Raw genomic sequence first — 143,745 nt, 5'->3', positions numbered from 1 at the left:
ACAGAGCCTCTTCTCTAAGGCACTCCTATGGCTGTCCAAGACATGGCTGTCCCAGCTACCTCTCTGATAATTAATGTCATTGATGTTGTTGATATCCTATACATATCATGGCATTTTGATTTTCTTTTACTTTTTTAATTAAGATTTAATTTTTTAAAGCAGTTTTAAGTTCATAGAAAAATTTAGGGGAATATACAGAGTTATACCCTCTGCTCCGCACATGCATAACCTCCTCCATTATCAACATCTTCCACCAGAGTGGCACGTTTGTTACAATTGATGAACCTATGTTGACACATCATAATCACTCAAAGTCCATAGTTTACCCTAGGGTTCACTCTTGGAGTTGTACATTCTATGGGTTTGGACAAACGTGTAATGACGTGTATCCATCGTTATGATATCATGCAGAGTGTTTCCACTGTCTGAAAAACCCCTGGCAATCACTTATCTTTTTTCCATCTCCATAGTTTTACCTTTCCCAGAATGTCTCATAGCTGGAATCATACAGTATGAAGCCTGTTCATGTTGGCTTTTTTAACTTAGTGATATGCCTTTAAGTTTCCTCCATTTGTTTTCATGGCTTGATTGCTCATGTCTTTTTAGTGCTGAATAATATCTGGATGTACCACAGTTTATTTATCCATTCACCTACTGAGGGACATCTTGGTTGCTTCCAAGTTTTTGCAATTATGAACAAAGCTGCTATAAACATCCATGTGCAGGTTTTTGTGTGGACATAAGTTTTCCGCTCCTTTAGGTATGTACCAACAAGTGTGCTTTCTGGATTATATGGTAAGACTATGTTTAGTTTTCTAAGAAACCACCAAACTTTCCTCCAATGTGACTGGAGCATTTAGATTTTTATCTGCTAGATTGTAACTTATGAGACCAGGCACTATATCTGTTTTTGCTCACCACCAGACTCCTAGGCTCTAGAGCAGGGCCAGGCACAAAGTGGGCAATTATATTTGCTGAATAGATAGATGAATTAATTACCTAATTACGGAATCAAGGACATGCTCACTAAATTTGTAAATGAAACCAAATTAGGAGATGAGGCTAGCATCTTAAAATACATAGTAAGAATTTTACGTGATCCTGACAAATGGGAGAAATGGTCAGAAATAAAACAAAACAAGCATTGATAGGGTAAAATAGGTAACTATTTTCAGAAATGATTGTTAATATAAGTGTGGTCAAAATATAGTCAGTGTATGTGTTGACTTCATGTCTAGCCACCGTATTTCTAGAAGAATGGTGACAAAGTTGTGAGTGTTAGTGGGGAAGGGAAGAATGAAGGATTAAAAACCAGATCCACATGGAGACTTGTTAAAGGACTTGCAGATACTCAAGCCAGGGAGAAGAAAAATTAAAGGTGTATAAGAGCAACCCAGATAATTGGAGGTCTATTATGTTGCAGAGGGATTGCATTGGCTAGTACATGGTGTGTAGATTGCCGCTATCCCACTTCTGTGCCCTCAGGAGACATCACAACACATATTCCCATTGTAATATAAGCAGTGAATATCAATTGATCTAAACTGGCAAATAAGGTGAAACTGTCAAAAGTAATAATTAAGCAAACAAACTTATATGCTATATACAAAATTTAAGAAAACCATTTTTATTTCCAAGGCAATAGGAAGAGGAAACTATTTTAACTTTAACTTGACAATCAAGATAAACTAATCTTTTATAGGCTTAGAACACAGTGCCTTCTTTAGGAAAAGTTGAGTAAGCTTACTTTGGATGTTTTACATTAGCCAACACAATTTTCAAAACATTAATTTTCATACAATCCATCATATTATGACTTAAACATTCATCTGAACAATGTTGTGCAGCATTTGCAACAACTTTAAGACAACAGATCTGTAGTGTTCTCAAAAGAAAAAGAAAGCAAAATGTTGAATCTTTCAGCCTTAGAGAAATTCTTATCTTTTAAAAAGAGAAATTGTTATCTTAGTGAACAATGACTTCTTGCACAGAGATGCTGAGCATTGTATTTATTTTGGTTTTTTTCTTTTAACCTGCATTCTTGCTGAATAGCAGCCTACTTTTAGAAGCTACTCACTATCCTCAAAGGAGAAATTTGTATTTCTGATTTTATTTTTCCTTAAATTAAGAGAGACTTCTACAAAACCTATCTGCCATCTCCGAGATCAGAATTAGTATCAACATAGTGGGAGTTGGAGGTTGCAGATTTCATCATTTCATAAGGAAGGACTTTTTAGCAAAGTAAACTGTCTCCATAATAGAATGGACTGCTTGTGAAGTCATTATTCAGAGACTGAATGACCACAAGTCAGGGAGTTGTAGAAGGATTCCTGCAATAGGTGAGAGGATAGAAAAAGTTCATGATTCCTAAATGTCTGTACATGGCCAGTTTATCAGAATCCCCTAGGGAACTCATTAAAAACAGACATTCCTCCCCCACCTCCCCACTGCTGAGATTTCAAAGTCAGGCACTTGGAATCTATACTTTTGATAAATGCTCTATGTGATTTTGTTGTATATCTAGGTTTGGGAATGAGTGGATTAGATCATCTCTGATATCCCTGCCAAAAACAAAAGCCTATAAACTGAATTCTGAAGATATCAGGGAGAGATGGGTTTTCCATTAAAGGGGGACTTCAAAGGGTAGAAAGACTGTGGTGAATAGGCAACATGTAGGATATTATCCTTAGTTTTTCAGGTTCTAGAAATTTCAAAGGAAACCGATACATGTTAATCAAACTCATGATGGCCATATGCCAATTTATCCACTTACAATATATAAATTATAAATTTACAAAGTTTTTATACGGATTTTAGGATCAGGTTGTAACTTTCTACAAACAAGCCAGCTAGAATTCTGGAAGGGATTACATAGAATCTTTAGATCAATTTGGAGAGTATTGCTATCGTAATAGTATTAAGTCTTCTGATCCACGAACATGGGATATCTTTTCATTTATTTATATCTCCTTTAATTTCTTTCAACATTTTGTCGTTTTTAAGAGTCCAAGTTTTGCACTTCTTTTTCAAAAATTACTCCTAAATATTTTATTCTTTTTAACGCTCTTGTAAATGCATTTTTTTCTGGCTTTCATTTTCAGATTCTCTCTCACAATTTATTTGTTGAAGAAACCATGCTGTTTTTTGTAGAGTTTCTCTCCCCAACATCTCCACTCCCAACCCAAGTCTGAACATTCTTGCTTACATCCTTGTGATGTTATTTAACATCTTTGTCCTTATGTTTTCCTAAAAATTCATAGTTATATCTAGAGGCTTGATCAGATTCAAATTCTATTTTTGATGAAATAATTCATAGTCACTGCTTTATTTTTCCATTAGGAGTCATGTGATATCTGGTTATTACTCTTTTTTGTAATGTTAGCAGACATTGATGATCATTGCCTAGATCCATTAATTCATTAACCGTTGTAAAATTCTATTATTCCTTCTTAATTTATTACCTAGAAATCTTCTACTAAAACAAATTTTACTCACAAACTATTCGGTTACACATAGAAAGAATGCGTGAAAGAAAGGCAGGTTAAATGTTTGATTCATTATTTTATTTACCAGTTTAAAAATAATGAGCTACTTTTCTAGCTTTCTCCAAGTTAACCAATTATGTTTCTAAGTATCATTATGAACTCATATATTTAAACATATTTGATATATTTCAATCCATTGTAGTTATTGCCCTTACTGACATTCAAATCACTTCACGTTTGGCTAGACAGAGTCTCTTCAATTTGGCTCACAAATCCTTTTGACACAAGCCTAGTAGTGTTCTTGTATAGGGAAAAACCCAATCACAAGTCCAGGTTGTTACCTGTGCCTCTGACAGATCACCTATAAATCAGAGGTTCCCATGACTTCCTCCTCCTTGGGTTCCATTATTTGCTAGGGCGGCTCACAGAACTCAGGGAAACACTTACTTACGTTCACAAGTTTATTAAAGGATACAATAGAGAATACAGATGAAGAGCTACATAGCGCAAAGTCCGGGAAGTTCTCAAGTGGAGGAGCTTCTGTCTCTGTGGAGTTGGGGCACATGACCCTCCTGGTACATGGATATGCTCACCAATGTGGAAGCTCTTCGAATCCTATGCTTTTGGGATTTTGTGGAGGCTTCCTCACATAAGCATGATCAGTTATTAACTCCATTTCCAGCCCCTCTCCCTTCTCTAGAGAAGTGGAAATGGGGCTAATAATTCCAATTCTAATTATGGCTTGGTTTTTTCTGGGGATCCATCCCTATCTAGGAGCCATCCAAGAACCCACTCAGAGTTGCCTCAGCACAAAAGACATTCCTATCATCTAGAAAATTCCAAGGGATTTAGGAGTTCTGTGTCAGGAACTAGGGTCGAATACCAAATATTGGAACAAAAAATGCTCCTAGTGCTGTTATCAGTGAGGAATTTACAAGGGTTTCAGGAGCTCTGTGCCAGGAACCAGGGGCAGAGGCCAATACATATATTTTCTATTATCTCACTGTTCCTTAGCTTCTTTGCTCTCTGGTGTGACAAGATATTCCAGTTCATTTTGGACAGTTTTTATCACAGATTTGAATGAGCCATTTCTCTAAGAAACCTTGGTTCCCTTCATTGGGAAATGGTATTTAGAATCTCAGTCTGGGCACTAGAGGTACTCTTTGGTACTGGGATTTTCACTGTTTCTATGTGTTTTCAGTGAACAGAGCTTGAAAATACATGTTTTAAAAATAATAAAACTGAATTTGTACTGATGCTTTCAATAATTGGATGATCTTCAGAGATCTTTCCTTCAGACTATGGTAAAACTTGCAAACTGACCTTATTACACAAGATTAGCCACATGTAAGCGATAAAAAATTATTGTGTCACCAGAACCAGTGACTTGCTTTTGGGCAATGATAGGTAAATAGTGACATATTCTTAGTGTTCAATTTTTTTTACATATCTATGGCTACCATATTTTGTGAATAAAACATTAGATAGTCCCATAAGTATTACTGTAAATCTGGGGACAGCAGAACAAAATATTCACAATCAGAACTATCTGGAAAATATGAAATTTATTGTTGCCATATAAATACTCTAGGCCAAGGATGGCGAACACATTGCCTCATCTATGGTAGTCGTCACTAACTAATCACTCTTTCCTACTGAGCTGGGTGCACCTTGGAATCCTCCACAGCATGATCCTCTAGAAAGCCACTACAAATCAATCTGAGTGGCCAAGCAAGATGATATATATTGCCATCCATGTTTAAGGCAAACCAATGTCTTGTTATCACATTCCAGCTTTTACAATTGATTAGGACAACAGTTGCCCAATTGGGTTCTGAGGTCTACTAGTCTTGTTAATATGCGCTCCATAAACAAAAGGAACTTGTGGTCACAAAAGTTTGGGAAATGTTGGGTTTAAAAAAAGTGGTTTCTTTGCTGCAGGATTCCAAGAGTTTTTAATATTCTGATATGCATTGTGACTCTCCAGGAAGGGAAATTGTATGCAGTGTTTATGAATTTATTTGAACCCTTCATGGAACTCTTTGTTCACAAGCATTTTATGAAAACTCAATCAGGCTTTTCTTTTATATTAATACATTCCAATTACTTCTTCTTTAAGCCCAGGTCAATGTATTTAAAACCAAATCGGGATTGGGGACTTTTGGAGATTGAATTCATACACTGAATGCTGATTTTTGCATGTGCATGTCACTCTCCAAAGGTAACATTTCTCCAGTATGTAGAGGCAATCTTGGTTTAGCCTCCTATCTACTGACCACACTATGATTCTGTTTTTGGCAGAAAAGTGGGATGTCTGTGTGTGTGTGTGTGTGTGTGTGTGTGTGTGTAATATGTTACAAAGGTAGGATTATATTATTTAATTATGCATGGAAGCATTATTAATGGACAGCATGGTTTAACAGACCTCAACGATGAATCATTTGGAATAGCCCAGTCTGAGAGCCACAAAACCACCTCCACTTGTTACTTTGAAACTCTGAGCTATTCCCTTTGTGCTGTTCCCTCACAACTAGCGGTAGTCATGTTGTTTCTATTCTACACGGATGGCAGCTGCTTTGCAAGTGACCTCTGGAGACTCTTTTAATATAGGGTTTGCAGTTCTGAGTCTTTGGGCTAACACAGGACTTTACCTACCCCTAGGGGTTCCAGCATTTGGCAAATATGTAATGCCTTCAGCAGTTATGAGCTTCTGACTACAGAACCGGGTATCCAAGCCCAGAAATTAAAAGGCCTTTAAAACTAGTTTTGAGGGATTCTCAGAGATGATTAAACTGTTTGGAAAATAGCATCTATGAGAAAAGGACAAAAGAGTCTAGATTCACCTCAAGATGAGAGACTCTAACATGAAGGACTTTTAATTTTGAGCAGTGCACAAAACAATTTATTGGAGCGCAGAAAGAAAACATTGGAACATCAACATATTTATTTTTTCTCATTCTTTTAAAATTTCTATGTTGGAGTATTTTTAATGCATGTGTATTATAATGTACATATATAATGTAATGTATAAAGTATACATGCTCAGTAGTACATGTATACAATCTAAATACATATACATATATTGGGGCCCATCCTCAAATGTTTTCTTTTATTACAGATAAGAATGCGTGAATACAAAATTAATTTAGATGCTCCACTTCAGCTCCCCAGGTTTGGTTCCCAGGCATGGACCTATACCACTCATTGGTGGCCATACCGTGGTGGCAACCCACATATGAAGTAGAGGAAGAGTGGCAAAAGATTGGCTCAGGGAGAATCTTCCTCAGCAAAAATAATAATAATAATTAATTTAAAGGACTAGGTGCCTCTCTTCTCCATCAGAAGAGTGTTTTAGGGTGTTGTGTGGGTGGAACTGGTTTAAGTAGGAGCACGAGGGATTCAGTTAGACCCATTCATTTTATTTTAAAATAACAATAATTGTTGATGTTACAACATTCATTAATATTAAACAAATATTTTCGAGCATGTCCTGTGTAACAAGCATTGCCCTAGGCTCTGGGAATATGATGGTGAATCTAAACAGTCAGTCCTTGACTTTATACTAGTGCCCTATAGTTTAGTGGAGGAAGGTAGCTGTCAATTGAGTAATCATACATTTAAATATCTCATCATAAACAGATAAGTATTATGAAGGAAAAGCACAGTAAGCTACAGAAGGCTACAAGAGAATAAATCAGGGCACTTTATTCTGGGGTTATTGAGAAAGGTTACCCTGAGGAAGTGACATTTAAGCTGGAGCCTGTGGGTTTGACTGAGTGGTTGACTTGTGAAAAGGTGGAGAGTGAGTGGCCTAGATGGAGAGAGGGCATGTGTGAGGGCCCTGAGGGGGCACATGGTGAGTGAGGGGCAGTGCCACACAGGCACAGAGTCTCAGACATCAGGGAAGCTTCAGAGATGGATCTACCTGACAGAGAGATGGGGTGCAGGCTAAATGACCCCAGGAGCTCCATACTCTTTCGATTTCAGGGGAAAAAAAGTCACAAACTAGTTGGAGGTACCAGAGGGTCACAGAGGACAAGAAGGGACTGCCTGGGTGGTTAGGCACAATTGGAACATTGCATTCTACCCCAGCAACATTCCTGGAAACCTCAGGTAATGCTCTCTGTGTGGCCCTCTAGAATGGTAACTGGTAAGGCTAAAGGACAGTGTGTCTTCTATGCCTGAGCTACAGCTGTGAACCTGTCCTTTTGCATTGCCACGAGAATGTCATGAGTAGTAGCCAGTTAGAGGGCCTGGTAATGTGTTGTGATCATGTATTTCCCTGAGTTATTTGAAACAAGACGACGTCTGTGCTATCCTCTTGGCAAAAGAAGAGCATCTGGAGGTAAGGTAAATGAGATAGGTCGAAGGGTGATTGCAGGAAATGGGGCTGTGACCCTCGGCTGCAGAGGAGCCAAGCTGGAGACCAATATTTGATGGTCCATTGTCGCTGCGCCTACTAATCGGTGAGAGGAGGAGAGGAGGCCAAGGGCTACCAGGGTTGGACACTGAGCATGAAAGAAGAGTGAGCGAGCCAGGGAGCGTTCTCGACATGCAAGAGCGGGAGGCGCCCACACCGGGTTCCAGGACGCCAAGAAAGGGGCAAGAGGAGGCGGCGCAGCCCCGCCCCCTCCCCCGGCGGGCGCGGGCGCGAGACGCTGCGCGGCGGCAGCAGCGGGCGCGAGCGGCAGCTGTCAGGCCACCGAGGTCCAAGCTGCACTTGCTGCCCCATTGAGGACGAGGAGGCAGCGGGAGTGGTGACGGTGTCGCTGAGAAGCCAAACGGCCAGCACCCAAAGCTGACCTGCCTGGCGCCCGCGGCCCTCTCCAGTCTCTCTCCCATTGTACTGGGTAAGGTGCCGGTGCGTGGGCAGGGAGAGGGGCTCGCGACCGGCGGACGCGGGAGGCCGGGAGGTGGCAGGCCTGTGGGAAGACGGAGAAAGGGAGATCTAGGTGATCCTCGGAAGCACTTGCACCCTGGGAAGGGGGCCTAGGCGCTGCACGGGTCGGAGCTGGGGGGTTAGGTAACGGTAGAAGGGGGCGTTGCTGAGTAATCCAGAGCGGCTGCCAAAGCCGGGCAGAGGCGCAGGGCTCCGTGGGGAGCGGGTGTGGCTCAGTGCGCATGCGCCACAGCCGCTCGTTCTAGGAGCTGCGGGTGAGGTGAGAAGACCCGGGTCCGAGGTAGTTGGAACTATGCGTGACGTCTCACTTTCTAGATCCCCAATACAAACAGTGCTCCTTTCATAGAGATGACAGCATTCCCAGGCACCTAAGGAAGCTTCTTTTCCCTGTACCCTGCTCACTTAATGTCACCCAAACCTTACCTACCTGTTTGTCTCCAGGCAGTCTACTTGGGAAGAAGTGGCCTGGGGACAATGCCAAATAGTTACCTAGTGTGTCTTTGGGGTCATAGCCCCATAGCTGTCGTTGTGAGGAGTGAAAGGTTAGAGGTGAAATTCCACATTGGACCCTTCTAGTTGCATATAGGATATAAATATGGGCATAAAAGTAGGAATAGCGTTTCAGTGGCATAACGGCTGTGGCATATGGACTCAAAGCATGGAGGTAGCTGATAACTAGGTAGTTGTACAGAATGAATACAGTGCGTCAGAGCTTCCCCGCTACGAAACCAACCCCCTCCGCGCCAAGCATCAGGTTGTATTGGAAACAACCTACACCATTTAAGGTAGAGAGTCTCAAAGATCCAATCATTTCTTGTTTATATTGATTTTTACATGGATTAAAGGAAGCCCCGCCCAGTTCTCCAGTGCAATATTTCTGAATATTGTGCCAGGAATCAACAGTGAGTTGAGTAGCCTCAACTAGTGTGTCACCGCAAGATGGGCTTTCCCCACAGCTCCAACCATGGCTTCTCCCCTGTGCAGATTGCCACCAGGGCCACTTTCATCCACTGCTTAGCCCTCCCCTGCTGCTCTTCCCTCTCCCCCAGCCTTGCAGTACACATCCCTGTCAAGACTTGCTTCCAAACAATCTGCACTATGGATTTGAGCATCATTCCAACCATGGCAACCGAACGTACGTTGCCAATTTGCTTTTCTATCTTTCTTCTCTCCATCGTCACGCTAAAATGTCCTATTTTCAAAGGTTCAACCTTTTCCTCATCATTGTACTGCTTCCTCCCTCATCTCCACCCCCAACACCACCCCCAAGCATCACCAACTAAATACGATAGTTTTGATAAGCCTGTGTGGGTGTGGGCACAGCAGATTCAAAAGGTTTCAAGTGTGTTGAATGACAGGGAAAGCTAGAGAGTATCCGTTAGGTAAATTTCTAATTCACCTTACTGCCCAAGTCTTAGACCCTAATTGGGGAAAAAAAAAGTGAATAAACTATCCTTAGAGAATGCTTGTTAATCTATTTTGGGGAGTGGAGTAGGAAAGGGAAATTGCACCTCTAGGATATTTGAGTCGATTAAAGCAAGATCTTTCTCTGAATAGGACCAAAATCAGAATAAATCCTAACCTGGTGTGGGACCCATAAGGGATGCATAAGGGATTTGACTTTCCTATTAAATGTACTTAGGCTTATCAAAGAATTTCTTTGCCTATGTAATGCTATCTTCTTTAAGGTTTGACTTAAATTTGGCGTATTCTAGGGGAGGAAAAAAATTGTTTGATTTGCTTTTATGCTGTGCTATTTCTTTTTAAGTGTGTCCTAAAGAATATCACACTCATTTTCAAACAATAATGCTGATGATGATAGGGACGATGGGGATCATGATGGGGATGCCAGCACCCACTGAAAACATAAAGTTGAGATAATTATTCTGCTCTTGTTTTTGGTGGGAATGGAGAAATTTATATATTTATTTTTAAAATCTGAGGGGAGGGGAGGGAAACTGGAGTATTTTCACTGACTTTCAACAGGTAGAATTCCTGTTAAGTCCCATCTAGAAAGTAATCCAGATGAGTCCATAACCTCTGCTCTTTAGTAACCTTATAAATAATAGTATTTGGACATCTTACAGAACTGTGGCTCTATTGTACCTTGGCGTCAATTCAGAGGCATTAGTTCTTGGCACCTGCCTAGACAATTAATAAACAAATGTTTATTGATTATCCATATGGAGGACCCTGGTGCTGCATAGTGAAGGGGCCACAAAAACATACACAAACAAGGGCCTTACTATCCAGGAATTTAAAATTTGGTTGTGTAGGAAAGACATACTTGGAAAAAAAGGTTTTGTTAACAAAATAATTCAGTATAATGGTGTTATTTCAACTGTAAATCATGAGCTCTGAAGCTTATATGTTAATTTGTAAACTCCTTGAGGATAAGACCTTGCCTTCAACATGTATGCATTTCCAACAGCGTCTACACCCAGTGTGTGCTCAAGTGAGGAAACTTTGCAAAGTAGATTAAGTAGGGAGAAACTGGAGGCAGGGAGAGGAGAGCCAGGAAACTTTCACCAAAGATTTGTGCAAGGAGATATGGGTCAAAATGAGGATGGTAGCAGAGGACAGGAAAAGGGTAAACCAAGAAAAAATCAGCAGGATTTAGTGACTGGAGGCAAGGAGACAAGCCTAAACTGTATTCATTTCTACCTCCAGGAAACAAATGGGAGTTGGAGACAGCAGAGGAGAGTGGAGGATCACCTTAGTAAGGACACAGCACACAGTAGGCACTCAAATGTGTTCTCAAGCATCAGTAGCAGAATTGGACCAGAAGACCCTTAAGGTCCCTACAACGCTGAGATTCTGTGGTATATACAGATGCTCAAAATTGTTGGGGAACAAGGCTCTCTCAGATATGGAAGAAAGAGAAAAGGAAGAATTGTTATCCTCCCTCAAAAAGGCAGGTCCTTTTTGAGAAGGTTTAGTACCTAGCCACAAGGCACCCACTGGTGAATGAAAGGAGGTGGAGGAGCAAGAAGAACAAAAATCTCAAACCAAAAATTTCAATAAATGCTTACAAATCTTTACAAACTTCCTAAGTTATTCATTTTCCCCCAAATCCTGTGAGTTAAGTGGGGCAGGTATTATCAGCTCTATTTTTATATAGGAAGATATTGAAACACAGCAAGATTCATTGACCTGCCCAAGTTCATAAAATAAATGAATGAGAAAGCAGTGATGAAGACTCTCGTCTCCTGATTGCTGCCAGCCCAGTGCATTTGACACTGAACCACATTGCTTTTCCTCCCTTTTCCCTGGTATGGAGCCTCTGTACCCAGAAGTTATGTGTGCACAAGACCAAGTAGGGAGTGCACAAGCAACTGCAGCATTATCTCAGATAGTTATTAATACTTCATCATTATTCCTGGCGCTGAGTATTTGGTTTCCATATTCTTTCAGTCCTTGACCCATCATTTGAGTTTATCCGCCGCCGGGGAAGTAGAATTAGTGAGTCGTTTAATGATGTGAACACCTGTTTTCTGGGAACTTAAGGATGCTCATTTGGCATGGTCCTTAATACTAACCACCAATTTGTACTTCCTTCTGTTATTTTTTAAAGTGAGAGTTCAAGAGTTCTGCTCTGTAAGATTATGCTACAGATCAGTATAAAAACTAAAGAAGTGTGCTAACGCTTGTTTCAGCTCCCTTTAAAGAAATGTTTGTTACTTGACCTAGTTCCAAAGACAGCAATTTGAGAGCAGGAAAAAAGAGGACGATAATCAGGAATTGTAGGAAACTTGAGAATGTTTTAGACTAGATAGACCAAGAAGGAGGATAAAGCCTATCAATTTAGAAGACATTATTTCATTTCATAATTACTGTTTAGATCTCTAATGAAGCCCTTATTATATGCTGTATCTACATGTGGAAAAATAACATGAGATTATTAAGCAGCACAGATTTCTTAAAAGCTTCTTTATTCCTCAGTAAGAAAGAACACAACAAATCTAGAAACTGTTTTTCCTTTTAGATCAGTACTCTTGATGCTGCTTAGCTAAGACTCTTGCCATAATTAACTATAATGCTAAATGAAGTTGTGTTTGAATTTCATAAAGCCAGCTAAATATTAAACCTGTGCTCAAGACAGATGATCAACATTAATGAGTAAAATAATTAGCCAAGAGACTATATTATAAACAGGGAATCCCCAAACATAATTTTTCTTCTGTGATCTTGTGGAATCAATTGCAGACACAGCCTTGAGGCAGAGTGGTGAGTGCCTTTGTAACTTTTTTGGAGATGGGAACACTGGTAGGTATAAAGGGTAGGAGTTTCATCTGTGACTTAGAATTTCAACATATCTTAGACTCCTCCGTACTTTCCCTTTCCTAAATATCAGCTACTGTGAATATCATCTACTTTCTTTGATTTACTTTTACTTTGAATGGAGAGACAATATAAAACTTTAAAAATCATGTAAAGTACACTCACGTTAAGACAAGTTAAAGCTCTTACAACAAAATTATTTTTTCCATGTTAAACACTTGTCACGTTTTGAACTCTTAAGTATATTTGTGAAAAGCATCCTCTGTAGGTAAGTTGAAGTTGGTCTGATTTTTTCCTTACTCGAGTGTATTTATATAGATAGCCTTAATTTATTTTATTATAGATTTTTTAAAATGATGTTTCCCAATCTGTTTTTTAGAACCCTAAAAAGAAGGAATAAAACAACATCAAGAAAAAGACTAAGATTGTGACAAAGACCCAACGGGGTAGGTTCCTATTTTATACTCAACTGGGTAGGTATATATTTTATATTTTTGTGTTTGATCTCTTAAAATGAATATTTAAAAAAATAAATGATTAGTACATATGCACACCAACATAATTTTAAGGACTACTGAGATTTTTTTTCAATTACATTTCGAATGTGTATACCTCCGGAAGCTCTTTTATATGTGCTCTTTTGATTCATGATTAGTTTTCATCTCCTTGGGTCTCTGGCATAAATAACACCCAATTACCATCATCATTACTGAGTTCCCACAATGGACCTAGTGTGAACATACCTAACATAATCTAGTGCAAGGTAGTTTTTCAGTAAACATTTCATCTTTTTATTTTAAGATAAATTCTAGGTATTCCATGTTGTGGAGGCAACAAGAAGGGTACTATATAATTATCGCACTTTAGAGTTTACAGTATGTTTCTGTTGGTACTATTATGGAATTAGAACCTAAATTCAAAAATTAATAAGCTATTCAAGATTTTCCTCCTGAGTGATAGGCTGTTATAATAATGGTACCAGTCAATAATCATCAACTTAAGGGCCATTGTTCCATGAAGAAACGATTATCGAAGATCCTTTACTTGTTAAGGGTATCCATTCTAATACCCTTAACTATTATACCTGCAAGTATATAATACCCGCAAATATAACGGGGACAAATGCCTGAAGAAACTTGACCTTTTTCTCTTTTCCAAGCTCTGGGGTCCAGTCTAGTTCTGGGGTCTACTGACATAATCAAGCTTCCAGCTTATACAGCTTTCTCTCCTCAATAATTCTTGGGTCCTTCCGGAACAGACATCAAAGCCCAAATAACTTTCACACTATTTACCTCTTGTTTGGAACTGTCCAAACCAGAAGCTGATGTGGTTACACATTTGAGTGTCATTCCTGTTCTAGGCTCTCTCCCCTAGAATAGAGTCAGAACTGAACCAAATTACAGCACCATCTGCTAGTCCATTTACCCATGGCATTCAGCCATTTCCCTGGCACAGGCAAGAGACTTCAGAAAAACAAGACCTATATTCCCCCTTATGCAAAACTAGTTTTATTCCTTCTTCTGTACTATATTGTTTAATGAGCATGAATCAAAAGAAGTTAAATTAGAAGTCCTCACAATTCAGGGAAATTTACTATGAAGTTGATTTCAGTTTGAGGTTTAACTGTTTTCCCTCTTACTCTTTCTTTTATTTTCAGGTTCTCTTGGTTATAAACTCCTCCCCATCTGGTGCTGCAACAATGAGTGGGAAATCCCTGCTCTTAAAGGTCATTCTCTTGGGTGATGGTGGAGTTGGGAAAAGCTCACTCATGAACCGTTATGTAACCAATAAATTTGACTCCCAGGCTTTTCACACCATAGGGGTAGAGTTCTTAAATCGAGATCTGGAGGTAGATGGACGTTTTGTAACTCTCCAGATCTGGGACACTGCAGGGCAGGAACGTTTCAAGAGCCTTAGGACACCCTTCTACAGGGGAGCAGACTGCTGCCTCTTGACCTTCAGCGTGGACGACCGGCAGAGCTTTGAGAACCTTGGTAACTGGCAGAAAGAATTCATCTACTATGCAGATGTGAAAGACCCTGAGCACTTTCCCTTTGTAGTTCTGGGTAACAAGGTAGACAAAGAGGATAGGCAAGTAACTACTGAGGAGGCGCAAGCCTGGTGCATGGAGAATGGGGATTACCCTTATCTAGAAACAAGTGCCAAAGATGATACTAATGTTACAGTGGCCTTTGAAGAAGCCGTCAGGCAGGTGTTGGCTGTAGAGGAACAGCTAGAGCATTGCATGTTAGGTCACACTATTGACTTGAACAGTGGCTCCAAAGCAGGATCTTCATGCTGTTAAAAGTAGGAAGCCTTTTAAAAGTGTGCCCCAAATTGCTCAGTCAGTAGTGTAAGAATAACTGTGCCCCTCTAAGAGTGCACACATACACAAAAGTGTAAGAGATAAGGTTGTGATTGTGAATCAGAGCCTTTCAAATTGAAGTTGTAGGGCGATTTAAAAAAAAAAAAGCTTTATCAAACCAAGTGTATTTTGTGTGATTTCTGCTATTTCCTTCTTGTGTGTATCGGGACGTTTCAGAAAGCTTTAGTCCTGAGAAATTTAAATATTTTTCAAATCACAATTTAAACTTAGAACCCAGCCGCATGAAGGAGTTAACGAGCTACAGCTATCCCTTAAAGCGTTCCATTAATCAACTAACAAATATCACCATTGACTCTTGCCAGGCAGTTTCTGACATTTCTGCTAAAGGGGAAAAAAATAAGACTCTGAGCTGTATTACAATAAAAATAATAATGCAAACAAGGATGTCCTAAGTTTGAATTATAAAGAGGTTGTAATGATTAGGAATGCAAAAGTATAGTGATGTACACCGCCTTGTTTAAATCCTTATGTATGGTTTGCTTCCATCAGAGCTTTTTAAAAAATACCACCTCAATAGGAGATACACTAATGACAACGGAAATTCATTATACTCCTTGTGTTTAAAGTAACAGGGTACTAGTGAATGGATTATACTTAAATATGCCAACCACTTTTTCAAATAAACGGTTGGTCTGCTTTTACTTCATAAATCTACTTTCGCTGCCCAGAGATGTTGCTTCTCTGACAACTTCTTATCAATTTAGTGATGCTGCTTAGTATATGGCTTTGGATGCAGTGCTCTCTGCTCATAATTTTGATGGTCCTTTGATCCACCATGCTGTGCTCTCAGAGAAGCCTTCAGAAAAGCTTGGGGGATAATGGGCTTTTCTTGCAAGGTTTCTTAAGTCAAATATTTATTGTAAAAGAAGGAACTGATTTCTTGTATGTTGCACTGTATATTCCTCTGGCCAAACTAGGACATTGAAAGTAACAAGAGAGAAGACTTTCACCCAGTGTTAGAATGAATTTCTCATCATTAGAGTTGTCCAACAGTGGAATGGACTGCCTTAATAGTGGACTCCCTTCCAGTTAAAATATTCAAGAAGATGCTGTATGACCATCTGTTACAATGCCATAAAAAGACTTTCTATACTGGCTAGATGTTTGGTTTAAGATCCCTTCCTTAAACCATGTTATAGTTAGATATATTGTAAGACAACAGCTAAGACTATGGAGAAGAACTTTAAAGTTTTTCAAACTATACTGGGATCAGCATTTAACAGCAACTACATAGCTCTTTCTTTTGCTTTTGCACTATGGCAGGAAAAAATCTTGAGCTCTGAGTAATCATTATGTTCCCTGATATAAACACCCTAAAGATACCATATTAAAATACAAAAATTGTCTGTCAAATTTTGATCACATGACTGCTATCTATTTACTATATTATGAATGCCTAGTTCCTGTTGGTTGATCTGTTTGTCCTGCATAGCCTTTAATCTGTACTTTTGAAACATCTATAATAAAAATAGTGACCCAAAGTAGTGAGGGACAGTTAGAAATGACCCAAAAAGAAACCAAGGTCAGGGAGGGGGCAGGAGGTTTCACAGAAATACAGCCTAGAACTCTCCATTGTATCCACATATGGAATCAGCCTTACACATGGGACCTTATGTGCTTTAAGAGCTCTGGGACTTTTCAGCCACATAGACAAGTGGAAGATGGTATTTCAATCTAGTCACACTCAGTATTTCTAATTTAACTATAGTCGTGACCCCAACTAACTTTGATGCCAGAAGTCAAAGCCAGAACTGGGACCCCACCGCTCTTAAGTATTGGTCCCTATCCTGCCTATGCCTATAGCCAGCCACACTGGTTTCCAAGTTCTACGATCATCTTGCTACAGTCATGTTAGGGTGAAAATCTGTACGTCAGAACTGTTAAATGCTAATTGTTTTTAAGTGCATGAGACCTGGGGCCTTCTCTTTCTACTTGCACTCTGCTTATAATAGTTTCCATTTGTAGATCTCAGGCCTTCGTAAAGACCTTCATCCACTCACAGAAGTACTTGTCACTATTAGAATGGCATGTGATCATTTAAGTAAAAAAGTTACAAGGTTCTCCCATTCATAGGCCTCCTCTCCATCCAAGACAAGTGTTAATTTTGTTGACAGGTCAACTGAAGCCCCTTTCCTCTTAATCATACCAATTTTTTTTCTGTCAAATCATTACACAATATCTTAATGAAAGCATTTAACATTAAGTGACAAAAACAGTGGCATTTTGGTGAGTAACACTCAGTGGGGTGCTGACGTATAGTTTAGGTAAGATTAAAAAACACCAAAGGCTGAAATCTGTGAGTATGAGGACCTGTGCATATAGGCTTAGAAATTGTGTACGCTAGAATGTGCAGTGCAATATTTCCAGTAGGTTTTTTTTAATGAACACTAGATTTTTTGAATAAGCTATTTCTAATTGGAACTATACTGTTTTTCAATGGCCCATTAAAACGTCATACACAGTATTTAGTTTATTTTCATGTATTGGGCTAACATTCAGGGGGCCTCAGATTCCATATGTCTTCAGTGGATTGACGAATTTCAGGTTAATTTGTGCCTGCCTCAGCCATCTCAACTTTACCCTGAGGTATTCCACAATCCTCTTGTTGCAGGTGCTGCTAAAAACTCAAAATTGTGTATCAGATATTTTGTTTCAATTGTAAAGTATCATCTGTGTTAAAGTGAATAAAAAGTGCGTTTTGAATAACCAGTATACAATGTTTGTGCTTCGTCTCTCCCTTTCTCTTGTTGAGCAACTGGTGGGCATGGCAGACAGTAGTTCTCAATCAAGTCACTCTTTCAGGCTGCTCTGAATGTGGCCTCTGGATCGTTTTTTCACGCGGTACTCCAAGCAGCCACTACCTTCTGATCAAACAGGCAGTGTTCTACTGACTGGAAACAGACTCAGAAGACTAAGGTGGGAGGATTCCTTTTGTGCTGCTTTTTAAGGCATGAAGAGTATTGGGACCGTGAACTGGTTCTTGACTCTCCACTTTATTTCTTCATTATAGCTTAAAAAAAATTAAGCCATCACAAAATATAAACAGAATATACAGATTTTCTTTATTTTCTTGACTGGTGTACTGTCCTCATCTTAGGAAACCATGAAAATATAGGCCAAACAAGTCAGAAACTCAAGGATAATTTTGTTAAATATTCTGTTCTCTTGCTTCTCACATACTGGAATTTAGATACTTGCATTAGCATTGAATGGCTTGAATATACATAGTGGTGACTTTTAAATTATGGACACAAGTCTCTCCACAGCACATCATTTCATTTCATTGATTTCATCTGTCACAGATTTAGCCTTCTTCTCCCCTCCTTCTACTTTTGCCTATAGAAACTTTGGGCAGTCAAAATCACAGGAAAAAAAGATTTTTTGCCACATGTACTGTTTTCATCTCTGAACATAACCGTTCAACAAATTATCAGACCATGCTTCAAATACAGCACCCAAAATCCTTTTGATTAGGCTATAATGATGCAATTTTTAGGCAATAGAAGATCATAGATTCATACGCCTCTTAAAAGATTTCCTCGCGCCAGGCCTGGTGATGTAGTGATTAAGTTCGCACATTCCGCTTCAGCAGCCCAGAGTTTACCAGTTCGGATCCTGGGCACAGACCTACACACTGCCCATCAAGCCATGCTGTGGCAGCATCCCACATACAAAATAGAGGAAAACTGGCACAGATGCTAGCTCAGGGCCAATCTTCTTCACCAAGGGGGAAAAAAAAGATTTGCTCATCTGAAACTAATATTTTAAAAGCAGGAAACTAGCTTTCTGTCTTTGCAGTTTTTTTGCCTGATTCATAGCCCAGCAGGAAATCTCCTTCTCTTGATGTCTTAAGAAATAGTATAGATTCTCATTTTTTGGAAATAGTTTGGCTGTGGTCCTTCCAGAAAGTGGAGAGTGTGGAATAGACGGTTTCTCTTCAATTCTGTAATAGAATTTTTAAAACACACCAGAAAATCGAGGCATCTATTTGAGTAATTTCAAGATGGGAGTTGAGGTGGGCGTCTCTACTTTCATTTGAAATACCTAAAGTAGTTCTAACTGCCTTTTTTTTTAACCTCAGTGATCCAGATAATCATTTCACTTTTTCTCTCCTTGCTTTGGAGATGTAGGATTCATTACAGTGGAGTGCTTTTCTTACAGCTGATTTTAGACCAGGCAAACTGTGATACATACACGTTTTGATAAAATGTTAATATATGTGCATGATTTTTTCAAAAGTGGTCTCTTTTTTCCCCCTGGCTTTATTGAGGTTTAATTGACAACTAAAAATTGTATATATTTAAGGTGTTCAACTTGATGATTTGATATACATATACACTGCGAAATAATCACCACAATCAAGGTAATTAACATATCCATCACCTCACAGAGTTACCTTTTTTCTTTGCTGTTTTTTTAATTTCCTCAAGTTACCATCACCAATAAATCTCTCATTCTTTACTTCTTTCTCTTTAAGAGAAGGAAGGGATAACAATAGAAGCTAGGCATATTTAAAGAATGAAAGGGGGGCCGGCCCGGTGGTGCAGCGGTTAAGTTCACACGTTCCGCTTGGGTGGCCCCGGGTTCGCCTGCCAGGATCCCGGGTGCCACGGGCCTGGCACCGCTTGGTGAGGGTGTTTCCCACATAGAAAGTAGAGGAAGATGGGCACGAATGTTAGCTCAGCGCCAGGCTTCCTCAGCAAAAAACGGAGGATTGGCAGCAGATGTTAGCTCAGGACTAATTTTCCTCAAAAAGAAAAAAAATTAAAAAGATTGAAAAAAATTTCATTAAATGTGCCCATATTGATATTTTGCAAGAACTACTAAGCAAGGATCTGCCTTTTATTTTGCTGGTGAAGGTGGTGATGCTTGTGTGAGTATTTTTTTTGAGGGAGTGAGGGGTTGCTTAGTGCTTTCCCAGTGAGAATAAGCATCTTCACAGCTCAAGATGTAAAAGAATTGTCCCGTTTAGTCATATAGGAACTGCTGCAGTTTTCTGTGAGTCTTCACAAATTGCTTTATCTTCTCCAAGGCAACAAAGAGAATTTTGGTTCTGCCATATTTCAGTGTCTTTTTAAATGGTAGGTGTTGTGAGTGCAAGTATGTGTATTTTTGAGTAATCTGTCAATTCCGTTCATGCTCTATGAATTATGGGTAAATGCGGAATGAGTCTCACTATAGCAGTCCTGAATTTTAACCAGACATGCCACCCTGTGCTTCTTGTCCTTAATTGATTGATAAAAAGGAATTGAGAAACACTACCTTAATGAAGGAAAATAACTCTTAATTCAACACTAGCTGTATTGATTAAAAATACAAATCATGCCTTCTTGTGGTGCTTTCGTGAGGAAGCAAGAAACAGGCTTATCTCTTCTCATTTCTCTTTCATTATTCCTGACTGCCTTAGAAACAGCACATCTGAGGGTGTGTCCTGTAATATAGTGCTCACTGTGGAGTCACTGATAGATGAACAAGTGTTGGTATAACCTGTGAATCGTCTCTTTTCCCATTTGTTCCCAAAGGGAAAACAGTGTCATCAGTAAATACTTTAAGACTTTTTTTTTTTCTGATTACAAAAGTTACACACATTCATGGTAAAAACGAACAAACAAACAAAACTCTAAGGAACAAAAGAAACAGAAAAGCAAGATAAAGAAAATAAGTCATCTGTAGTCCTGTTACCCTGAGGTAACCAGATTTTTCTTAATATTACTTTTGAGTGCATATTTTAATATATTTATTATTTAATGTACTTAAATAATAAAGAAAATTGATGTCATACTGCACACACTGTAATCTTTTTCACTTAATATATACGGAACTTTTCTCTAAGTGCTTATAGATTCTTCTAGGGATTGTATTTAGTGCTTGCATAACATTCTATTGAAGGATATATACACTTATTGCTAGACATTCAGGTTGTTTCCAACTGTCTCCTTTATATAAAATATAGCAGCGGTGAACGTCCCTAATATTAATCTTAATTGACATCTCTGTTTATTTCCTATAAGTAAAATTTCTAGGTCAGAGAGTGTGAATATTTTTATGGCTTTTAATATATATTGGCAAATTGCCCTCTAGAAAGTTGTCCTTAAATCAACAGCAGTAGAATAAGAGGAGGTCTATTTTTCTAAACACTCAATCACTCATGGAATATTATCTTCCTTTTTAACCACATTTGCCCAATTTGATGGATGAAAAATCATATATCTCATGTTTTGATTTGCATTTCTTTCATTCTTTGAGAGTAAATAGTTGTTCATAGATATATTGACAATTTTTATTTTTTCTTGAATAGCCCGTTCCAATCCTTAGCCCATTTGGGGTGGGGAACTTTCATTTTTATTTCTTATTGATTTCTAGAAACTCTGTTTTTAATATTATGAGTATTCACCTTTCATCTTATCCATATTGCTGGTTTTCTGCAATCCTCTCCCACATCTCTTCCCTTTTAATTATGTTTGACATTTTTAAAAAATGCTAACATATTATTGAAAGGATCATGTTCTAATAAAATAGAAAACTAAGGTGGGTGGAGGAGAGAAAAATGCCTATTTGATCTACCCTTTGTTCCTAACTACGTTTGAGACCATGCAGTTAGTTTTGTTTAAAAAGGTTATGAGTCTAAGCTCGTGTCAACATGATGAAAAACTTGGTAGAAAGCAAAATATTATTTATTCATACAGCTTCTTCATCTGCATGATGTCAAATGGCTGGTTTGATTTGGATTTGTTGTTATTTTAATGAACAAATGCTTTTGAAATCTTAATATGAATACAGTGATAATAACAGTTCAGCTTTCAGCCACAAGAGGGCAGTGAAACCCGGTTAGTGTTCTGCCATAGACTAAACAGACTACTAAGGGTTAGAAATCATCCATCTAGTCCACCTCTCCCTTATTTTGTATACCACAAGAACACTGAAATCTGGAGGGGTCAAATGACTTGTTTAAGGTCACAGAGCTGGCTGGCCAGAGAGGTAAGTCCTAGGGACTTTCCAGTTTACCATCCTGTGATTTACCATACTGTGATTTAGTTAAATTGACACAAATGGTAAACACATATTTTTTCTGATTTTTAATTTTTTTATTTTCGCTTTTTGAGGTAAGATTCACGTAGCAACATTAACCATTTTAACTCAGTGGCATTTAGCACATTCACAATTTTGTAAACACATGCATTTTAATCTCCGCATTCAAATCCTAGTCCTGCCAGTAATTAGGTGCATTACCTGAGGTTGGTTATGTAACCTTGCTGAGCTTCAGTTTCTTCAGCTTGGGTAGGGAGAAAATGTCTTCCTTAACAGGTTGTTGTGAAGATTACCAGAAATAATATTCACAAGTGCCTAGCAATGTACTTGGCACAGAGTAGATGAGAAATAAATTCTTTCTTTCCTTCAAGATTTTCATCAGCTGCCCTCCATCTAGTATTAGTATATTTATTTCACATTAAGAATAAAAATAGATTCCAGAGTAGATTTTTTATCTTCACGTGACTTTTACTGCATTATTTACATTGAATTTTAAATGTGCACAAAGGTAAAAATTACTAAAAAGAAATTCACAAGACAGGTTCTTGTGACACAGCCAAAAATTGCAGTATTTAATAGGTGCAAAGACCCTCTTTAAAACAAAAAAGCTTCTTTGAGGAATTAGGAAAAGTGGAAGATGATTCCAGCAAGGTGCAGAAAGCATGGGGATATGTTTGCTACTTTAGGTCAAATTTTGGAACTGATTCTAATGTAATACGATCCAATCCCCTCTTTTTATAGATAATAAAACCAAGAAACAGAGAAGTTAAGCAAATTCCTGAAGGCCATATCACTAACCAGTGACAGATCAGGCTCTAGAATGCTCATCTCCTACTTCTCAGGCCAGTGGTGTTTTCAGGACACCTCACTGTCTGGAGCCAGGATTTTTTTCCCCAGCTTTATTGAGATATAATTGACATATAACATTATGTAAGTTTAAGGTATACAATGTGATGATCAGATACACGTAGATACTGCAAAATGATTACCACAGTAAGGTTCGTTAACACATCCTTCACTTCACATAATTACCATTTTGTTGTTGTGGTGATGGTGAAAACATTAAAGCTCTACCCTCTTAGTAACTTCCAAGTTTACAATACAGTATGGTTAACTATATTCATCATGTTGTACATTACATCCCTGGAACTTACTCATGTTGTATAGTTTGAAAGATGCAGAAGAGATGGGAGTGGGGAGGAAATAAAACCAGAGGGGCAAAGAAAGGGAAGGCAAGATCCTAAGCAGAGCAGGATTTAGGCTTCAGACAGTGGAATGGGAAGAAGCAAACAGTAGCAAGCAGATCTTGCTTGGGAGAGATTTCCTTAGAGTCAGTCATGTCCTTAATAGTCTTCCCAAGGAAGAAACCCTAGGAACTATGGTGAAGGTATGCCTCCCTGATAGCCTTTGCTTTATTGAACAAACAAAAGCTACTGAAAATTGTTGTTGAAATCAGAGCTGTTGGGGTTTGTTAGCATCCCAAGTCTTTAGAAGCCTGATTAAAAATTAGTCCCCCTCCACCGTGGTGTAGTGGTTAAGTTTGGCACACTCCGCTTTGGAAGCCCCAGTTGGTGGGTTCAGATCCTGGGTGCAGACCTACACCACTCATCAGCCACGCTGTGGTGGTGACCCACATATGAATTGGAGGAAGACTGGCATGGATGTTAGCTCATGGCTAATCTTCCTCAGGAAAAAAAAAGAGGTAGATTGGCAATAGAAGTTAGTTCAGGGCAAATCTAAAGAGGTAGATTGGCAATAGATGTTAGTTCAGGGCAAATCTTCCTCAGGAAAAAAAATCCCCAATGACTAAACTCTAAGTGCTCCTAATAAACAGAAGAAGGAAAAAGATACCTGACAGAAAGGTTCAAAAACATCCTGTTCTTCAGGCCCACATTCTCCTGGTTTCTTTTATGTAGAGCTACAATAAGAAAAATAGTTATTGGCAACCAATTGTGAAAATTGCTCTTTAATTATGTAGCAGTTGTTAGCTTGTGTGATTAACTATATCTCAGCCAAATGAGCTTTCTGATCTGTAGTGTTATTCTTTAGACTGTCATGGCTTTGTCCTAATGAAAATTTCTTTTGTAACATTGCTAATTTGAACTGGAAAGTTATTGTCTCTCTGAATGATGCAATTTTTTATTGTTTTTTTTTCTAGAATACTTCTTTAGTTACAGGAGTAAAAGCTGATTTATCTAACATTCTGGCAGAGATTTTTCTTAACTGGCATTTCCACACTTCAATATTATAATGAGAATTAATGCTTGTAATGATGACCCATAGACACTGTAAGAGGCTAAATTACTTACTGGATCATCAAAGAAAAAAATAAGGGATATTACAGTTTGATCTATTCTCTAATGTGGAAAACAGATATTCAATGTATGATGTATGTGGGTATGGTGCATATGGTAACATAAACCACAATACTTCCCTGGAATGGAGAGCTCATTTTCATTCCTTCCGCCTTTCACCTTTATTTCCCCCACAGAATCCCATTTCAAGAACAGTAGGTTATTTCTCCAAAATTCCACTGCATACTTGAGTGCTTTCACCAAATGCCTGCCAAGTGTCATACAACCAATGCTGAAATACTGCTAGTGACAGGGAACTTACCATTTTACGAGGCAGATGATTAAATCTTTGCAAAGATGGCTCATGCTTCCTTATGTGGAGTCAAATCCTGACTTCTTGTGGCTTCCACTGATTGGTCCTAGGCCATTCAAAACAAGTGTTTCACGTGACACAGGCCTTCCAATATTTGAAGACAGCTCTACCCTTCATAGATATTACTTTCATGAATTACAATCTTCCAGGTATTTCAGTGAAATATGACATGTTTAAGCCCCTCTTAGTATTCACAGTAATAAGTATTTGTCCAGTGTCCATGTTGCATCAGGCACTATTTGATTTATGCAGATGACGAGGGTAAATGGGAAGCAACAGGAGTAGAAGTTGAGTCAGAAGCAAAATCACAAAGAATCATTTAATCCCCATTAAGAAATGTAGAAGTATTTTGAAAGTAATAGGCAATAAAGTGGGAGTTTTAAGCAAAGAGGTGGGAAGCCTAGGTTTGTGTCATAGAGTGATTACTTCAGTGATGTGGAGGATGAGATTGTGGTGGGGTGGGGGTAAGCAGCGTAGATGCATGTGACCAGTTTCTATAGCAATAGACATGCCAGTTATGCTAAGGCCTTTAGATGTTATCCTGTCAGTGCTTTCCAAGAATGGTCCACAGAGCAACAGACCACCTGTGGGAGAACCACCTGGGGACTTTGTCAAAAATGCAAACTCAGGGGCTGGCCCAGTGGCATAGTGGTTAAGTTCATGTGCTCTGCTCCAGCCACCCGGTGTTCGCAGGTTTGGATCCTGGGCATGGACCTGCCACTGCTCATCAAGGCATGCTGTGGCAGCATCCCACATAAAGTGGAGGAAGATTGGCACAGATGTCAGCTCAGTGACAATCTTCCTCAAGCAAAAAAGAGGAAGAGTGGCAACAGATGTTAGCTCAGGGCCAATCTTCTTCACACACACACGCACAAGAATGCAAATTCTCATGCCCCACATCGACCTTCTTAATCCAAGTCTCTGGCAGGTGGTGTGGCCCAGACACCAACGCTTGGTCAAGTTTCCTGGCGCACTCTGATGCACGTGGTCTGAGGGCTAGGCGTTGAAAAGCCTCGGCAGCAGCAGCCAGAGAGTTTGTTTGACAAGTGAAAGCCATCAAGCGTCCAGACCAAAGGGAGCCTGCCTCCACCAGGGCAAAAAGTTCAGAAATGCCCTGGCCCAGGGGCAGGGACACACCTGGGCCCTCCTGCACCGGTCTCCCCTGCACTCTGCCTGACTGGTGCCTTCTCTTCTCCAGGGTCGGGCCTGAACATCACCTCCTCCGAGTTCTTTCCTGGCCTCCCACTCGATCTGACAGGTCCTCACAACATTCTGCTTTTTGTTTTCTTCTGTTTCTCTCAATTTGTAATCTCGCATCCAAGTGTGGGTCCTCATAAATGCCCCCTCCCCCACGAGACTGTCAGATGCACGAGGTCGAGGCCTATGCCCGTTTTTCTCGTGGCTGAGCCCCCTACACACTTCATGCAGGGCCAGGCAAGGAGAAGGGGCAGCTAAATATTTTGGAATGAATGAACGGATGAAGGCATGAGTGAAAGAACGGTTGGGGAGGCACTGGTGGCAGCCCCGGCCTGGATGACGATGCTGAGTGTCAGTCCTCGCTGCTCTCTTGGGAAGGTCGCTTGCCACCCCATTAATGGGCATGAAAGGTGACAAAGCAGGGCCTGGGCCCCTTCTTCGTAGGCTCCCGTCTCTGGGCAGAGTCCCAGTCACTCCCCAAACATAAAGCAAACAGAGAAGCCACAGCAGCCAGGTCTGGGTAGGAGGCAGGGGAAGCAGGTGCCCCATTTCAGGCTGGTTGTCTGGGCACCCAGAGGCCAGGGGAGGAGAGGCCCTGGGGCAGGCTGCACCCTTGCCCTCGCCCTGGACCCTGTCTCTGGCTCTCTGAAGGTGGACACTGAAAAGAAGCAGAGTTTGCCACCCCAAAATGTGTCTCACTGGCATCAGGGTTATTTTAGGCTGATTATTTTCAAGAAACAGCAGACATAGGAAAGCTCTGAGAACTGAGTAGAAGCTACCCTTTCTAGGAGACAATTACGTTTATATGGGAAATCTCTGTTTGTAAGGGTGTCTCCCTCTCTGTACTGTACCAGGAAGAGAATGTTGACTCTAAATCTCTTGAAACTCCTCTCGATGGGGAGGCAAGGACTTAAATCTGCATGACAACCTTACCCTTGGTGACCTTGCTTTCCCTGAAAACCTCCCAAAACTGTCCCACCACAACGTCTTTTGTCTTTAGCTGGAGATTTAAGGTGGTAGCTTGGGCCATTTCAGGCAGTTACTCAAGTTTCCTGGCTCTCTCCTGTGTATCCAGGAGGTATAGATGGTATTAAACTTCTGTTTGTTTTTTTCCTGTCAGTCTGTGTTTTATTACAGGGATGTCTCAGCCAGGAGCCTGGAAGGGAAGAGGGAAAATTACTTTTCTTGCCCCATAGCCCTTACCCAGCTGTATGCAGAGCTGTGGGCAGGTGGCCTCGGGAGCCCGGGAGCATTGGTCTCCACAGCAGTGTTTCCACTGGGGCCTCAAAAATGAGGAGGACACACGTGCTTTTGCATGAAATCACATGGGACATGATCTGCATGGATCCTGAAGGGGTGGCTCAGGCAACCTGCAGACCACCTCCTCTCATTGCCAAAATGTCATGCTCCGTCCAGAATGAAAAGCCAGGTCCCAGTGACTTGAACCCTGGAACAAATGACAGACCTGAAAGTTCACTGTTCAACAGATCAAACTGTTACTGAACCAAAGTGGATCAGCTTCGTGGTGAGTTGAAATCAGAGCCTTCACCAGAAGTAGTTGTCACACGAAGTAAAATTTATTTGTAGCAAGGAGGAGATCACGTGGAATCATTTCCCAAGTCGTGGCTCTCCCCTAGCACGGGACAGCAGGGGCCATTTCTTTCGGATGGGGAATGCATATTCAGTGGGGAAAGCCGTGGGTGCAGGCTCAGTGGGAACACATGCTCTCACGTACATCATGTGTGAGGCTAATAAGGCTTAGGTTCTTCCTGGGGTGGAGACTTTAGTATTAAAATGAGACAGAGGGAGACTAGGTCAACTCTGGGCCGTCCATGCAGGCGCTGCTCTCGCTGTAGGGCTCTGCCTGGTTCAGGCCAGTTGGCGATGGTATCTCTTCCTAACATAGGTCTGAAAAACAACCTTGAGGAAGTGTTAAGTACTTTTAAGACTTGCTTTGAGCTGCTAGGACATACACCGGTGACAAAACTCCAGAGAATGAGGATCTCTGACGAGAGGCAAATAGCTAACGTTTATTGAGTGCTCTTTCAGGCTGCGTGCTGACTGCTGTGCACTCGTTTGCAGCAACTTTCGAGATGGGCACCACTGTTGTCCCTGTTTCACAGATGAGGAGACTGACGCTTTGTCAGGCTAAAAGGGTTTTCACCATCACGTCCCTGGGAAGAGGCAGAGCTGGGATGGGAACCCGGGCAGCCTGGCTCCAGGGCCCACACCTTGAATTGCTGCTGCACGGTGCATGCTGCCTCTCTTGTGCACTTGTGTGAAGACTCAGACAAAGAGAAGGCAAGCTGGGTGCCCAGGGTCACACAGCCAGTTAATGCCAGAGCTGCAACCAGGAGTTAGGTCTCCTCTCTCCCATGCCAGCTAGTTCAATTGGTTTAGCTTGTCCTACTTGCCCCAGCCAAGCAGAGTCCCAATGGCCTAGACAGAGGCTGAGTTCTCTTCAATCCCATGACTGGATCTCCTTTGACTGCCTAGTACTGGATGGTTCTAAGTCTGAGAAGAATGGCGGGATCAGGCCCTCTGTGTTTGTCCAAAGCTTTTGAGAAGGATGACGCCCCAGACCAGCACTGTGGTCACCCTGCAGTGAAGAGCCTCCATGTGTCCCCCACCCTCCTGTGTCCCTGGGCCCCAGGGACTCCCTTCCACAGGCCCTTTGGGGAAACCTCCCAGCCCTAACTCTGCATCTCTCCTTCCCTGTGGCTTTGTCCCCAGCTAGCTGTGGGGTCTGGGAACAGGTAGGTGTCTCTCACCCAGGGCATTTTTGTGTGTGTGTGAGGGGGAAGATTAGCCCTGAGCTAACATCTGTGGCCAATCCTCCTCTTTTTGCTGCAAAAGACTGACCCTGAGCTAACATCCATGCCCATCTTCCTCTACTTTATATGTGGGACAACTGCCACAGCATGGCTTGCCAAGCGGTGCCATGTCTGCACCCGGGATCCAAACCGGCGCACCCCAGGCCACTGAAGTGGAATGTAGGAACTTAACCACTGTGCCACTGGGCCAGCCCCCACCCAGGGCTTTTAACGAGAAGTTTTGTCATGCCCAGGCAGCGAAGATGAATAATTCAGTGAAGGAAGCCCAAGAAATGTTATTCCTTCTGAGAAGAGTCCCTGGACATTGGGCGAGGCAGAGAAGGACTGCATCTTATTATGGGAGGAATGGGGGCTGGGGTGATAGTGGTGCAGGAGAGGATGAGGAGAACGAAGGCTACACAGGTGTCACTAACAGTGTAGGCTTTCAGTAAAGTGTTTTAAACAGAAAAGTTATTGGAGATAGAATTTCCCTTTTAAACAGTCTCCTGACTCTAGCAAGGAGGGTGGATTGAATTTGGAGCTGGAATAGAGGCAGGAAGAGCAGAGAGGAGGCTATTATAATCATTCAGGTTTCAATTGCAATGAGAGGGGTAAGGTGGTATTGACTGGACTAGATGTGGATCTTAAAAGAAAAAGTCTAGGGTGATTATTTGGTTTCTGAGCACTGACCTCTGAGTAAACTCGAATTTGTTAATTTCTCTCTTAAAATATGTCATTTTAGTTGTGTTTGGAACACCACAGAGTGAATTTCGACTATCAGAGGCTCTCCCAGCAGCATGGGACCTAGTGACAGCCTATGTTCTGGCACATAGAGGGAAGGTGGGGCAAGCTTTGGGCTGCCAGGTGCACCCCGGCTTCCAACTATTTCTCCTGCAGGAACTTCATTGATGTGAGATTTTCTTGAGATAATCAACTCCCACTAATTCAAACTTAAATTACATTAGCTTCCTTTGCAGCCACACCAAGCTTTCTTCCCCTCCTTCCTTCTTCCCTTTCTTTTTCTCTTTCTCAAATTGTTATTGCCAAGCACTGAGCTATACACAATGAGCTCATTATTAACTACAGCTTCTGGGTGGTGTTCTCGTGTGCTGCTGCTCAACCTTGTATGCCTATCTTGTACTAGTGAGATTCACTGGAGCAGTTAAGGGTAGGAGACTATTACTACATTCACTATGGCACTTAATGCTGTGTGGAAACATTTAACCCTGCTAAATTGCATCTTGTAGAGCCAACTCATGGTCACAACTTTTTAGGATGGTTTCTTATCATAATTCTGGCAGCCACTATATTTGCCATCACTCTCAACTCTTGTCATCCACAGATTTAATATGCAATGCTTTTATTTCTTTACCTAAGTTATTGGTTAAAAATTTGAACAGGAAGGACTCAAGGACAGAACCCCTCAGACTGACACAAACTTGCTAATTAGCACTTTTAAGGTACAATCGTTCAACTTATTACAAACCTACCTAACTATATCATCCAATAATCAGTATTTTTTCCATCTTATCCCCAAGACTGTCATGAAGAAGCCTGGTTAAGTTTCTTCCTGCAATCTGGATACATTTTCTTATCACTTTCGCATAGATCGGAGCTAAGCAAACTTTGAGAATCTATCCCATATGTGCCTCTAACGACAGAGCCCCCAAAAATACGATGCAAAAAACTGACAGAATTGAAGGAAGAAATAAAAAATTTGACAATAATCACTGGAGACTCAAAGACCTGGCTTTCAATAATATACAAACAACTAGACAGATGATCGATGAGGAAGTAGAAAACTTGAACAACACCGTAGATCACTAGACCTAACAGGCATCTACAGAGAACTCCATCCAAAACAGCAGAATACATACTCTTCTTCAGTGCGGAAGGAACATTCTCCAGGATAGATCATATGTTATGCCATAACATGTCTCAAATTTAAAAGAACTGAAAGTTTACGAAGAATATTCTCTGACCACAGCAAAATGAAATTAGAAAATAAAATAAGGAAATTTGGGAGATTCACAAATATGTTAAAATTAAACAACACCCACCTAAATAAACATTAGATAAAAGGAAAAATCACAGGAAAATTAGAAAATACTTTTAGATGAAAGAAAATGAAAGTACAACATGCCTAAACTTAAGAAATGAAGTAAAAGCAGTCCTTGGGGGGACTCTATGGCTGCAAGCATCTATATTAAAAAAGAAGAAAGATCTCAAATCGATAACTTAGCTTTCATTCTAAGAAACTAGACAAAGAAGAGTAGACTAAAAACAAAACAAGCAGAAAGAAGGAAATAACAAAGATTAGAGTGTAAATAAATTAAATAGAGTAGAAAATCAAGGAAACTAAAAATTGGTTCTTGAAAAGATCAGTAAAGCTGACCAAACTTTAGGCAGACTGACCAAGAAAAAAAGAGAGAAGACTCAATTTATTAATATCAGGATTGAAAGATAGTCTTATAGAAGAACAAATATAAAATCTGAATAGATCTATAACAGATAAAGAGATTGAATTAGTACTGGAAAAACTTTCCACAAAGGAAAGCCTAGGACCGGATGGCTGCACTAATGAATTCCACCAAACTTTTAAATAAGGATTAATACCAATCTTTCACAAATTCTCTCAAAAATAGGAGGAAGAGGCCAGCCTGGTGATGTTGTGGTTAAGTTTGTGTGCTCCGCTTCAGTGACCCAGAGTTCATGGGTTCAGATCATGCGCAGCCCTACACACCACTCATCAAGCTGTGCTGTGGTGGCATCCCACATACAAAATAGAGGAAGACTGGCACAGATGTTAGCTAAGGGACAATCTTCCTCACCAAAAAAAAAAAAAAAAAAAATAGAGGAGGGAAGGCTTCCTAACTCATTCTATGAGGCCAGTATTATTAACCTGAAATTAAAGTCAGATAAAGACATCATAAGAAAAGAAAAATGCAGGCCACTAATCATTATAAATATAGGTATAAGCATCCTCAACAAAATACTAGCAAACTGAGACAGGCAACATATAAAAATGATTATATGCCATGACCAAGTGGAATTTATCCCAGGAATGTCAGGCTGGCTCAACATACAAAAATCAATCAGTATAATACACTATATTCATAGAATGAAGTAAAAAACACATGATCATCTTGATATATGACAAAATTGAACACCTTTTCAAGACAAAAAACACTCAAGAAACTAGGAATACAGGGGAACATCCTCAACCTGATAAAAGGCATGTACAAAAAATCTACAGCTAACCATACATAATAGAGAGAGACTGAAATCTTTCCCCCAGTGATCAGGACCAAGAAGTCCCCCCTCTACTTCTGTTCAGTACTATACTGGAAGTTCTAACCAGGGCAATTAGGTAAGAACAAGATACCTAAGGTATCCAAATTGGAAAGGAAGAAGTAAGATTATCTCTAGTCACAGATGACATAATATTATATATTTAGAAATTTAAAGAAATCACCAAAAAAACTATTAGAGTTAAAAAAAAGTTCAATGAAGTAGCAGGATACAAGGTCAACACACAAAAATCAGTTGTATTTCTATACACTAGCAATGAACAATCCAAAAAGGAAATCTTTAAGCAGACAATTCCATTTATAATAGGATAAAAAAGAATAAAATACTTACAAATAAACTTAACAAAAAAGGGCAAGATTTGTACACTGAAAGCTACAAAAGTTCATTAAAAGAAATTAGAAACCTAGGGGCCGGCCCGGTAGCTCAGCGGTTAAGTGCACACGTTCCGCTTCTCAGTGGCCTGGGGTTTGCCGGTTTGGATCCTGGGTGTGGACATGGCATTGCTTGGCAAAAGCCATGCTGTGGTAGGTGTCCTATGTATAAAGGAGAGGAAGATGGGCATGGATGCTAGCTCAGGGCCAGTCTTCCTCAGCAAAAAGAGGAGGATTGGCAGCAGTTAGCTCAGGGTTAACCTTCCTCAAAAAAAAAAAAGGAAATTAAAAACCTAGATAAATGAAAAAATATCCTGTGTTCCTGAATTGGAAAACTTAATATTGTTAGGATGGCAGTACTCTCCAAACTGAGCTACAGAATCAACACAGTCCCTAGTGAAATCCCAGCTGGCTTCTTTGCAAAAATTGACAAGCTGATGCTACAATTGATATGGAAGTACAAAGGACCCAGAATAGCTAAAACAATCTTGAAAAAGAAGAACAAAGCTGGATGACTCACACTTCCCAATTTCAAAACTTACTACAAAGGTACAGTAATCAAGACAGTGTGGTAATGATATAAAAATAGATACATAGATCAACGGAACAGAATTGAGAACCCAGAAGTTAATCCTCACATTTATGGTCAATTGATTTTCAATAAAGGTGCCAGGATAATTTAATGGGTAAAGAATGTTATTTTTCAACAAATGGTGCTGGGACAACTGGATATCCACTTGGAAAAGAATGAAATTGCACCCCTGCCTCATACAATATACAAAATTTAACTTAAAATGGATCACAGATATAAATGTAAGAGTTAAAGCTATAAAACTCTTAGGAAAGAGGCAGCCCTGATTGCCTAGTGGTTAAAGTTCAGCACTCTCTGCTTCAACAGCCCAGGTTACGTTCCCAGGCATGGAACCACACCACTCGTCTGTCAGTAGCCATGCTGTGGCAGCGGCTCATGTAGAAGAACTAGAATGACTTCCAACTAGAATACACAACTATGTACTGAGGCTTTGGGGAGGAAAAAAAGAGATTGAGAGGAAGATTTTCAATAGATGTTAGCTTAGGGCGAATCTTTCCCAGCAAAAAAATAACAAAAAACTTACAAGGTAAGAGAGGTGATTGGTTTACATATCCATACTTATCAAATAAAAAAGAAGCTCTTAGGAGAAAACATAGGTAAAAATACGTGACCTTGATTATGCAGTAATTTCTTAGGTATGATAAAAGCAAGAGTAACAAAAAATAGATAAGTTAAACTTCTTCAAAATTAACGACTTTTTGCTTCAAAGCCACCATCAAAAAAGTGAAAAGACAACGCACAGAATGGGAGAAAATATTTGAAAATCATGTATCTAATAAGGAATTTGGAGCTAGAATATATAAAATGATCTTACATTGCAATATAAAAAGACATACAGTCATGCATCACTTACCAATGGGGGTATGTTCTGAGAAATCTATCATCAGGTGATTTTGCCATTGTGCAAACAGCATACAGTTACACAAACCTAGATGGTATAGCCTACCACACACCTAGGCTATATGGTACTAATCTTATGGGACCACCGTTGTATATGCAGCCTGTCATTGACCAAAACGTCGTTATGCAGCACATGACTGTAACTCAATTAAAAAATTGGGAAAGGATCTGAATAGATATTTCTCCAAAGATATACAAATGGTCACTAAGCACATGAGAAGATGCTCAACATCATTAGTCATCAGGGAAATGAAAATCAAAACCATAATGAGATATCACTCCATACCCACTAAGATGGCTATAATCAAAAAGTCAGATAATAACAAGTGTTGACAAGGATGTGGAGAAATCAGACCCTTCGTATATTGCTTTGGGAATGTGGACTGTTGAAGCAACTGTGGAAAACAAGCTGGTAGTTCTTCAAAAAGTTAAACAGAGAATTAGCATATGACTCAGCAATTCCCCTCCTAAGTATATACCCAAGATAATTGAAAATATACATTCTCACAAAAACTTGTACAGGAATGTTTATTGCAGCATTATTCGTAAGAGCCAAAAAGTGGGAAAAAAAACCCAAATGTCTATTAACTGAGGAATAGATAAAATGTGGTATATCCATACAATGGAATATATATTATTTGGTAATTGGATAAATTATTCAGCAATTGGAAGATATACTATTGGCAATAAAAAGGAACAAAGTACTGATATATGGTACAACATGGATGAACCTTAAAAATATTATGCTAAGGAGAAGAAGTCAGTCACAAAAAACCACATATTGAATGGTGCTATTTATATGAATTGTCCAGAATAAACAGATTCTTAGAGACAGAAAGTAGATTAGTGGTTGCCTATGCTGAGAGGGGAAGGGGGTGAGATGAGGAGTGACTGCTAATAGGTATGGGGTTTCTTTTTGGGGTGATGAAAATATTCTAAAATTGATTGTGGTTGCACAACTCTGTGGACATACTAAAACCCAATGAATTGTACACTTTAAATGGGTCAGTTGTTTGTGTGTGAATTATATCTCCATAAAATTCTTAGAAAGCTCTCTATCACACACTAATAGCCTGGGATGTGAGCTTATTTTCATGTCTTACTGCAAAGAATAGGCTAGTTATTTCCCAGTAAAGCAAAGGCTACATCGAGATTTATTTCTGCACAGCCATCTCCTAGATTTTAGTCCTGCTTACCCTTCAGGAGTATCAGCAACTCTATACATCCTATCGGAAAAATTATGAGCATCCTCAAGAGCAAAGGATTCCACTGGAGAGCAACCATTTGTTTAATTTGGACCTCAGGGGGCTGAGAATTGAGTTGATCATACTCCTCAGTTCATGGTAAATTTTCCTCATCATTCCAGGCAAGACCTCTCTCTCTCTCCCTGTCACTCTGTTTTCCCTTCTTCCATGATCCTTACTCCCATTTCCCCCTCCCACCCCAGGTACCCACTCTAACGTATTTAATATAGTCTTCAAACGTGCTTGTCTCACTGTAAATTATGTACTAGTGTTTATTGTAGTATGTATTTTTTAGCTGTTTCTTTTTCGATAAAACCTGCTCTGCACTTCGTGGCTACGTAGTTTGCACAGTGGCATTTATGCTGTGGGATTCTTCCTCATAGTGGGGACTGAGTGTTCTAAATTCTGATTAGCCTGTTCTGGCCTGCAGCATCCTGTTCTCACTAATCTCATTTTGTCCTGAACATATCCCACTCCCAGGACAAACAGGACTGTTTTGTTATATAAAATGCTTTGCTTAATTTTAAAGCCCTGCTCCCCTGTGATACAATGTGTCCCTCTGCTGGAAGAACCATCAGGCAGCAGTTAAGTGCAGAGACTCTGGACTCTGACTACCTAGGTTCAAATCTTGCCAGAGGCTAGGGCAGAGGGGAAATGGGAAGGTGTTGGACAAAGGGTACAGAGTTTCAATTATGCAAAGTAAATAAATTCTGAAGATCTACTTTACAACGTAGGGCCTATGATTAACAATGCTGTATTGTATATTTAAAGTTTTGCTAAGAAGGTAGATCTTATGTTAAATGTTCTTACTACAAAAGGAAAAACAAAACAAAAGGGGCAGGAGGAAACTTTTGGAGGTGATGGCTAAGTTTATGGCATTGATAGTGACGATGGTTTCACAGTGTAACATTTCCAAACACATCAAGTTGTAATATATTGAATAGCTACTGCTTTTTATATGTCAATCATACCTCAATAAAGTGGTTTAAAAAGTCTTAGTTGTACCACTCATTAGCTTGTAACTTTGGGCAACGTATTTAACCTATCTGTGCCTCAGTTTCTTCATCTTTAAAATCAGAGTGGTGATAGTAATAGTACTCACCTCTGGGTTGTTGTGAGGCTTGCATGAGTTAATATCTGCAAAGCACTAAGAATGATGCCTGCACATAATAGAAGTTGTATGTTATATTTCCAGGTTGTTAATCATATTTCAGAATTCTCTGGTGAAACAAGTAATTTATTGATAGTCCAGTAGGGTAAGCAGAGTGCAGAAGCTGGGTCCAACAATAAGCAAATCTTCTAGAGAAGTTCAGGCAGGTTTGGCAGTGGCCATTAGAAGGCCTGTCACCATTTAACAGGAGCAGGATACCTGATAAGGTGGTGGGACCAACTGGTGAGGGAAAGTCTGAGACACACTTCTTGGAGGGGACTGGAGTAATATGTGACTGCTGTAGTGATCTGAAATGGGGAAAATCCTACTATAAGTGGTATGAAGTGAGTACTCAACATAAGTGTCACAGTAAAACCCAGCCCTGGGGACATCACTGTACCCAACTGTAAGCCCGGTAAGGCAGAGGCAGAGGGAATGAGGCAGAGCATACAAAAGATCCACTCTTTTGGTAAGCCTGTTTTAAAGCAATAATCTCCTGATATTCTAGAACTGAAAACTATTGCATCTTTTATTTTTGTTTATCTCATTCTCTTTTCCTAAAAACGTATGCCATATGCCTTTCAAAACTGAATTGCATTAAGATCTTATTTGTATCATTTTCCTGACACTCCTTGAAACAATTGGAGAACCCTGGGATGTGGAAGACAACCCTGGGAATTAGCTCCCTTAGGCTTCTGTTATGGGAAGGAGATAAGGAGCAGTATAAAAGCCTCCCTTACCTGTGAAAGTAAAAGCTTTGGGCAAGGAGCCATTTTAATTCAAAGTTATGTCTATTGCTAGAAGTGTCTGCCAGACAGGGTATCTTCCAGGCTTATGTATTAGCATCACAAAGAGCCTGGAGTTCTTATTAGGACCGGATATCAAATATGCATGGGTCTGGTTGAGAGATGTTAATTCACCATACTTGAATCCATATATTAACTCACTGACAAAACCACATCTAAACCCAGTGTTTTAAAGGTTTCTGAATTCTGGAGTTGAAGTGAGGGGTGAGGTAAACCTGACCTAGAACTGTTTTCTTTCTTTGTCTTTCAATCCTGACCACACTGCGCACCACCACAGAGATGAGAGGGGAAAGAGGAAAAGAAGAAGAATCTAACAAAGAAAGAGGTTGTTTTGGAACGGTTTCAACAACTCAGAAATGGATTAAATTACCAAAGTGATGAATGTGTTCCAGAAAAAAATCCAAAAGACAACAACATCAGTAATCATAATGACAGTCTGCCTTACTCCACCACTCAAATAAAGCACAACTATTTTTGATACTGAGACTTCAGAGAAATATCTCCACCGTAGCCATCTGGATAAATATAGTGTAACGAATGACACCCACAAAAACATGCTCATAGTAAACACAGTCACTGTTGCATAAGACTGTCTTTTAAAAATGCCGCTTAATATAGGTCACTGATATCAAAAAGCAGAGCAATTCCATGGGGGTCAATATGAAGCATTCAGATATGTTGCCCTTATTGTTCTGGTTTAAATCACAGAGATTTTAGACTCTAAAGTGGAGCAATTCTCAAAGCTTTACTCCTCTGTCTACCTGTGGGTGGATTAGAAAACGGAGGCATTTCTACAAGGAGTCCCCATATTCGTCCGAACACCAAGGATTGTCAGTAGAATGAATGAATGACATATCTTAATGTGTGTGGACATCAATAAAATACAAACTCATTTTAAAGTGTTATTGAATATTTGATCCTTGTTGAAGTTGAGTGATGAATACATGGAGTTGATTGTACCATGCTCTACTTTTGTGTATATTTTAAATTTTCTATAAGAAAAATTTTAAAAAGAGTGTTACTGAATTGATGTAGATTTAAAATGTTTTCTCAACCAATGGATACTAAAAGTACAGCCACTCTCATTATGGAGCCCTGAAAAAAGTATTTACCTTAGAAAGAGATTTTCATACTCAAAATGGTTTGGAAAAACTGCTACACAGTATGGTCTCTAATGTGGGATGTGTGTACTCTATGAGATTGCAACAAGATCCATTAGAACTCGTATTTATATTAATTTTTAATCTTAAAAATAAGAAAGAAATTGTTTCACTAATATCTATTATAGAGGTTGACTCTGGTGTCCTTACTCACTCTATTTGTCAAGGAAAGATGCCTTTTGAAAAATGAATGAGAAAGTAAGTGCTTTTCAAAAAAAAACATGTCATAGAGCATTTTGAAAGCAGATACTTGAAAAAGTTTTCATCATCTTGCGATTTTGTTGCTGAAAACAATGCGTGTCGCCTGTTTTCCCAGTTGTAAAAAAAATAAATGTAACGGGACATTTTAAACTTGCGTAAACTGTTCTACTCCAATAGCTAAAACTCGTTTGTAAAAATATTTCAGTGTGCAAGAACCACTGATTGATGTTGAGGAGATTGGAAGTTTTTTTTAGAAGATTTTTTTTTCCTTTTTCTCACAAAGCCCCCCAGTACAAAGTTGCGTATTTCTGGTTGTGGGTCCTTCTAGTTGTGGCATGTGGGATGCTGCCTCAGCATGGCTTCGTGAGCGGTGCCACGTCCGTGCCCAGGATTCGAACTAGCAAAACCCAGGGCTCCTGAAGCAGAGCACGCAAACTTAACCACTCTGCCACAGGGCCGGCCCAGAGGAGAGTGGAAATTTACTAGCCAAATTTCATCAAAAACCTTTGCATAACTGCAGAGTGGGGCTGAGCAGTTAAGTCAGTAACATGCTTTAGTGAGCACAGCTACTGTCATACTGCAGCCACTGAGATCCCCGGAATCTTCTTGAGATCCCATTTTCAGCTATGACATCCATTGGAGCCAAGCATTAGTTTAAACCGAACTGAGTATTCCAAAATCTTAAATTGTCATGTCAGAATTAATGAGGCATATTCAATCACATTGTTCTCACTAAAATAGTTATAATAATATGTTCAAATGAGATAAATTTATAATCAAAGAAAATTTATTTTAAAATATTATTTCACATTTATCCCATACTTTTTAACGTTCTGTTTTGCATGCTTTATAATCATATATCAGTACAGTAGTACATGAATATAACGTCAATATTTTAAACATGTGTATTATATATTTTAATACATTTCTATATAATTACATACAAAAAATATTCTCAAATTTGAACAGGTACGCACATCACCCTGAGATCTTGTTGAAGTGCAGTGTCTGATTCAGTAGTCCTAGGGCAGGGGCTGAGATTCTGCGTTTCTACTAGCTCCCAGGTGATCCTGAAGCTGCTTGTCCTCAGACCACACTTTGAGCAGCAAGGTCATGGGGGGAGGGGGCAGGAGGTGGGCCCTAACATGTTTTACTATAGGGCTGCGCAATCAAAAACGTTTGAAGATGACTAGGGAATGGATGGACCACACTGCCTTCAGGTTATCTTCCAAAACTAATGCTTCTCTCGGTGGAGTTTCTAGTGGGGACTGAGCTACAATGACTGCAGTTCTACTCCCTGACAAACACCTGGATGCAGCTCATCTCTGCAGCTGTAGCAGTCAGTTGAACTGGGATAGCATTGACATCCTCAAATTCAAATTGACGTGATCAATAATGGTTCGTGTTCCAGCCTGGAGCTGAGGGCTAATAGTTGCTTCTGCCTCATAGGACTGGCGCAAATGTTAAACGAGATAAGATGTCTAAACTATTTTGTAGAGGGCTTAGTAAAGTGCAGCTACTATTGTGGGAAGTATGGTTGCCTGTGGACTGGGCCAAGATTCTTTTCAGACAGTTATTTTGAGTCTTCTTTAACACTGAGACAAATAGGTCACCAAAGCCGCATGTCACAAAGCATGACATTTAAAAATTTTTTAACCTGGGAATATTTTTAAGTGGCTGTAATCACCTCAGTTAATGAAAACAAACAAATAAACAACAACACAACTCAGTTAGCACACATAAAGCACCTGACTTTGAGAGATGTGGTTTATTGTGTGTCCTCCCAGACAAACTAGCTGCAGAATCTATCCTGTGGCACTTGCTCTATGGAATTGTTTACACTGTTCACCAACAAGAAGTTGGGAACATCTACTGAAAATGACATATTTGTTTTTAGGAAAATCGATATGTAGGCTTTCTTTCTAGCAATAATTAGCTGGGCCATTTGTTTCCTAAGACCACTCTTAGCTTGTGATAATAACATCATCTGCATATGGGAGAATGCTTATGTTTCTGTTCTCATTTTTTTGTTAATGTGGGTTGATATCAGACTTCAGATCAAATGAGATTTCACCAAATTCATATCCGGTACATCTCGGGGCATGGAGGAGCGCTTTGATTGTAAGGGTCACATTTCCCTTCTTTTTTTGAGTGGCGCTACACGTGAGCTCACATCATCAAATAGAATTAGAGCCATCTATAAATTTTCAAATATCAGCTAGCCTGTTTGGTTTTCATATTGTAACTCTCAGAATCCAGCTGTGTGGTTTCCCTTTTCACGTAAAAAAGGTAGAGTTTCACATAGTATGTGGAATACTAATGGAGCTAGTTCCCTCAGAGACCAGAGCTGGCTTACTGTCCACATTGGTAAGCAAAACAGTATAGGGCCATACAGCATGTTTCAATAGTAAATCAAAGCATGTCAGGCCTCTTTCTCTAGACACAGACTTGCATGCCTCATCTTCTTTTATTTCACTCTTTGTTTCTCATGGGTCTGGACAAGGTTCTCCCTGATTCCGTCTTTTCTACCTTTTCTGTAAAAGATACAGTCTCAGTCTTCAACATGCTTCCTATCTCCCTCCCTAACCTTGTTGGTCTTTAGTTGAGTTCCAGGAGGGTGGAGATTGTGTCTGTTGTATTCACTGCTGTATGACCAGTACTTAGCATAAAACTTGGCACCGAGAATTTGTTAAATAAATATTTGTTGAAGGTTTGAATAAAATGTTGAGGTTGGATTTCCTTTGATTATTTCATAATCTGGAAAATACTAATTACCTTCTCTGATTTTTCTTTCCTTTGGAATAAAGTAGATGAATTCAAGGCACACCAGAGTGGGAACACGTAGACACCAAACTTTGCAGGATAACAAAAATTTTGAAGAGCATAGTTGCTTGTTTCAAAGCAAGTGAGTGAACCGGGAAAATCTTTTCCAATTTACAGATATTGACTTGAATCCCTTACTTGCTTATTGATGTAAGAAAAGGCCAAGTATTGATTTTATTTATGTAAGAACAAGTATTTCTTCCATTGTTACTTAATATTCATCAAGATAACCGTTAATATCAAAATAGACACGCTATCTGTGCTCATAGTAAGGAAATTCAAAGAGAGAAGTTCCTTGTATCTTATATTACCCTTCTATGGCTTCTCAGATTTAGCCTGGATGGAAAGAAAAGGCCATGCGGAATAGCCTGTGTTTATATAAATCGTAATCCATGTGCCCTCTAACCCCCTAGATGACTGAGTGGGTGGAAGCATGCACATGCATTGTGACAGTGTGTGCATAAATATTGTCACATGTAATGCTAGAAGCAGGATGACACAGAGCAAGTCACAAGTTGTCAGGAATCTAAATTGAAGTTTTGTTTTTATCAGGGCCCTAGAAAACCAGAGCCACGTGAGTTCACTGCCTTTAACCACCACCTCTCCCACGTACTGAAGGGAGAATTCAGATGCCCGTTGCAGTCAGCTAGTCAGATTGCTTCTTGCATGCTCCCTGCCTCCATTCTGGTCCACTCTAGGAGACCTCTCTGCTATGGCTGAGGCTGAGTGAAATCCTCAAGTGTAAGATCATATCTTTATCACCTTTCTACCCACACCACCCCCAAACTTGAAACTTCCAGGGTTTAGCACAAAGCTTAGTAGATACTCAATAAATATTTGTAGACTGAATTAATGAAAGGATGAATGTGGCTCTGGACAAAGCTGCAGCTTCCACACCCTGCATAACGGCACTCAGTACTGACCCTGAAGATGGGAAAAGCAATACAACTGATGCTGTAAGAAAATGTTTCTTGTTTATACTGCTGCATCCTGATCTTTGGCTGATCTAAGCACAAAGAGAGCTCTTTCAGTTCAGAGAAAGGGGTTTATGGTGTGTGGGAGAGCTAAGAACAATGGAGTCAATTGATAGACTGGAGATGCTCTCAGCTTCTGAGAGCCTGGAACCTCCATCTATAGATGGGTCCCAGAGGGCAGAGCCAAATAAGGGCAGATGGAGAACACAGCTTTCTTGGGAACTGGCTTTCCGCTCCTCTGAGGCAAAAATACATTCACTCTATAGCACCCTGAATCAATTCTCCAAAATATGGTGCTATGCCCTTGTTTGCCAGTGTATAAAAATAACGCCTTGTCATATTTTTTTTTCTGTCTTAAAGTCATCCAACCAGACTTGCTTGCAGAATATTAATTGTGCTGAAGCATAAATCGGAAGATTAGGGACTGGCCCGGTGGCACAGTGGTTAAGTGCGCACATTCTTCTTCAGTGGCCCAGGGTTCACCGGTTCAGATCCCAGGCACAGACATGGCACCACTTGGCAAAAACCATGCTGTGGCAGGCGTTCCACATATAAAGTAGAGGAAGATGGGCACAGATGTGAGCTCAGGGCCAGTCATCCTCAGCAAAAAGAGGAGGATTGGCCGCAGATGTTAGCTCACGGCTAATCTTCCTCGAAAAAAAAAATTAAAAACCAAAAAAAGAAGATTAAATTTAAGCTTCTTTTGAATGGAGCTCCTTAACTGATGACTGACTTGTTGCCCCTGGCCAAAGTCTCCTTTCTTTCCAGTCATGTTCCTTGCCAGCTGCAACTATGGGACAATGAATCTACCGCTAATTTAAGTCAGCTTTCTTTAGGCTGGTCATTAGTGTGCTGTCCAAGAGTGCCAAATTCTAGCCTAGGGTAGTGATAGGCATTTAATGCTGTGTCGCAGGCGGGCTAGGGGGCTGACCATCCAGGGTAGTAGATGCCACAGCCTATTTAAACCTACATTGCCCTTCCCATACCTGTTCTGCCCTTACATTAAACCTTTCATCCAGTACTTTCCAAATAAATCTAAGTACTATTCATGTATGAGGCACTTAAGAGCTCATTACTGGAATATCCAAACAATTCAAACAACAGGTAACAGTAACTTAATCCTAAACACACCAGGACTGGGACACCATCATTGTATTGAAGAAGTAATCATATATGACTCTGAATTAGCAGAAGACTCTGAAACGCAACTTGTAAGAGAAAAGAAATCTCAAAACAGGCAATGATTTGGTACCAGTACTTGAGTTCTAGTCCAATCTCACATGTGTACTTATTGGGTTTCTTTGGGTAATTTACTTTGCCTGTATTTCTTAGAGTCTCCAGTTAAAATAGAAGCGATTTATCTAGTCTTTATTTCAGAGAATTGTTGTGAGAGCGACTTGGATAATCTGAAAAATAAATGAGCTCCTTGAACAACGCACAATAAAGGTACAATTATTCGAGTTTCTCTTGTAGAGTCAGAACGATTCACTCAAAGGACACAATGTTTGATTGAGAACATTCTTAATTTTATTTTCTTTAATTTTATAAAATACATTTTGTAAGATAAGCTTCTAAAAGTTTGTCCTTTATGTGTGTTAAAATTGAAATTCTACATCAGAAATGAAGGAAACACTTGCAGTTGATTAACTCTGTGTGTACATGTGTGTGTATGCGAGGGCGGTTCAGGGAAGGATTGGTTATTTGTTATGTTATTAAATCAAAACAAAACACGAAGTATGGATTACTTCACTTTCCGTGATCTTGATTGGTTTCTTATAGAACCTTTTCCATCTGCTCCCTCTATGCAGCCTGGAAGCTTATCTTGTATACTGGTCTGAAAACAAATATCATGTCTTTGTTAAAGCTCTTACGTCTTCTTAAACATTGCTGAAACCTCTTTGGGGGACAATACAAAACACCTCTTTACAACACAAGAGCCACCTACAGCCATACCCGTAGAATCCTTTCTTCAATAAAGACCAACCAGCCTTTTATTTTTTTAACCCAAAGTTAACAAACTCAGAAAGAGAAGACTAAAACCTGGGAGCTACTCAGGTATCAAACTCTTTCCACCTTTCCTTTTCCGTGGAAGCTTACCAACTGAATAGCTGACGGCTGGTGCATTCGGTTATGTGGTCTATAAAAGCAGAGAATAAACTGTACATTAAACCTGACTCTTTAACTCGCCAAAGCAATATTGCCGAATCAAATCATCTCCCACCAGCTAGAAAAAACGGTCAAATAGTTTATTCAAATTGAGGTTCAAATTCACCAGATCTGTTTCTGCAAAGGGCAGAATAATTTGTAGAAAATCCCAATAGATGCATGGAACTAGCCAATTTTAAATATCATTTGTGATGTGAAATGTCCAATTTTCATTTGCTAAAGAATCATAATCAAAAAATCATTCTCCAGACCTTTCTGGCACAACCCCAAACAAGTGATAAACTGGAAAATGTGAAATGCACATCATTCTGAAACAAATCAAGATCTTCATAACACCTACTATGACTGAATGGATAACACCCCATGAAAAGAGCACCATTGTGAAGATATGACAGAGGCCAGAGTATACAACTAATTAACAGAAAAAAGACATGCTATCCAAAGAGTTATCTATCCTGTGTTTACCAGAGGGCTGGCTCAGTTTACACCATTAGCCACTAGCGACTGCTGTTCTTTAGGCCAGTCTTTTTTTGTATGAGCTAGTTTCTCTCTAGTCTCAGCTCCTAGGAAACCACAGGGTTGTCATGGTAGCTGTTATCAGGAGAAGGGAGTGAGAAGATGCTGACAACACCCTGTTTTCTCTTCTCTAACGAGGTGTAAGGCCAGGTGCCCCCTTTGTCTACACAGATACTACGCTCCCTTATGCTGTAAGTAAGGTTGGCTGAGTTAGGGCTTAAATAGTCCATTGCCATTGGGGTCAGTGCTCTCTTTCTATGGGTGAAAGATCCTTGCTTTGACCCCCTTCTCCCAGCTGCAATAGGTAGATTTGGGCAAATGCTCTTATTGTATTGCTGGCATTCTTTTTTTTTCTTCTATCTTCAGTGGTAATAGGGAGACAGGAGTAAGTTCTCTGTTTTGTACACCAAGGAGAATATATTTGGCCCCTACCCTATAGATGGTGAGGGGACCAGGTACATCCCTTCTCTCTACCTGAGCATTTTTCTTTCCACTTTGTTTCCATCAGTGGAAGTGCCTTTTGAGAAGAAAACACTTCCTGGTCCTCAGGAGATGCTTGACAATTGAATTTGAGCCTCCATTTCTTTGTGACTTGCAGTTGAGGAGTCACCATCTTAAGCATTTCCCATTTCTAGCAGGAACCAGCTGTGAAGCAAAATGACTAAAAGAGGTATGTAAGAGGGGAGAGTCCACAGAGAGACATTAATCACCACAAGACTCTCCTTTCTTGTTACACTCATCAAGTAAGAAGAGGGCCAGTCAGTGGCAAAGGCAAAGAGTTAACATGGGAGACGCAGCATCGTAGGCTGTGTGGTTAGAGCCTCGCTATTAGAGAAAGGGAAGTTTCTACAGGAGATCAGAACTTGGTGCCTCGGCCCATGAGTTTGAGGACGGCAAAGTTGTAAGTGGCAGCGATCATGAAAGTGAGCTGTAGGGAACAGAAGAGAGAATATGAGTGACAGTAGAAAAGAAAGCTCTCCCTCCTCCAATCCTTTTGCGAATGAGGAAGGGAAGAAATAAAATCATAGCTAAATAAACAGAAAACCCCTGCTCTGCAAAATCAGCACGTCCCAGGCTGTTGCTCCATATACTTGACAAGAAGTCCTCTCTGAGACATTTCCTTCCAATGGCCCAGGCCAAGAGAATGAACTCAGCCAAGATTTATTCCACACCTATGCTCAGCCTAGTACTGAGTTTTCCTCAGGGAAGTGAACAATACATGGGCTCTGCCATCAGCATATCCACAGATTTGAGAGACCTGAAGTCATAGGGTAGTTGGTGTAGACACACAGCCACACTGTGCACTACAGCCCTCCCCTGCTTAATGCATCAATTTATTTTACAAAATAAGAAACAACTCGACTCTGTACAAAAGCCTCAGCAGTAGGGGCCAGGATTTCTGTGAGTTTATCCTTGAACATTCACCATTTATTCAAATGATTGCAGACAAATGGCTTCACCCTTCAGTGCCCTAGGTTTTTAATCTGAACAATGAATGCACTACATTGACACTGCACTGTAACACCATCAGCAGGACCTGGGACATAGACGCGCATTATAGTAATAACAATTCTAAATGTCAGGAGGTCTTTCTGGGATTTTGGGGAAAGTAACTAAATCTCTTGGAGAGTGTCCAAGATGGATTCATATTTACAATATACAGAATTCCAGGCTTTGGAAGATCATGTTTAGTAATGTTTCAGTGTTCTTATCATCATCTGACTAGGACGTATTGAGAATTAACCATAATTTATGATTGCAAAGTTCTTGGCAATATTATATGCTCTGTAAATGCCAAATATTATTATTCTTGACTATGAATATCTTACTTCCTCTGTCCTCACACCACTTTTCTTGTTCCTGTCTAATTTCTGAAGTTTTTCTACCTTGCCAACCTCAAGTAGAAGTGCATAGTCTCTACACTTTGCTGTCTCTTCCCAGTAGCTTCTCTCTAGCATTTCAACGTTAGAAGGAGTCTATCTTTTTCCCTGTGAGCAGAACTGTACCCAAGCTATCCTCGGACCATTTATTTGCCAAGATCATTCAAAGACAACTCACCAGGGAAACCAGTGTGGCTGCAGCCCCCACAAACGCAGCAATAAACAGGTGGAAGGTCATTTGGAACTGCAAGAAAATGCAAAAGGGAGAAGTGTTTCTTGCAACAGCAAAAAGACGTTCTGCTGTAGATCATGAATGCAGCTTTCTGAATGCGTTAATATCTTTCTCTGTGTTAATTCTGCATCTCTAAGTTGTCACTTCCCTGAGTGTAAGCCTCCCATTCTTCAATGTACACCACAGTCCCTTGGCCTATAGCACCCACAACAAAGAATACTCATAAAATACTCATAAAGTATTTTAATCAATTGGTTGCCTACACTTGTGCCTAGGACTTCCAAATATAAAGTCAACATTTTGCTTTCAAAAAATAATTTACTGCCTAGGATTTACTTTTATTCTTCTGCCTCATTTGTGTATAATATCCATTCTCAATACAGTATTTTCCTTTTTCACATGTACTTTTCTTTTACTTCTCATTAGAGATTGAGAAGCTTCAAAATGAAAGTATTTTGTAAAATCTATGTCTCTATGCACAACCCATTTTCTTGATCTGGTTTTTAACTAAAAGAATCAAAATTTTCATTTGGGGGATTTCTCCATTAAGCTCTATCTTTACCTAAAGCTACACATTTCTCTTTTAAGGGAGGAAGTCTTGGAATGGAAGGCTTCCTTCCAGCTCTAGGGAAAATAGATATTTTACCATCTATGCTTATTGGCTCAGGCATAATCAGCCAATATTTTATAGAAGGCAATCTGCAAACTCAAAATCCAGCAAAGAGAGACTGTGGTCCTTAAAATTGAAGGCCGTGGGTAGGAATTTGTATAGTATTAGCCATTCCATTGCAAAGCAACCAAAATAACCCACTCACCTCAGCTGTTTTGCAGATGGACAGAAGGTTGGAGCCACACACCTTGCCAGGGAAAGCATTCCATGGGAGAACACCTAAGTAAGACACAGAAGTCAACCAGGGTGTGATTCACAGAGTTGTGGGGCTACACGGAGACTTTCCTCCAGTGCCTTTCTTCCATCTTTAATCATTCTGGTTGAAAAGTTGGATCCTACTAACAATCAGGATCCTCTTTTCTGAAGGTTTGCCAAAAATAGAAGGTGATATTGAACAGTTGTGAAATCTTGTGTTTGTTATTGAAATGTCTTGCTTCTGGGTTGGGAACAGCAGTCAACTAGGGTAGAGCAGTGTGAACAGCCAAGAAAATTCCCACCACTTCCAAGAAGTTCCAAGGGAAGACATGTCTCCAGTTTCAGTGGAGAGGGATTAACAGACTAAGATCCAGGCATCCATAATCTTATTTTTTTCCCCATAATTACCACCCTCCTTACCCTGAGTAAAGAACCAAATATGTAGTGCTTCCATAGGGGGTAGGGGAGCCAAGGCACCCATGTCCTAACTCACCATACATTCTGGCATCAGCACAGAGACTGCCTATACTGGCAGAGGTCTTGCTGGGGAAGGCAATAGACTGGCAGGTGGTCCAGGTGTTGAAGTAAATGTACACAGGCACAGCAGAGCAGGCAAACACCAGGAGCCACACAATGGTCAGGGCATAGGTGATGCCCACAAACTAAAACAATTGACATGGGGTGGTTAGAAATCAGCATCAGCCTTGCAGACATTGAAACACAAACTGGGAGACCCTGGAATGACATGTGCCAGACATGAAACCAGATTCCAGGAATTTCCACCAAATCAAATTAGTAAGCAGGGCACCTCTGCCAAATGCCATTGGCAGTATCTACTAAAGAACGGGCCCCAAGTGTGACGGAGGGTGGGGGGAATGGGTGGGGGTTGGAGTGAGGAGGATCCCTGGGTTAGAGAGGCTTCAGGAGATTTTTTGGGCAGATAAGATGTGAAGAAATCAAAACAGATCTTGAAAGAAAGTCGTGCCATTTCTTGCCTTAGGCTGAGCTTAGAAAATGTTCCCTGTCACAGGACTTTTGATCCCTAGTCATTCAACAAAGCCAATAAGATATTTAAATTTCAGATCCAAAAACCTTTCTAAGCCAACTGCTGGCCACAAAAGACATCACTACAACCCACAAGTATTCAGCCCCCAAAGGATCTTTAACTCTAGAGACTGAAAACCAGTGTATGCCTCACTAGAAGCATGGATAGCCCTCAGACAAAGATGAAGCACTGAATATGCAGATCTACACTAGTTCCCTCTGAGACCTCTAACAGTGTAGAATCCCAGAATACTGTGAATTTCACCTTGGAATCAATTATTTAATTTCCATGATCCACCCTCCCTCTCAGATCAGCTACCTACATCTCAATCCCACGAGTAGCATTTTAGACTCTTGGGCAGTCAGGTCTACTCTTGTGGTCCCTGTTAGGAGGGGAGTAAAGGGATACCAACAGATGACTTAGAAATGGTCTCATTATACAAAGCATCCCATAAAACTCATGCTTTTCATTTTGAGATGAAATTTTCTAGGGAACTTTTGAAAGTTGAGGCTAAGCCGGCTGGGCACCACGTTCTTCCTGACCTTCTCGTTCGGCTGTAGCCATCACTTTCCCACTCAAAAGCCAGGCCCCTAGAGAGGACCCAGCCTTGAGTGGAGGTGAGGCCACAGACTCACGCCCAATTGTCCCCCACCCCTTGTTATTGCCACAAAATCCTGAGGATGATCACCTTGTCGGGATGTCCTAGCCATTTTCCCAAACAATGACACACCCGCTCCAAAGAATGAGCTTGATGTTGGCCTCTGGAACCCCTCCCCTTCTGGCCCCCTGTTACCGTTGCGCTCAGGCCCTTGCCGCAGATGGTGGTCTTGTAGTCGCCAAAGATCTGCCTGACTGCGCCGGTGGTGTAGAAGCCCTCAGCCAGCAGGAGGGCCCCATAAAGGAAGAAGAAAGAGGCAGTTCCATAGATGACATACTGGAAGGCATGGATCCTGCATTAACATAGACAAAAGAGACCAGAGATTCTTATTAATGAGGACCCAGTTCCCTTCCTGCATAAGTGAGGTAGACACTTGAGTGGGCACCTACACAAGCCTAGGGATTCTTTAGAGGAATCACTAGTTTCTTCCTCCATGCTTCCACCTTATCTTTATTGAAGCAAAGGAAGACAAGGAGCATCTTCCAGTGGCCAGCAGCACATCCTCCTCCACCTATGCCTTGCTTACTGTGTGACCTAAGAACTGGGATGCTACTCTCCTTGGCCTGACCCTTCAGAGAGACTCCCTCAGAGAAGAGAGGAGAGGGTAGCTAGGCAAGAATGGAGAAGGATGAAGGAACAGGAGCTTAACTTGCTCTACGAGGATGGGCTTAGTGCTGGGCCTGAGCACACTCAAGCGATGTGTCAAACCAACAGCAGCAGCTCCACTCTGCCTCATCATTGTGCCTCCCCTGGGTTCTACGACCACAGAAGCTTCAACTCAGTCATTGTTAACCTTACCAAGCAGAAGTTAGAGCATGTGGGACAAAGCAAGGGCAGTGGTGGGGGGAGGTGAGAAGTGGGTTGGCAGGCAGGCAAATCTCCCCTTTATGAATTTGACAGTTTCCCCTCTTTTAGGGCTTGAGATGTGGCACAGGTGGAATCTGCACACAGAGATAAGACTCAGGGATCCTGTCTGCTCCACACTGATCCCCCACTAGTCACTAAGGTACTGATGAGTTCTGTATCTTCAGGATGGAGAGAGGGAAAGAGGGGTTTGTATGAGACAATAGGTACTTACACATTGATGAGATACTCATAGTCCTGGTAGTTTTTGGAGAAATAGGTCTCAATTAGCTTTTCTGTGCCAGTGAGTGCTTCATGTCCACAGCCACAGAACAGTGCCACCCCAAAGAAACACAATCCAGTGGCCACCAGGGAAGCAAAGGGGGCCCCTACGAGACATCTTGCACAGCACTCTAACAAGCCTGAGGAAGATGGAGGGGAAACAGTTAAGGATGTACAATAGGCAGCTCGTGCCACTCATACCTCTCTGCCAGACCAGTCAGACCCTGTGCTCGCATCCACAGATAGAGTGGTCACCAGAGAATCCAAAAGCAGGAGAGTCTAGTGCTTTAGGCTTCTGGAATGTGAGATTGACCCCAAAACCATACTTTGTTCCATTCCTGAAAATATATCTCTACTTTAAATTCCCAGAATTTGTTCTTTTTTTAAAGTATCAGGAATTCAAATAGTGAGCCAGAGAAATTATGCAATCATTCTCTCCTTTCTTATCATTCCGATTTGTCTGCGTTAGTCATTCATCAACTCTCATGGAGATGTGCCCGGCATTGTGCTAGGTGTTACGTGGGATGTGAAGACGTAAAAGACATAGACTCTGCCATATGGGAGTCTCTTGTTTACTGAGGAAGAATGAGCAAGGCAGACCTAGTATTTTCAACTAACAATTCCAGGCAGCCAAGTACGTAGTTACAAAGGGCAAACGAACTTAGAGTTCCAGGAAGGAATGAGCGCCGGCCAGAGATATTGGTCTTGCAGGCCCCACACCAATGCTGCTGAGAAACAGGAAAGGCACACAAGAAGTCACAGGAGAGCAGCTGTGCCCCAAGTACCAGCCCCACACTCTAAAGTGCCACATGGAGTAAAACCTAACCAATGTCAAGTAGATGACCGACTAGATGGGAAGAGGATTACTCCCTCTGGCCTCTTGGCCAGATCCCCAAAAGGTGGAAGAAATGAAAATGTTGAGCTCTTCAGAAAAGAATACACACACACACATACACTATATATATACATGCTGACTGATTTTATACATCTGTTCATATATCACACAATATATAAAGATATATATGAATTATTTTTTGTATTTAGATATATGTATATATGAATTATTTGTGTATACACACATACACACACAAATAATCAGCAAATGTGCTGAGTAGTTGCTATTTTGGAAAAGTATATTGGGGCTCCTTATAAAAAGAAAATAAATTGTATTAATTTTAGGTTTGAATTTTTATCCAAAGCTCACTTGTTTATACTAGGGTACAAGGGACTAGGGGAGTCCTTTGTCTGACCCTGTTAATACTAGCACAGGTTCTTTTTACCCCGAGTGCTTGAACATCTGGTGATTTGCATGGCTGAATTTCATCAATATGAACAGATTTTGGAGGACCAAATTATCTCTAACATGGGAAAGTTGGGGTAAAGGCATTTGTCTGCATTCTCAGAGCCACAGAATGACTGAGTCCTATTACCCACTGTCCCCTAAAATGATAGCCCTTCCTCAGTCCTCAAAGAGCCTCTTCCTCAAAGACTCTTGCATGCCACATCAGAGGTGAGGCCCAGAAGTCCAAGCAAGCAAAGAAAGCAGCTAACATTTGCAGCAGAACTGAATTTCCTTCCTCTTCCAAGAACCAAAGCACTGCTGTCAGAAAACTTGGCCTCTATGGGAGGCAATCAATTTGTAGCTGTGCTGTTGTAAGTGGAGGCAGAGTTTACTTAGTATGAACTTAACAGTAGTGCTTGGTAACAGCACCTCAGCCATGCACACAAATGGGCACATGCACACATGTGTATACCAGAGAGAAAAACACAGATGTTGAAATTAATCATTGTTCTCAAAAATTGATCTTCTTTCTCAACAGGTTAAGATACTAAATGCATCTGGTAAGTCAAGAAAAGGAGCTTGGAAATAAACAGTGCTGCCATTTTCCTTCTCTGTCTATCCAACTCTTCCCCACCCCCAAACTCTTAGACTTGTCTAGTAAAGAAAGTCTCAGAAGCCTGGGGGTGGGGGGAGGGGAAGGTCAGTGACCCCACTGTTCCCTCTCTCCCCAGCACAGGGTCAGGGCTTGGACAGAGCCCTCCATAGCTCCCTCGGACAAAGAAGCCTTGTTTTTCCCTGAGATCTCAGGAGCCTCATTGGTATTCTGCAGGGGCCCACAGGCCTGGGGGTGGGGAGGGGGTCAGATCCAGGGAACAATGGCAGAACTGTTTGTTTAGCCTGGAGTAAAGAGTGCCATCCACCCTAGCAAGTGACCATCCTGTGCCCACTCACCCCAGCTTTTTCGCCCTGGGAAGGGTTAAATGGTGGTGCAGGTGTGATCAGGGATGGAAGAACTTGAACTCTTGCTGACTACACAGAGAATTCCACTCTAAGTTTTAGCTGATGCCACCTCCAGGGCTGTAAAGATGAGGAAAAGTCCTCTTTAGTGTGCCTGACCCCTCAATCATCATCCAAATAACCAGAGAGTCATATGTAGTGTTCTTACTGGGGGGTGAAGGGCTAAGCCTTGGGAGCAACTCTGAATCACCAACTGATGCTCTTCTTTTTTACATGCATTTTTCCTCTATTTTCTTTGAGCTCATATAACTGAGCTTTCCCTTATCTGCTCCACTGTCTCTCAAAGCAAGGGACAAGAAGGACATAGGCTTTAATGAGTCTCTAACGTGGAGTCAGAAATAAATGGCCCTGGATAGATCTATCACTCTTGAGCTATAAACAGTTCAACAATATCAGCATAAGCATCAGATATGCATCTCTTCACAATCCAAATGAAGTGTTTGTTCTGGAGGCATTTAAGTTCAGCAGAAGTGAAGAATCTCTGTTAGTTTGTCCAAGCAAAAAAAAATCAAATTTTGGATTCCAATTGGGAAACATGCAAGAAATTGTGTCTTCATCAAAGTAGCTGACAATCAAAACATCCTGAGAAAGGTCCATTGGGTTCACTTTGATTTTTCACAGCCCAAAAAATGTCCTTGGGAATGTGTGAACAATAGACTAAAGCCACAGGCTCTCCATTTCAGAACACTTCACAGTTGAAAAGGTATAGGTTTGATTCAGGAAAGCTGTGAGGGGTTCTGGAGAAGTTCCTTGGCTCTCTTAAGAGACATTCTCACATTTCCAGGCTAAGTACAGACTGCAACATGGTAGAGTTGACATAAAAGAACTGTATAGTAATATTACCCTGTGCAATTCAATTGGATTAAACCGCCCGACTTTGATGAGAGGTCATAGAGAAAAGTAATGACACTCTCAAGTGTTTTCCTTTCATTTCTGCTTATGTGGATCCAGTAAAATTACTAAGCACATTAGCAGTAATCCATACACTATGAGAACCAAAAGGGAACTATAAGGCCCAGTCCCTTTCTTCAAAGACCTTTCAGTCTTGTTGGGGAGAACAAACTTATGTCTGTGAATCAAAGACCAAAGCTACCTGTAATCTAGTGTTAAAATGTGTGTAACCAAGTCCTGTGGGCAAAATGTAGGGAAAAGGGAAATATTCAGTGTTGGCTAGATTTATCTACAAACTCCCAATACTAGTTTAATCAATCTGTGATAGAACTTCAGGCTCTTCTTGGCAATGCTCTTCAGAGGAGTCTGACAGAGATCAACAGGACCATTGTGACTCATCCAGATTCACAGCCATCCAAGGGACTGTGTTGATCCTGATGCTGTCTCTTTAAGCAGGAGCCAAGAGCTCCCAAGCCCTCCCTCCTTTCCCATGCCCCAGGCATGCCTCAAGGACCAGCTCCATGATGGAAATTCAGTGTGAATCTGGGAACTCATCAAAGGGAGGAGAGGAAGGGCTTTCATCGAAAGGGATGGTAGAAAGAGACCAATTGTGCCTTGCACAATTCCCAGCCTGTCCCTTGAATCCAGCTGACAAAGGGAGAGACAGAAGAACCCTATACAATAGAGCTAAACAACAGGCAGGCTCATTGATTGAAAAACTGGCCCCATCTCCCTAAGTCTCTAATCTACACCACGGTCTTACCCTCCTCACAGAACCCACCCCTTAACCTCACCCCATGAACAGAGGCCTCCTTGATCAGGGCCTATAGCAGTTGACAGGGCCAAGATGCTAGAGCAGCCGTGACTGGTACTGGGGATGGATGGGGATCAGTGGGTGGGTTCTAGGAGTAAAACAACAATAATCAGGAGGTACCAGAGACAAAGACTTTTGCTTCTGGCCTCATCCTGGTCAGACAAAGCCCTGCCTATAATCTTGCCTTTCTTACATGATATCAGCACTTATACCACATTCAAGTGCTGGAAAGGGGCCCTGCGGTTGCTAGGATATATGATTCCAAGCCTGCTGGATAGTCAAGTCATGTGGACAGCATTGAAGAAAAAGGAATCTCAGCCTCTTCTTTGGACAGGTATTATTATTACCATGGCAACAGCATCTGGACCACTTTGTTTCCAAAATGTTCCATTCCTCCCCAAACACACACACACACACACACACACACGTACATGTGTGCTAATTTATGCCCAAACATTGATTGGCTAGGGTAGAAGTATGATTGTTAAAATCTATCCCTGGCACAATTGTCTTCACCTTGCCCACTTATGGGAAGGTGGAAGAGAAGCAATTGGCACTAAGCTAACAGACCACAGTTTCCGCACCTTATTCCTTAGGTCAGTCTCCCACCAATTGGTCCTCTCTCCTTGGTTGCACTGTGAACGTGATCTGGGGAGCCTTGTTCTCTTCCTTAGGAAGTCACTGACTCTTTTCCAGAGCCCTTCTTGGCGGAGAGCTCAGAGGCCAGTTCAGAGTTGAGAGATCACCCTTAGGACTCTTTTAAAATAGCCGAGGAGGAATTAGTCAGTCCTTGCTGAGCTTTTGATGTCAGTTTGGCACTGGGCAGGCTCTGACAGTGGGAAAGGAAGGGAAAGCTGCTCTGTTCATCTGCCATGGCTGGTGTGGCCCTTCCTGATCAAGTCAGTGCCCTGACTTGATCTTCTCTGGACCTGAGGTTCTGTGGGCAGGGAATGCATTTCTACTGTTGCTTTCTTTCAAGACCAAGAACTACAGCCTGTGGATGGTTTTCAGGGCTTCAAGATAATACAATAAAAACGAACAAAGGAAAGAGATACCACTGGCTGGGGTTCTACCTTGATGGGTTTGGAGTCTATATTTCCCCTCCCACCCATCTCCCAAGGGTTTTTTGGGCTTTGTTACTACTCAGTTAGCTTTGAGAGAGTAGTTCTAGTTGTCAGGCTGTTACTGAGCCAGTAAACTTCTGGCTCTTCTAGCCAGGGCAAAAGCCTCCTGAAGTAGAACAGACCTTCCAATCGGCCTGGCTCTCCAAGAGCTCCTCTGGCTCTGCAAGGCCAAGGTGGGGAGTGCGGTGGGCTGTCCGTGATCATTTCAGTCAGTGTCTCTAGGAAGAGAGTAAGTGACCATGCTGGTTTAGACCTGGTTTCTCTTCAGCTCCTGGCATTCTTGCAGGATTCTTGCTATCATGGTGGGATTCAGTTAGTTTTCAGGCATTTTCTAAAACTGGACCCCTGCTGTGCCTCCACACTTTTGGCCTGGGCTACACCCACTTACTCTGAGCCAGCCAAAACTACACTGCTCGGCAAACAGCCACCTTTGGAGGGAAGCATCATAGTCTGGTTACCAGGGTAACAGCCGCTGTTCTCAGACAACAGTCTTGCAGGAGCCAATGTTTGGCTGTTCAGTAATGGCATTGTGTTACTGAGCAGAGAATAATCAGCTACTGCTCTTTGGCTCTTTTCAGGTTCCCTTGTTATCCCAAAGACTCATTTGGAACATCCTCCTCCCAAGTCTGGAGAAGGTTTAACGAACTATCATTTCCCCCATAAACCTTTTGCATAGACAGTACTGAATTCAGTGTTCCTCTTTGCATCCAATCCTATGAGATTCAACATGGTTGAGGTAGTGAGCTCCCTATTCCTGGAGGTGATTAAGCAGAGACTGTAGGAATGGTTAATTGGTTGTTGCAGAAGGGATTTCTGCATTGAAAGTTGGCTCAGACAGCTTCTAGAGTTCCTTCCAATCCCAGATTCCATGATCTAATTTGTCTGCTACAATTGTTAAACAGCAGCACACTCCAAATCAGAAGTAGTAGCAGTTCAACATCTTGTTAGAAATGGCCTATTATTTACAAAGTATTTGAGATGGCTATTGAATAACTGAAAACTCAACAGCCACTCCATCATGTGCACCTGTCCCAAGTATCACCCACCCCCAGGATCTGGGATCCAGTGCAAGACCTCGACTGTGCCTTTATCTGTGGCAATCTCCCCTGGAGGCAATCATCCAGCCTCCATAACAGGGAACTATCCTGTGGTCACCTTATTTGTTCCTGCCTTTTCCTCAGGGCTTTCATCCCCTGAGAGAGTAATATTCAGTGTTCTTCTTTACTTCCTCTCCATTTCTAATTCACAACCTACCCAGTTAGCTGCCGTGACATTAGGTAGGGTTCCTGACGTTACCTAGAGCAGGAATTGAGTTCCTCCAACATTCACCTCTCACCTGACCACACTCAATTGGTCAAATGATTCTTACCCAAGTGCACACAAAGAAAGCCCAACCATTTTGGAAAGCGTACGATTCAGCATGTACACATTATTGTATAATAATCAGTATTATCATGATTTACAATTGTTATAGAGCTTGTCATTTTCAAAGGACTTCCACATAGTTATTACTTGATTTTCACAACCCTGAAAGTAGACAAAGCAGTTATGGTTATCCTCATTTTCCAGATGATGAAGTGACAATTCACAGCGACCTACCCAAGGTCAGGAAGTTCATAAGTGGCAGATCTGGGATTCGAACCTGGTTGTTGATTTCTACTCCATGCTCTGCCCTCTTAATTATTCTATCTGAATACATGCTTCAAAGCACATGTATATGTTTCAGAATGAAACAACCTAAAGGCTGACATCAGCTTAATATAACTGAGAACCTATCTCCATGGATGTTGTCGGAATTTCTAGGTACTACACTTGATGGTGAATAGGCAGGGCAATTGATTCTCATTTCATTTAGGATGCATTCAAACTGCTACTCTTGTTTTGCCAAATGTGAGCAATGTCTCCACATCTCTGGCATCCTGTGTGGACAAAGACCCTTGTACTCTGCACACCTGCTCTGAGCAGACACTACCGGAGACCAGACCCTGTAGCTTCTCTCTTTGTTCATGAAACCGGGAGAAGCTCTCAGTATTCAACCAGGTCAGCAAGAGCCCTAAGGTTCCAGCAGCCTCCTTGTCATAGTAGGGATTTAGAGTCGGAGCCATGTCCTTGGGGAGGCTAAGTCTATGATATTTGCGAGATATGATCACCTATACATGTGCGCACACACATACACACACGCACACCCCTACCCATAATCATTCCCCATGGTAAAGCCATTGAGGTCTTTATTTTCATTCCCTGAACCTGAGCCTGGCCTCCTCAGCCATGGCCAAGCCTGAGTCCATCTTGCCCAATTCCCCAATTTCCTTCCGATGCCAAACAGGGTCCAAATTTTGTATCAAGCAGGCAGTTACTTTGTACATCTGAGGGTTAGCCAACACTCAGTTGCCTCCAGCAGAACCAGGGACATCAGCTGACCTGGCCATTACCAGGGCCTGGGAACCAGGGGAAAAGACAAAGTAAAGGGAAATGAGGGGGTAGGAGGACACATGACCACATCTAGCCCACGGGACACTCTCTCCAAGGACCTGTGGGACTCTCCACGTGCTGCTGGAGTTCTTTGGTAATAAAGCGTTGTTCTCAGTACAGCAGAGAAGGAGTTAATCTAATAGCATGTTAAGGAATTAAAAAGAAAACAAGTGCCGAAACACAACTCATTTAAACCATTGGAAACCCCGAATCCCAAAGTTTGAAATCCTCTTGCAAATTCCTGTGCCTGCTTGAATCTTTCATGCTAAAGTTTTTGAAACTCACCCATGTCTTTGGGACTCTGACTCCAATTGTAGCCGGCTGGCTAGTCTGCTTTGCGGCTGACTTTGTTCAGCTGGAAGGATCCTGGTCTCTCCAGTCTCCTTCTTCGATCCTTTACTTTTTCTCTCTGAGTATCTTTGTCCTCTTCTCCTGCAATGAAAAGGGCTTTCTGATTGACAGCCAACCCCCTTAAAGGGACAGGCCTGCTTTCCTCCTCCTCTCCTCCTCCCCTTCTCCTCCCCTTGTTCCCACCTCCTCAGGGATACTCCCTTCTCTAAGGACTCTATCTTCTCTTTCTGTCTTTCACTGCCAATTGCTTCATTTTCTTTTTTCTTTTTTTCCCTAAGGCTTGTCTGTATGGAATTTCACTTTGCTGCAGAGACATCTGGAAATGTGTTTTCGGGATGGAAACAAAAAGAAGCGGTCCCGGAAGCCTCCAACTGATCCTTGGATCTATTTGGTGCGGGATGTGGCATCACAAGTGTCAGGAGCCGTGGAAGTGGTAGCCCTGGTGAGAGGTTCAGGGTCACAAACCTTGATGCTATCTCCCAGAGGCCTTCCAACTCTGCCTCAAGCCTACCCCTCACTCCTAGCTGTCTTTGGCCTTATCCACCTTTCCCCTCTCCCCACTCCTTGGCAAATAAGCACCCCTCCCTCGACCCAGCTCTAGAAACACACTATAGAAGAAAAAAATGCCTTTTGAAATAATTACCTCCAAACCCTTTTTGGTTTCAACTGAATGAGGACAAAACGCAAGCTGTTGATTCCACGAACAGATTGTGACCAAACTGGAGGAGGCTACCACTGTGACAATTTTATAAATAGGATAACAGAGACCCAGAAAGGGGGCAAGACCTATGCAGTTTCACAGAAGAGCCTAAGGAAAAGGTCAGAGTTAGGGATGTGGGGGATTTCCAAGAAGGGTAATTGATTTTGAGACAAGTCGAGAATATGATCTTGCAATCAGGTAGTCGATATCCCGTCCCGAGAATGTAGTGTCATTAGAGAGCTGAGGACAGGCTGGTGAGAGGAAAGGAGTGGGTTGGGGCGAAGCAGCAGGTGCCAGTGAGGGTGGAGAGAAGGGGAAAGGAAATACAGTCTTTGTCTCAGAGAAAAAAACACTGAGAAAATAATGGCCAAGCAGCAAAATCAGGGGAATAATATATGAAACTTGCATTACCAATAATAGTTATTTCTAAAGACTGTGAAGGTATTTGAGCGCCCAGTACCAGGTGGTATTAGCCCGGGAAGCTTTTCTAGGAGAGGTGAATCTTAACCAATGTCTATCTAGACTCTTTGTCAGTGTTCTCTGTGCCTTCAGGAGCCTCGGAGAGACGTAACTCTCTTGACCTTGAGGCCCACATCCTCCCATGGATCGCCTGTGAGGAAGCTGGTTGGCATATAAACTGGAGGAGTACCTGTTGGAAGACTACAGGGAAGGAAGGTATGGCCCCCCCAGAATTTTTCTTATGGCTTTGCATTGAGATCAGTGAAGAGAGAAAGGAGGTACTGAGCAGAGCCTAGAACCTTCCTGTTGGGAGAGAGGGGCAAGATTATGTCTTACAATTTTCTCTTTGGGCTGTGACCTTAGACACATTCTAGCTGTTAGAAAATCAGTGAGTCCTCTGAAAATGCCCCTGTGAGTCCACTCGTGTCTTATGTCCTGCAGTATTTGAGGTTTATCCAGAGTCCTAGAACTCTAGATCCTTTGCTCTTACACCAGCCCAAAGGACAAAGGATCCCTGTAAATGCTGCCCCTTTTACAGAACCGTATAGTAATAGCTTTCCAGAGCAGACCAGACTAAGGCTATATGACTGATGTTAGAGGGTCCCAGGACTCCTGACCTTGCCAGTCCTGCTCTCCAGCCATAGATTCTGTGATTCTGCCTGCTGAGGAAGCTGAGTTGTGGGATTGTGCCAACAAATAACTTCTGGATGGTTGTTGTCACTCTCAGGAGAGAGAGGACCAAAAGCAAGAAGTCACCAAATGTGTTGTGCCCTCAGCCCCTCAGATGGCGGAAGGAACTGAGTCCAAACTCTGGGAGTTCTGATTTAGGGGATGAGAGAGATGGTTTTTCACAGCTCTGCGTGCAGGAGAAATCACTCAGACTGAGCCCTCTCATAAATCTGCCCTTGGATTCTCAGAAGTAGCTCTGGGGACTGCCAGGCTACTTGGAAGAAAAGATGTGTTCCCAATAAACTCACAAATACCAATTTTTCAACCACATTTCCCTAACACACATTTCTCTTCTCCTTTCCTCCATCTCTATTGCCTTACTCTTCATTTTTTCTTCTCCCGAAGTCTCATTCTCTCGGTGTCTCTGTTTCTCTCTGTGGATCTGTCTCTCTGTCTCTCTTTCTTTCTTTTTCTCTCTCCACACTCCTTGATGGAGCATGTCTTCCTGTCTCTATCTGTTCTTATGCCCAGGAAAGAGAGAGCCACCTCAGCCAGGTGATTGTGTCATGCTCACTGTCCCAAGTGCCTCAAGGTTCCAAGTTCCCCGGGATCTAGTGTACTGTAGTCGCTCTGTACATCCCGACACTCTGCCTCAGCGCCCACTCATCACCCTTCTCCTGTGCCCTCCCCACAGTCCTCACAGGGTCTCTTTCCAGGTCCCCAAGGGGCCTTTTTTTATCTACCCACTCCCACTTATTTCTGTGATTCTGCTTCCAATGGTTCTGCTGGGTGCCCTTGGCAAAATGTTCAGGTCTAGCTGGGTCCCTGGCAGTGCTTAGGGATTCCTCAAGAGGGCACTGTCAGCCTTCTTGGTGCTGCCTGCACTGGGTGCCTGTGGGAACAATGCAGGATTGTATGAAACAAGTAAACAGTTTGCTTCATGCAATTCTGATGGTACCTCAGAGGATCTGGGCCCCCTTGATCGTAGCTTGCTTTGCTTGTGCAGCTTTCTTGCAAGTAACTCCAAAACACTTGGATATTACCTCCACTCTCTGCTGTGTGAGCCCATAGTACCAGATCCTTGAAGGCCACTGGACAAGTAAGTGGGTTCTTTCTGCTCCATTGTATAGACTGAACTCTGAAACTCAAGGAAGTCCAGTGCACTTCTCCAAGGAAAGCAAATAAGGGCTCAAGTGCCCAATCTGGCGATCCACTTCTTCACGTCCACGTAGAAGATCATAAAGGGGAAAAGAAAAGGCACAGTACCAGTGAAAGCCTGGCATCACCTGCTAGCATTGTGGCTTCTGGAGCTGATGTTTTGCTTTTTCTCCCCAAGATAACCTCCTCCAAGACATTTTAGGAAAGCAAGTGGCTTCCTGGCACAGAAGGCTGGCTGGCTGGCAGGCAATATATTATGTCCTATGTACTTGCAACCAGAACTTTCCACACCCAACTTCATGCCTATTGGCTTGGCCTTGTCTTTCTGGCCAAGAGAACTAAAGGCTGAGAGCCAGAGACGTCACATATTTTGAGCTGGCATGGGGTGGGGGGAGTGGAGGGTGCACTTCTTCCTCTCCTGAAGATTCAGGAGCAGTGCAGTGATGGGTGGGGACAGAGGATGAGAGGATGAGAGGAGATGCCCATGGCTTGGGGATAGAGTGAAGAATAGCCTGGAAGCCAAAATAATCAGATGAATAAGCTCAGGAAAGGAGTGCCTGGGGAGCACCAAACAGCTACTAACAATGTGGAGAAATCAGTTGTCCACATAACCCACCCCATCAACATGAAAATTTAGCCAGATTTGGCACCGTGGTCCCTGCAAAGAGGCTGCATGTTTGATATGATCTCTGAGCACAGCAGAAATAATACTACTCTCCTTGGTTATCAAATACCCACCTAACTCCTGAGGGCCAACGTTATGTGTTCCATTTCACTGATGGGATACAGAGGTAGCTTTCCCAATGCCATCCAGCAGGTAAAGGACAGAGCCACCTCTAGAGAATGCCTCTTCCCAGACTCACATTGCTTGGAAGTTGCTTGGAAGATTGTTCTGCTCCAAAAGAATGTTTGAACAGAGAGCCTCTGGCCTGAGCGAGAACAGCCAGGGGAAGGATGGAAAGGCTTCAGGTTGCCATGGCCCGGTCTCCAACCCTCTCAACATCTCAGGCTAAACAGGAAGCTCACGTTAGAAATCCAGGCAGGGCAAGGTGCATGCAGTGTGTAGATCTGTAGGATTCAAAATCAGTCAGTGGAAATTAGATGATACTAAGGACTTTGTTATATTTGTTAAGTGTGATAATAGGGTGATTATTACACTTAACATTAAATTAAATTAAAATTAAATTAAATTTAAAGTGTGATAATGGTGCTTATGTTTTTAAAAAGGGTCTTTATCAGTTAGAAATGCATAGGGAAATATTTATAAATGAAACGTCATGATGTCCAAGATTTTTCCTCCCCCAGAAAATTACAGTAACAAGGTTAGATTAAACAACATCGGTCAAATGTTGAAAATTATTGAAGCTGGCTGATGGGGACATAGAGGTTCATTATACTATTTTCACTACTTCGTGTATGGTTAAACTTGAGGTCAGAACAGAGAAGTCATTACAGTTAAGATTCAAACTAGCCCTGAAGAAGAAAACAGAGTACATCTCCAAGAGAAGGCTTTGATCTTTCTGGGAGGATGCGTATACTACGGTAAAAGTGGTTGCTTCTGGGGAAGCGGTTGGGGGCTTAGAGAGGGGGAGAAACTTTTCAGTCTACACCCTTTAGTATGGTGTAAATTTGTAATTATATGCATTTCATACTTTTTCTATTGAAAAATCTCATTTGAAAAGTCCTTCAAGCAGATTGAAGGACAGCCTGCAGGCTCCTCGGGTTTGCTCCACTGCAGCAGGTGGCTCAGGAGAGAGAAGCCTCGGCCATGGCAGGTTGGCCAACCCCCACTCCCCTCACACCACCCACGCTGCCCATGACCTTCTTTGCCTGTGTCTCCAAAATATTGACCTATTCCAAAACATGGGCCGTCCCTGGCCACAGGAGAGGACTCCTGGGAACCCCTCCTGAGGCACAGCTGGCTAGGAAAGAGGAGGTGCTCTTGACTTTCTCCCCATGGGAGGAAAAGACATGAGCCCTTGAAAGCAAGAAAAGTCCTCAGCCCAAGAGGCTGCTCCCTCTGCCTTCCAGGGGAACAAGGCCCCTCCTTGCCCCTCTGCTGACCCCACAAACAGTGAGGCTACATCTGCCACTGAAGGGACTTACTCAGGCCTCCTCTATTCAAAGCCACTGCCCAAGACTGCCTTTTCAGAGATATGGTTCCTCCCCCTCCAGCATCATCATCGTCAAAGTTTGCTGTCTCTTTCAGAGAAGCCAGGCCAAGCCCTTCAGCTCTGGTTGCTCAGCTGGGTAAAATGAGTCACTGTGGGCTGTGGACAATACTCAACCAAAAGCCAGGATCTTATGAAGCAGACTGTCTACCCTCGAGGCTGGGGTACCTTCCTTGGGAAACCGTGTCAGCAGCCATGATAGAGAAGAAGGAGAGCCTCAGTTCTCCCTGCTGAGATCATGATGCCAGAGCTTAGAGCGAGTGCCCCACACAGGGAGACCAGCCTGCCCCAGCCTTTTGGCTAAAGCTTGCTTTCCCCCTACCTTTTCCACCACCCTGGCCAAACCTAGGGGAAGGTCTGGGCAGCTGCTCCCCTCGCCAGCATGAGTTCCTCCTGCCATCCAGTAGGATGGGGCAGGCGCAGGGCCACGAGGAGCCCCCACTCTTTAATCATTCCTCCCCTAGGCACTCCATTGCTGTGGGATTTTCTCTGTGATAGCCCGGAGGACACAAAGGCCACTGGGCCCTGCAGCTGAGGCTGTGGACAGGCTTTGTTGAGCTGCTACCTCCCCCAGCCCCTGAAGCAGGGAGAGGTTAATGTACTCCTCCATCCTGGCCTGTCTCTTCCTAGGCATACACACTCTAGCCCCGGAGGAAGATGGGTTCTTTTTTGAAGCACAATTAGTTCAAAACCATAAAGTCTAAGAAGTGATTCCCCCGGAGGACCCTCCAAAGAGGGTTTTACATGTTCCTTGGGTTATCCTTGAAAATCCTTCAAAATTTCTAAAGCACTGCAATTATTTCCACAGGCTGAATCCAGCAGTTCTGGGAAGGATTTCAAAGGGTAGAGTGGCAGCATCTCCCCTTAGCCTCTGCTCACTCCCCATAGCAGAGACCTTCGAAAAGAGAAGCAAATCCTCACTGGGCTGTCCTCTCTACCCTGGCTGGACGGCTGCTGCCCAGCTGCAGAAGGCCTCTTCAGTCGTCGGCCCATGAGTCCCCCTCCAAGGGGCTGGCCTTAGAGGGAGCAGCTGAGCCTAAACTACAAGCCTAAAGAGCCAATATGGCTGTCTATTCTGGGGCAAGAGCTGCCCAGCTGTCCTCAAATTTCCTCAAAAGGAGGGACTTGGAGGTGGCTGGTGGATGCAGAGGTAGGGCTGGCTATCCCAGTTAAAGCTGAGTTTGGAGAGTAACTAGTCATCAATTTCCTGGGAGTAGACATCTTCTCTCTGCTGATAAACAACCAAGAGGGAAGTTAGTAGAATAACAGCATGAAGGATTTTAGCTACATATCAAGTGGGCCTTCCAGACAATCAGGGCTCTCCATGAGCAGTGGAGTATAGTGATTAAGAACATAGACCCCGAAGTCAGACCCCCCCAAGCTTGGATACCAGCTCTAGCAAATGGCAGTTCTGTGTCTTTGGGCAATTCAGCCTCTCTGTGAGTTTCCTTTTTTTTTTTTTTTTATTCCTAAAAAGGTATAACAATAGTAGAGACCTCATAGGCTCATAGGTCACTATGAGAAGATTACACAACATCAAATATTTAGCACTGTGCCTATGCTAAGGTGTAATAATAATAACAATAATGATAATCAGATGAGGTAACAGTATCTCTGGAAATGTTTAATAAATGTTTGACAAACAGAGGCTGAACTTTAGTGATCTCTAGAACCAATGCCTTTCAGATCTAGGACTCCTAGACTTCCCCAGAACCTGTCCATCTTTAAAAGGAACCACAGGAAATGTGCTTAAAAGAAGTTTTGAGACTCACCTAGCAGTCTAGCCGTGTATTTACTGTCTTCCAACATCTCTAGCTCCTCTAGGGATGTCCCTCACTAGGGTGACCAACTGTCTGGGTTTGCCAACAACTAAGAGGTTTCCTGAGATGTGGGAATTTCCATGCTAAAACTGGGTAAGTCCCAGGAAAACCAGGACAAGTTGGTCAGCCTACACCAGCACTGGCACTCAAGCAGGGCCATAAGCACTGTGCCTGAAGCAGTTCCCTCAAGGGCTGCCAGGAACAGCGGGCAGTAGATTGCCTGTGCTGAAGCCACTGAACGGGAAATCCCAAAAGCCCCCTGTTCCTCCACTATCTGAAATACGCCCAGGTAAGAAGGCTTGCCAGGTAAAATACACGATGTCTGATTAAACTTGAATTTCAGATAAACAACAAACAATTGTTTAGGATGTGTAAGTATGTCCCAATAGCGTATGGGATATACTTATATTAAAAAATTGTTTATTGTTTCTCTGAAAATCAAATTTTAACTGGGTGCCCTGTATTTTTATTTGCTGATTCTGGCAACCTGAAAAGCAAGGGCAGTATGCCATGGCAAGCCAGGCTGGCTTCTGGGGAGGGAGCCAGGGGAGTTGCAAGGGAAACCTCAAATAAGAAATCATGATTCCCTACGGACACACCTACTCTGCATTTCAGTACCCAGTTCCTTCATCCTGTGAGCCTTACCGGCCCCCCAGCCACACCTAGCTCTAGGGAAGATCATTTGGGGCAAGGCAAGATGCCATGGGCCCTGAGGCAGGCTGCATAACGCAGTCGTTAGGGACTGGGGCTTTGTAACAAGCCAAATTGGGCTCATATCCCACTCTAGCTTAGGACATAGGACAATTAGTAGCGATTGTTGTTAATACTTAGAGTCTGACCTTCCCCCTGCTTGTCTTCTCTCGTGTCTTCTGATCCTGCATCCAGCACTTTGCCAGGCTTTGAGGGGACTACAGAGAAATGGGAAGATTTCTGGACACAGCCCTCACGTAAGGGAGATTAAAGCCTCCTCGTCTAGACAGCATATTAGAGACTTTAACCAAATAGAGATTCAGACACAACTGACATTGAGCACCTACCTGTGTTTGGCCGGCCCTCAATGCCCATGTAAACCAGATGTCAGCAGAGGGTCAGCCTTTTCTTCCTAAGTCAGATGAAATTGGCTCGAGCTCCCATCCGACCCTTTGTCGGGGAAGTCTGGTGTCTTCCCCAAGATTTCTGAGAATTCTGAGGGAGCTCAGAATCCCATGACCAATTCTGGTTCTGAATTTGGGCTCCTAATGAACTGCTCATTCACACCCCGTTCATCTTCCATGGCCACTCCCATCTTCCTACTTTTTGTCACACCAGATTGGGAACACTGCTTTTCTTTTTGGATTTGTATCAAAACCTCTCACACGAAGGATTTATGCAAGTAGCAGAATTTATCAAGGTTTGGGTATATGGGGGGCATATATTATAGCAACGCAAACAATTAAAAATTGATTTCTAGACATTCCTGTATTTAAAAGTCCTTGGCTATGTTGCTACTTAGAATTTCTCTGCAAAATCCAACCTCCTGCCGTGAACTCACGCTTGCTCCTTTCTCCCATTTTCTCCTGTTTCTTCTCTGTCCCACCCCAAATTCATGTTTATTTCTTACGAAGAGCAGTTTAGCTGCATATGGGCTATCTTCCAATCCTTTCTGTCGGAGCTTCTTCTTCCCTGAAATTGCCCTTCAGAGTATTTTCCTTTAAAAACAAAACTGTCCCTTTCTTAAGAGAAACCCTGATGTCAACTAATAAAATAATCATTCTATCACCTCATTCCTCTTGCACAAACGTAATGCCTGTTAATCTCACAACACGTGAGGTATGGTTGTTATACCCATTTTACACATGAGCAAACTGAGGCTTCTGAAGCTCACAGCTACTACTGGAAGAACTAGGAGTCAAACTTAGTTCTTCTAAGTCTGAGTCTAGTGTTCTTCCCACTACGCCAAGAGCATTGCTGCAGAGAGAATATATCCGAAAGTGCTGAATGGTGTACTACAAACAATTAGAAATATGTCAGGGATCGGGGTTGGAGAAATTGCTCTCAGGTAGAGGGTTCCCTGACTGGGGAAAATGGTCTACTGCAGGCTACAAGCCTCTCTTTCAAGCCAGCTCCAGAGCCAGCAGAGCAGCGTTGTCTGTCTATAGGAAAATCACAGGCACCCAGATTCACTAGGCCACTGGATTCCTGAGTTGTTTAATCTAGGAGCCACTTCAGGCACAACCTAGCTATCACACCTTCGTTTTGTTTTTTAAACAAATTTTACTTCTAGGTCTTACGGCAGCCCAAAGAAGTGGCTACTGCTACTTTGTCCAATTTACAGATGAGCATGCTGAGTATCAGAGAGCTCAAGTGACTTGCCCAAGGTCACATAGCTAGTAAGTGGCAGGAACCAAAGTACGGGCTCTCCAGCTTCGTGTGTTGTCAGGGCCCTTCAGCAAAAGACCCCCAGGAATATACCTGTGTTTGATCAAGTTGGGTTTATTGCTTGTTACAGCAAAAGGAGACACCCTGTCACTCCACTGTCCCCCAAGTTTCTCCCTTGTGGCAACGAGCAATAAGCCCAACTTGTTCAACCCCAGGTGTGCTCCTGGTGGTCTTGGGCTAGAGGCCATTGACAGCAATGGAGGTTCACTGAAATTCAGCTGAAGCCCTCACTTCCTTGGACCCAGATCTCCCACCTAGTAATGGTGACCACATCTGAGAATCCATGTGTCTACCTGTTTGAGACGCAAGGCTGCCCATAGCTGGGAGGTAAGTTCACGCTGAATTGCACTCTGATATTTCATTGAACTCCCTCAGCTTTAGAGTTATTTTCCTTTTCCAGGAATGAGGTCCGTTGGGGTACTTTTGGTTATCTGATCAGATTTGTATTATCCATTGGTAAAACTGTTTTCTAGCCTTCTAACATGTGCTCCTATAGTCTATCTGCTTGGCTAGCATCTTTGATGTTTGTTTACAAGAGGAAAAGTCTATAGGGAGAGGATGACATAGATTCAATAAACTTGTCCTTGAGCTGGTCCTGGGGACTGAAGAGTTCAGAAGGTCTCCTCAGATCAGTGTTTTTCGAGCAAACTTTGAGTCAGGTTATCATTTCAAAACCTATGAAGACTTTCAATCTTATCTTTTTGTCCCTGAGACCTGCTTTCGTTAGTTTCATCTACCCAGAATCAGGAGATTTTGTCCGGCCCCTGATTGGTGGCAAATTGGCCTTTGACCAAACTCTGGAGACACAAAGTTCACCACTACCATCAAAACAGACCTTTGAGTTCTCATGGGGTTTTTTCCATCTAAAAATGGACCTATTCCAGGCTAAACACCTGCTTCCTTCATATTTTCTCCCCATAGTGCTAACTTGTATGCTTACCCTTCTAACTGGCACAATTTCGGTAGGGTCAATTTAAAATTGCAGTGGCCCCTTTGAGGAGCTTTGAACATGAACAAAAGAGGTACTTTAGAACAAAAAGCAAAAGAAGCTCTCATGGGGATTTTCCTGTTTGTCTAAAAGAGAGATGACTTTGTTTAACATAGGCGATATCACCTCCCTGGTTTCCACATTTGGGGGATTAATAAATACTGGCTTTTTAATTATACAGCTTGATAAACTTGTCAAGGGTCCATGTTATGTCAAAACCAGATAACTAGCTCTGTACAGTGATAATTACATATTTGACTGTAGCTGGCTCTTCCATTTTTATCTTTTTTCTGTTCCATTTTCTCTCTTTTTCCTCTCTTGTGATGTTTTAAATATTAACTTATCAAAAAATTATTTATTTTGCATATACTCTAGGAAAATCTAGTCCAGATAAAGTCAAATTTGTCTAAAAGAAAATTTTAAAAGTTATTAAACCACGTTACATTTTTGTGTGCACTGAAAAGTCTATTTACCTAATAGCCTTGTTACTATCGCTATAAGAAAATAAGAAGAGGCTTTAGTTTCAAGATAAAAGAAGAATTTGGTGTGATTCAGTGTCTTTAGCACATTATTTTGATTTGTTCAAGACCATGTTTAAATTTCTAATAATTCAAACTTCCTAAATTTCCTTCATTGGTTTCATGAATTAAATAGTTACCACTGTTTCTATCACTTGTTTAAAATTAAAATTATATGTCTAAAATTGCATTCAACTAAAAAGAATGAAAAGAATGGGTATATTATCAAAAGTTTAACTTTATGAAATTCTTAAAATACTATGAATCGTAAGAATTCAATGTGTTAGCTAAATTGTAATTTCCGGATTCTCAGCTAACTTTAAGACCTTAGACCTAAATTAATTACAGATAATCTTTGGCTGTCTGGACAGTTCCAAAAATAAAAAAATAAACCAGATACAAACATAGCTTTCTTTTTCTTTTTTTTAATGGCAATCAATTAACAAAATATGCAAAAGCTTTTGGATATATTTTTTTTTTCCTCTTAAATCTGTTACAATGATATGAAATAATTGCTTGTGGAGAAAAAAATAGCTAAACAATTCTTTATTTTCTTTTTCTAGTTTTCTCTTATCTTTGAAGAAAGAAAAGTTGGTTATTTTGATTAAAGATAAGAATTAATATAAATGGTTAGTTATACTTAGTACAATAATTACCAAGAAATAGAAATATGTATATAAGATAATGGATATTATTTTAATTTTGTTTATTAAAAAAGTTATCATTGTTTATTCATATGATAAATTTAATATATTTTATTTAATATACTGATAAGCTAATTATATTTAAACCTATAGTTAAAAGCTTGAGATTATTACCTATTTTCATATTTATATATCAGTATATGCATAAGTACATATATATAAGGGTATATTAATAAATCCTTTACTATAAATTGCTACATGATAATGTAGCAAAGGAGTAAAATTCGAATTTGGGTCTTTTTTATGTGGAACGACTAAGTTATTCTATGCCCAGATTAGTAGAGGCTCCTTTTTGTCACCAAATTATTCTGTTAACTCTCAGAGCTTTGTGAGATATTCTGAAATGATTTTTTGAAAAATTCCTTACTTTAAAAAAAGTGAATTTCCTAACAGACTTCGTTGTTTATTGTTGGGTAATTTTACAATGTTAACTATAAATATTTCTTGCCTTAGATATTTATAACTTATACTTTATCCTTTCTAACAACTATTCTTAATTTCGCCTTTCCCAAATGCAAGCTAATAAAAGTATTAAGATGTCTTTTATGCCTCACTTTGGGTTTCCTAAAATGGCCATTAGGTACCACAAAGATTCGCCCTTTTACCCCATAAAAGAAAAGATAATAAGAATAATTAGGTTTGTCTAAATTTCTCCAACTTTTGATAAAGTCAAACTGTTATGAGAATCTCGTCTACCAAACTTAGTATTAAAAGAACCTGACAGGGGCCAGCCCAGTGGTGCAGCAGTTAATTTCGCATGTTCCGCTTCACTGGCCTGGGGTTTGCCGGTTCGGATCCCAGGTGCGGACATGGCACCACTTGGCAAGCCATGCTGTGGTAGGCATCCCATGTATAAAGGAGAGGAAGATGGGCATGGATGTTAGCTCAGGGCCAGTCTTCCTCAGCAAAAAGAAGAGGATTGGCAGCAGTTAGTTCAGGGCTAATCTTCCTCAAAAAAAAAAAAAAAAAGAACCTGACATAGTAAAAGACAGAGGTTATCTTTTGGGCATAAGTAAAATATGCAAATATAGATATCTATCTCCAATAACTTTCAAGTTAAAAGAAGCATACTCATAGTTAAGCACAAAGACTGATACAATACCTGTCTAGCAAAGCATTTTTCTAGGATTCTAGATTCTCAAACCCTTTTTCTCTGTTTGTTCACAGAGTTTCTGGATCGGCAGTAGGGGCACTAACTTAATCACATGGGAGTTGTCTGAGGTATATTGCTTATTTCAGTCTTTCATTAGATCCAGTAGCTAAGACATAGCACCTTGTCGAAGAGCTATAACAGCAATAGCAAAACATGTAAAAACTTCAATTAGCTTAGTTCTAGATCTCCACTAAACGTAATGGTTCCCCATGCTGTGCAAACTCTTTCATTGACAAAAAATGCTTACCGCTTTCCAGCTAGTTGCCTAACCTCCTAGGAAATATTGCTTTCCTTTTCACATTGTCGGTTACTGTGACACTCGAAACCCAGGCAGGCTTTTTCATTTACTTGAAGAAAGAAAAACCCACACTTGCTTACTTCTGTCAGGGAATTCTCCACATCTGTGTAGGCAAAGACTTCAGAGATACTCCAGACTGCTTTGCAAGAACTGTTAACTCAAAAAAATGTTAACTTAGAAAGACACAAAATGGGCTCACTGCTATTGTCATAAGTGGTACTTTCGCTGCCAGTACAGTCTGTGCCCCACTAGGGTACTAAGTGGACGTGAGACATCACACTAACTTATCCTGTGTATTCAGGGCAATTTTTAGAGACTTTCAGATATTTGAAATTACCTCTCCTCCAGAGGATCATGTTTTCTAGAAATAATTTTTAAATTACCCCAAAATTACCCAATTACCTCCAAAATGAGGCACACACAAGCCAGTATCTCAGAAAGGATAACTGATTGCCTCTTCATAGATACTATTCAAGATGATTCCCACATTAGCAATAATACAACTGGTAAAGATGGTCCAAAACTTGTTTCTGACCCCAGAAAAATTCTTAAATGATATAACATCTACTCCAAAAGCCCAACAAACTAGCCTAAATTTAGTAGCCAGGGCTGTTATGGACAATCACGTTACCCTTGGTTTTCTCTTAACTAGTCAAGGGGGACTTTATGTCATAGCAAATACTTCTTGCTATGCCTATATACTATAAGATAAGTGAAATAGCTGGAAAAAAAGCCACTTGTTTCCTGGCCTCATCGTCCTTTTGTTTCTGATCGTTGTTAGCGTTACAGTTGGTTGATGTATCCTGTCTAGAGTTTCAAATGATATTATACAACCACTGTCACGTCAGAGGATTCAACAACTCATCTTGCAGCATAACAAGCAGAACAGACGAACTCTAATCCTACTACAGACTACCTTCTCTAAGCAACCTCCTGATCAGCACAATCGTGGCAATGCTGAAAGTCTGGATACCATTGATTAATGTCTTGTAGCCTGACTTCATCTGCCCTTGGCTAAAAGAGAGGCACTAAGCAGCCCCTGACAGCTAGGACCTGATCTCGTACTATCAGTTGAGCCTTGCTGTTTTCCCGCTAAACAATTTCACAGAACATCATCATCAAATAAGGCCAAGTTGTGATCTTAATGGATCAAGACCAAAAAAGACCACTGTGGAGGCTGAAATAACTCAGTTGGGAGAGCATTTGACTGAAAAGACCACTGTGTAATCAGATTTGAACATGGAAAACATGAACAATATCTAAACCATAGAAATGACCAAACTTCCCCGTTTTCTGGCTAATATGAGTGACTGCTGCTTCATTAATTATATCTTTATCTTTGCTCTAATATTCCCTCTTTTTAGATAAGAATTATTAAGATACCCAATTAGAGAATTACTCCCGCTTCCTGATAGCATCCAGTCCAGAGCAAAGCCCCACTTCCTTAAATCCTCCCCGAAATCACTTAAGTCCCAATCCTGAAGCACCCCATGATTCTCCGTTGTATGCATTCTCGCTCCCTGCAGTGAGTAATACATACATTACCTCACTTTTATCCCACAAGGAAGTCATTATCATCACCATTTTGCAGATAATGAAACTGAGACTCTGAAAATTTAAATAACTTTCTCCAAACTACCCAGCTAGTAAGCAGAGAAGCTCACACAAAAACCCAGGACTTGTTCTTTACAGTATGTCATGCTGCTTTTAGAAGAGTACTTAAAGAGAGATTCTATTGGGTCTCTGGCAATTTCTCTAAAGAAAATTCCATTTTCCAGTAGGCTGCATCTTACTCTTAGTTGACATATTGGCATATCGTCCCCTCCGTGATTATTCTCGGCCACTTTTAATGCTCTCATTAACGTTACACACAGTAGTTGCTCATTAAGTGTGTGTGTGTGTGTGTGTGTGTGTGTGAGTATGTGTGTGTTGTGGGTGAGTGGGTTGTAACCTATGTTGATGTGTCCTGAAGATTTGTCCTGGGGCCTGCACCTGGTTGCTAGAATCACCCAACCATATCCGCACAGAACAAAACCAAGCAAACCTCTTTCTTCAGACTCCTTCCAAGCTGAGCTGCTGAGGAGCTCACAGGCCGGTGGCAGGTGAGCCTGCCTGACGAGGCTGCTTGCGCAGCGCAGGGGTAGCGAGGCAGTGTGAAGGGAGGAGCCAGAGCTGCCACTGCAGAGCTTCTATTTAGTGCTGACAGCAGAGAATTGGCTGTCAGTCACCCAGCAAACATGAAGTGAATTCTTACTGCTGTCAGCCTCCTGCCCACGTTGTGCTGGGCACAAGGGCTGGAAGAGGGAGTTGAGAAGGGGTATAAGATATGGCTTTTGCCATGGGGAGCTTACCTTAGCTTCCCGCAATGAGACTGCCTCCTGCTTCCTCTTCTCTCCCTCCCACCTGGTGCCTTGCACTGAGATGCTAAAGGAAGCAATCTTGGGGGTAGGGGCAGATGTGCTGGCCCATGTGGGCATGAGGCACAGCCGGTGAGAGCCCTTAGATGAAGAAGCATGAGCATTCATTGACCTAGGTTTGTCTGCTCTAGGATAATTACCAGTCAAGAAAGTCTCAAAGGGTGATGAGGAGGGAAAAAGGGAGGGAGACAAGGAACAAAGTTCCAGCCATTTTTATGCAGCAGGGGTTTTGGGACAGCGATCTGGAATGTGTGTTAAGGGAGCGGGGGAGTTGGCCTGGAGCCTGCTTCTGCTTAAAGGTACCTTATTTGGATTACACTTTCATTTGGGGAGGCCTGGTGAGCAGGTGGCAGCCTGCAGCAGTAAGAGTAGAGCTACAGCTGCTCTCAGCCACCCCTGCTTTCTGGTGAGGTGAGAGGGGCTCTTTCCCTGGGCCAGGCAGGCAACAGAGGAAGTCAGAGAGATGGGTCTGGAGTCTTGAGAAAGGGTCGGCAGGCAGCAAACTATTCAGATACAGCAATGGCTCCTTCCTGAGAATCAGCTGAGACAGTGGCTGTTTATGAACTGCCTGAGTCTACATTCAGGGCACTGTGGCTGGCAGAGGATGTGCTACATATAGCCCATGTGTAAGGAGTATGAGGACCAGGTAGCCCCAGCCTAGTATGGTGCCTTGTTCATTGCTGGCCTTTCTCAGATAATAAGAGAACATTTTCCCATCTCCACTCATAGATTTAAGAGGAGAATAGAATCAGTGGAATGATCCATAGCATTCTTGAGATTTTATCCTCCAAGCTTTGAACTGGAAGGTTAGAGTAGAGGGCTGACTTGGTCCCTCTGGACTTCCATCTTCTTGTTTATCCCACAGCCACGAGAGCCACCAGCCCAGTTTCTGCTCCTCCTCTTAGAAAGCCCCAGCCCCAACAAAGACACAGTGCCTTTTCCCTGTCCTCAGCAGCCCAGCTGACACAGGCTGGCATTTTTAAAAAAGAACCTCCCTCCATCCGCCCTCCAAATAGGAGATAATGAATAGGAAAGAAAGTATCAATAATATCAAATGAAAACATCTCCAAAGCACTGAACAGTTGATTAGAGCCCTTCACTGAAGAAAAGTGGAGTTTCCCAAAGCATGTTTCAGAGAATGTCCTTTCCACTGGATGTTGAGAGGTGTAATGTGAAAAAAGAGGGTTCTACAGGCAAATATATTTGGGAAAGGCTGGGTTAACCAAAACTTAAAAATAAGAAGTCTTTTTACTTTGAGACTTCTCAGAACCTCCAATATGCTAATACGCATTATGGCTTTCAAAAAATGGAGAGAATAGAGTTTGTGGCTAGATGTCATTTATCAAGCACTGACTGTGTGCTAGGCTCAGAGTTCAGTGCTTTACATGTATTAGTCCTCTTGTAATCCTTATCGCATAAGATAAAAGCAACTGTTCATTCTAGTGATGAGAAAATAGAGGCACAGAGGCTAAGTAGCCCATCCAAGGTCACACGCTATAATCAGCAGAGCTGACACTTCAGGGGATTGCAAGATAGAGTATGGGATCAGTCTGGCAGGGGCTGTACAGATGCTCACTGAAGGTATTTCCTCTTCTTACAGGGCCCACCACCAAATTAGATCTCCCAGGCTCCCTTACAATGAGGTGATCAGCCCTTAGCTGTGGAATGTGAGCAGAAGTGCTGTGTGTCCCCTCCAGGCTGAGGCAGATAAGAATGGGTATGCCTCCTCCACCTTTTCTCTTTTCTCTCACCTGTTGGTGGAATGCAGAACATTCAGTAAAAGACTCCGGGGACAGAAAGATAGCCAAGCTACACTATGAAATAAGCTTGGGTCCCTGGATGACTGTGTAGATCAGAGCCCACAAGCCCAGCCCAACCTCACTCTTTCCAAGCAGCACTGGATTGTGACGTGGATAAAAAGAGAAATTGTTGGTTGCATTAAACCACTGAGATTTGGGGGCTGTTTGTTACAATATTTATCCTATCCTGTCCTAACTAATACAATAAAGAAATTCTTTTTTCCTAGAGTATTTCCTGAGACAAAGATTCTGAGGAGTTTGCACTGAGGAATGGTTGTGTAGTATAATAAGCCAGTAAGAACTAGATTCAAATCTCAGTTCTGCACCAGCTGTGCAACTTTGGGCAAGTCGCTTAACTTTTCTGAGCTTCTGTTGCCTAATGTAAAAGTGAAGATAATAATGTCAAACTCAGAGAGTAGTTGTGAGGATTAAGTGAGATTGAGTACTGAAAGTGCCTGACACACAGTAGGTGCTCATTAAAAGTTAGCTATTATCATTACAGGAAAGCCCTGGCACTCTGCCTACCACATAATAATAATGACCTCATAAATAGTAGTTCCTTCTCTGTAATTCCTTCCCACAACCCCATAGCCTAAGAGCTGGCTTCACTTGGCCAACACCTTGTCTGGATTTCTACCCTCCCTGTTCCCGCCTGACCAGTGTCTTCTTGGCAGATCGTCCTTTGCCTCAGCCTCAGGAGCTGTTCCGTGCTCCATCCTCATCCTGTCCCAGACAAAAGCCAAAGCCCCAAGTGAAACTACTGAGGACTTGCCTCTTTAAAGGGTTTCGTGGGCTAAATAGTGTCCCTCTTCCAGATTCAAGCGCTCAGCTCCAACCTCCTCTGGAGTCCTCCAAGCTGACTCTGATGACTGGGATGGGCCGGGGTTATGCTGCTGCCCTCCAGTCCCAGTGTCCAATCTAATGCTACCTTCAGCACGTAGGGACCAAAGGTGAATTCCTCAAGTGTCAGCCAACGTGGTGCCACTGAATCCTGCAAAGGGGCATGTCCAGGCCCTGGGAAGACCAGAGTTGTAACAGCTGCGGACAGAGGGCTGGGAGGGGGAGTGCCTACTGCAAAGAGAATTCTGGTGGCAAGAGAATCCTTGATCTGTGGTGATATGTGACCACTCCAGGCAGTGATCCAGAAAATTGAATTCACACCCACTTGCCTTTTCCTGGAACAAGCAGAACAAATCTTTCTTGTATCCTGTCCAACTCCAGCACCCTCCTAATTCCCTCTCCCCCTCCAAAGGAAAAAAAATGAAAAGCTCAGCTATTTTTAATTCTCTGCTTCTTCAGAGTTGGCCTGGATCTTTCAACTGTTGTTCCTCTTGCCTCTATGCTGGAGTCTTCATTGATTCGAGACTCCCTTATTCCCTTAGGCTGATCCACCTCCAGAGGTAACCTCTTTGGAGGGTTGCATTGGTGGGTATCAGTGGGGAGCATGCTCTTGCGGGGGACATGGAGGGCCTTCCCTCAGCCCCTGCAGGCCGTGAACTTCTCACCAGCTCCCTCTGGCATTCCCTGCTGTTCTTGACTAGAAAGCTCATGGCACCACCCCCACCCTCAATCTAGACCATTCTGTCCTCTGCGTGAAGTAGAGAACTGGGCTTTAAGCCCTCAAGGAATGACAATGATGGAGCTAACACGGGCAGCACTTCTGGAGGTCTTCAAGCTTGGGGCTGATTATACTGAGCTGAGGCTGAGCCACGGATCCCTGGAGAGAAATCTTTAGAAAGTGCCATGGCCCCTCTTCAGGCAAGGCATCTAATAGGAACTCCTAGCAGCTTGGGAGTTGGGAACAAATCCTCCTATCCCCTAAAAGGCAGACTAAAATGACATCAATAGCAATTGGGGGAGGGGACGACACATTCCCAAAGGACAGACAAGCTCCAGCCTAGGAAGGGCATGACTGGCAGAGGGATGGTCCATGATCCACATCATCCTGCCTTGACTGTGGTGGAGGATGGGGGAGGGAAAATAATAATTATAGCTAACAGTTATTGAGTGCTCAGCATATGTTCAGCTCTGTTCTAACCATTTGTCAATAATAAAGCACTGAATCCATAAAACACCCCTATAAGGAAGAAATTATTATTACCCCCATTTTAGAGGCAAAGAAACTGGGGCACAGAGAGGTCACACAGCTGGTGGGATAAGAACCAAGGTTTGGACCTAGACAGTCTGTCTCCAAACCCCGGGCTCCTAACCACTATGCACAGCGCCTGGCTAACGCGCCTGTGTGGAGATAAGCCCCTTCCCCTGCCTTCTACCTCCTGATTTAGTTCCTCTCCACTCAGGACCTGGTTCCCTATCCCTGGGGTCTTCACCAATCTCAGAGAAAATCCCAGTGTTTTGCCATAGTAAGGCCCTGGGCCAGTGTGGTCTTAAGGCACAGACCAGAAAGCCTCTCCTAAGAATCTGAGGAGGGCCAGGAAAGGAAAGGAGGAAGGGTAGCTAAATCACATGTCTGCAGAAGGAGGCAGCCAGTGAAGTAACTGGAAGCAGAGAGAGAATCCCCTCCCCTCCCCAGGCAATACAACTGCTCTCCCAACCCTCCCTCCCAACACACATGCACACGCTCACACACACATATTTCTGTGCTCAATTATTCCAACAGAAGGGCAGAGCAAGGCTGCCAGAGAAGAGACTGCTCGTTAGTGAGGGAGCTTGGCAAACATGCCCTCCGGCTCTGCTTTTGAAAGAGGCCAGAGCATTGGGGGCTGGGCGACATGTCCAACTCCTGGGGTTCAGGAGATGTGAGGGCAACTCCTACCGAGGGCAGATGCTGAGAAGACACTTGGCTGTCCTACAGGACTGGCTTATTCAAGTCTCTGTAAGCAAAGCTTTGTGGATAGCCTCCTCGACTCTCAATTAAGTCCTAAGATTCCATTCTGGAATCTTCCTAAGGCAGACATAACAGGGCTATTCAGAGGAAGCCTCATTCCCTCTTGAGGTTGCTTATCCTGCAGGACCCTCTGCATCTTCCCAACCAGTGGGCTACCTGAGGACAGAGCCCTAGCTTTCCCTAGGCTTTCCAGTTCCCTAGGCTCTGACTCCTCAGCATAAAAGTACAGTCCTGCTGACTGAGGCCTCGGTTCCCCAAGAATAAGCTTGCTAAACAGAAAGCAAAGCCTTCCCACAGTGTTCTCCCAATGGCTCCCCATCCTGTGTCGTTAGAACCTGTCCACCTCACATCATCACACATCTCTGCAGTTGCCACCTGCTCTTCTCTTCTTACCCTTCCACTTCTACAGGCACGGTTTCACACGTACTTACCCGACTAGTTTATTCAGCTGTAAAATGGAGATGACACTGCCCTGCAGATCTCCCAGAAGTTTTGAGAATCTGATGAGACAAAGTTCAGAGTGCTCTCGTAAAGTACACAGAGTGCTGCGTGTGATAGGAGGTGCGTTCCTCTCACCACCAGCCTGTGAGCTTCTCATCAACCTGATTGTTGCCTTCCTAGTGCCCAGCTGAATGTTTTGCACAGAGTAAATACCTAATAAAATGGTGCTTCATAAATTCAAGATATGACTGGGAGCATAGCATTTTAGGACTGCAAATAACAGTCAAGCCCCTGTTACCATGAGCTGCTTCACAGCCTAAGCCTGGGACCAAGCCCTTCCTGTGTCCTCAACAGCAGCATCAGGTGACACCAAGTGAAGCCAATGTCACTCATTTTTCTTCAGAGGGGTCCAGTGGGAGTAGGGCTGTGCTGGGCTGTAAAGAGATTGGGTCAAGGCAGTGTCTCTCTTCCCATTAATGACAAGGAATTGGGGGGGGGGGGGCAATACCAGGAACCAAGTGTGGTGGTAGAGAGTGAAAGGGGGACAGTAGGAGACATGGAGACTGTTTGGGCTCTGGTTCTGTGTTCGTTCCTAACTGTTTCAGACCCAGTCAATGTGAGGGCAGTGAAGGAAGGCAGCTCAGTGGGGCCATTTGACTCTCTCAGCAGGCAGATGGCCTAAGACTCAGGGGAGAGAAAATGATCACAGACCCATAGACCTGGATGAGACCTTCAAGGCCACCTCCTTCATTTTACAGTTGAGGCCCAGAAACCTGAATTCATTTACCCAAGGTCACAAAACCAGAGAAGGTCACAGCCATGACTGGAATCCAGGCAGCCCAACTCAGACTAGTGTTCATTCTATTCCCCATCCTCCCACCAGGGGGAACGGTTCTTTATTCTTTCATATCCCCTATCCCATTTGATCTTCATGGCAATGCCAGGAATCGGACAGGACAAAGGCTGTCATTCCCATTTTTAAAAATTATTTTATTGAGGTCATGTTGGTTTGTAACATTGTATAAATCTCATATTTATATATGAGATTATAACTCATATATATTCCAGCTTCCTCATACCCATTTTACATCAGAGAAAACTGAGGCCCAGAGACCTTTTTGCATTAATAGCCACAAATATTGGGGACGTGGCCAGGAGCATAACCTACTGCTCCTGATAGGTCAACTGAGTGGTTAAGGGCACCACAACTGGAGTCAGACAAGCCTGGCTTTGAATCTCAGCTCCACAGATCGCTGTCCCTGAAACCTTGGGGGAAGTTATCTAGCTTCTTTGGACCTCAGTTTTCTCAACTATGAACTAGGGAATGATAAGGTCAGAGGCATATAGTAAGTGCTCCATAACTCTTAGTAATTCTTCCTTTCTCTCTGCACCCTCCCCCGAGCCGCAGTACCTCTCTCTTCAGAAGGAGTCCATTGGGATTCAGGAGAGGGACGGTTGATAACAAAAGCTGAGAAAGTGAGTTTTGGAACACATGACCAGCAGTGCTCCCCTATCACCTGGCCCCTGCCCCTCCTCCCTCCCTCATCTCACCAAGGACGCTGGACAAAAGAGTATTCGGAGCAGACTGGCACTCCCCATGCCATTTGTGTTCCTGGGCAGGCAGCCTGCAAATTCTTTAAATACAAATTAAAAAAATAAATAAATCAGCAAATCCCAATTGCCTGACCTTGTAAGCAAAGAGACAGTCAGACAACAGATGCAGAGGAATGAGCCAAGAGGACTGAGGGCTCCACAGCTTGAGGGTGGGGGAGGAGGTGGAGGTAAAGATAAAACGAAGGCGAGGAGAAAAGCGTGCATAAATATGAATGTTCACCATGTGGCTGAGTCTCTTTTCCCCCTGGACAGACAGCCAAACAGCTTTGTGGCCTAGTAGGACCGGGCCCCCATCTCCCTTAGCACCACCCAAACCAAGGTCAATTTGAAGTCCTGACACTGGCCCAATGACAATCTCAGCAAGCGGGGGCTTGGTTCAAAAGAGCAGGGAAGTAAACAATAAACATTTGCTCTTTCCAGAAGCCCTTCCCCTTTATGCCCCGATGTGTACTTGTTTCTTCCTTTCCCATCTATACCGTTCGCCTGGTTCTTAGGCCACTGGCCTGGTTTTGTCTTGGGACCTCTACAAGGGACTGCTATTCCTCAGCTACAAAATAGGTCAAAGCCAGACTGGAGACTTGAGGCATTGCTGTCTAGTTGCCTCCATTGTCACGACTCAAGTCTCATAGACTGCTCTTCCTTAACCATGCCCGTGGAAGCAAGGCTTTTCCTATTGCTTTTCTGGCTTCTCATCTTTGGCAGCAGGTCCCTGAAGGCTACTATCTCCAGAACTGGCCCTGTTCATGCTGAGCCAGGCTGGGCTAAACTAATTGGCCCCCAGCAGAAATCAAGGCTGAGACTAGTGAAAAGCGGGCTTCTCAAGCACCTCCCTGTTAGGGCCCTTTCAGCTCAGCGTGTGGGCTAAGTCTCTGCCACAGTATCACGTCCTTTGAGTTCATTTCCTGTGTCCCTATACAGGGACGGCAATTTCCTTAAACCAGCTGCCAGGTATCTTGGCCCCCAGGATTCCTGCGCTACAGAGCCCATTTCTCAGAGCAGCCAAAGGGATCTCTGGGCAGGTATAGCGTTGGCTCAGACAAGAGAAGAGGTAAACCTTCTCTCCACCCTTGAGCGAACAGGAAGGCTAGTCTCACTGGCTCCAGGACTGCCAGGCTGGCAGCCCTACTGATGGGCTCCTTGGGTCATGTTCTCAGTACAAAGATGGTGGGATTGGGGACAGGAAGAGCAAAGGGAGCTCACATCCCAGTGAGAAACATTCAGGATGTGGAGGCCTCCTGTTGGTCTCTAACCACGTGCCCTCGTTTTACTTTGGTGTCCTCCAGCACCTCCTCCAGGTGAACCAATTGGCATCCATGGACAGATCCAAATGCCCAGGTGTTTGGTTCCTGGGCTCTTAGTACTCCCTACTCACTACTGCTTCCCTCTCAAAGAAGAAAAAGATGAATCAGGAAAAAGGAAACTCACATTTGCTGAGCAAGTATTGGTTGCCAGACACTGTCTTGGGCACTTTCCTATATATCCTCCCATTTCTTTCTTTCTATTTTCTTTTCTTTTTTTGGTGGGGGGAATGTTGTGCCTCGGATGTAAAAAATTGCATTGATCGAAATTCTGTTAGAGTCAAACTATTATTAATTCATGCGTGGCCCACTTTGTTTTATTATATTTCTATTTTTTATTCATCTTACTTTATGTCTTTCCCTCTTTATTTCCCTTCCCAATCTCATGTCCTTTCCTGATGAACACTCACTCTTATGTTTGATTTACATAAGTGATATAATCCTGTACATCTTTTTCTGCTTCTTTGTTTCATGCAACATCACAATTATACAGAGCTAATTGTGTTGATATCTATGGATCTAGTGTGCTCATTTTGACTACTGCATAGTATTCCATGGTTTGCATGTTTTGCATTTTATTCATCCATTCCCCCGTTGATGGACGTTTAGGTTGTTTCCTATTCCCTTCTATTGCAATATTGCAATAAACATTTTACCAGCCACTTAGTGTACCAGTGAAAGCAGTTCTTGGAGGATATATACCCAGAAGTAGAATTGCTCTGTCACAGGGTATATAAAAACTTAAATTTTCTAAATATTTCCAAATCCCTCTCTAAAATGACTATATCCATTTACGTAATTCTTAGCAATGTATGAGGATCCCCATCTCTCTACATTGTAACCAACACTTGTTATTAGCTTATTCTTTTTAACTGTATTGCCAGTCTAATGAGTATAAAAGAGTATCCTGCTGCTATTTTAATTTGACTTTCCCTAATTATAATGAGGTTGAACATTTCCTCAGATGATTATAATCCACTTATTTGAGCGTCCCCTTCTGCAAGTTGCCTATTGGTATATTTGCTGTTAACTTTATCAGATTTCCTGTCTCTTTCTTGCCCTACATATTCTGGATATTAATCTTTTTTGCTCATGTACATTACAAATATTTTCTCCAAGTCTGTCACCTCTCTGTTCAGTTTGCCCATTGTGTTCTCTGTAGAAAAGAAATCTTTACTGTTAATGGACTTTAATCAAATCTGCCTACTTTTGCCTTTATGATTTGTGCTCTCCACACCTTAAGAAAGCCATTCTACCATAATCCTGCAAAGATATTCTCCTACATTTTCCACTAAGGGTTGTATAGTTTTGCCTTTTATGTTTAAGCCTTCAACACCCTTAGAGTTGATTTTGTATAGGGCATTAGATAAGCTCTTAATCTTATTTTTCTATATAATAAGCCAACTTTCCCCACTATCCCTCTATCGCTGCACTATGCCGATTTTACATAGCATGGACCTTTCCTGTGGCCCTCGGTTCTTGAGCAGTAAGTCAAGATCTATTTACTGAGCTTCTATTGTGTTTCAAAGCCCTGAAAATGGAGTCTAGTGGACTTTATGTTACAGAGCCTACCTTCAGGAAACGTGCCATCTAGCCGGGAGAATAAAACAAGGACAGAAGGACTTGAGAGTATACAAAAAGCAACACCTAGGGGAGGATAAGTAAAGACCTTAGGAGCTGAGAATGCAAGTGTGAAGGGTTAAAGAGGGAGCAGGGGCTCTATTCGCAAGCGAGGATGGATAAAATGTTTGGGAGGGGTGCAGGGACACCGTTTGATACCTTTGCTCTGAGATGCTCATCCAATCAAGCTAGGTTTATGTAGCTGCCACAGAATGAAAGAGGAGATAGGAGCCACTGACACTTCACCATTTGCTATCATCTGGCCTTGCTGGTGCCCTCAGGGTTTCCTTGCCATGCCCTTCTCCCCTCCTGTAGCTCCTCAGCCCCAGGGTACCAATTAAGAAGGAAGCAAGGTCATTTTTGAGTAGATCCCAGGCACCCAGTCCACAAAATTTCCCTGAATTAGCTGTCTCCCATCTCAGAGCAATTGAGTGAATTGAAGGGAACTATTTATAAAAGAAGAAGAAGAATATAATACCCTCACAGCCATTCTGGAGCCCACATTTTCTTCACAAATGTGCTCTACCTTCGTCACCAGTGGGAAGGGAGGCAGCTGATGGAAGAAGATTTGGTGGACTGGGTGCCTGAACTCCAGTCAAAAAGGACCTTGGGATGTGGAAGACACTAGACAGGAGTTCCATGACTGCCAGAACTGAGCTGCCTCCCTTTTCCCAGAGGCCTCCCTCAGCCCAAACTCCTGGCTTTTAGTTTGCCTATGCCTTTCCTGTTCTGTGGCTAGGAAGAACAAAACCATAGAGGCTTCAGAGAGCTTCAGGGAACCCTCCTCCCCCACCAGTCCCCCTCTGCCTCAGGAAGCTGCACCTGCCACAAAGGTGTAACATCTTGCATTCCAAACTTGGCCCTCCCTGGAGTCTGCATCGCAAAGTACACACCAATTATCCTCAGCAGGTCAGCCTGTATTTAGTGTAGCCTGCATCAGGAGCTGATTTTGCTCCTGGTAATCTCCTTCTGCTTTAGTGATTTGAGATTTTGGAGCGGTAGGAGGGAGGGGAACAGAGAGGAAGCAGGGTGGGGGAAGAAAAGCAAACAGAACTCATCAAAACCAACAAACAAAAAAGCACAAGCTTCCAGCTCCTTAATCCTCTCAGGGCCTACTCCTCACCATGGCAACCAGTAAGCCTCCAGGCCTCCTCAGTCCTCATCCAGTTGTTAGTGAAGAGCAGCGGCTGGCTGTTTTGCCTGGGATGATTTCAATACTGGGCAAATTAAACTGGTGCTGGGGAGATGTGGAAGTTGAAAGAGGAGGAAGCGGCTGAGAGAAGAAAGGGAACACTGAGGTAGGGAAAGGCAGGTTTCCATTAGGTAGCATCTCTCAGGAAGTCTCTTGGGAAGATGGAGAGGACCTCCAATGCAGGCCTGGATTAACCCTCAAAGGTCCTGGTGAAGGCCAGCCCTCCTCACTCTCTTCCCCATTCCCCTCAGGCAAGCCTCTGCAGTCTGAGGGATCCTTCAGTGTGTGTGGATGCCAGTCAGCTCTTTGTGGCCTGAAGTGATTTGTTCCTTCTTTGGCCAAAAGCAGAAAGAAGAGATAGAAAGTAAAAGTCAGCAGAGTACCCACTTTCACCTCGCCCGGGAGGTAGCTGGTCATTGGTAAGAGTATAACTCTCCAAAGAAATAGGAGGTGCACTCCTCAGGAAAGGTTCCTGGCAACTCAGCTCCTCTGACCTCCAGCTCTGCCTCGCCAGGCCTCCCAAAGGCACCATTTCCACAGCCCTCATTTGGTTCGATCTGTCTGCTAAAGGGCACTGACCCTCAGGGATGGACAGTCAACTGCCAAGGTGGACAGCCCTTCACATCATATCAGAGGCTCTATAACTCCCGCTGGCAACTGCTTTGGCAACTGTCTTTCCTAAGAAACTGAGGCTGGAGATGGGTATGGGGCTGGAGCAGATTCACTGACCCACATAATGAGCTGGGTCTTGACTCGAAAATCAGTCCCAAGGCTAGTCCCCAGGCAGCTCACACTGGCTCTGCACGATAGCAGTGTGAATAAATTCTTAGATCCCTTACCAAATGCATGCTTTGACAAGGAAAGGGCAGGCAGTAAGTTGGGGAAGAAGGACTCAGGGAAGGCCCTTCGGAGTTTGGCTCACGTCCACAGCTAGTGAAGAGTTTCTTGCTCAATTTGTTCTTCGTGGGTTTGGTTTCACCTATTGCAAAGGGAACTAGACACTCCTTACTCCTTAAAAACACTATCTTCCTTCCTCGGTATGTCCCCTTGTGTCTGATACCATCCACACACTCTTCCCATTCCCTTAGTGAGCAGCTGAGTCCCGAGTCTGGAAAAATAACCATCTCCCCTTCAGCCCCAACCTCCAAGATCTTAATAACTTACAGTAATTAGTTTCTGAGCCAGGGTGGAGTCTTGCTTTCACACTCACTCACATACCAAACATTTATTGACAGTCTCTAAAATAAAGTCCATGCGGGCAGGTGCCGTGTCTGATTTTGCTCACCATTGTGTCTCCAGTGCCTGCTTACTATGCAGTAGATATTCTGCGAAGATTTTTTTGAATGAAGCCTACTTTGTATATAATCTGAGTTTGTTGATCACTTAAGATAACAGTGGCATCTAAAGCCACCCTTTATTGAACAATTACTATGTGCCAGCGCCTGTGTTAAGTACTTCATATGCATGCTCTAATATAATGCTTATGAGAACATGGAGGGGTAGAAACTATTGTTTAATTCCATTCCAGAGATGAAAATAACAAGGCTCAGGGACGTTGGTTAATTTTTCCAAACTCACATGGTTAATAAATGGCAGAGCCTGATATCAAACTCAGGTCCCTTGGCCTCCAAAGCCTGCCTCCCTATACATCTGGTGTTAAGGAAGAGCTATTGAGATGGAGGTCACTATCTTGGCTCCCCAAAATGCCAGCTAGCCTTTCACAGAGGCAATTCCTTGGCTACATACTTTATTCCCAACACTGGCAAATCAGTTTGTTCGAAGAGGCCCAGGTGAGAGAGTGTGAATTGCTAAGTGTGCCTTTCTATTTAGCAATATCCCTTACACAGGTACAATGTTGTACAGTTTACAGAACACTTTTATCTCTCCCATGGTCTTCCCAGCAATCATAAGAGGGAGTTCTGTTACTGTTACTCACTTTACAGATAAGGAAACTGAGGCTCAAGGAGATAATGCAAATTGCCTAAGGTCACACAGCCAAGAAAAGGTAGAGCTGGGGCTAGAATCCACTCTTTTCTGGTTTGAAAACCCCAGAGCATAAGCCCCTGGGTCCTTGGCATATAAAGCATTGGCAACCTTGGTTTGCATTATGTGCTAATTCCCACTAAAGAACCTCTGCCTTCAATGAAAACAGGATTGAAACAAAAAAACAACCCACTAACTGGGAAAAAATATTTGCAATTCATATATCTGACAAAGGCTTAATATCCTTAATATATAAAGAACTCTCGCAACTCAACCACAAAACATCAAACAACCCAATCAAAAAATGGGCTGGAGACATGAACAGACATTTCTCCAAAGAAGATATACTGATGGTCAATAGGCACATGAAAAGATGCTCATCATCGCTGATCATCAGGGAAATGCAAATCAAAACTACACTAAGATATCACCTTACACCCGTTAGAATGACAAAAATATCTAAAACTAATAGCAACAAATGTTGGAGAGGTTGCAGAGAAAAAGGAACCCTCATACACTGCTGGTGGGAATGCAAACTGGTGCAGCCACTATGGAAAACAGTATGGAGATTCCTCAAAAAACTAAAAATAGAACTACCATATGATCCAGCCATCCCACTACTGGGTATTTATCCAAAGAGCCTGAAGTCAGCAATCCCAAAAGTCCTGTGCACCCCAATGTTTATTGCAGCACTGTTTACAATAGCCAAGACGTGGAAGCAACCTAAGTGCCCATCAACAGACGAATGGGTAAAGAAGATGTGGTACATATATACAATGGAATACTACTCAGCTGCAAAACAGAACAAAATCATTCCATTTGCAATAACATGGATGGACCTTGAGAGAATTATGTTAAGTGAAATAAGCCAGCAAGAGAAAGATAATCTGTGTATGACTCCACTCATATGAGGAATTTAAAACTATGGACCAAGAACAGTTTAGTGGATACCAGGGGAAAGGTGGGGTGGGGGGTGGGCACAAAGGGTGAAGTGGTGCACCTACAACATGACTGACAAACATTAATGTACAATTGAAATTTCACAAGATTGTAACCTATCAATAACTCAATAAAAAAAATAATAATAAAAAAATAAAAAAAATTAAGAAAAAAAGAACCTCTGCCTTCTATTCATACAAGGATAATCTTGGGCTTTGGCGTTGCATCCCAAATTGCTAACTGGGAAGAAGCTTGGCATCTCTCATGCGCTGTCGGAAGTAGAAACACATTACCTTGCAGGAAAACCTTTTGATGTCTTCTCCTCAGAGGTGCTGTCTAAAAACTAGCCTCTCCCTGGCCACCCCCCAAACTACGGAGGGATATGTGCGCAGATGCAGTGCAACCTGGCAAGGGCTTATGTGAGTTTGTTTCTTTTCCCCTGGCACCTAAATGAGAACCAGGAATGCATGTCACTCCTTCCCTCCATCTGTCCTCTTTCCCCTCTGAGGACTGTTAATCATTTTTAAAGTCTCAATGAATAAAAAAAAAAAAGAGGCCACCACCCCCAGAGATTACAACACTGCTCTCTGGAAGTAGGCATCGGCCATGAAGAGATTACTGCTTGATGGGGCAAAAGCCAAAAGATTACTGGGGATTTGTACCAGCCTAAATTGGCTTAACTCCTAAGTCTCAAAGTGGCTTGGACAAGGATCCCTCAGAATTCTGTTAGTGACACCTGTGTAGCCTTCCTTCTCCTCATCCTCTCCTGCACCACTATCACCCCAGCCCCCATTCCTCCCAGAACAAGATGCAGTCTTTCTCTGCCTCGCCCAATGTCCAGGGACTCTTCTCAGAAGGAATAACATTTCTTGGGCTTCCTTCACTGAATTATTCATCTTCGCTGCCTGGGCATGACAAAACTTCTCGTTAAAAGCCCTGGGTGGGGGCTGGCCCAGTGGCGCAGTGGTTAAGTTCCTACATTCCACTTCAGTGGCCCGGGGTGCGCCAGTTTGGATCCCGGGTGCAGACATGGCACTGCTTGGCAAGCCATGCTGTGGCAGTTGTCCCACATATAAAGTAGAGGAAGATGGGCATGGATGTTAGCTCAGGGTCAGTCTTTTGCAGCAAAAAGAGGAGGATTGGCCACAGATATTAGCTCAGGGCTAATCTTCCCCCTCACACACACACAAAAATGCCCTGGGTGAGAGACACCTACCTGTTCCCAGACCCCACAGCTAGCTGGGGACAAAGCCACAGGGAAGGAGAGATGCAGAGGTAGGGCTGGGAGGTTTCCCCAAAGGGCCTGTGGAAGGGAGTCCCTGGGGCCCAGGGACACAGGAGGGTGGGGGACACATGGAGGCTCTTCACTGCAGGGTGACCACAGTGCTGGTCTGGGGCGTCATCCTTCTCAAAAGCTTTGGACAAACACAGAGGGCCTGATCCCGCCATTTTTCCCAGACTTAGAACCTTCCAGTGCTAGGCAGTCAAAGGAGATCCAGTCATGGGATTGAAGAGAACTCAGCCTCTGTCTAGGCCATCAGGACTCTGCTTGGCTGGGGCAAGTAGGGTAAGCTAACCGAATTGTACTAGCCGGGGTGGGGGAGAGGAGACCTAACTCCTGGTTGCAGCTCTGGCATTAACTGGCTGTGTGACCCTGGGCACCCGGCTTGCCTTCTCTTTGTCTGAGTCTTCACACAAGTGCACAAGAGAGGCAGCATGCACCGTGCAGCAGCAATTCAAGGTGTGGGCCCTGGAGCCAGGCTGCCCGGGTTCCCATCCCAGCTCTGCCTCTTCCCAGGGACGTGATGGTGAAAACCCTTTTAGCCTGACAAAGCCTCAGTCTCCTCATCTGTGAAACGGGGACAACAGTAGTGCCCACCTCGAAAGTTGCTGCAAACGAGTGCACAGCAGTCAGCACGCAGCCTGAAAGAGCACTCAATAAACGTTAGCTATTTGCCTCTCGTCAGAGATCCTCATTCTCTGGAGTTTTGTCACCGGTGTATGTCCTAGCAGCTCAAAGCAAGTCTTAAAAGTACTTAACACTTCCTCAAGGTTGTTTTTCAGACCTATGTTAGGAAGAGATACCATCGCCAACTGGCCTGAACCAGGCAGAGCCCTACAGCGAGAGCAGCGCCTGCATGGACGGCCCAGAGTTGACCTAGTCTCCCTCTGTCTCATTTTAATACTAAAGTCTCCACCCCAGGAAGAACCTAAGCCTTATTAGCCTCACACATGATGTACGTGAGAGCATGTGTTCCCACTGAGCCTGCACCCACGGCTTTCCCCACTGAATATGCATTCCCCATCCGAAAGAAATGGCCCCTGCTGTCCCGTGCTAGGGGAGAGCCACGACTTGGGAAATGATTCCACGTGATCTCCTCCTTGCTACAAATAAATTTTACTTCGTGTGACAACTACTTCTGGTGAAGGCTCTGATTTCAACTCACCACGAAGCTGATCCACTTTGGTTCAGTAACAGTTTGATCTGTTGAACAGTGAACTTTCAGGTCTGTCATTTGTTCCAGGGTTCAAGTCACTGGGACCTGGCTTTTCATTCTGGACGGAGCATGACATTTTGGCAATGAGAGGAGGTGGTCTGCAGGTTGCCTGAGCCACCCCTTCAGGATCCATGCAGATCATGTCCCATGTGATTTCATGCAAAAGCACGTGTGTCCTCCTCATTTTTGAGGCCCCAGTGGAAACACTGCTGTGGAGACCAATGCTCCCGGGCTCCCGAGGCCACCTGCCCACAGCTCTGCATACAGCTGGGTAAGGGCTATGGGGCAAGAAAAGTAATTTTCCCTCTTCCCTTCCAGGCTCCTGGCTGAGACATCCCTGTAATAAAACACAGACTGACAGGAAAAAAACAAACAGAAGTTTAATACCATCTATACCTCCTGGATACACAGAAGAGAGCCAGGAAACTTGAGTAACTGCCTGAAATGGCCCAAGCTACCACCTTAAATCTCCAGCTAAAGACAAAAGACGTTGTGGTGGGACAGTTTTGGGAGGTTTTCAGGGAAAGCAAGGTCACCAAGGGTAAGGTTGTCATGCAGATTTAAGTCCTTGCCTCCCCATCGAGAGGAGTTTCAAGAGATTTAGAGTCAACCTTCTCTTCCTGGTACAGTACAGAGAGGGAGACACCCTTACAGAGATTTCCCGTATAAACATAATTGTCTCCTAGAAAGGGTAACTTCTACTCAGTTCTCAGAGCTTTCCTATGTCTGCTGTTTCTTGAAAATAATCAGCCTAAAATAACCCTGATGCCAGTGAGACACATTTAGGGGTGGCAAACTCTGCTCCTTTTCAGTGTCCACCTTCAGGGAGCCAGAGACAGGGTCCAGGGCGAGGGCAAGGGTGCAGCCTGCCCCAGGGCCTCTCCTGCCCCGGCCTCTGGGTGCCCAGACAACCAGCCTGAAATGGGGCACCTGCTTCCCCTGCCTCCTACCCAGACCTGGCTGCTGTGGCTTCTCTGTTTGCTTTATGTTTGGGGAGTGACTGGGACTCTGCCCAGAGATGGGAGCCTACGAAGAAGGGGCCCAGGCCCTGCTTTGTCACCTTTCATGCCCATTAATGGGGTGGCAAGCGACCTTCCCAAGAGAGCAGCGAGGACTGACACTCAGCATTGTCGTCCAGGCCGGGGCTGCCACCAGTGCCTCCCCAACCGTTCTTTCCCTCATGCCTTCATCCATTCATTCATTCTGAAATATTTAGCTGCCCCTTCTCCTTGCCTGGCCCTGCATGAGGTGTGTAGGGGGCTCAGCCATGAGAAAAACGGGCATAGGCCTCGACCTCGTGCATCTGACAGTCTCATGGGTGAGGGGGCATTTATGAGGACCCACACTTGGATGCGAGATTACAAATTGAGAGAAACAGAAGAAAACAAAAAGCAGAATGTTGTGAGGACCTGTCAGATCGAGTGGGAGGCCAGGAAAGAACTCGGAGGAGGAGGTGATGTTCAGGCCCGACCCTGGAGAAGAGAAGGAACCAGTCAGGCAGAGTGCAGGGGAGATGGGTGCAGGAGGGCCCAGGTGTGTCCCTGCCCCTGGGCCAGGGCATTTCTGAACTTTTTGCCCTGGTGGAGGCAGGCTTCCTTTGGTCTGGACGCTTGTTGGCTTTCACTTGTCAAACAAACTCTCTGGCTGCTGCTGCTGAGGCTTTTAAACGCCTAGCCCTCAGACCACGTGTGTCAGAGTGGGCCAGGAAACTTGACCAAGTGTCGGTGTCTGGGCCACATCACCTGCCAGAGACTTGGATCAAGCAGGTGGAGGTGGGGCCAGAGAATTTGCATTTTTAACAAGGTCCCCAGGTGGTTCTGACTTTACTGGAACTTGGAGAACCTCTTTACATAGTATAGCATGGGGAAGATGGCTTGGTGGCAGAAAACAAACTATGAAATTATTGCCCATGTTTATTAACCTGGGTTAAATAGTGCCTTTCATTCAAAAGCCTTCTGTGGTCTGGTCCCTGCATGCGTGTTTTTAATGTCAGGCTCTGAAGAACGGGGCTCCCTTCATCTTGGGATTTCTGAGTGAGTTTTTCTTTGGGTTACCAACTGTCCTGGCTTATCTAGAACTCTCCTCGTTGCATAATTGAAAGTTCCATGTCCCGTGAAACTCAGTGTTAGTAAACCCAGACGATTGGCCACCTTAGTTTCTTACAGAAGTGTCCACCCAGATTTACTTTGAAGAGGGAGGAATCATTAGAAGTGTCCCCCATATCCCTCTGGCCAAAGTGCTCCCTACCTGCTCAACTTGCCTTCTCATCTATCTGGAAAGAGCTGCACAGGGTGCTTCTCCCTCCAGCTCCCCAGCCATGTACCTTCTCTCTTTTTTCTTTCTGGACAGGTATCATATCAAAGAGAAGCCATGACAATAAGCCAGCAGGTCCCACAGCATATCTAAAGTGCTGGGGACGGAAACACCAAAGCTTCATTGAGGGTTAAGCCCTGGACTGAGAAACCAGAGCAGAAAGAAACCCTCAGCTGCCAGATTCACAGTCTAATAGAAAAAGAAGACGTATAGCATCACCATGGCAACCAGCCTCCAAAGGCCCCCAGCACCTGCTCCTTTCTACACAAGATTTCCCCAAACAGGGATATTTCTTACTTCCTTGTTTTTCTTTTCAATAAAGATGTTAATTTTATTTCCCCTCATTTGTGTTTAATGTTCCACTAGCAATTTCACTTCTCCTCGGCTCTCCAGCCCCTCCCTTTCTCTCTTAAACCTTTTCCTCCCCTGTCTCCCGCTCCTTCTTTTCTTTTCTATCTATCTCCTCTGTTTATTCTGTCTCTCCTCACAACTTCCTGTCCACCCTCTCCCCAAGCAATATTTCTAATCATGTCTAAGCCATTATCCAGGATATTTTATCAGCTGCCGTTCTAACAGCCTGGTAAGCATTTGTCTTTGCTCTGGGTAAGCACTGTGTGGTACTCCCTCCAAAGCCCCCACCCTCTACTCTGGTGTCCACCAGCCAGGGGACACAGTACAGCAAAACCACTTCAGCCCACAGAGCAGATGAAGGGAAAGAGCGGCTCCAGGGTTGAGAATAGTAATAGTTTGTCGAGTGCTGACTGTGTGCCTAGCCTTACGCTAGAGCCTATGTGTATTATTAGCCCATTTAATCTTCATGACAACCCTCATGGCATAGGTCTTATTTATTATTTCACTTAACAGATGGGGAAACAGAGGTTTAGACTGGTTACATCACTTGTAAAAGGCCACACAGCTAGTAAGTGGTAGAGCAAGGATTTAAACCCAGGCAGTTGAGCATCAAAGCCTGCCCCTTTCACAACTACTTTCAGAAGAGGTTCGGGGAGGGAGATCCTGTCCTAACTCATTGAATGGGAATGGGGTCCAGGCAAGCCCTTTCATTAGCATTATTTGGAGGGGGTCTAGTCAATTAAAAGGTCCAGGACAACAAACAAAAACAAAAAAGGTCTTTCTGCTTAGGTGAGTGGGAGCCGTGGAGCAGAAAGAGGAGCAAGGGAGTTGAGGAGCCCTGGCTGTGAGCCTCTTCTCTCTTCAGACACTTAATACATGCATTCACTCATTCTTTCATTCATCCAACACACCCTGAGCAAGTATCTCCCATGAGCCAGGTTCTGCTCAGCCTATCCATAGGCATCCAGGTTGTGGAAAGACTGTTGGGTGCTAGGAGCCCTTTTTATGAGGCCTGGCTCTCCACTTGCCATTTCTGAGCTTATTTTTGGGGATAATGATACTTGTGAGCTGATAAAAAATCATGGCTCTAGAAGCACCTAACATGAGCCCAAGAGGGCTCAACTTCATAGAGGCAGAATTACTTCTACAAGGGAAAGTTCCACTGAGACAAAGGGGGGTGTGCTGAATTCTCCCAGAGACAAGATGGGTCTGGGGGTGCTGGGCCCCCTACCAATCCTCTTAGGAGTGGGATCTCTCAAAGCCAGGGAACCCAAGGCTGCCCACAGCATGTACCTACTTGCCTCTTGGAGCACAAAGCTTCCTCTTTCCAGATCGCTTACTTCTTTTGGTCGAAGAAGAGACCCAGCTTTCTGTGGAACACAGCATTTGGTTCTCACACCAGTCTTCTATGCTGATGAGGTCCCTGGATAAAGAAAGACCTTGCCGAGGCAGGATTATTCTTGTCATTGTCATTATTATAGTGGAGCAATGTGTGCTCAGGCTTGCAAGGGAAGCTGGGCCCGCAGAACAGGGATTAAAAAATGGTTTGGTGGGGGGAGTGCCAAGAAATTCTAAGGAAATCCACTCTTTTCTGTTTCTCTTGCTCTCTCCTCTCTTCTTTCATTTCTCTCCTCAGTTCTGTTTTTCGGAGGAGAATGAGTTACCAAGTAAACAGTGGAGGAAGCAGCTTCTGTATGCATAATTTAGCTGACTTGTGGCTGGTTTAATATAAAGGGACTCCCTTAGCCCTACTGCTGAATCTTTACTGCAAAGTAGCAACTCGGGAAGGCCAGATTGCCTGGGCCTGTGCTCTGCTGGAAGAGCTCATGGCTACCAGGTGCAGTGCAGAGTGTAGGTGTGCACATGTGCATCTTGTGGAGAAGGGCATAGGGGAAACGTCGCAGAACACAAGAGGGAAGGTTGATTTGGGCTTTTGGTAAAAGGCAGTGATGTGATGGAGAGCAGCTGGATTGGGAGCCAAAGTTTCTGAGATCTACTCCAATCTCTGCACCAAATAACTGGATCACCTTCAGTTTGTCATTTCACCCTTTTGGTCCTTTATTTGGCCTTCAAAAAAAGAGGATTGGATTTGATCTCTAATATCCTAGCCATTTCTAAAATTCTATGAATTGGTGGATTTGCATGAGATTTGGAGGGGATTCTAGCCCTTCTTCATTTGCCCCATGCAACTCTCTCCTGTTGAATTTTAGTCTTTTCCCCCATTCCTCACCAAATCAATATATTTAAGGCACCAAATGGAAGGCACAATGCACTTCTAAATCCCCCATGAGGTAGTCAAGGCTGCCGCCATCTCTGCTCATGGAAGCCTGGGCCAAACTGCTGCACAGACATTAGAAGGAACGTTAGAGTCAGCTGCATTTTCCTTCCACTCAGCTCAGGCACAGAGCAGAGTCAAAGAGGATTGCTGACAGGGGGCAGGAGACAGCGGAGCAGAACAGAGAAAATCATACCCTACGGGAAAAAAATATCTGCCGTGTTCATTTCATCCATGGCTTGTGTGGTGGCTGAAAGGACCCCTTCGCTAGGCTGGAGACAACTTCACCACTAAGCACAGCAAAGTCTGATTTGGAAGGAAGTATTAATTGTGGACTACTGTCTATGTCCCTTAATGATGTAAGGATCTAATTTGTTCTCATTTGTCTGGAGCAGCCAGTTGGGGGTTAAGTCTGCCTGGCTTTGTCTCCTGGCTTCCTGGTCAACTTGTTTGACCTTTGGGGAAAAAGCCCTATTCCATGGCCAAGCTCTGTGGAATGCGTGCTGGAGAAAGTGCAGTTTCTTCCGACAGAAGCCTCCAGAGTGGCCTTTGATTCCTAGGAAGGCAGGATATCTGTCCTTTCTCCCTTCTCCACTCATCTTCTAAGACCAAGGGGAGCTGTATGGCAGAATCAAGTCCCACGAGGAATCAACCATTCTGTTATTCCCTGATGCTCACTGGACATCAGTAGACTTCATTTCATCTTTAGAAGATGACACTGTGAATGTGCATTGAGTAGAGGTCTGAGTAGGTGCAAAGCAGTGGAAAGGCCAGAGTCTAAATATGGAATTGGACATGAGACAGACATCTAAACATTCCCTAGATACTAACTGCAAAAAGAAGCCTAGTGTCACCCCTGCTCCAGTCTATTTTATTGGTTGGCTTGATTTCCACCAACTTCTAAACATAATACAGTTATGTTTGGGAAAGTGGAGATAGAATGAGAGTGGAGGTACAGAATGTGAGGCAGAAAAGACAAAGATGAACAGTGTTGTGGGTCTTCACTTTCTCATCTGTAAAATGGATCTAGGAAGGACTGATAATAGCAGATCAGATTGAAAATGGAGTTAAAATAAAGACACTGAAATGTAGCTAATAATAGTTATGAATCCCACTAACTTAAAACAAAGAATCTTCACTACCTCTGACAGGTTGGAAGACTTGAATGCCAGAAACTTCTCTCCCACAGTAACTAGGACTCCTTTCCAGTCTCCATGGGGTCAAGAGAATCCTCTCAGAATAATGAAGAGGGCCCTTTGGTGTCATCAGAGTCTCTGGTGGACTCAGTTCTATCCTGGGATTCAATTTATGCAATTAAAATGAGCTAAGACACCCCAGGCATTGGCCTTCTCAGCACTGATTAACAGCTTCTCCAGGATTTGGTCTCTGCTCTGAGGCATATCTCTTTAGTTTAGCTTTCTCTGGGAATCTTCTGACTGCTGCTGGCTGCCACTTGATCTTGAATGGAATCTCAGCAAACTTTTTGCCAGAATCTGAACCATCAAAAAAGAGCCACTTCAACTTCTCTCCCTCCAGTAGCACTGGGTGAGTTGCACTCTCCTGCCCATGCTTCCAGTTTCCCCTTGGGTGCTTCTCTGAAGTGTGAAAATGTTCGTCCTTACTTGGTGAACCTACTAAATGGTCCTGCTCTACTCCGTTCTACCATTTCACAGACCTGATTCTACGTGGAAAATAATTTGGTCTCCCAAGTGCTTTTGCTTAAGGTGATGCAACTGAGCAGACTTCCCTGGATCTGTGCCACCGCTTGCTTGAAAATGTCAAGACCTCAGCATCCTATTTGTCTCTCCTGAAACTGGACCATAATTGAGGCTGGATGTACTGGGTTTGCAGTTGTGATACAGCCTTTGACTCAGCAGTGGGCACACTGCTGTGGAAAGTGAGGGGATTATAGAACACGTGGGATGTAACGCATGGTAGAAAGGCAATGTGAAGGTTACAGAAAGAAACTGACAATGGGCAGGAAAGAGAAGTCAGAGTTCTCAAAGCAATGCTCTCTCTCGGTGTCGAACGATGATGTTGCTGACAGTGCAGGAGTGGGTGGCAGCAAAAGCCGGTGTATGTGATCTGCTGAGGTTTGGAGTAGCTTGTTGTCTGATTAGCATCTCTGGTGACTCTTTGAGAGTGACTGTCATTGATTAGAATCTGTCGCTTTGGGCTATATGCAGCATAACTTCTGCAAAGTGAGTTAACCCACCCTGTACAAAGAGAAGTGGTTGAATTTGGCACCCTACCTAGCGATTGCAATTACCCTGCATAAACAACTGTGACTAAAAGGGCTTCATTAGTACAGTACATGTAGAAGCCACAACCACAAATCAAAGAACAAGATCCACCTGCACTCAGGATGAAAGGGACTACTCATCACTCCCCAACTTTATCACACCTCGCAATCACACTCTTGGACAATAATTCCCGGCAGCAGGGGCACCATCTTCGGATTATCGAGAAGAGCTCTGTGTGTGTGTATGTGTTTGTCTGCATGCACACACATGTGTATACTTACATGGTGAACACTGCAGGAGTGCAAGATTAAACTAGAGCATCTTTTCTAATGTTAAATTTCTAATCTTTGCTATATAAAACTTGCTAATTTAACTATAACTATTTGATTGGTACCCTTAACGCAAATTCAGTTTTTTGCATAATTCTATATAGTCACCAACTAAACTTTTCCTTACTTCATTGTCCAGTGTCCTATTGCAGCAGACATTGAATTTATCCATGGTAAAACCAAAAAAGAAGACAGGAGGACAGACAGAAAGACAGACTGAAAGACAAAGACAGCAGAGAGGAAGGGATGGAGGGAGGAAAAGCAAATCCTAAATAATTGGAGACCACTCGGAGAAGAACCACAGCAGGAGTGCTAAGAGTACTGTTAACGCCCTAACTCTCCGAGTGAGGAAGGTGCTCATTAGCAGCACAGACAAATATGTCTGCACCACCACAGACGCTCATGGGACTCAGACATGTGTATTCTGTATAGGGTTGGATTATTGGAGGATTAGCTTCTTGGGAGGATGTCTGCAGGTGATGACCTGTGTAATGTGACTAGCAGACAGATTCTGGGATAGACGGAAAGGAAACTCATTCCTGCCTGCTGAAAATTAGTCTCTCTCTTTTCTAGGCTGTGTGATAAATGCCCAACGCAAATGCTGTGAGAGGTACTTAGGCCCTGGGGCACTGATGATGACCCACACAGAACCTTCTTTTGGAAGGAATTACATTACTACCCCACTAGAATGTAAGCTACATGAGGACATGGGCTCCGCTTGCTTTTTTCACTGTTGTATCTCCGGCACCTTCAACATCTGGTGTATGATTTGCCCTCGATAAATATTTGTTGAGTGGTGCATGGATTAGTAGGAATGTGATCCATTCCACACGGTAAATATTCGTTCATCTTTCCAAGTTCTGTTGCTTTATGTTATGTAAGGGCTTCACACCTCACGTGGCATGGATGATCATAATCCCCAAATGGGTAAAACAAGATATTCAAGAGCATGATCAAAAGCAAAAACCAATTTACTTTTGAGGAGAGGCGTGACGTGGTCCTATCATTCCCAAAAAAGAATGTTTCAGAGTTATGAGAGCCAAGAGACAAGGTGAGTCCATGTAAACTCTGTGGAAACCTGAATGAAACTCTCCTGCACACCTGGTGAATTGCTCTTGAGTAGCTGATGGGCTGAGTAATGATTCTGAGGGTCCAGCAGGGGAGAAATGCTACACACCTGGATGCTAATCAATACACCTTTACTGGCTGGAGCCCCACCTCTCTGTTATCCCATGGATGCTGAACAGAGAGCCCAGCAACAGAGGCGGGACCATTGCTCACTGGTGCTATCCTGGTGCTGATATCTGGTTTGTCTTTGAGGACTGGGAGGAGCTCAGTAAATCTCTCCATGGGCTCCCGCCAAGTTCAGACACCCCAGCCTTTGTCTGCAAATCCCATGCCTGAAAAATTCCATAAAAAGAAGGAAGGCTAATCTTTGAAACATCAGACTTAAGCCAGTCCCTCTCCAAGAGTCATAGGAGAGCACTGAAGATGTCTAAAACATCGGCCATTTTGTTCTTCCTTCCTCCAGCTGAGTCGAGGACTGTGAAACTCCCACCACCTCTACTACCCACACACACTATGCATGTTTCCTTGAGTCTGAAGGGCAAAAGGTCTTCCCGCCTCTGCTGGCAGTGCTCCCTCAGCACCTGAAGTTGAACCCCCACTTTCAAGTAAATTCTCACATGCTTGGAGGTTGAAAACGACCCTGAATAGAAAAACTCACACGCAGCAAAAAGATGCAGCCTTGCTCCTTGGAGATCCAACTGAAACGGCCCCATCCTTGTCAGCAGATTTTTTTAAAAAGCGTCTGTCTTTTATTTCACCCCCTCCCAACTTCTTACCCCAATGCTTCTGAAAAGTAGCTAATTCTCTGGGAGTTTTTTTAGATTGAGGATACAGCCTGCCTTCCAAGGTACCCCTCAGACCACTTTCTACTCTAATAAGTGGGATAGGCAATATGGGGGAGTTGGGTCCAGGAAGGTATGCTAACGGATTCTCCAACTTTGTCACCAAAATTCAGCCCCAGAAGTCACAAATAATACCCATCCCAACACAGACATGTGGCTCCTCAGACTGAAGTTTCAGGAAGCCTGCTTGTCAGGAGGGTGCAATTGCAATTTTCCTTGCATAGGGCTGAAATATGACAGACTCTTTCCTGGAATGAAACATTTATGAAAATGTGCTTAATCCATTTTTAGCAGCTCAGTAGTTTTTTTCATGATGAAATAATATCTTTCATCCTGAAAAACACTTTGCCTATTGTAACTTCTACACAACCTCAGCACTGCAATATAGTCAGTCCTCAGACCAATGTGGCAGCCAGTTGCAAAACAGGAAAAGGGTGCAGTACATTTTGAAATGTGGAGGTTCATATACACCATAGTTTGACAAAAAGAGGAGGAAAAGGTTAGGGAGCAAGGCTGGTGACAACTTTGTACCCTTCCACACCAGAAAGTGCTGAGATCATCTTCAGAGAGGGTGGCTTCCTGTTGGTACAGGGAAGTCTTGAATGGGCATCTCTCCTGCTGCTTGTCACATCCTAGGAGAAGCTTTCCCAGTTCTTTGCCTCTCTTTCCTCTCTTCTTCTCCCAAAGAGTCTGCTTCCAGCACCCTGAAAAGGCCGTACCCCTTTATCATGCCAGCAGACATTTGGACATTGCTGCAGCCTCGAATAAGAAGGCACCTTTCCTCCCAGGAAGCTGACCCTGCTTTGCTCTCAGCACTCAGGGATCCCATGGGGCACACAAGAGGTGAGACCCGAGACAATGGACCAGTCCCCAGGGGCCTATGCCTTCCATTAGCCAAGAATTCCAGATGAGGGAGTATGAGGCCATAGGCCTAAGGGGCAAGGGAATGAAAACTGCCTCCTCATTTCTCCTTATCACCATTACCTAATGCTAGCCCTCTCTTGGTGTGTCAGACTTATCATTCTTATTTGACAGAGAAAGATGCAAAGGCATCTGGGCTGGGGGATGCCCAGTTTGCTTCTCTTAATGAACATTCATTAATTGCCTATAATGTGCCACGTCTGGGCTGGGCCTGGGGATTTGGTGGATCATGTGTCTCTGCCCACAGGGAGTCTAGGTATGGGGGTGGGGGAGGCAGGTAAGTGGGCAGCTGTAACAGGCTCCAGGTGCTGTGAAGGAGGAAGGCGAAGGTCCTGTGGCAACACATTGGAGGGTCTCCTAACCCAGAACCGAGGCAGGCTGGAGCAGTTCAAGAAGTCTTCCTTGAGAAAGTGACAACAAAACTCAGCCTGGAAACTACCTGGAAGCTGGAGAGACAGGTGATTCAAGATGCATCAGTGGGATGAGCAGAGTGACCAGATCATGCAGTGCCTTTAAATTGCTGCTTTTGGAGGGTGCATCCGGGGGGAGGTGGGAGGGAAGGAAACATCTATGAGTCTCCCTCCTCCCCCCACTCCAAGACTCTCTAGGGTTTGGAGAGTGATCACTGCCCAAAGAGAATCTGGCTCCCCAGCAGGCAGGCTGAGGCGGGCTCAACACCTTGAACTTCAGCCTGAGAGCAATAGGGAACAGTTGAGGCAGAGGGAGTGATATGATCAGGTTTGTTAGAGGGAGTGAGTTAAACAGAGGAGACAAGTGTCCCCCCCCCACACATACACACACACTGCCCTTAGCTCCCTACTTGGAGCTCTGCCCTAAGAAGTTCCGTAAGGCTTGGTTGTGCCCAGGGAGTGGGGACTGTGATGCTTGTGAGGAAACAGGGAAGGAGGGCGAGCAAGTGATGCTAAAGATGTTTTGGGGATAATTTGCTCATTAAATTTTGTGCTTACTGGTCATATACCTGTTATTTGAAACTTGTAATGTTCCCAGTCTCAATTCCAAAAGCCCAGCTCCCCCATCTACATTTCAGTGTGTATTCTTTAAAATTATCTTCTTTCCCTTTCATTTGTGGTTTGAAAACCACATTCCTCTTCTTTAATAATAACACAGCCACAAGGGAGATGCAGGACAAGTTCCACCCCTCGCTGCTTTGTCATTAATCCCACTAAGTACCTAATGGGTCTCATAGAAGAGTTTTCAATCTCCACAAACCCTCTCTGGCTGCAGGCAGCTCTGGGGTTGACCCCTGTAAAGTGACACCGACCCCTCCCCCAGTACACTCTCAGAACTCAGGAGAGCTGGTGTGAGAGTTTCTGCTGAAGAAGAAATGAAAACCCTTGGCTTCTCACTGTGCAACTTAGAAGGAGAGAGTGAGAGAATGGAGATAATGGGGAGGTTGAGAGAGAAAACGGGGAGAGAGAGAAAGTGAGGGCTGAAGAAGAAGGCAAGACAGACACAGAAGGTGAGACACAGAGAGGACACAGAGAGGGAGATGGAGAGAGAATAGATGAAGGAAAGCTTCAGGGAGAGAGGGAGGAAAAGAGGGAGGGAAGGAGAGATGATGCGTGGGCAAGTTTGGGGAAGGGTCCAGCAGAGGACATGGAGTTGAAGCACCTGGATGCTGTAAGCAAATGGGCAGAGGCAAAAGAGGAGACCAGCCCACCTTCCCTGTCTCTCTCCTCCCTGTCTCTCTCCTCCATCAGGGGCTGTGGAGTGCTAGGTCACTGTTCGTGGTCCCCTTGACTCCTCTGAAGCTTGCAAAACCTGCTGTGTGCCAAGCCTGCCCTCCCCAGCCAGGGACACCTGTCCCTTCCCACAGCCTAGCCAGGCTGGGGAGAGGGTGTCGGGCTGGGGAGAGGGTGTTGGGGAATGGGGGTCTCCAAGAGCTACAGAGGGCCAGCCAAGCTCAGCAGAGATGAACTGAGGGAAGGAAGCAGGCAAACAAAAGGCTGCACACCTAAGGACGAAGGAGATGAGGGTAGGTGGACAGAATGACAGGCAGGCAGACCACATATGAGGAGGACTCCGAAGTTCCTCAGTATCATCCATCCCCCATGCCTCCACCCAGAGGGCTTAGAAAAAACCTCCCCTGCCCTTGGCCTCCTCTAATTTGAAGCTGTCAGCTTGGCAGTACCCAGTGGCTCTGCCTAAACCCTCTCAGGTGTTTTTCCCCCTTAAAATATCATTAGGACTTCACAGTTCGGGCCTCAGCTTGGCTCCAGGCTAAAAGGGAAGCTGCTGGGGAGGGGGAGCAGGACAGCCCGCAGGCACTCCTCCAGCTGGAGAGTTAGAAGCTGGATAGAACACCTCCGGCCCTCTCCCAGGGGCAGCAGCAGCCCAAGCTCCTCCCGGCCACATGGACACGCTCTCGGAACCCCACTCCAGCTGCAGGCGACTGTGCCTTTAAATTGCTGCTTTCGGAGGGTGCATCTGGGGGGAGGTGAGAGGGAGGGAAACCTCCTACCAGTCTCCCTCCTCCCTCCCCTCCAAGACTCTCCGGGGTTTGGAGAGTGATTGCTGCCCAAAGAGAATCTCCTTCGGCTCCCCAGTAAGCAAGCTGAGGCCCTCTGGTGCCCCAGGAGAGCCAGAGCAGGAGCCGGTAGGGTTATCTGTGTCAGGATCATTTCCAGGGGAATAGTTCTGGCCCCTGACTGGTAACGGCAGGGCAGAGGAGAAGAGAGCAGAAGAGGAGAGAGCGCAACTCCTAGCCCAGCCCCTGCGGGCTCCTTGTGAGCAGCCCAAGTTGGAGGAAGGCTCTATACTTTCGGGTTCCTCGCCAGGATATCCCCTCTCACCTTGGCAGCCAGGCTGAGAAAGGGCTCCAGGGTCCCCGCGGAATGAAAACTCTCGTTCCTGCAACCCTCTCCTTTCTTCTCCTCTGGACCCTGCCAAGGCAGGTCCTCCTCAGGTGAGCTGGGTGGGGGTGAGAAGGAGGTGCATGCAAACACTGGCCGGGGGCAGCAGGGGCTTCTGGCACGGTTTCCTCTAAGTTTGCAAAAAGCCCGCAGTCTGGAGGGTTTCAGGGGAGGACACACTCTTCCCCACTCATGACCCAGGAGCCTTTCATGAGGGATGTCAAGGCCCCAGGGCTGAGGGGAAAGCTTCCGAATGGGTGGGAGTTTCCTGGGCCTGGGTGGGAGGTAAGTAGCGGAGCCCCAGCATGGAAGCCATCTGTCCTGCCATCCAACCCTATCTCCCTACCAGCTTGGCCACACACTGTTGAGATCCCTAAAAACGACACCAACATCCGCCAGCTGCCCACCCAAGGGGCTTCAGGTAGCAAGGGTTTACCCAAAACTACATCAGAATGAAGCTGGGCTGACCAAACCCTGGCCCTCCACAGTCACCCTGCTTATGTCCACGTGGCTGCTTACTGTCTCTGGAGGGGCACTCAGTGGCAGTCATTTCCTGTGCTTGGGGGCAAGACACACTTTGGGCTCACTGTAAATGTTCCCCCACCCACTCCCACTTTGTCTTAGACCAGGAGCCAGTCTAGGTGGACAGAGTGAGCTGAGGAGGAAAGATGGCTCTACTTGAACTGAAGAGAAGTGCCTCCCAGGGCAATGGGGAGTGTCACCGCAATATCCTCCTCTTCTTGGGTCAAGGAGCATACCAGGACTGCTTGTCTCTGAGGAGTTTCCTGCCTTGCTGGTTACAGACACATTTGCTGGTAGGCAGGCAGGGACCCAGTGTGGGGCAGCAAACTTCTTAAGAGTGAAAAGCAACTCAAAGTGGAATGGAGCTCAGCTGGAGTTGATAGGAGGATGCAGGCAGAAGGGGGCACCTTGCTGGCCCTCCTGGAGAGGAGGCTGCCTCAAGGCCCAAGCTACCATGGCAGTATTCCCACTTGGGCTATTAGAGCAAGACAGGCCCTTAGGAAGTTTTGAGTCCAAGTCCTTCACGGTACATGCGGAAACGGAGGGGGGTGACCTGTCCAAGGTCACTCAGGTCCCAGTAGGAGAATCAGAGTTGTCTCCCCTCCCCACCCCAGGGCCTTGCGTGAGCTAGATTTTCAGCTCTGGAACTTCTCGGGTTGGGCCAGTGTTTGGGAATTTCCAGGAATGAAAGGAAGGAGCGGCTGCACACAGTGATTCTGCCCTCAGGTCCACAGACAAGGTAGCCCTGGAAAAGAGAAGCTGCAACAGGGGTTGAAGCCCGAGACAGCTAAGCCCAGAGCCTGTCCCACGGTCCTGGGCTGGGGCTAGTGGGAGAGGTGACCTGAGAGTGGGGCTAAGGATGATGGCTGCTCCGTGTGCAAGGCCATGTGACCTCATGGCAGGTGGCCAGTAGCAGCACCTGGCCAGTGTGGACGCCCTGTGGTGAAGCCATGAACTTCTGCTTGTTCCAACACCACCATCAGCCTCCTTGGAATTTCAGTCTGCTTAGGCCACCTGCTCTGGCAGCCTCTACTTTGGGCCAAGGTGGCCTCTGTTGCTAGGCTAAGGGCTTTCTCCTGCTCATGGGATGCAAGAAGGCAGGCAGGACTCTAGGAGGTCACGGTGTGGCTGCTCTGGACCTTCTCCCATTCTAGTTCCTTAGCAGCCCACCCTGGGCCGCTTATATCAATCTATAGTGATAGATGGACTTAGTTCTGAAGCCAATAGCTCCGGGTTAGAGTCTTGGTTTACTGATTACTAGCTGCATGATCGTGAACCTGTCATTTCACCTTGCTGATCCTCCGTCTCTTCATCTACATAATGGGGATAGTAATACTACTTATTGAGAGGATCGATATGAGAATTAACTAGATAAGATGAATAAAGCATCTGGCATGGGGCCTTAGCTATTTATATTATTTTATTGCCACTGGCTGCTGCATAGATTTACTGAGAAAGAGGGACCCACCGGCTCATAGAGAGTCGGGCCCAGAAGGACAGCAGTCACCCTGCCTCCCAGCCCCACAGCGCAGCAGCGGTAGTGGCAGTGGAGAAGCTAGCTCTAGCACCTGGTGCAGTGATGACAGCAGGATGGAGCAGGAGGCACACACTCCAGCCAGAAGACCAGCCTGAGCTCAGCCCTGCTCCACCCCTGCACCCCATCTCTGCCCTCAAGGCTTTGCTGAGCTCCTGGTCCCTAGTCTACCTGAGGGTTGGCAAGCAGATAAGCAGGCCTGTGGAAGGGGCTTTGCTGCTTGTGGAGGAAAACTTGTCAGGGAGAAGGGGCTGGCCTCTAGTCTAGGCCAAAGCACACTGGCCACTTCCTCAAAATCAAGCTGTCAGGGGGAAAAAGATGGGAGTTGACCTTCACAGCATGGCCACTCTACTGGGAAGCTTTCCTGTGCCCCTAAAGCCCTGCTTCCCCATCTATTTTGTTGCCAAAGCGGGTTTACCTGCCTGAAGCTGCCGCAACCCTGAACTGAGGTCCAGCTCAAAACATAACTTCCTACTGGAGCAAACGTGAGAAGCCAAGCCTCCCTTTCTGGAAGCTGGCTCCCAGCTCCTGAACGGCTCAGCATGAAGGCCAAGTAACTGAAACCAACTCTCAGGGATGCAAGTTGTCCTCGGGCCTTCCCATCCATGGGTAGGCCCCATGGGCAAAACATTGCAGCAGCCACATTATTTCCAGTGAGCCATCACTCTTCTTTGAGTGCTTAAAACACCTTCAGAAAAAGAACACTGGATGAGTCCTCAGCCTCAGGTTTGAGTCCTAACCCTGTTGCTTACCAGCTTTGAGACTTTGGGCCAGTCACTCCCCTTTTGTTTATTTATTTATTTATTTATTTTAGATTCCACATATAAGTGAGATCATATGGTATTTGTCTTTCTCTGTCTAACTTATCTCACTTAGCATAATACTCTCTAGGTCCAGCCACGTTGTCACAAATGACAGGATTTTCTTCTTTTCTATGGCTGTATAATATTCCTCCGTGTGTGTGTGTCTCTGCGTGTGTGTGTACCACATCTTCTTTATCCATTCATCTGTTGATGGGCACTTAGGTTGTTTCCATGTCTTGATTATCGTGAATAATGCTGCTATGAACATGGGGTATGGATATCTTTTCAAGATCCTGATTTCAATTCCTTTGGATAAATACCCAGAAGTAGGATTGCTGGAAGATATGGTAGTTCTATTTTTAATTTTTTGAGGAAACTCCATAGTGGCTGTACCAATTTACATTCCCACAAGTCACCCCTCCTTTGTAAGCCTCAGTTTTCTCATCTGTAAACTGGAAATAACAGTCCTCACCCCCATCACACTGAGAATTATGAGGGTAAAAAGATCTAATATATGAGAAAGCAATTTTCTAGGACTAACTGGTTGGCTTATGACTGTTTCTGTCCTCATTTTGCAATGGGCTCCCAGAGACCCATCTTCTCCTATCTTCCTACCTGATGGGGAGACCAGCCAGGGGTGGGTGGGGACAGGGAACGAGAGGGTCTATGATAAATGCAGAAAACAGCTGGCTTCAGATTTCTTTATATCTTCTGTCTAGGGTGGCCTTGGCAAAAGAGGAAGTCAAATCTGGGACCAAGGGGTCCCAGCCCATGTCCCCCTCTGATTTCCTGGACAAGCTTATGGGGCGAACATCCGGATATGATGCCAGGATTCGACCCAATTTTAAAGGTAACAAGGATTCATCCTACAAAATTACCTCCCTCCCCACTCCTTTTCAGGGCACCCTGCCTAGCCAGCCCCTATTGCCTGCCCCAAGGACCGGAGGCTGGAGGTACAGGACTAGCTATTAGGGCTCAAAAGGAGCCTCCCCTCACCATTGCCCATGGGCCTGTGTAGCTGGCATTGCCTTCTCCCAGCAGTGCCCCGGCTTCAAGGTCAGGAAAAGAGTCCTGGAAACTGTTCCGAGCCTCCTGGAATGCCCTGCCAATATAACTGTGCTTTGCTGCCCTTAGGCCCACCCGTGAACGTGACCTGCAACATCTTCATCAACAGTTTTGGCTCTGTCACTGAGACTACCATGGTGAGTAGTCTCCCCGTTCCCTGCTTCCATTCTACTGTGAATGGGAGAAGCCTACCAGACAGCAAGCCTTTCCTCCCTCTACTGTCCTTTACATGTTTCATGGTCATGGCTAAAGCCATGGAATGTGTGAAGTTGATCACTAAGAGGATATCTTTCCTCAGCCTGGGGTTTCATTGGCTACAGGCAGACTAGCCTAAGGAGCAGATGGTCAAGCATGGGAGGTAGCACAGGCTTTGGAATCAGACAAACCCACGTTCAAATCCTGACTCTACCATCTAATAGCTGTGTGACCTTAGGAAGTTTACTTAAATCTCTTTGTCTCAGTTTCCTTGTCTGTAAAATGAGGATCATAGCAGCACTCTCCTCACAGGGTTGGTGTGAGATTTAAATGAGATGATGTGTATAAAGAAAGCACTTAGCAGAGAGCCTGGAACATAGTAGGTGCTTAATAAATGTCTTTTCCCTTCCCGTTTTGCCATATCATCCCAAGGCAGACTCATTCTCCAGTAGAAAATGCCCACTGCCCCTAAGATGTGCTCCCAACATTTCTTCCTCGTGGTCCTCCTGCCCATGTAGGCTTGCTGGGCCCCTGGAATAGCACTGCCTCTGATGGGCTCATCTCTGCACACTCCCAGGACTATCGAGTGAATGTCTTCTTGCGGCAGCAGTGGAATGACCCACGCCTGGCCTACCGAGAGTATCCTGATGATTCACTGGACCTCGATCCCTCCATGCTGGACTCTATCTGGAAGCCAGACCTGTTTTTTGCCAATGAGAAAGGGGCCAACTTCCATGAGGTGACCACAGACAACAAGTTACTGCGCATCTTCAAGAATGGGAATGTGCTCTACAGCATCAGGTGCACCTGGTGGATGGCCAGGAGAGCTTGGGTCAAGGGGAAGAAGCTAGATAGAGGCTGAAGGGTGGGAAGAGGGTCCCCTGTGCTGTGTTGGGCCCCAGTAAGCTGAGGTCACTTCTTTCTTCCTGTCCCTGCCAGGCTGACCCTCATTTTGTCCTGCCCAATGGACCTCAAGAACTTCCCCATGGACATCCAGACCTGCACGATGCAGCTGGAGAGCTGTAAGTGTCTCTAGAGAGTCACAGAGCAAAGCCGGGAATGCCAGCTAGTTAACCCCTTCACATTATATTCCAGACAGGAAAAGGGCAACCCAGAGTAGGGAGGGACTTACCCAAGCACATAGTCAGTTGTTGGCACAGATGAGACTAGAAGCCAGGGCTCACTAACATCCAACCCAGTGTGTTTTCCCATCCCCACACTATTTGCTGGTCTGGCTGTTCCACAGGGCTGGAGAATGGGAAGGCACCAGCCTTACATAAAAAAGTGCTTGTGCTGGTTGTGGGGGACCATTTGAGGGGTGCTTCCTCTCCCCAAGGATATGTTCCCTCTCACAGTGCATGAAGTAATTCTACCTTTACTCCCCCTGAGTTAAGACATTCAAGATGCCTATAAAAGTGCCAAGTTGGCAGGGATGGGGTACTCTTGAACACAGGTAACTTTTGTAGAGAGGTGAGAGAGGACAGTTCTAGGCATAGGACAGTGCCCAGGGTGGCAAGGTCAGCCAAGGGCTACTCTATGGTAGGCGTGCCAGCCCATAGGGGTTGCCCCAATTGCAGAGAAGCCAAAGGATGGCAAGGATGGACCATCACCTGTGTCCACTCCTTTGCCATCATCTGGGCAAGGTGATATTGTGAGATCAGAAGACATCCACTTGGTCCTCAGAGAAGAAGGCTTGTCAGGCTGTTTCCAGCGTATAATAACAGTGATGAGTAGAATGTGTCCTATGCAGTCAGCTCTTTAGAGTTCGTAAACCACTTTCATGCCCAGGTTCTCATTACCCGCTACCAACAACTCTGAAAAGTAAGTGGAGCATTTTACAGAAGGGGCAGTGACTTGCCCCATGCCACACAGTTCCCCTGGGTCAAGGCCCTACACTGGACACCTGTGAGACTTGATGTTTCTGCTCCCATTTCCACCTGACATATGTGAATATGGTCGTATATGTGGCAGGAGTCTTCACCAACTGCTAGCTATCTGTCAGCACTTTGGCATAGTCAGATGTTAGTTCTCAATTTGCCCCAGTTTGGGGCCCTGGCTAGGAGTCTGTGGTGTGCATTGTCCCATGCACGACTGGCAGGGTATAAATAGCTCTCTCCTCCCTAGGGTGAGGCGGCAGAAGCCCTGGCACTGAGGCTGGCTCAGCTTGAGACATGTGGTCCGTACACATGCTTACTCCCCTGGGTTTCAGATATGGCAGGAGGTTCCCAGCTGGGTTCCTTGACATCTTTCCAACCCTTTTGACCTGCTTTCTAGATTTTCCAGAATAATTTCTCTTTGGGCCTTGCTAAAGCTTGAGAATTAGGTAGGAGGGTAGTCTGGAATCTTTCTGATTTACTTGCTTAGGATGGGCCCATGAAACAATTGACCAAGTACCCTCTTCAGCGGTTTCCATTTCCAAGATGAGCATGAAGCTCCTAAAACCCAAGCTTTACTCCTCATCCTTTTCTGCCAGTTCTAACCTTTTCCCTATCCCATAACCCAGCAGCCACACTCTGCAGCCCTCTGCCATCTCTGTTACTTTCAGTTGGCTACACCATGAATGACCTTGTGTTTGAGTGGCTGGAAGATGCTCCGGCTGTCCAAGTGGCTGAGGGGCTGACTCTGCCCCAGTTTATCTTGCGGGATGAGAAGGACCTAGGCTACTGTACCAAGCACTACAACACAGGTAAAAACCCAGGATCTTTACTAGCTGTGAGCTAGAGGAGGGCCTCCAGATGGGAGGGAAGGGGGCAAGGCAGCCAGCCTCTATTGAAGGTCCAATCTGTGCCAGATGTGGTGCAAAGTGCTTCGTACACCTTATGTCATTATGAGGGATTATCAGCCCCATTTTCCGGAAAGGGAAACTGAGAATCTGAGAAGTTAAATCAATTGTCCAAGTCACACACCTAGTAAACGGCTGATTTAGAATTCAAATCCAGATCTGTTGAATTCCAAAGCCCACGTTCTTGTCCCTGTCGCATGCTGCAGAGCAAATGGGCCTGTGCCAGTGAGTGACAGGAGTGTCCCATCTGTTCTGGGGCCAACTTCTTGCAGAAGGTGGAGAATCTACATCTAGGAGTAGTCAATGGCTGTACTGAACCGAGAGAGAATAGGCATCAGGGCACCAGCCAGTTTACCGCCCACACCTCCTACTGCTGCCACCACTGCCCAACTCTTTTGAACTGGCTTGTTTTCTCAGGTGTGAAACATGGGCCAGGAAGTAGAGAGAGGTTGCTTTTCTAGCCTAAGCATCTGCTCCCTGCAGCTTCCCTAAGAGCTACTTGTTCTTCATTTCCCTTGGTGATCTGGCCACAAAGAAAGAGCTATGACCTTGAGATAGAGACCAGAGGCTGAAGAGGGGAGATCCTGGGTACCTTCTATGGTGTGCTGACATGCTTTGGGTGCCACCCTACGAATATGTGTGTTCGTGTATGTGGGGGCGCCTGGAGTAGGAAAACGAATAGGTCATTGAATTTAGAAAGTGCTGGTCAAAGTGGAAATTGACATAACCTTCTTTGGGGAAAAAATGGCAATTTGTATGCAGGTCAGTAGTCTTCAAACTTTGGTGTGCATTATACTCCCCTGGGGAGCTTGTTAAAAAGTTGAGTCCTGGGCTCTACCTCTCAGAGATTTTGATTACATATGCTAGGAGAGATGCCTGGAAATCTGCATTTGAACAAGCATCCTGAGGATTCTGATGCAAGTGGTCCAGGGGGCACACTTTGAGAAACTTTAGTCTAGAAGCTAAATTTTTTTTGTACATGTTTATCCAGGAATCTCACTCCTTGGAATTTATTATAAGGAAATATTCCAAAATATCTTATTGACTTTAGACCCCAAGAGGGCTCTGGGTCACTGTTTATACCAGCAAAAACTTAGAACTGTTCTAAATATCCACCAATAGGGCAGAGGTTTAAGTAAATTACACAGTGCATCTGCTTGGTAGGATGTTATCCAGACATTAAAAAGGACGCTTGCAAGGTGCTTATATCAACATGGGAAAGTACAAGTGAAAAAGGCTAAGATTCAAAGTTATACACACAGAATGATTATTTTGTGGTAAAAGAAACAAATCAAAAGCACCTGTTTAAAAATCCTGGAAGGAAACAGCACTAAATGTTTCTAAAGTCATGTGATACAATGGATAAGAGCAAGCAGTTTGGAGTCTGATAGAGCTAAGTTTGAATTCTGGCTCCACCATTTACTGGTTGGGTGCCCTTGAGAAACATAATTTAATCTCTTTGACCCTCAGTATCCCTATCTGTAAAATGGAAAATAATAATTTTACATGCCCTAAAGTGTTGTCATGAGATTTAAATGAGAGAAACTGGATAAAGTCAGGCCACTTAGTAGGGGCTTGGTAAGTGTTAGCTGACGAATATTATTATTCCTTTTCCACTTCTCACTTTTTTTCTATACTAAACAAGTGTTAATTTTGTCATTAAAAACCAAACCACTATTATGGCGTCGGTGCGGGGGGGGGGGGGGGGGGGGAAGGAAGGAAGGAAAATGTGGGTACCTAGCAAAGGCATGTCACTGCAAGAAGCAGGGAGTGGGGTGAGGTGGAGTAGACTCAAAGAACAATAAGAGATCACAGTATCACACGGCATGTCAAAGCCGTAATCAGTCACTGATGAAATTGCTAGCCTTGAGGAATCAGACAGGCCTGATAAGAGCAAGCCTAGGCCAGAATAAAATAACAATATACACACCCTCTGCTTTTTGCTTTGCCTATCCTAAACCTCTGCTGCTGGGAGAAGCTCTGAGCTAGTGTTTACTTAGCCTTGGGGCATGGGAAGCAGAGTAACGTGAAGATGGCTGGCCAAGGAGGCAGAGCATTAGTACACGTGCCTGGGGCCAATGCACTTTTTGTTGGTGGAATAGAGTACTGCTGCCTGATGCTCTATGGGAACCTGCTGCCCACTGTCCAGAGCTGGTCTCTTTTGGACATTGTGTCCAGATGTTTGCTATCTGGCTGTTCTCACTTGCTTAAGACACAGACAGTGTCTATTTCAGTGAATTGTTGTTGCTAGAGAGCTTCTGGGGTACCAGCAAGCTCAAGCAAGGCTGCTGTGATTTAAGTGGAGTGTAAGCTCATTGCTTTGTTAATAATCATAATAGTACCAGCTACCTATGTGCTCAACACCTCAAACACATTATCTCATTTAATTCCTACACTAGCCCACTGATGATGGAGTTGATATTGTTAATACTCTGTGTTACAGGCAAGGAAACTGAAGCCCACAAAGCTTGGGTGTTTTGCCTGAGGTCACACAGCTAGTAAGTGGAAGGGTCAGGATTCAAACCTAGGCGGTCTGGCTCTGGAGCCTTCTTGCTCTTAATCCTGTTGCTGTGCTGTCCTGTGGAAGGTCTTCTGCTGGAAACTGAAGTGCCAGGGTCAAGAGGTCAAGTCTTTGGTGGCTGCTCTGAGAGCTTCCTCAGAACATACACCTGGTGCTCCCTGGGGCCATTTTGAAAGGCTCATTTATTGGCCCAGCTGAGGTGCCCGGAGGCTGGCCCATGGGGATAGGGCTGCCTTAGTCCTGCCCCTCAGGCTCAGCTGCAGGCTGGGAACCTGGTGCCTGATACCTCACCTCTTTCCTTGCAGGGAAATTCACCTGCATCGAGGTAAAGTTTCACCTGGAACGGCAGATGGGCTACTATCTGATTCAGATGTACATCCCCAGCCTACTCATCGTCATCTTGTCCTGGGTCTCCTTCTGGATCAACATGGATGCTGCCCCTGCCCGTGTGGGCCTAGGCATCACCACCGTGCTCACCATGACAACTCAGAGCTCTGGCTCCCGGGCCTCTTTGCCTAAGGTGAAGAGACATGCAAGGGAACTTGCTTGCTTAGAGCTCCCCATTTCCCATTCATCCCCTGTTCCCTCCTGCTCACTATTTTCCTTGGATTTAAGGTAGAGAAGAGCCATTGAGCAAGAGCAGGTGGCCTGCATTCTCTTCCCCCACAACATACTGCTAATAACATAATAACATGCTAACAGTGTGGAAGCGGGGGTTGCAGATGCTGTCTGGCTAGGGAACAAGTAGAGACAGTGCTTGACTTACTTTGACTTTCATCAGGAAATACTAGCATGTCCAAGATCAAAAGACTCTTAGCGAGTAGAAAGTCCTACTCCCTCATGGTACAGATGAGGACAATGCAGCTCAGAGAAATAGAATGACCTTCTCAAGGTCATGCTCCACAAGAAACAATCAAAGAAATACAAGGATTTCAAACCGACATCTATATCTTACTTTGTCGGAAATCGGATACTATTACCAAGAGCTCTAGAGACACTACCCATTCTTTTGCAGTGGGAAAATTTTGAGGTAGCAAATAGTAATTAAAGTCAGTGGACTCTGGTTATCCTGGATTATGCAGAGAGCTTTGTGCTGACGTGACTGGGCCCAGGGTCTCCCTGCCTTGTGTCATCATGTAGAGAATTTAGAGGTCACCTCAAAGCCCTTACAGTCAGAAAGACTCTGAGAAAATCAGGGAGCAACCCCATTTTAGTCATTTAATATTTATTGAGCATGTACTATGAACCAGGCATTGTATTAGGCCGTGGAGAAATAATGGGAAACAAAAACAACGCAGTTGCTTGTGGATCTAAAGTGAACATATTCCCTCTTGCTCTGATTTGATAGGAACCAGGCCCTGATCTCCCATCTCCTAGAGCTTATTCCTAAGAAGACATTCACCGGAGACTTAAGCGGGGGTAATCTGGGCATCCGTGGTGAATTTATAGATTCACTGTATGGGGACAGGAGGTGTGTGGTAGTTAAGGGTAAGAGATTAGACTCAAGCAGATTTCAGTTTAAGTCCCAGCCTCATCATTTACTAATGGTGATCTTAGGTAAATTCTTTAACCTCTCAATCTCCTTGCCTGTAACATGGGAATAAGAATATTACCTCTTCCACAGGGTTATTGCAAGAAATAAATAAGATAATGTATTAACACAGAGAACAGTGTTTGGCACATAATAGCCACTCAATAAATTTTAGTTATTGTGATTATTAGATGTCTGGGTGGAAAGAACTGAGTGGTGGACCTAGGGCTATAGCAGCTGGTGGTGTTCCCAATTACTTTTGAGTTGCCAGGAAATCTTTGAGATGGCCCTAAGCCCTCTAGGGATAAATGGTGACAAAACTCAGATTAGGATCAAGATCAAAACCCAAATCAGGGGAAGTTGTCAGAGATCATTTCCTATAAATGTGTTTCCTATGTGAGCAGGGATATTGAAGAGGCTCTGAGAGGCCTCTTCAATAGCCAGGGCTTAGGCAAGGGCTATAAAACCAGACAGGGCTGTGATGGCCATGTTGTGATAGTGGTCTTGTAGGAAAACTAGAGGCAGAAAAGTAGCTCAGACCTAGGAACCCTGGCCTAGCTTATTGCCGCTACCACACAAGAAGGAGATTCTTCTCTAACTCAGGAAGGTGCTGCAATTTATGCCTTATTCTTACCAAGAGAACTTCCTTCTCCAGTCCCCTCCTGTGAGCAAGCACAATCCATTTACTCACAGGAATCACTTAGTTTCCTCATTTGGAAAAAATGGACTTTGTTGGAGGGGTTTTTTTTTTTCTCCTGAGGAAGATTAGCCCTGAGCTAACATCTGCTGCCAATCCTCCTCTTTTTTGCTGAGGAAGACTGGCCCTGAGCTAACATCTGTGCCCATCTTCCCCTTCTTTATATGTGAGATGCCTATCACAGCATGGCTTGACAAGTGGTGCTTAGGTCCACACCCGGCATCCGAACCAGCGAACCCTGGGCCACCAAAGCAGAATATGCAAACTTAACTGCTGCGCCACCAGGCCAGCCCCTGTTGGAAGGGGTTTTTTTGCAGTATTTGGTGCCTTCTCATCAGATTTTGATGAACTTTTCATGGCCTCATTGGCCAGTAAGCAAACTATGTAGGTATGACCCCAAACCAAATAGCTTCATTGGCCAGCCCCACAGAACAAGGAACTGAGTAAGTCAGGGGGCTTCTGCTCACTCTTGAGTCTGTGCAACATTAGATTTGGTAGGAGCCCTAGAGAAAGAGGTGGGGCTGGGTCAATGGCTTCTGAAAGTCACACCAATCCCACCCCAATAGGACTCGAGTGTCCAGGATAAGAGAAGCAGAGGCTCACTTTTTAAGGGAACTCAGCTGGGATGGCCACTTCTGATGCCCCCAGGAAACCACTCCTTTGTCTGTTTGGGGGATCCCAAAGGCACCAATCACTGTCTTCTTACCAGGCTCTTGATCTACACAACTGCAGGTGGCTCAGTACAGAATGGAAGAGCTAAGTGAAAATTTCTACCAGAGACTGGTAGAAAATTTTTACTCTGGTAGAAAATTTCTACCAGAGATTAGACCTAAAGTTGCAAGAAGGAGGAGGGACCCAATTCTCTTGAGAACCTGTAATCTAAATGGCTCACAGTTCTTGGGGCAGGTAGTATCAAGGAGGGGAAAAAAGAGCAAACATAACCAGTAGAGACAAATACATTGCTAACCCATCTCCTTGGGAGACTACTGAAATGGTTCATCATGGCAGGGTCATAGATTGCCAGGGGCGAGATGAGGCTGAAGAAGTAGGCAGGGCCTAAATGTCATGCTAAGGGGAGCATAGACTATATTGTAAAGGTAACGGAGAGCCATTGAAGGGTTGTTAGCAGAGGAGAGATATGATCAGATTTACATTTTGAAAACAAAAACTCTGGCTGCTGTTTGGAGAACAGATTGGAGGTGGCAAGCAGAGATGCAGGGAGACCATTTAGGAAACGGTTGCGGTCCTTCAGATGAGCTAGGGTAGTGAGAGGATGGATTCCAGACATATTTAAGATGTGTTATTAACACAACCATCATTAACAAGGCTTTTCTCCTGCTGTTTAAGGGGTCTTTTTCTTTTAGTGGTCCAAAACCTTTCATGGCCCTCCCTGTCATTACCTCATTATTGATCTTCATAGCAGACTTGACGACATCCCTGGGGGCACAGTGAGACTGGGAAATGGTGAATGAACTAAGATGCCCTCTTAGTAGGTGGCAAAGTGGAAATACCAAAGGATGCTTAATCAGAGATGCCTAGCAACCCACCACCACTACTCACCAAAGTGGAATTTCCCTAAAAGAGCAGGGTTTCTCAACTTAGCACTATAGCCATTTGGGGCTAGAGAATTCCTTGTTGTGTTTGTAGGGAAGGAGGCAGGTGTCCTGTGTATTGTAGGATATTTAGCAGTGTTCCTGGCCTCCAACCACTGGATGCCAATAGCTACCATTACCCTAAAATTGTGCAACCAAAAACGTCTACAAACATTGCTGAATAGCCCTGGTAGGGGGAAGGAAGAATCATTCCAGGTTAAGAACCACTGAGGTGGAAGGTTTATCCAGTGAGACCTGCTCCTTACCTGGAGCCTGCAGCACCCTCAGTATCCAACATAGCAGAGGCTAGTGAAAGAGGTTGTATGTCATGAATTCTACTCCAGCAGGAGAGCCCCATAGAGTGAGCTCAGCAGCTCAAAACTATGTGGGGAGTTGATCTGATTGAGGAGGTGAAAGGACTCTGTAAACTTGAGTTCTGTCCCCCATCTCCTGGCCCCACCCAACTGCAACCCTGCTCCAGGAGAGGTAAGTGTCCAATCTTCACAAGGGAAGTGGTAGAGAAAAGTATTTAAAGGCTGCTAAGGCAGGTAGTGAGAGGACAGAACTAGGGACTGGATAGGCAGATGCCAACAGTGCCTTGAAAGTAGAAAAGTGTCCATAGCCGAGGGTGGGTGGCGCTCCCTTGGGATCTCTGCCCTGTTCTGCTCTCCACTGTGAGAGAGGAGGCCTCAGCTCACTACTGCGCTCAATTCCTCAGCAGAAGAGCAGCAGGAAAAACTACAGGGTCAAGGGAAGAATCGGGGTGGAGGAGGGAAAGGAAGGAACTCCTAGTCTGATATTGAGACTGCAGCCTAGGCGACTGGCAGTGCCACTGAATAGAAAGCCCAGAACCCCCAAGTCCTAGTGCCACCTTCTCCCTGGGTAATCTCGGCTAAGACTTTTCCTCTCTAGACCTCAAGTGTCCTCACGTGTCTCATATGGGACTGACAAACTCTGCCTGATTCCCACCATGGCTCTGAGGATCCTAGGAGATATCAGAGGGCAAACAAATGCAACGTTCATGTTCATTGCTGTTTATTGAAAGAACAGAATCAGAAGAAGACAAGAATGAAAAGAATAATAAGAAGCAGAAGCAAAAGTACAGAAAGAATAAAGAAATAAAGGAAAAGAAGTATAGGGAGGACAGGCAGATGGAAGTGGAAGGTGGAGAGTGCAGAGAGGTGAAGGATGATGGGTAGCCCGATCTCTTTGATATGGGCCTTCAGACAACGGGACAAATCTTGGAAAGCTTCTTTAAAAACCAGAAAAAATTCAGGATAAAACTGAAGAAGAGGAGGCAGTCGATATGGGCTGGCAACGCACTGAAGAGGCCATGGAAGGACTCCAAGAAAGATGACTATGCTGTTGATGGATGTTGCAGGTGTCCTACGTGAAGGCAATCGACATCTGGATGGCTGTGTGCCTGCTCTTTGTATTCGCTGCCCTGCTGGAGTACGCTGCTGTCAATTTTGTCTCCCGTCAGCATAAGGAATTCATGCGACTTCGAAGAAGGCAGAGGCGCCAACACATGGTGAGTATAACTAGGGAGGGGCCCACTTCCTTTTTCCTTTGGACTCCTTCCTTACTACTCTTCCCACAAACCAAGACCTGACCTAGGGCTGCGAAGACTAGCCAGGCAATCAGGAACCCTGGATTCTAGTCCCAGGCTGGTCACAGATAAGCTAAGTACTTTAACCCCTTTGATTCCATTTCTTTATCTGTCCAATGGGACATTAATCCCTGTAGGGAAGTCTGTAGAGTGATTAAGAGTGCACAGTGCCTGGCACATAGTAAGCACTGAGAAAATGTTAGCCAGTATTAGAACCTTATCAAGTTAGTCAATATGAGATTGCTTTGAGAATTAATAATGAGTGCTCCTGGCTCTCCCCTCTCCCAGGAGGAAGTACCCCAGATTGTCATACACTGAGTCGTGGTTAAGAATTAAAGGGTCAGGCATTGGTGCCTTTCTAGGGGAGTATTATAAAAGGGTCCCCATAGCTAAGCTGGAATTGAAAAACCACTACTTGCCTCTTCTGGCTGTTGGATTTCTTCACCTTGATCTTCAATAGGTGCATCAGAGTTGTTGGATGTGAGCTGTTGTTCTCCCTCACTCTTGTTCACTAACCCCATTTCTTCTACAGTAGAATGATCACCTGGGGAAATACAGTAGAGATCATGTCGTCATGACAACAGAGGCAGTTTACCCCCGATTGCCCGGACAATAGGTGCTAGGTACGTTGTCACGACAACAGAGGTGCCTGGGCCACTCTCACAGAAGCAAGTGCCCAATTATGAGCAAAGTTGAAAATCTATTCTGAGCTACATTCTGGTCCATTAATCATCAGACACAGAGTTCCGGTCTATCTTGAGACCTGACTCCTTGATTTCTGCCTAAACTGGGGACTCTAAAGCCAAAGACGCAAGCTCATATGACCTCTGAGGGGAGGGGAAAAATGATCTGAGCCCACTGGCTCTAGCCTCTTGGCCTCTCTAGCTCTAAGGCTCGTCTCTCCTCCTAACCCCTACCTCCCACCTCAGCTGCTCCTGGGCTATCTCTACCATATAGCCACACTAAAAATAATTCACAAACTACCTTTGAGATTTCATGTCACTTGCTAAGGTCCCTTTCTGCTGAGGGCAGGGCTCCTGTCTCATCTAGCGGTTTGTCAGAATTTGTCAATTCTTGCCCAGCTTTAGTCCTTTAGATGGGCCCTGGGAAACATGCCCTCTAGTGGATTGATCCACAACAGCATCTCCTAGAGTAAGACCCATTCTTCAAGAGACCTAAAAGCCTTTCCTATCCCATGCTGAGGATTAGAAAAAATATACAGACTTAGCAGAAGGGCAAGAAAAGAGGATGTACTCTTTTCTAAGCTAACTGTCTCCACCACCTCTTTAGCTGTGTCAAACTGGCCTGCAGGTACCAAAATCTTATCTTTATAGCGGTTTCGATCTTGACGCCTTCTCAGTGCCTACCTTGGAAAAGAAGAGCAAGCTGCCAAACTGTTCCAGAGTTCTTTTGCCAGCTAAATCGCCTGTGTTGATGTCCTAGCAACAGACAACTGCCGCGGTTTCTGTAGAGCTACTCCAGGTTGACACTAGTCCCACTCCTTTCCCTGTACCTCTCTAACCCCCAACTGCCCATAGCCTACCCGCTTCCTGGTCATATATAGGTTGGTCATGATCTCATAGTGGAGTCTGTCATAGCCAGTGCTCAATTATTACAAAGTTGTAACAGCAGCCTGGGCCTTCCCTGCTTAGGCTCCTGGGTCCTGCTTGAAAGTGGACTGGGCTTATTATTAATGTAAATAAAACCTGAAAATTAAAAGCAGTGCCATTAGTCATGTCCCTTTTCAAGTTTCCTAAAGCCACTGCCATCCCAGTGGAACTGTAGTGGGAATCCTGGAGGTCACCGAGCAGGCTGGCAAAAGTTGATGCAGAGTTAATCCATCTCTAGAAACTCTCTCTGGGCCCTGCTGTTCCAGCTAGAGAAGCAGAAGCCTTCAGTCAGAGAAGAGCCCTCTTGAGGAAGGGGAGAGAATCCATGTGATTTTCAGGGAGCCCTTAGTCAAGAGCAAGTAAGGAGTATTCTAGGAGCCAGTGGGCTGTTCACCCAGCTCCAGGCTTAATCCTGTTCTTCTCTAATCTCTCTTCAACCATCCATCTCCACTGCGTGGTGGTCTGCTTCCACATCACTGTTTAAAGTGGTTTAATTTTTTTCCACATATTTCTGCTTTGTCTTCCCAGCTAGTCTATAAGCTTCAGAGGGAAGAGTCTGTCTCTCTTTTTCATAGCCTCAACAGGCCCTAGCACCAGACTCTGGACACAGCAGCCATGTAACCCAGTCCACCAACCTTTGCAGGCTGACTGGCTAGGGCTGTCTTTCAAGCTGGACAAAGAGGAAGCCTTGCCATTATTAATAGAATAACTTGAGAAATGGAAGACATTTCAAAATACTGCCAAGTCCTTTCAGAGGCTTGGTCCCTGAACTCTGCTTACTCTCTCTCCATCCCCCAGCACCCTCTCCTATTCTTCATTCTCGGCTCTTCTCTTTGCTTCAGTACACATCCCCTAATACCTATCACTCTTTCCCATCTCCACACCTCACCTCCCATACTGTGCATTCCCTCCCCAAATTGGCTTTGGAATATCTTTCCTCTCTTGCTCCCCAGCCCTCCTCCCCCATAGATAGCTGCAACAAAAGTGTTCTATTTCAACAGCCATGGAAGCCACAAAGTTACGTTTAAGTCTCCATTGTCCCTCCTCAACACACACGCACACCCTCCTCAGAATTTGACTTCAATAGATAATACCCAAATCCAGGCCCTTCACCCTTGGATTACAGACCATTCATCTTTGCTCCCCTAACTACAAGTGGTACAACATATTAAAATCAAAAAGACCCAAGGGCAGCTTACTCTATTGGCTATATTTTCTATCCCATATGAAATAGCTTTTTCAGCCTGGGAAATATTTTCAAATGATTCCCTTTAGATTTACTGATTGGAGAAAAGGGGAAATACCTGGATCTGTAGAAACAGAAACAGCAGTTGGATTCACCTTCCTCTTTCAAAACTTTTTGAAAACAAACATATTCCGTGGTTGTATCCTCTAGCCGGGGGGCTGAGGGGATTGGGACGAGCAGTGGGGAACAGGTGGTCTGAGGGACCCTGAACTGGAAAGCAAAAGAGAAAATCATTTTCTTTATCCCCTCATTTTTCGATTACTTGGGAGATATTTTGTTTGCCTCTGGTCCTTCATCTCTAAAATGGGTCCAGCACAACCTCCCTGGTAGGAAGAGTGTGAAGATGAATTAGAGAATACAGGTGAGGGGCGCCAAGGCCTTTGGTGACTGAGGCTCTGTAAATACTTTTGAGCAGAGAGCTAAGACTGCCCCACTACAGTGACTCAGGGGCGAAGCACAATCACAGTAGTGAATTGCCTCTGGCCTACGCATGTACAACTCTCTCCACAGAGACTGGCAAAATCAAGAATTGTGTAGCAAAGCTCCCTGGTGGGCAGACTTAGATTTTTTCCCTATACCAAAGGTGCCACTCTTTCTAGAAGCTGAAGGGCACCAGGCCATTGTGCAGGAGTGGGACAAAGAGTAATCCTTTTTCCTGCCAAGCACTTTGTAACTGAGGAAGATTCTCTTCTGAGTAGACTCTTCAGTTTGAGACCCTGAGAGGATGCTGGCTTCATGAGAACAAAGCCATTCCCTGTCCTATATTCTGAAGCATGTGGCTCATCACTCCATTCATTCATTCAGCTGATATCTACTGAGTGCCTACTAGATGCCAGGCGATGTGCTAGGCAGTGGGGATACTGCAGTGAACAAGACTGATGCCTTTCCCAAGTTCATGCTATGAACCCACAGGAAGCAGAGAAAGAGATACAATCTGTTGGTGAATCTCTGGCCTGAGTTTGCCTGCTCCTGATGCCCAATGACAGGCCAGGCCTTCTGGTGATGCAATAATCCAGGGTTACTGGGACCCACCACACCAACATCTCATCTACAGAGCCACTTATCAATGTGTTACCATAGCTGCAGAGGTCCCATTATAAAGACCCTATAATGTCTAACTGCACAGTGTGTGTAAAATCTACTTTTCCACATTTTAGGTATATCTGTGTCACATCCATTCAATGTATATGTTCTTTATTCTTATAAGTTGTAGTAAGTGCCTCAGGTAGCTGTAGGGTGACGAACTCTTCCCGGTTTGCCTTTGACTTCCCCGTTTTAGCATTGAAAGTCCCAAGTCACAGGAAGCCCTCAGTCCTGGACAAACCAAGATGGTAGTGGACATCATCCCACAGAGGGCATCTCACGTCAGGTGATTTCTTAGATAGCTGAGGCTTTTACTCCCTTAAACATCAATACTTTTAAAAACTTCAACCATCTCTGAAGGAAGTATTTCTAGGTTCGGTTGTACATTTACCTTCCTCTGTCTAATTTCCAGGCTGTGAACCATCAATTCTGATAGCAGTGTGTCCTTTAGAAACAGAGAAAATTAGGCATGTTTGGGTTGTATATAAACTTCATGAATAGGCTCTGAGTGGAGGCCTGGTGGGCTCTTAAGTGAGCAAAGCTTTCTCTATTGATCGCTCAGAGGCTTTGGTTCTCTCTCTGGCTCGCTCGCTCACTCACTATCACTATCACTATCACTATCCATCTTTCTGCCTTTACTTCAGGGCTCTCAGCTGTGTTATAGCTACTTAGGGTTTTCACCTCACTATTGGATAAATGAACTTTGTGTAGTCTGCTACATTACGTAGTGCTTATATAAAATTTACCTCCTCAGGGGCCGGCCCAGTGGTGCAGCGGTTCAGTTCCCACCTTCCGCTTTGGCAGCCCGGGGTCCGACGGTTTGGATCCAAGGTGCGGACATGGCACCGCTCATCAAGCCATGCGGTGGCCCACACATAAAGTAGAGGAAGGTGGGCATGATGTTAGCTCAGGGCCAGTCTTCCTCAGCAAAAAGAGGAGGATTGGTGGCAGATGTTAGGTCAGGGCTGATCTTCCTCAAAAAAAAAAAAAATTACCTCCTCAGTATTACTGTGTTCATCATAATGCATGTATTGTACATGAATGGAATGTGTATTGGGTAATACATGTTACCCTAGATGTACTGACCCCTATGTCAAAATCTGCTGATTGGCAGAGAAGCACTTGTATCTGCAACAGAGTAATCAGCTTTACCCTAATTTGGAAAACCCACTAGATTATTGAAAACTTTTGGAATTTTCAGCTTTGAGTTGAGATAGCACAAGGAGAATTAATTCTGCAGCTTTTGAAAGTCATTAAAGTCAAGTTCACCAAGTCTAAATATCTCAGCTGTGCTTTCTAAAGCTTTCATTGTTCTGCTTATTCTGTTTCTTACCAGTCAGAGATAACTTGACTTTGAGATGCCCCTCTCACAGTGGGTTGGCACTTCACTGGTTTTTAGATGGCTCTAGATGATGCTGTGCATTTTAAAAAGGCGGCTTGGGGCTTATCTGCAATTGGAATCATAACACATACCATACGTACCATACACAGCTGCTTAGCAGACATCTATCTCATCTGGCCATAAAAAAAGCATGCAATGGGCCTGCGTACCCAGCCACCCCATCTGCATAGCATCAACTATGACATATTTGTGTGTGGCCTTGTTGCTATCCCTCTGCTTTAGAAGTGTAACCTCAAATTCTGCCTTTTCTTCCATGTAATTCCAGGAGGAAGATATCATTCGAGAAAGTCGCTTCTATTTCCGTGGCTATGGCCTGGGCCACTGCCTGCAGGCAAGGGATGGAGGTCCAATGGAAGGGCCTGGCATTTATAGCCCCCAACCTCCAGCCCCTCTTCTGAAGGAGGCAGAAACCATGCGGAAACTCTATGTGGACCAAGCCAAGAGGATTGACACCATCTCCCGTGCTGTCTTCCCTTTCACTTTCCTCATCTTCAACATCTTCTACTGGGTTGTCTATAAAGTGCTACGGTCAGAAGATATCCACCAGGCACTGTGAATAGAGTGGAGGCCAGAGAGTCCAGCTGTTGGCTTCCTTCCTCCTAGGTGGGCTTTCCCCCTCTGTTAGATTCTATCAGGGGGTTGGACAGTTCCTTCCTGATCTCCCACTCAGAATTTCAACGGCCAATCCTGAAGCTATGGGGGTCTACACTGCATGGTGCCAATAGTAGCTGGACTTAGAAAGATGGCTTATCTACCCTAATCCAGATTTTCTCCGTGCTATCCCATTTCTCTTGAGAGTAAGTTTTGGCCGTGTTCCTGGGGCCGGGATGACCTTCTTCCCTTGCTGGAACCTCTCTGTTTTCCAGTTTTCTAGAGGAGAAGAGTCATACCGCTGCTACTAGATTCTGGTGTTTGTCATATTAATCTGCACCACTCTTCACCCTGCCACCTCCACCTAGAGCCTGGCCTGTACTGTGCCCTCTGTCCCTCCTACCACAGGCTCAAATAGGGAGTCTTTGCTGCCCACAAGTGCTGCCCTGGGTGACCCAGTCAGGTTTCCTTGTCTATGGGAGGAAGGCAAGGTGACAGGTTCCGTACCTTTCAGCAAGGTTGGAACAGTCATGAGCTGCGCTGGGATAGGGCATTGCTATACGACCCAAAAGAGATCTTCAAGTCTCCTAGGATGCTCAATACTGTCAGAACAGGGTCAGGAATCTTGGACTCTCGGAAAGCCCACCCTTCCAGATCCACCTGAATTTCCTGGTCTCAGAAATATTTGTTTTATTCTCTAACCAGCTAGTATGGCGGTAGGGTGTGTTTGGCTGCTAGGGAGTATAAAAAGAGAAAAATGCTTACTTTTTAAGAAACTTACTCAGTGATGCTAGGAAACTTTCAAGAAAAATGAGACCCAAGGTAGTAGGACCTAGGAGGAATAGGATACAGAAACTATCCTCAGAGAGATTTTTGTTGGCTGGACATTCATTTGTTTCTTCTTTTTCTCAAAGTCGCTTTATTTCCCAGAACCCTTCATTTCCAACTTGTTCATTCACCTCCTTTTAGTGGGCTAATAATAGTGTCATGCAACCTTTCCCGGGATAAAGTGGGCTTCAAAGTTCCTGGGGAGGAACTAGGCATATAGAGGACTCCTATCCTTGACAAGCATTGACTTGGCCGACCTTAGGGTAGTAGTTGTAGAAGGTAGAGAGCCATGAATTGGAGTCCTTTCTTAACCCTTCTTTTGCTTCCCTTCTCCTTCCACAGTGAGGATGGGGAGCAGGCAGTGGAAGCTGCCAGAAATATCAGGATAGAGAGGGTGTGGGAGAGCCCATTCAGGCCTGACATACGACTGGGACGTGGGGAAGCATGGGTCTGGTACACTGAGTCCTTTGAAGTGACCCAACTGTGAGGAATTGAAAAAGGGTGGGGCTAACAGCTGGAAGACAGAGGTGATCAAATGATTTCTTAAACATCTTGTCCTTTTCTCTGGACCTACAATAATTAACTATGTGAGTCCAATCTCTCTCTCTCTCTCTCTCTCCCCCGCCCTCCCTCCCTCTCTTCCCCTCTTCCTCCTTTCATCAAAATGGTGTTCCAGATTGAAAGTCAATAAATCCAATGACCAAAGCAAATCCTATAATCAAACCAAGAGGTCAGCTTTCTTTCCCCCTTTTTCCTATTGAGCTTGTCTGCTCTTTCCTGTTCACTGAGCTACTCCTCTTGTCTGTCTCTTGGCTTTGAGGATAGCATTATTCTGGGCTGACCAGGGTAGCTGGACCAGAAATTAATCTTGTTGACGATATTAACTATGACTGTGGTGCCAAGGAGAGTCAAAACTAAAGGACCGGCATAAGGGAGGAGATTGAATTGAGAGGGCAGAGAGTCCCTGTTTTCCCATTTCTGCCCAGGTAGTGCCAATCAATGAGAAGCCACAAGCAATACCCTTTTGAAAGGAGCAGAGAGTATCTCTTTGATACTCTCCATGGCGGGGCTGGGGTGTCAGGCTGCTGCAGCCCGAAGGCGGGGGTAGCGGGGGGTGGACTATGGAGATGAGCTTATTGCACAGAGCTCTACTTGTTATAGATCTTGTCCAGATGGGCCAACTGCACAAATCTGCCCTGTTGGAAGTCTCAAGAACAATGCCCTGGAGACAGCTAGCACTGAGCAATAGAGCCTGCCCAACTGGGACTCAGCTCAGGGCATCAGCTGGTGCTGGGAGCCAAAGAAGCCAAAGTACCAACCAACATAATAGCTCAAAGGAGTTCACAAAGCTACTCAGAGGCAATGCCAGGTGGAAGGTACTGTCCCTCCCTATCAGAGCCCCCGAGTGGAGAAGGGAGACACATGGTATCAGAATCAGGTGCAAATGGATTTCATTTTCTTCACCCTTCCCACATACGCGGTGGAGGGGAATGTTGGGTCCCACTGGAAGCGTGTGACACCTAGCAATCCATTCAGTCATGAAATTCTTAAACTTGGGCCCCTCTCAGAACAGTGAGCTGGCAGGAGGTGACGTAAGAGACTCGCTTGGAGGTCACTTCCATTTATCCTCATCCTTATAGTACTCATTCCTCCAGAGACCCACACTGCTTTCTGCCTGGATCACATATGAAGTGATTTTGAGTTTTAAAGCAGCATATTTTCTAAAGGGGAAAAAACTTCCTATACTAATAAGGTGTTTTGGGTGTTTTCATTAATTCATTGTTAATGTCAGTTAAATATTTTACACATATATTTTTCCAGAGAAAGGGCTTTGTTTATTCAGTTGTCATTGAGGCTATCAGCACCTCCATCTTCCCTTCCGTTTGCTCTGCTCTTTGGAAAACCAGTGGTCTGTCTTCCTCTTTCCCCTCATTCCACTAGCAGGGCCTCTTGCTCTCCCAAAATTCACAATCAAATCAAAAAGAGCTTTCTATGTGGAAGAAAGGTAGTGAACACAGTTTATTCCTTTTAATTTCCTCCACAAGCCTTTTCTCCCCACCTATCACCAAAGAACTGACACTCTTCTAGTTGAAATGTTAAGTTGATCTCTGAGCTATTTTCCCATTTCACCAAGCCATGTAAATATCTCAACTTTGTCCAGAACATACTACCTCCTGAGAATCTATGTGTCCCCAGTTGCCTCTCTTCATTCTTGATTTACTATTATCAATGTTTTCATTATTATTATTATTATTATTATTATATTATTATCTTATCATTTCTAGCTGTCAAAATCTTAAATTCAAATTCACTATGTTGGGATTAAAGATCTCCCTAGCCTGCTCTGCTGATGAAAGACAAATCAGCCAAGCATGGGAACTGCCAAGGGATTAGGAAGTCAGGTAGTATTATCACTTGCTGAATGGAAGAAATGTAGAATAAGCTCCTTGAGGGCAGGAACTGCCTCTTATACAACTGTTTAGCCCACACAGCTTTGGCTACATAGCAATACTCAGCACGTATATGTAGAAGGAAAGCATGACTTCTCATGTGGTTTATTATATACTACATTTCTATTCATTCTCTTTCCATTAATCTGTTGATCACAGAAAAATACACCTGGAAGGGAACTTATAAAATCAGACAGAGTTCACACACACATGTGCATGCACACACACACACACACCCAAGCTGGTCCAAAAGTTAAGAAGACATCAAAACCTGGTAAATTGCATTGTTGAATAAAGAATGATAATGATCTGATTAAACATTAATAATATTCCAAATATGGAGACTAGTATCAAGCTATATCTCAAAAACCAATCACCAAATGAAAAGTCTAGCAGTGACAAGTGAGTACAGTAGCAGAGATTTTGGCAGTACAACCATCTGCCTTTCTCTGCTGCACATGCTGTTCCCACTGAAGGGATAACAATTAGACTGTCCTTCCCAGCCTCACACTCCATGCTCCATTATGCCTCACATCTAGTATAACATTTACAGTCTACAAACTTGGACTGGTGGCATCAGAACAACTTGTCAACAAATCTGAGACCTGGAGGAGGGAGAATATCTGAGCTAGGGGCTTTCTTGTTCACAGAGCATTCTCTCCATGAAAGAACGAAGTATGGCTGCTGTCATGCAGCCACCTCAAAAAGTCACATGAGAACTCGGCTATTGCTGCCCAGCATGAGTAGCTCTGTTTTTCTCGGTCTCTGCTTTCACCATGAGGTTTTCTACAAATGCCCTGGCTGCATTATACTGTGTGGTGCATTACCAAGGAAGTATATGCTGTCACTACCAGCTCCCTGGCATAAGGGCAATTCTTACTATCACTTAAGTTCAGGGAATGTTTTGCCTTACAGAGCTGGATCTAGAAAAATATGCACATATTCTCTATTTTAATAGCTTCCATTCATAACAGCATAGTGCTAAGAGTGTGGCTTTGGTACCAGAGAGAGCCTGGGTTTGCATTATAAGTCCAACACTCACTAGATAGGGATTCTGGGACACCTCTGGACTTCACCTCCCTCAGCCTTAGATTCCTCCTCTAAAGGGCCATTGGAGGTCTCTGAAAGATCCAACACACAACAACTGTGTGGCCTTGAGCAAATCATTGAACCTTTCTGTGATTCAATTTTCACATCTGTTAAATGAAGGCAATATCAGTACCTACCTCATAGGGTTGTTGTGGGAATTAAATGAGATAATGTAAGTAAAGTGCTTAACTCAATGCTTGGCCCATAGTAAGTGCTCAATAAAGATTAGCTATTACATGACCAGACCACATCATTGTAGTCTGTCTTCCACCCTGTCAAATTTCTAGCATGTGGGCCTGGTTGGAACTTTAGGTTTCCATTCTGTGCCTCTCATCTTGCTGAGTTCACACTCAGAAAAGTGGTCAAAAATCACCTCTCGGGGCTGGCCTGGTAGCACAGTGGTTAAGTTCGCATATTCCACTTTGGCATCCTGGGGCCCGCCGGTTTGGATCCCAGGTGCGGATCTATGCACTGCTCGTCAAGCCATGCTGTGGTAGGCATCCTGCATATAAAGTAGAGGAAGATGGGCATGGATGTTCGCTCAGGGCCAATCTTCCTCAGCAAAAAAAAAAAACAAAAAAGAGGATTGGCAGCAGATGTTAGCTCAGGGCTAATCTTCCAAAAAAAAAAATCACCTCTCTTTTATATTTTCAGTCTCTCCACTGTCACTGGATTCTTTCTGCTGGCATATAACATGCTTACAAACTATGCAACAATGGCAAATTGTTTAGTCTCTCTGAGCCTCAGCTTCTTCATTGAGAGAGAAAAAGAGAGAGAAGAAGAGGGAGGAGGAAGTGGAGAAGGGAGAAGAGGAAAAGCAGGAGAAGGAGGGGTAACAGGAGGGGAGGGGAAAGAGGGAAAGTCTCTTCTGTTCAAAATGAAAAATAAAAGTAAAAACCACCATCCTTTTGACCGTGAATTTCTAACTATTGATCTATTGCTTTCCTTCCATTCATCACCAAGTTTCATACAGTGATGTTCTTATTAGAGGTTTCCACATCCTCACAAGTACCATTTACTCCTTAACAGACTGTAATCTATCCTTTGCTTTCTTTCCCTTAACTCCCTCCCGAAAATGCTTTTTCCATGTTCCTCACACTGCCTTCTTTATTGCTATATCAAGTCAACACTTTCCTGTCTTAATCTTTCATGACTTCCTGTAACATTTGTCAGAGTCATCACACCTTCTTTGAAATTCTCTTCTCCCTTGGCTTTCACTCTCCAGTTTCTTCTCTCGCCCCTCTGGCCAGTGCTGCTTGGTGTACTTGTTCTCCAGGATTTCATCTTTGGCTTTCACCTCTCTTCCTTGCATACCTACTGCTTGGCTGTTCTCAACTATTTCCAAGGCTATAATAACCTGTATGCTGGTGATTCTCAAATTTCTACCTTCAGTTCAGACTTTCCACAGCTCTAGTTCTGTTTTCCAGTTCTCTGTTGAACATTTCCACCAGGACATCCCAAAAGCACCTCAAACTCAACATGTCTAGAGCCAAACAATTCACAGTCTCCTTCAAACTTCCTCTTCCACCTCCTCCTCCAATCTTCCCAATCTTGATGAGTGGCGCTTCCACCTACCCAGTCACCTAAGCCAGAAACCTGGGAGTCATCCTTGACAACTCCTTCTTCTATAGCCCACAGATCAAATCAGTCACCAAGTCCTGTTGAGTCTACCTTCCAAATATTTCTGAAATCTGTCCCTCTTTCTCCATCCTCCCTGACCTCATCTTGGTTCAGCTTTTGATTCCAGTATCATTTCCTCTCCTCCACACTATTGCCAATTTGACCTTTCTGAAACACAAATCCATTTATGACACTTCCTTGCTTTGAATCCCTCAATAGTTCCCTATTGACTTCAGGAAAAAGTCCATATTCCTTAAATTGACCTCCAAGAGATTTTTCTGCTCTGGCCCCTGCCAGTGCCTCCAGCCTCTTCTCTAATTAGTCCCCTTGCTCCCCTAAGTGCACCCCGCATTTGGCCATGCTGATCCACCCACAGATCCCTGAACCCAATAACTCATCCTGTCTGATGCTCTGTGCCTTTGCACATGCTGTTTCCCAGTCTTTAAATGCCCTCCTCTGACCTCTTCTGCCTGAGGTACCACTACTCATCTGTCAAAACTAACCAGATATCAAATTTTCTGTGAAGCTTCCTCAAACCCTTGTTGCCCCGACATCCAGACAGATTTGGGTTCTCCAACAATGCCCTGTACATAGCTCTATATTTGTACTTGGAAGATTAGATAGTGTTCTTTTGTCTGTTTCCTCACACATAAATATGAATTTGAGGTCAGAGATTATAATGTATTTATCTTTGGATTCCCAATACCAAGCTCATAGCATGGAATGAATTAGTGTTTGCTAGATAACTTTTTTGAAGTAGTGAGCACTGTAGTTCTTCAAAAGAATTTTTTCAACCACCCAATTGCAGCATCAGCTCTCACCAACTATGCTTACTTTTGCAAGGGTAATGTCAGGAAGACTATGTTATCAAGGTAACAAGTAGCCTTGTATTCTTTTCCTTTTCAAAGCACTTAAGTGCCATGTCATCCTCAAAGCAAAACATTGAGGTAAAATAACCGTGTATCCATGCAAGAGATAAGAAAATGAGACTCAGAGAGGCCAAGTGACTTACCCAAGTCTCACCACGAGTTAGTGACAGAGGCAAAACCAAAACCCAGGTTTCCTATTTCTCAGTTCAATGCCTTATCTACTGGGCAAGGGATTTTCAAAGTCAACTTCAAGGAGTCCTAGAACAGGCAGCCAACCACCCCCCCCCCCCACACACACACACACATACACACTATATACACATTTCAGTCAGAGTAACTCTGCTTTCAGCTGATATATGCACTTCACCATAATACTTTGTTCAGAGTAGGAGTGTGGGGAGGGGCAATGAGGGAGTTTACTGCTGCTTTAAAGTATTTGAAAACAAAAAAACTTTCAGAGATAATCCGTTTACCAGGTCAAAGGGTGTTACAGCTGTACTACTTGGATAATAGTATAGAAAGACCTTATTTTTTGACAATAGGGCAAAATGAAGGGCAGTCATGACAAAGGAATCTAACAATTGGGGGTCTTTTTGACTCTAAGCTTCTCTTCAAATTATCAACCTACGAAAGTCCTGAATCCTTATCAGACCCCCTCCCCCTACATTTACTAACAATGCCTTGCTGACTGATCTCAGTCTTATCAGTCCTCAATTTAACGCTCATCCCTAACTACTTCAGGCAGTGAGAAGCACTGTTATAAAGACAGCCCTGACCATCAGAACGGCAAGAAGGCTTGGGACTTTGGTCACAGCAGCACATTTACTATCTTGACTGCATTTACCACTATTCCCACACAGAGAAACAAACAATTGGCTCTTTTAGAAAACTAATCTCTCATGGGATTTCCCATAAGGCAACTGGGTCAATGGATCACAATGTCTTAGAATTCTAAAACCTGGCACAACAGAGCTGGAAGGGCCTTCCGAGATCATTTAGACTGGTCGGCTCATCTGACAACATGGGGACACCAAGGGCCTGACTGGGCAAAGTAGAGGCCATAGGTGAGGTTTAACTCCATTTTTTTTCAACTTAGTTGAATCTTTGAAGGGAAATATTGGAATAGAAAGTGAAGGACCAAAGTGTGTCATAATTTATTAGCTCCAGAGGCTCAGTTCTGAGACTACTCTGACATGCACACTGTGGCAGATTCAAGGCCAAAGGTAATCTGCCGCTAGGAAACTGTCTCTGTGATGACCATTCAGTCCCCAGTCTCTGCCACCTTAATCTGTTGGCTTATACCCATATTAGATGCCCACAGTCCCCATAGAAAGAGGATAGCATGAATCTTGGCAAGAGTTAGGATATTACAGGTGTAAAATGGTCGTGCCAAGCTCCAAATTCTACAAACTCAAGGTGTCCTCTTCCAGGGATCCTTTGTGAATTTATTTGTGAATCCCTTAGACTTATACTTCTTTTAGCCTTTCCCTGATAGAAACATAACCTGTTATCAGTATTTGACTGGCCTAAGCTTCAGGTTGGTCCTTTAAGGAAGGACTCAATGTGGTTTCTCATTAATATACTGGTATCCTATAAAATATACTGCATTGATTTTGGAGTTAACCCTTCCTGTCCTATCTCCTAGGATTTCAATTTCCAGGTGTATGAACCATCTTCACCCAAGGCTGCCTAACAGAGTAGAGCAATGAATCATAGAAATTAATCTCCTTCATGTCTTTCTGCTACTTATGTAGTCTCTCTCCCTGATATTCTGGTGGTGGATTCATGTTCAGGGTAAGGGATTCAAGGGAGAGAGAGAGGGTCAAAACTAATGAATATATCTTCAAAGCATCACTGATGCTATGTCTGATGTTATCCCTCAACCAAGAGATAACCAGTTAGGACTGCAGCCACAAAGCAATATCTCCCCTTTACCTTTCCCAGGGGTGCACTGCCTCTCTGACATCCTTATTTGCTCTCTTCCTAACCACCTGGGAACTGAATCTAAGACAAAAAGAAACCATCCCCTGACATTAATCTCTACCCCAGGGTAGGGGTGGGTGCTTTCTGATTGTCTTGGGAAGGTTTCTTGGAGTCACATTTTTGTTTCAGCCACCCTCAGGGGGCAGGACAACTCCTCAATTTTTATTGGGAAATCTAATTCTTTTTCCTGTCATTCCTTGTCTTCCTCCACTCTGCTTTACTCAAGGGGTGCACCTTGGAGGCCTATTTGCCTTATTAAGCTCAGCCTCATAAGGTTAAGGAATGGCTACTGCCTGAATGCCCTTCCAGACATTCTCCACCTTGCCACTTAGCCTCCTTGTGGGAGGGTAAAAGTCTAGTGTGGGTTAGCATAAGCATCCATTCTCTGAGTCTCAATGAGTTCCCAGTTTTACAGAGGACCTACCCCTGAGATTGAGGTCCTTTGTTGGTTCTTAGTGCCCTGAAAAGTCTCCCTAATTAAGCCCAGATAAGGCAAAGCCCTCCACCATAAATTTGAAGCTATCAAGTGAGTGATCAGTATGAGGGGTTCACTTGGTTGTGAACTCCATTAAGTTAGGAATAAGGTCTTCTTCATCTGTAGCTAGGAGCACAGTGCTTGGAACAATGGAGGGGGGCAACCAATGCCAGCTGAATGAACAACTGCACGTGTGGAAGTAGGTGCACTTGGCCCTACTGCCAAATCTCTCTGGTTGGAGGGACCAATGAGTAAGTTTTCTTGTGTATTTAAAGGAGGGAGCGGTGGGGGAACAGGTAAGGAGACTACATGAGTCCATAAGATAATTGGGAAGCTAGAGTTTGTGGTAAGTTGAGTTTGGAGTTCTCTGGGTTTTGTTTGAATTGTTTTTTGTTTTTTCAAAAGTTGGTGTTGTCTAACGATTTCTTCATCCTCTAATCAAAAACTTTTAAAGGTTTCCCTTTGTCTGTGGATGTAAGAACAATCTCTTCAGGCTGGCTTTTGCCTACCAATTTTGCCTCATCTCCCCTGGATTCATTCACAGATTTTTGTGGAGCACCTACCACAATATGTCAGGCACTGTACTAAATACAAGGGGAACACAGCAAAGAAGAAACATAGCCCCCGTCCTCAGAGGGCTTATATTGTGATGGGGGAGACAAACTGGCTAAGTTGTTGGAGAACAGTAAAATGGGGGAAACATGGAAGTATTATGGAAATATAGAAGAGGGGGACAACCTAGTTGTGGTGGAAGTTAGGGGAGAGGATGTCCTGGAAGGCTTCCCTGAGACAGAGACGTATAAGATATGACCTAAAAGAAAAGTCAGAGGGTGGGAAGCAGGAAAGACGTAAGGGGAAGCAAAAGAGAACAAAGGGGTTAGGAGTAGGAGAGTTTTAAAGAAGCAAGTGACGTAACAGATTTGAATTTTGCAAAGAATGTTCTGAGTGTGGCGTAGAGAACAAATTGTAGGGAGACAAGAGTAGATCATCAGGTGAAAATGGCAGTGGCCTGAAAAGGGGAAAGTAGTGGGTGCTAGGGGAACATAAAACAAGGGTACTTAACCTGGTCCTGGAGATCAGGGAAGGCCTCCCTGAGGAAATAACATTTCAAGTGAGACTTGAAGGCTGGGTTAGCCACGGTGAGGAGTTTGAGGGGGTGAAGAGTTGAAGATAGTCTCCAACCCAGGAACCTTCTGCTTTAATCAAAGCAGTCCTCATCTTTGCTAATGCCTTGGTACCAACCTGGAATGCCAAGTGCCTTTTCCATCTAGTCAAATCATATATATCTTCCTAAGGCCCTCTCAAATCCCACCTTCTCTGATCATAGCCAGATATGGCTTCACTTGCTTCTAAATTCCTATTTATGTTTGTCACTTGGCATTTAAAGATACACTATTTAGTACTGTTACTTAACTTTACACATATCCCCAAACTCCTTGTAAGCTCCTTGACTTTATGAACTGTCTTCTACTACTTTGGCATCATCCAGGGTACCTATCACAGTGATGGGCACATAAGGTACTCAATGAATGAATGAACGAGTGAACGAGGCAGTGGAATCCCTGCAGACCTCCTTTAGTAATTCACTATTATTTGTGAAGGTGACATGGAAAGAGGCCCACTTTCCCTAAAACGTTTCTACTACTTGCATCCAAAGACCTAAGATTTGAAATCGACAGCTCCTTCCCATGGTCACTGCTTCTCACCCCCTTCCAATCCTGTCCCCCTCCCACCACCACCACCTTCTATTGTTTCTTCTGTCTTCTGGTTGTCAGCCAGGATGAGAAAATGGTCTAGCTGTCCTCAGGGACTTACGCCAGCCTGGACTGCTCTGCAGTGCCATGAAGGGCCAGGACTTTTGTTTACAGCTGGGACCATGGTGAGGCGGTGAGCACAGCTGACAGCCCCACTCTGGAGCAAACATCAATCTTCCTCTGTCCTCTCAGCCAAGTTTCACAGACCAGCTCTATTGAAAGCTGGATGCACCCGCCTGGGTCTCACTGACGTCCCACCCACAACTCTGGCCTGGGAGCAGCTGGGTGAGTCTCAGCTTTGTACCTTTCAGGAACTGCCCTTGCTCTCGTCTCTGTACCCACTTTCTAATCATGTTACCTCAACCGCAGAGCCTTGAAAGAACATGTCCTCCTAGGTCTCCACACCCTACACAATGCCCCACCTCTCCAACCATATCTTCCCACTCCCAGCAGTGTATCAACACCCTCATTTGCTCAGTCACACAGTAAAAACACAACAAAAAAAGAACCAAACCACACAGTTTTCAACATATACTTTATAGAGCCTGCCTTTCCAAGCTGAGTGGACAGGTTCTAGGTCCTTGGACACGTGTGTGTGTGTGCTCGCACACATGTGTGTGTTTAATCTTTGTCTTTAGAAGGCTTTTCCACTGTTTCAAAACCTGCAAATCAGATGGGGCCTGGAGCCTTCAAAGAATATCCTTTGAGATCCCAAGTGCGGGCCTCTTTGCCATATATTCTGCTCTCTGGTCTCCTCCTTCCTTTGCAGCTTTGACCTCTCCAGCACTGGCCTGGGGTGAGAATGAAGTCCTGTTGCACCACTGGCTGTCTCATGCCCCAAGGTTCCCTTTGCCTCTTTCTCTGCCTCCTGGCTAACACAGCTTTCACCAGTTAGCTGAGACCTGTTTTCTTGGTTTTCAACCTCCCTCCACTCCCAAACACCCAAGGGATGTGATACAGTTCTTTCACTAACAGTGGCTCATTACAGCAACGCTTCTTTAGGGGTCTGGTGGAGGGGGACTGCGAGCCAGAGAAGATTCCTCTTCAAGGAGACCTTATCAGAATTTCTGGTGTGGAGGCTGTTTCAATCTAAAATACCCCACTCCCAGGATGTGGAGAAAAGCGATCTTCCACGCACTGTTGGTGGGAATATGAACTGGCGCAGCCACTACGGAAAACAGTATAGAGGTTCCTCAGAAAAATTAAAAATGGAACTACCACACGATCTAGCTATTCCACTTCTGGTTATATATCTGAAGAAAACAAAAACACTAATTTGAAAAGATATAAGCACCCCTATGCTTATTGCAGCATTATTTACAGTAGCCAAGATATGGAAGCAACCTAAGAGTCCATTGATAGATGAATGGATAAAGATGATGTGGTATGGGGGCTGGCCTGGTGGTGTAGTGGTTAAGTTCACGCACACTGCTTTGGTGGCCTGGGGTTTGCCAATTTGGATCCCAGGCATGGACCCACATACCACTCATCAAGCCATGCTTTGGTGGCATCCCACATACAAAAATAGAGGAAAACTGGTGCAGATGTTAGCTCAGAGACAATCTTCCACAAGCAAAAAGAGGAAGGTTGGCAAAAGATGTTAGCTCAGGGCCAATCTTCCTCACCAAAAAAAAAAAAAAAAGATGTGGTATATATACACAATGGAATATTACTCGGCTATAAAAAAGAATGAAATCTTGCCATGCGTGACAACATGGATGGACTTAGAGGGTATTACGCTAAGTTAAATAAGTCAGACAAGAAAGACAAATACTGTATGATTTCACTTATATGTGGAATCTAAAAAACAAAACAAATGAACAAAAAACAGAAACAAACTCATAGATACAAAGAACATACTAGTGGTCGCCAGAGGGGAGGGAGTTGGGGGAAGGGCAAAATAGGTGAAAGGGATTAAGAGGTACAGACTTCCAGTTATAAAATAAATGTCTTGGGGATGTAATGTACAGCATGCAGAATATAGTCAATAATATTTTAATAGGTTTATATGGTGACAGATGGTAACTAGACATTGTGGTGATCATTTCATAATGCATAAAAATATTCAATCACTATGTTGTAAACCTGAAACTAATATACTGTTGTATGTCGATTATACTTCAATAAAAAATTGAAAACAAGCAGAATAAAGTCACCTAAACTACAAAAAATTAACCCCCCCCCAGATTTTCACATGGTACATCCCGACTAAAGCGGGGGGGGGGGGGGGGGGGGAGGGTATGTTTGACCCAATCCCTTGGTTAATAAGCACTCTTCTAAAAGGAGCCCCATGTATGTTCTCCTCCCCAGGAGTGATGAAGCACTTTTAATTTTTTTGTCTTTTTAAACTGTTTTATTACAGAAAGCTTCCAAAAATACACAAAAGTAGGAAGAATAGTATGATGAACCCCCACATATCCATCATTAAGCTTCAACAGTTTAGATGCAGCACTTGAAGGACTACTGGTTTGTTCTCTTGAATAATATGACAGTGGAAATTTTTAAAGACATAGCTTTTATCATTCCCAGTAAAATGGGGACTGTAGGGGCGGGTTATAAGCACAAACAGTTATCTCTGGCAAATTGGCTCAAGGCATCCTCTTGAGGCAATGCTCAGATTGTAGGAGTCGGCATACACTGGCGGAAATCAGTTCTCATCTCTGTCAGTTGATTTGTAACATGGATGACTTGAAACGATCATTCCAAGTGAAGTCTCTGGTTCACAAAACCATGAATTTTGGTAAATTGTATGCTAAACTATTGACTCAAGAGGGGGAAACCAAGGGATTATGTGCAAGTCTGGCACCCCCAAGGTCACCCAAGGACTACACTGATTAGATTCAGGTTCTTAGTCATTTGAAGTAACCTCTTTTGGCCAAATGGATGGGTCAGTCAGCACCAGGGGTGGGGGGTGATTACAGGAGGAGAGAGGATCTAGAAGAGAACAGATATTTCTAAACAGATAAAACTTTCCCGCTACTATTTTCATCATTTTCCCTGTCTGTCATGGGCTAGCAAACTAGACTGATCCAGACAAATTTGCTGAACTGGTTTTATGAAATCCCTATGGAATGAGGAAGGTATAAATAGACAGAAAAACATCATTATTAGAGAAATATCATTTTTCTTAGCCTTGAAATATCAGGGAGTTTTTTCACTTTTAAATTAGCCAAACATTCTTTTAAAAATCATTCAATAAGCTAGTCAGAACCAAATGAAATAAATATCAAATTAACCTTAGAATGGACCCATTTTATCTACCACCCAGAAGCCATGGGAGGACACTGGTGTCTCTCCCCATTCCAGAACAGACTGACCACTACGTTCCAGACCTAGGAAGGCTCACTCAGCCACCAGGTAAAATAAGCAAGGCCAGCAAATACCGTTGGGCATGGCAGGCTGCACCCAGCACAAGGGTATTCCATTGAGAGGGAACAAGTGGAGGCTGAAATTCATTCTTCAGCTGCCCTGGGAAGGCTTCAACATCACTGAGAGAAAAAAGTATTCTTTCTCATTTCCCACTGGAGAGGACGCTTCTCTGCAATTTGTCTGCCCCCAGGTGGCACATGTTTCTAATTAGCACAAAGGCATTGTATGAGCAAATAATGGCCTTGAAAATTAACGTAGAGATCTCGGAGTCATTGGGTGTTCTGTGAAGGCTGGGGCCATAAACAGTCTCTGTCTGGCCTTGAGCCTTGAAGCCAAACAAACATTGACCTAAGCTATCTTTACCTTCCTGTTGACACAGATTATGAAGACAGTGGTTCCGCTGTAAATTCGAGAGGGAGAAGAGTAACTTGCATTTTTTGAGGACCCACCAAGAGTCAGGAATCTGCTGAAGCTTCACCCCATTAGTAAGTGGAAGGGGTAGGAGGGTATTCACATTTGAGAGGGTAGCATGGCTTAATGGGACAAAACATGGGCTTTGGAGTCAGAGAAGTCTGAATCTTTGCTCTGCCATTTACTCGCTGGCAACCTGGAATGAGTATTTAACTTCTCTGGGCTTCAGTGAGGATTCACAAAGATAATAGATGTAAAGCGCTGAGCACAGTGCTGCCTGGCACACAGAAGGCATTCAGTTCCTATGTCTTTTTCTGCTACTATCCTGAATCCAAAGTTAATTCACATTATTCACACCCTTGGCCCTGAAACTTCACTCAATAGAGCATAAGGATGGGTTTATTTGACAGAATATTGGAGCAAGAGCAAGGAGATGTGGGTCCCAATGCCAGACACATCCCTTGTTGTAGAACGTTGGGTAAGTTACTCCCCTTTCCTGACCCCATCAATAAAACAGGAGAATACCTCTAGCTCTGATGCTGAAAGGAAAGAGCAGAGGAAATCACTTTTCTTGGGCACCTGCCAAGAAATGTACACTATGCTAGGCCCTTTTACATACCTTATATACTCTACATCAGCACTGTCCACTGGAACTTAGTGTGATGGTGGGAATGTTCTGTATCTGTCAGGATCTAATATGGTACTAATACTAGCCATAAGTAGCTATTGAGCCCTTGAAATGTGGTTAGTGGGACTAAGGAACTGAGTTTTTCATTTTACTTAATTTAAGTTTAAATAGCCATATGTTCCCAGTGTCTACCACATTAGATAGTGTAGCTCTAAGACTATGAAACAGGAATAATTGTTCTCATTTAATATATGGTGAAACTGAGGCTCAGAAAAGTTGAAGAACTTATTGAAAGTCACATTAACAGTAAGTAACCAAACCAGATTCAAAACCAAGCAGTGGAAAGTTTAGCAGGATGGTAGGGTCAGATATACCAGGAATCACCCAGGCTCCACTACAGACAAGTTATATGACCAGGGAAAAATAATTATAGTCTCCAGAACTCACTTTCATTATGTATAAAAGTGATGATAATCATCACCTAATTTACAGGCCTATTGTTGGGATTAACGGGTAGAGAGCTATATAGAGTGTGTGCCCCATAATAGGCCTTCAACAACTGTGTTTCCACACCACCTGATTCCTTCCTCACACATAGGAGAGGTTCAGACATAAACTCAAAAAAATAACTGCAGAGCGGAGAGCATTTGGGAAATATAAAAGCAAGAAGGGAAACACTTATGAGCTTTTATGTGATATCTTATTACAGAATGGAGATGAGGGAGGGTATGAAATCATCAGAATATTTCCATTTATTTGGTTTGCTTCCCTGCCTTCTTCTTGATGCTGTAGTCAACATTAGCCAAAGCAGAGATCAACGTATCTGTAGTGTAGTTTGAGGCCCAGAAAGACAAGCTACTATGGCTGAACAACAGAGTACTGTCAAGGGCTTGGGCTCCAGAGGCAGGTAAGTTTCAAATCCTCACTCCCATACTTTTTGTATGCACTGGGAAAATAATTTGACAACTCTCCACATTAGTTTTTAATCTGTAAAAGGGGTCTGATAATTTGCAGGGTGTCTCAATAAAAAAAATAATTTTGCTTTACATTCTGTAGCACCCTCTAGTGGAGTGTACAAAAATAAGCATTGCATTTCCACCCTCCAAAGCAGTGGTTTTAACTTCAGTGTGCACTGGAGTCACCAGAACAGTTTGTTATAAGATAGGTAACCAAACTCTACCCCTAGGATTTCTGATTCATTAGGTTTGAAGTGAGGCTTGAGAATCTAAATTTCCGACAACTTCTCAAAAGGTAATAATGATGTTACTGGTGTGTCTTGGAAACACACTTTGAGAACTGCTCTAAATTCTGCCCCCCTCCTGTGTGTGTGTATGGGTGTACATACACTCATGTATATGATTGATAACTGGAAGAGGTATAACTTTTGTTGTTTGATTTTGACTTATTAGTACTCATCTAATAAGGATTTTGTGAAGAATAAAAGAAGATTCACGTGAAGGATATGACACAACATCTAAATTACAGAAAGCACACAAAACCCTGAGAATCACAAAACATAAACCCAGGGTCTCAGAGCTGGTAAGTGGTGGAATGGGGTTTAAAATTAGGTCTCTGACTCCAAAGACATAATAAAGTTTAGCAATACCACTATAGAAAATAGGGTGCAAACACATACCTAATAAAAATTTCAAGAGGAAAAGATTAGTTTTCACTATCAGGGTCCAGGTTCTTATCTGTCCTTACTGACTAAACAGCCATCTGTATTTTTCACTGGGGCGTGGGGGGGGGGGCGGGGCGGGGGGGAGCTGAGCATTTGAAAAGATAGTGCACAGAAAGGATTAGAATCTTCATGAGCATCAGTGCCCCGGGTCACTAATCAATTCTGACCTCCCCCCCCCCCAAAAGGCAAAGAAGAGGCATTGAGGGGGGAAATTCTTTTTCAAAGAAGAAAAGAAATGAAAAACATTTGGATCTCGGGTCATAGTCCTCTGCCTGGGTGGGCTATTTACAGAAGTTTGAGTTTTCCCTAGCAAAGAAAGATACACATGAGCCCTACAGATTGTTTGAAGAGTTCAGCGAATCAGAAAAAGGGGGGGAACAAAATCCCATAATTCCAAGGACCAAACAGCCAATCCTTTGCTGGGATTTGGCGGCATCTAGTGGCAGACTCACGAGCTATAAACCTCACCCAGAGAACTTTCTGGAAAATTAACTGAGCGCATACTTGCCTGAAGGGCACCGTGCTTGGAGCTCAGGACAAAAAGGTAAGAGAGCTCCAGCCCCCACAGAAATTTGCAGTCTCTTGTAAAGGGGAAGGCTGTCGTATATAGATACTCTCAAAAAAATACGTTTTGTGTCAGGAGAATTGCACGCGACTTTAGGGGGGGGGGGAGCGGGGAGGAGGGGAAAGGAGCAGGGAGAAGGGGGGGAAGGATACTAGGCAACAGGAAAGAAGCGGCACCTTGGAATCGCTAATATGGGAATGGGAGGCTTTGGGTCTTAACCATTGGAGGGTTATGGTTTAGAACAGGATTTTGGCACCGAGAAAAACGTGGGAAGAAAGTGTATTTGTAGGGTCTTAAATTAAATTGACAGGAAAAACCAAAATATTTCTAGCAAAGGCCTTTTATTTCTGTTATGGTCGCCTTGACTCTATTTTCCTTTTCATTAGAACAATTTTCAAACATACGCAAAAGTAGAGAACGATTTATATAGAGCGCGCGCGCGCGCACCCAGGCACGCACGCCCTCGCTCCAGCATCCACACCGGCCCCAACGCTAGAGGCGCGCGCCTGCGCACACCCACCACCTCCAGCGCCACGAGGACTGGCGCGCGCACACACCGCAACCCCAAGGCCATGTGAGCTCGCTGCGCACTAACACACTAGCTCCAACCCCACGCGGCTGCAGCACCCACCACCCCTTCCCGTACATATATCAAAATCCCCATTCTGCCTTTTTAATTTTTTTCCAAGAGTTGCGCAAGAGGTTCGGGGACGTGGCCCCAGGTTTGACCTCGCGCTTCCCCACTCGCGGGAACCTTAGCTCATTTCCGCCCATCCCGTTTCCGCAGGCCACGTAGACACTTCCTTTCCCAGTGGGAAAAAAAAAACCCATAATGCCTCCCTGCAGGAAAAAAAAAAAAACTGGTCAAAGCGGAACTCTGGGTCGTGAAAATAGGCCACGTGAACACCCTGCCCTATAGACTTATGACCCAACGGCTGTCGCGCTTTTGGAGGGCGGGCTCAGAACCTAAGGGGGCGAACGTCATTGGCCAGAGCCCGCACTAAAGGGGGAAGATGATTGGTTTGCCTTAAGCCTTAACCGTGAAGAAGCAGGTTGCTAGCACCCGCCTTTACTGCGGCGGAGTGTCATTGCTTACGTGGTGGGCCTCGTCCAATCATTTGATAATGGAACATTCTAAAACTTAGACAAGACGATTGTGATTGGCTGCAGGGCATAAGCCCGCCTCCAGGGTGACGTGTCTGCCTATGGATATCAGTTGCCAGAGAAACCTGGCTTTACTATGGCGGTTGGAGGGACGGCAGTGATCACACGTCGGCTGCTGGAAAGAACTGGATTCTCGTTTCAGGTTTCGGGGTGGGGGTGGGGAGAAAGGGTTGACGATTTCCTCTTATCGTCGTGTATATAGACAGGATTAACTAATAGCTTCACAATCGGGCAGATCTGGATTCAAATTCCCGTTCGCCAACGCCCAGCTTAGGCTGGCTCCCGTTCTTTCTGTGTCTTGGTTTCCATGTTTGTAAAATGGTGATAATAATAGTATCTACCTCAGAGACGTGTACCTCAGAGGCGTGTACTGTATATGCGTGTGTATAAGGCGCTTAATACGAAGCCTGGCTCTGAAAGATATTAG

General features: G+C 43.9%; 4 protein-coding genes and 1 long non-coding RNA gene across 11 annotated transcripts in view; 4 read left to right on the top strand and 1 right to left on the bottom strand.

The window, feature by feature from the left end:
- The first annotated feature begins 8,196 nt into the window (after positions 1-8,196).
- RAB9B (RAB9B, member RAS oncogene family) lies at positions 8,197-17,757 on the top strand. 2 transcript variants are annotated; one of them, XM_014838546.3, is made up of 3 exons: positions 8,197-8,335; positions 13,046-13,112; positions 14,324-17,757. In XM_014838546.3, exon 3 carries the CDS (start codon positions 14,366-14,368, stop codon positions 14,969-14,971), a length of 606 nt encoding a protein of 201 aa, XP_014694032.1. In that variant the 5' UTR covers positions 8,197-8,335; positions 13,046-13,112; positions 14,324-14,365; the 3' UTR covers positions 14,972-17,757. The 2 variants fall into 2 exon arrangements, with proteins under 2 accessions (XP_014694032.1, XP_014694041.1); XM_014838555.3 differs by having other exon boundaries at positions 13,046-13,139.
- Positions 17,758-43,795: 26,038 nt separating this feature from the next.
- On the bottom strand, positions 43,796-60,749 carry PLP1 (proteolipid protein 1). 5 transcript variants are annotated; one of them, XM_070502842.1, is made up of 9 exons: positions 60,506-60,749; positions 59,373-59,395; positions 58,664-58,810; positions 50,732-50,918; positions 49,684-49,945; positions 48,444-48,612; positions 47,901-47,974; positions 47,032-47,097; positions 43,796-45,901 (listed from the first exon to the last, which is right to left on the bottom strand). In XM_070502842.1, exons 3-9 carry the CDS (start codon positions 58,665-58,667, stop codon positions 45,830-45,832), a joined length of 834 nt encoding a protein of 277 aa, XP_070358943.1. In that variant the 5' UTR covers positions 58,668-58,810; positions 59,373-59,395; positions 60,506-60,749; the 3' UTR covers positions 43,796-45,829. The 5 variants fall into 5 exon arrangements, with proteins under 5 accessions (XP_070358943.1, XP_070358942.1, XP_070358940.1 ...); XM_070502841.1 differs by lacking the exon at positions 59,373-59,395 and having other exon boundaries at positions 60,506-60,623; XM_070502839.1 differs by lacking the exon at positions 60,506-60,749 and having other exon boundaries at positions 59,373-59,449.
- On the top strand, positions 59,032-93,082 carry LOC139042756 (uncharacterized). Its single transcript, XR_011499871.1, has 3 exons — positions 59,032-59,171; positions 59,982-60,104; positions 92,784-93,082. It is a non-coding gene; the product is annotated as an uncharacterized lncRNA (long non-coding RNA).
- A 10,202-nt stretch (positions 93,083-103,284) lies between these two features.
- On the top strand, positions 103,285-129,673 carry LOC139042755 (glycine receptor subunit alpha-4). The gene is made up of 10 exons (XM_070502838.1): positions 103,285-103,702; positions 107,228-107,358; positions 107,643-107,710; positions 108,346-108,569; positions 108,708-108,790; positions 110,314-110,454; positions 113,377-113,591; positions 118,273-118,422; positions 124,107-124,444; positions 129,454-129,673. The coding sequence occupies exons 1-9, from the start codon at positions 103,632-103,634 to the stop codon at positions 124,395-124,397; spliced, it is 1,374 nt and encodes a 457-aa protein (XP_070358939.1). The 5' UTR covers positions 103,285-103,631; the 3' UTR covers positions 124,398-124,444; positions 129,454-129,673.
- A 12,394-nt stretch (positions 129,674-142,067) lies between these two features.
- The window catches only part of MORF4L2 (mortality factor 4 like 2), an 11,904-nt gene continuing 10,226 nt past the window's right edge, over positions 142,068-143,745 (top strand). Inside the window, exon 1 of one of the 2 annotated variants that reach the window (XM_014838590.3) lies at positions 142,068-142,133. The gene's annotated coding sequence lies outside the window, so the exon portion shown is untranslated. Of the gene's footprint in view, positions 142,134-143,321; positions 143,461-143,745 lie in introns of those variants that run through there. The other variant, XM_014838584.3, reaches the window with a different exon arrangement.

Source organism: Equus asinus, chromosome X, assembly GCF_041296235.1.
Source record: "Equus asinus isolate D_3611 breed Donkey chromosome X, EquAss-T2T_v2, whole genome shotgun sequence".
Lineage (NCBI taxonomy): Eukaryota > Metazoa > Chordata > Mammalia > Perissodactyla > Equidae > Equus > Equus asinus.
This window is presented reverse-complemented; position numbering and strand designations above follow the sequence as displayed.

Excerpts from the sequence above, each read along its gene's own strand:
- RAB9B (XM_014838546.3), top strand. The coding sequence starts at position 14,366 with ATGAGTGGGAAATCCCTGCTCTTAAAGGTCATTCTCTTGGGTGATGGT.
- PLP1 (XM_070502842.1), bottom strand. Across the intron at positions 47,098-47,900 it reads CCATCTGCAAAACAGCTGAG|TTCCAAATGACCTTCCACCT; the intron begins GTGAGTGGGTTA and ends ATTTTCTTGCAG. Across the intron at positions 45,902-47,031 it reads CAGCCACACTGGTTTCCCTG|CTCACTTTCATGATCGCTGC; the intron begins GTGAGTTGTCTT and ends TGTTCCCTACAG.
- LOC139042755 (XM_070502838.1), top strand. The coding sequence starts at position 103,632 with ATGAAAACTCTCGTTCCTGCAACCCTCTCCTTTCTTCTCCTCTGGACC. Across the intron at positions 107,711-108,345 it reads CTGTCACTGAGACTACCATG|GACTATCGAGTGAATGTCTT; the intron begins GTGAGTAGTCTC and ends GCACACTCCCAG. Across the intron at positions 113,592-118,272 it reads CCCGGGCCTCTTTGCCTAAG|GTGTCCTACGTGAAGGCAAT; the intron begins GTGAAGAGACAT and ends TGGATGTTGCAG.